Consider the following 118,945-nt stretch of genomic DNA (forward strand, 5'->3'; position numbering starts at 1 on the left):
CCACTTCCTGCCCCCAACTCTCAAGAGGCAATCACTTTTCTGACTTTGTCACCACAGACTAGTTCAGCTTGTTCTGCATTCAATCTGTTATTACATATCATGTAGCCTTTGCACTCATGAGAGAATAAGAGTGAAAAAGCAAACAACGTCTTAGTATTGTTATGAAAATAGTTTTAACTTTATAGAGACCAGGGGCCCCCATTTTGAGAATACCTGCTCTAGAGATTACAATATTTTGTTTTGTTTTAAACGTTAATATTCTTTTTTGTCTTCTCAAGGCAACCTCTGCAGAGCAAGCCTCATCATTCCAGTGAGCACAGCAAACTTGCCCATGCACAGCAGCCACCAAAGGTGACCTCAGTGCCTTTAGGAAAGGGCCTGTGTACAGCTCGGCCGGACGCCCGGGAGCTCCTCTGGGCAGTGTCCACCCCACCCCCCGTGGCTCTTATATAATTAATTGTACATGAAATGAAGGAAAGGGTGTCCACGTGGGGGAGACTGGCATGGTTTCTTGGACACCCATGGTGCTCTATTATCTGAGGACTCCTTCTCCACCTCGCCCCCCAAGTCTGGTTCTCTGTTTTCCAGCCCGCGTTCTCTTCCTCATCACTGTTGCTATGCCTGCTGTCCCAGATGACCCTCATTTAATCTTCCCAGGCTTGAAGGACAGAATTATCTGCTTCATCCACTAGTCTCTTTCCAATTTTTATGGCGTAAGCTCTTGTATTCAACTTTCCTCTGCTCTCTTTTGCTACTTAAGGATCTAGTTTGGAAGTTTTTTTTTAAAATTACTGTTTCTTTCTCTTGGAATATCAGGTGTTTAACAACCCTAATTTCCACCAGGCAGATGCAGATCTTGATACCCTTCCCTTATAATTCTTTGTTTATTGTCTGTCACCATCACCCAGTCCCACACCCATCTCCCCCACGAAAAAAATTAACTCCAGGAAAATAAGAATCACATCTGTCTTCTTGTTCACCATGGTATCCCCACCACCTAAGACAGTGGCTGGCACACTACAACTGAACACTGTGAACGGAATTATCTTATTCTCTTTGAATATCAGTTGTTTAACAATCCTAATTTCCACCAGGCAGATGCAGATCCCTAGGAAGCAGATCCAACCATTATTCCCTTTCAAGAGCTGAAGAAATGGAGGCAGAAAGAGGCTAAATATCTCTACCCCAGGCGGCCTGGCAACAAAGCCCCGTACATAAGCTATTTTTTCAACCTCAGAAGCCCTGACTCCCTGACCTATGCTCTTCCCACTATTTCTGGCAGGTAACTTACCAAATATCTGGGAACTGGCAACAAATGTGAAAACATGAAGAGCCCCTGTGTAAAGCGCAGGGAAGACCAAACTGCTAATCATCTAATAGTTCTCGAAGTGTGGTCTTGGAAATTCTGGAGATCCCTGAGACACTTTCAGAGGTCTCCAAGGTCAAAATTATTTTTATAATAAAACTGAGATGCCATTTGACTTTTTCCCTTGCATTCTTCCTTGGGTATACTGCCGAGTTTTCAAGAGGTTATATGATGTGTGATATTACAACAGACTGACTACAGAAGCAGACATGAGAATCCTGGTATTTTGTCTTGAATCAGACATTAGATTTGTAAAAATGTAAAACAATGCCACTCTTGTTACTATTTTTTTGCTTTGGAAAATAGTCATTTTTAAAATTAAAATGTTTTCTATGTTCTATGTAATGGGTTTGTTATTGTAATTTTTGGCAATTTTTTAAATGGAGGTATAATTCACATAAAACTTACCATTTGTAAGTGTACATTTTAGTGGTTTTTAGTACATCCACTATGTTGTGCAACTATCACCACTGTCTAATTCCAGAACATTTCCATCACCCCCAAAAGAAATTCCATACCTATTAGCAACAGTCCCAGTTCATCAACCCCTTACCATCCCTTGGCAATCATAAATCAACTTTCTGTCTCTACATATTTGTTTCTGTAATTTTTAAGTACATTAATACATGTTTTAAACTTGTATTCATTTCTAACACAGTAAATACGGATAAATAAAGTCCATATAAACAGAAGATCTTTGGGGCCTCAGTTTTTAAGAATTCAAAGGGATTCCAAGGCCCCAAAATTTGAGAACCACTGGTCTAATATTTGGTTTTTGATAGGCTGGACATAATGTCTAAATCAGGGCCCTACCAGGAGCTCAAAGATGGGATGATCATCCCTGGTTAGCTTCCAGAAGGGATAGGGAACTACTTGACAGACGACTAAACCCACAGGACATGGGACCAAGGGTGAAGTTGACTAAGTAACAGACTGAGCCATGCTTTAACCCTCACTCCGACGTGTTGAGTGCTGAGTTACAAAGTAAAGAACATCCGAACTGGTCTCCTCGACTCAGACATGCGACATAAGGGGACACAAATGTCACCTGGCCTCTGCACCCCAGAGTGGCTGTGGGCTCAGCAAGAGGTGAGTGCAGCATGATTGTCCACAATCCAGCCAGCCTGGGCCTGACCTAAATTAGTGACCAGACGTTAAAGCACCGTTGACTTGTCCTGAGGGCAAGTCCTCAAACCCACAAAACAATTCCCGCCTCACAAGCGCGAGAAACAACTTCTGAAGCAAGAAATTGTAAAACCGAAGACCACTACTAGTCGTTTGAAATATTCCCACTTCCGCGAACATCTTCCTTATTCCTATAATGTGTCTAATTATGCCACTAGAATAGCAAAAATTGTATTCAGTTCAGAGAAATTTTTGGATAAATCGATGAAGTGCCTTCGACCACCCTCTGCTTGATTCGTACCAAAATTCGTAATTATTTGAGGGGGTAAAAAAAATGAGGCGAAAACTCTACACTTAACGCAAATCTATGCCTCGAAACCCAGAAGGTAAAAGAAACCCAGTGCCGCGCGGCGCTCACCAGCTCCCCCGACGGCCACTGTGGCCAACGCGTCGGGCTCCGGAGTTTGCGCGGGAGCGCCAGTCGGACGTCAACGGCCGCGTAGCCGACGTGCGCGCATGCATTCTACTCCGGGGGAAACTTTTTCTTGCAAGACCCGGAGGCGAGCCCTAGAGGGCGGAATAGGGGCGAGGCACAAGCTGAGACTTCCGGCGGCAAGTAGCCGTGATTGGTGGAGCCCGGGAAAGAGGGCGGGGCAGCGGGAAATTCGAATGGAGAGGCGGGCCCAAGGGAGGAGAAGGATGGATGCGGGGGTCCCGGCGCGGAGGCGACGCGAGATGGCGGCGGCGACCTCGGGTACGCGAGCCCGGGCAGGGTGGGTGCCGTGGTCTGGAGACTTGTGGGGCGATAGGTCGGAGTCCGGTCCCGGCTCCGCGAGTTGTCCGGGAGACCCAGGAATAGCGCGGGGGCGGGGGCGGGGGGGAGCTGGGAGTATGGGAGTCGTAGGCTGCTTCCTCCTCACTGTTTCTTGCTCTCGACGCAGATCAGTAGACCCGGGTTGAGACCTGGTTCCGGCGCACTTTTGAGCCCAGCGCACTTTTCCCTTGTGAGCTTCAGTTTTCTTCGTAAAATGGGGACAATGACCCATCTCAGATTACAAGAGAAAGCGAGCGAAGAGTAGCTAATACTCTAACCTTAGGGACAAAAGGGAGCTGGATGCGCGTCTGGGGGAAGGGTTCATGTATGACGTGTTGTTTGGGTGCAGGGAGATCCCTGAGAGAGGTAAGAGTTTCAGACGGGCTGCAGCTGGGTGAGCTGACAGCATAGGATGTGCTGGGATCACAGAAAAGGGAAATAAGGGACTGTTTGTCTCCTTACGCTCTAGCCTTGGCAGTCAGCGCTATTTTAGGGTTGGAAAGGCTGTTAGGACATTCAGAATCTTGTTCTGCTCTCTTCCTGTAGACTGAATTGTGATCAGTGATTATAATGGGCACCATAGTAATTTATTTGAGACCTTAGTGTTTGTCAGCCCCTGTGAAGAAACAGCTATCTAGTAGGATGTCAAACACATGCTGAGCCCTTGCTAGGTGCCAGGCACAGTTGTAAGTACTTTATGGTGATGAATCATTTAATCTCCACACAATGCTATGAGGTGGTTTACTGTTATTGTTCCTGTTTTACAGATGAAGAAACTGAGGCATAGATGGGTTAAAAAGCTTGCCCAAAGTTAACACAGCTAGTAAATATTGGGGTCTGAATTCACACCCAAGCAGTCTGATTCCAGAGCCTCTGCCTTTAACCATTATGCCCAAGCACATGATATTCCTGCTGTCTGAGCACAACACCCCCTCACCCTTCTAAGACCCACTGTGTCTGCTACACAGTAGATATCATAAAAATGCTTGAATGAACATTGTCCCTTCCCTAGAGGAGCTTATAGTCTGTTTCAGTAGATAGTCATATAAATCTATAACATGAAAAGCAACGAGAGATATGTATAACCTGCTATAGGGAACGCAGAAGCTGAAGTAAACCCTTGGGTATTCTGGGAAGACTTCATTAAGGAAGTGATATTTGAAGTGGGTTTCAAAGGTTGGATAGGAGTTTGCCAGGCTTTGGTGGGATGAAAAGACCACCAAATGATCGATTTCTTTTTTATGATGTAAAGAGAGGCCAAAGATGCTCTCTTTGGCTCAATTTCCTCATCAGTAAGAGTTAAGTTGAATGAAGCTTGGGAATTGTGGGAGAGGGGAAAATTAGGAGAAATAATTAGAAGTGCTAGCTTTGCCCAACCTTGAAGTTGCTTTTATGATGAAAGGGATAGACCATTGGCAGATGTGTGCATGTGACTCTCCATCTGTCCTCCCCTGGACTGTGAGCTTTGAGGCAAGAATGGCAGTGGCCACTTTTATGAAGAAAACAGGAAACAAACAAGCCAATGTTTTATGTTAGTCAGTCAAATCTTAATTTGTTCAGCAAATATTCCCTGAGAGCCTAGTCTGTGCCTGGCATTGGGAATATAAAGGTGAGCAGAGTTCACAGTTACTTGGAGAAGACAGACAAATATGCAGTTACAGTGGGGTGTGATGAGTGCTTGGATGGAGAGCCCATGGAGAGCCATGGGCTCACCTAACAGAGCCTTAATGGGGCAGTAATTTTACAAGGGAAGGGTTTTTTTAGAGGAAGTAAGGTGTAAGGATTTACCTCAATTGCTTGGGAGGCGGCAGGAGGTGGTAAGGAAGATATTCCAGGGAGAGAGAGAGAGAATAGCATATGCAAAGGCCCAAAGGTGTGAGAGAACTTGGTGTGTTGTAGGGATTGAAGGAAATTCATTATGACTGAGAGCTTACAATACAAGGAAGGAAGTGGAGGGAGAATGATTGGAAGGAAGTGGAGGGAGAATGATTGGAAGGGAATGAGACTGGAGGCAAGGAGACCAGCTGGGAGGCTGTTGAGATGAAGACAACCTTGGCAAAGATTGTGCAGTGGGGATGGAGAGAAGTAGACTCATTTAAAAAGGTAGACTTGACAGATGTTAATGAAGAGTGTGTGGGAAATGAGAGAGAAGGTGGAGTTAAGAAAGACTCTGCCATCTTTGGGATTGGTTCCATTTATTTACATTAGAGAGCATAGAAGGAAGATGGGGTTGCAGAGAGATGGGGAAGGATTCAGTTTAAGATGGGTGGAGTTTGAAATACCTGAGAACCATGTAAGAAGAGGTGTCAGGGCAACAGCTGGGAATGCAGATCCGAAGTTCAGGAGAGCCTGTGGTGTGGAGCTGTCAATTAGGAGTCATCAGCTTTGAGGCAGTAACTGAAGCCAAGAGAGCAGGTGACCTTGCCCATGATTAGTCAGTCAGTAGTGGTTCTCAACTAGGGGCAGTTTTGTTCCCCGTGGGGACATTTGTGATGTCTGGAAACATTTTTGGTTGTTACACTGGTGGGGCAGGGGGGGTATGTGCTACACTTCCTACAGTGCACAGGGGGCCCCACCCCCAAAGAATTGTCCAGCCCCCAATATCATTAGTGCAGAAATTGAGCAACCCTGATCTGGAGAGAGGATAGAAGGAGTTTAGGAAAAACATTTAAGACTGGCAGAAACTGAGAAGGAGTGAATAGAGAGCTGGTGGGTGGCAGGGAAACTAAGGGAAAAGTAGTTTCCCAAAGAAAAGCAGATCAAGGGCGTTGAATACTGCTGCAAAGTCAAAACAGGATGGGGACCTAGCTTGCCTATTGTATTTAGCAGTAAGGAGGTCATTGGTGACCCTGCTGAGGGCAGAAGTGAGTTGCTGCCTTGAGGGGAGTGAGTAGCAAGAGAAAGTGTAATAATAACAATAACAATAGCTTACGTTGCTGAGTACTTACTGCCAGCACTGCTAAACATTGTATGTACATTATTTCTCTGACTCCTCACAGTCTTATGAGGGTAGATACTGTCATTTTTATAACAAGTAACTAAGGCTTCAGCTTCCCTGGTGGTTCAGTGGTTAAGAATCCGCCTGCCAATGCAGGGGTCACGGGTTGGAGCCCTGGTCCCGGAAGATCCCACATGCCGCAGAGCAACTAAGCTCCCTGAGCCACAACTACTGAGCCCACGTGCCACAACTACTGAAGCCCACGCGCCTAGAGGTTGTGCTCTGCAACAAGAGAAGCCACCGCAATGAGGAGCCCACGCACTGCAAGGAAGAGTAGCTCCAGCTCGCCACAACTAGAGAAAGCCCGCGCACAGCAACGAAGACCCAACACGACCAAAAATAAATAATTAATTTTTTAAAAAAGGTAACTATCCAAAAACAAACAAAAAAAAAACTAACGCTTGAAGAGGTTAAGAAGCTTTCCCAAGGTCACACATCTGGTAGATGGAACTTGTCTCCGACTCTAAGGCCCATGGGGATACAAAGATGAAGGGGCTGAGAAGGCCCGAGGAATCACATAATGAACTTTGGAGTTAGACCTTCAGCTGAAACTGTCACTAGCTAGCTGTTGACTATGGGCAACCTAGCTAACCTCTCTATACTGACGTTTCCTCATTTGGAAAATGGACGAATATATAATAAAACACTTACTGGGCTTTTGTCAAGTACCAGTGCTGTGTTAAGCACTTTTACATGAATTACCTTATTGTTGCCTTAACAGCCCGACGAGGAGTTATTTTTATTTATTCCCACTTTTACAGGTGTGGAAATTGAGGCACAGGAATGGAAAACCATTTCTCCAGGTTATTTAGTTAGTTGTAAGTGGCAGAGCTGGGATTAGAACCCAGGCCATCTTACCTTGAATTTTTTCCAACCTTGAATTATTACCAACCTGCTTACTATGTACTAGTTACTCTGTTGACATTTTATTTCTTTCAATCCTTGTTAAGCTCTTCCAAGGCCCTCCCCACCCCATTTTATAGACAAGGAAACTGGGGCATATGGATGTTAAATCACTTGCCCAGGGTCACAAGCTAATAAGTGTTAGAGCTGGAATTTAAATTCAGCTCTGTCTAGCCCTCTACTCTTTCTTCAACACCAGACTTCCCCTTCCCTTTGTATTGATCACTGAACTTCCTTAAGTGCTTCTGTATCTGCCATCTTTCTCTGTTCTCACCAAAAAAACCCTGGGAAAGATAGGAAAGGAAAGGCTCCTGCACGCATTTTTGACAAGTCAGTGAACCTCTTTGCATCTTAGCTTTCTTATCTGCACAGGTGCATCTGCAGGTTTCTACTTACTTCTGACTTTTAGGATTGCCATGAGGGTCAAGTGAAGACTAGATGCCCAAGTGCTTTGTAAACCTTAAAGTGAGAAATGGTGTTACTAGCTTCATTTGTCAGATGAAGGAACAGAGGCCCAGTTTTTGGTTTTTTTTAATATTTATTTATTTGGCTGCGTTGGGTCTTAATTGCGACATGTGGGATCTTCCTTGCGGCACGCAGAATCTTTTGTTGTGGCATGCGGGCTCTAGAGCGCACGGGCTCAGTAGTTGCAGCACACGGGCTCAGTAGTTGCGGCACGCGGGCTCAGTAGTTGTGACATGCGGGCTTAGTTGCCCTGCGGCATGTGGGATCTTAGTTCCCCAACCAGGGATCGAACCTGCGTCTGCTGCATTGGAAGGCGGATTCTTAACCACTGGACCACCAAGGAAGTCCGAGGCCCAGTTTTTGGAATGGACTGTCTGCTATGTGTATACCTTACTTATGCATAAGGTTCTTCCCAGGGTTAGTCTGTCCACCTTTTTGTCCTGCTGTTTCTGTGTGGCCAGCCTCTTGCCTTATATGAGGCCTGTGGTTCCCAACAACCAGCTGCTACCACCAGCAAAAAAGGAGAGAGTCAGAGGTACCAAGAACTTTCCCATGTACCCAGTTGGTACATCACAGGGAAGCAATACGACATCCTCATTAAAAGCAGATTTTTAGAGATGAGATCTAGGTTTGAATTCTGCTGTTAGCTGTGAGTTATAGTATGGTATCCTCCAATATAAAATAGAGAAATACCCTCCTCGTAAGATTTTTTTCAGCCCATTCAATCCTCACAGAAATAGAGACTTTTTTTTTTTAGTTTTATCTTAACTGTGTTTTCTGATGATAAAAATAATTCATAATCCCCCCCCAGCCCCCTGCCAAATGACTTAGATTTAATTATGGGAAGCAAACTAAACAGAAAGCTTACCATAGATGATTGCATGTTAGTGCCTTTGCAAACTGAGCTGGGACAGAAAGGGACTGGGGTCTGCCTCTTAACCTCATCCCTTCCAAAGATGTCCACAGTGTCATTATTATTATTATTTTTTAATGCAAACATTACAGCATTACAGAACTGGGTAACATAGAAAATAAACACACATAATCCCCCATTGAGAGAAAACCATCATTAACAGGTTGGCGGGGGGCATATGTATGTGTGTATGTATTTATATGTATAATAAACCAGGTAAGAAACAAAGGCACAGAAAGGTCAGGCAGTTCATTGACTGATTTTAGATAGGGGCATATGTCAACTCTTTTAATCCTAGAACAACCCCATGAGGTCCTGGTCTGCTACACCTTGACTGATCAAAGTGTGTCCCACCAGCAGCAGCAGCATCACCTGGGAGTTGCTAGAAATGCAGAACCTTAGGCATCTCCCCAGGGACTGAAGCCAAATTCATATTTTAACTAGATCTTCCAGGTTATTTGTGTATACATTACAGTCTACACCCCACTGGACCTACTTAGTAGGATAGGAACTGAGGCCAAGCTTGGGGACACCCACAGCATGGCCAGGGTGGAAAGAGCTTCCCCCAAAATGAGCTGTGGCCCCCAGCCCTCCCAGTGGTATCCGCAGGACCCCAGCCTCCAGGCCTCCTTCCCTGCCTCTGTTGTCAGGGTTACGGGGGTCTCTAGTCTACTAAGATGCTGGGGTTTTGTTCTGCTTATTCCTCTGAAAAGCAAAAAGACACAATGTAGATTATGGTACAAGATAAAGTAATAGCCGCATGGCTCCAGGCATAAAACACTGAGGTGCTTGGAAGAGCTGCTGTGCCTCTACGAGTGTCTTCACTGGTAAAATGGGACTAACGGAAGCTACCTCTCAGTGACACCATGGAGATTAAAGTGTGCCTAGCATGTAGTCAGTGCTTCATAAATGTTAACGTTTGCTAAGTACTCAATCTGGTTTACAGTCCCAGCCTATAGATAATCTCTCTCCTTCAAACCCCACCCCACCCTGCCCCACTGCACTCCGCCTGAGACCATGTATTTGATTCATCTTTTTCTTCCATCCTGCCCTTCTGTGCTCGCCGTCACCAAGAGAACACACAGTTCTCCTGCCTCACCAGTTCTCCAAGGGGGCCGTGCTTTCACACCTCCAGGCTTTTGCACGTGCCTTTCTTTCTGCCTGGAATGCTTGGCAGTGACCCTACTCATCCTTCAGGGGTCAGCTAAGTTAACTACCTCCTCCTCCAAGACCCCTACCCTTACTTCTCAGCAAAGCTACCACCATGCTTCACACCTAAAAATTGTCTTCTTCCAGGAGCCGGTCGCTGTCGGCTAAGCAAGGTGGGAGCTGGCCGGCGCCCACCTCCAGCTCGAGTAAGGGTAGCTGTGCGACTGCGGCCATTTGTGGATGGAGCAGCTGGAGAAAATGATACCCCCTGTGTACGGGGCCTGGACAGCTGTTCTCTAGAGATTGCCAACTGGAGGAACCACCAGGAGACTCTCAAATACCAGTAGGGTTCAGGCCACTCTCCCTCCTATCCTCTCTCTTCTAGGCCTGCTCACACTATCACTTGCCCAGACAGTTTCTCAGACCTTCCTCCTCAGGATCCTTGCTCCTTCCTTAGCACAGCTTTGTTCGCCACACCTTCGTTTGTTCATTCAGAAAATGTTCATAGGTGCCCACTGTGATAGGTTCTCTGTAGGATACTGTGGGGAAGACTGGGGGCTGAATCAGACACAAGTTACTGTTCACGGTCTTACAGGGGAAATAGGCACAAAGTGGGGAAGGAGCAGCAAAGGTAAGCAGGGGAGCCCCACCTCGGGTCTTGGGGAGGTGTGGGAAGGGTTGGGGGAGCACAGACCAGCTAGCCAACCCAGGCTACAGCTGGGTGGTGTTGGAGACAACCACTTACGTTTGGGGATAGAACTCACAAGGGCAGCTACTTTAAAATTCCTTTGGAGATTTAAAGTTCAGCTTCCTTGGCCTGTTATTCTAGGCCAGAGGGTGGCAAACTACAGTCTGCAGGTCAAATCTGCTGAGAATCCTTTTTTTTTTTTTTTTTGCTGTACGCGGGCCTCTCACTGTTGCGGCCTCTCCCGTTGCGGAGCACAGGCTCAGCGACCATGGCTCACGGGCCCAGCCGCTCCACGGCATGTGGGATCCTCCCAGACCGGGGCACGAACCCATGTCCCCTGCATTGGCAGGCGGACTGTCAACCACTGCGCCACCAGGGAAGCCCTGCCGAGAACCTTTTTGTAAATAAAGCTTTATTGGAACACAACCACACTCGTTTATTTACATATTATCTGTGGCTGTTTTCTGCCCGACTGCAGCGGCAGAGTTGAGTAGTTGTGAAAGGAACCATGTGGTCCACAGAGCCCCAAATATTTACTATCTGGCTTTTTATGGAAGAAGTTTGCCAACCCTGTTCTCGGCCCTTGACAATTTGGCTTCAGTTTCTTTCCAGCCTTATTCCTCCTAACACATGCTACACTCCACGTATACTAATCCCTGCTGTGGCCTTAGCCACAGCTTCTCCGCTGGAGTGCAGTGAATGGACTACAGGTGTGTTGAGTCTCATCTAGTCATAAGCAGCATCCTCTCTTTACTCCATTACTGTGTACAAATACTACTTTCTGTATATCCTGTGATATACCCTGCCCTTTCATACCATGTCTTGTTTGTGTGCTATTTTTGATAGAGTATCTTTCTCTTCTCTGGCGAAATCCTCCTTCCCCAGGCAGAGTGCTACTCCTCCTTGTGCGTTCCCACCTTCGTTTCCTGAATTGCAGCAAAGTATGGGTATCTATCTATGCCACCAGGCTGCAGAACTCCCAAGAGCAGGGTCATCAAATTCATCTCTGTGTTTCTATGCCAATACAGAGACTGGGATGGAACGGTGTTCAGTGGGTGTTTTCTTAGGTCTTTGTGCAAGAAAAAGGATAGAGACTCTTAAATCTGAGACCAGTTTTATCCTCTTGGTCTGGGCGAGAATGGAACCCTCCACTAATCCCCTCCTTTCTTCCTGCCTGCAGGTTTGATGCTTTCTATGGGGAGAGGAGCTCTCAGCAGGACATCTATGCAGGATCAGTGCAGCCCATCCTAAGGCACCTGTTGGAAGGGCAGAATGCCAGTGTGCTTGCCTATGGGCCCACAGGAGCAGGTGAGGAAGCCAGATACAAAACAGCTATGGGTCAGAAAGGACTCGGGAGTGGGGAAGAAATTCTCACAGCTCTTTCCACTCCTTTTCCAGGGAAGACGCACACAATGCTGGGCAGCCCAGAGCAACCTGGGGTGATTCCCCGGGCTCTCATGGACCTCCTACAGCTCACAAGGGAGGAGAGCGCTGAGGGCCGGCCATGGGCCCTCTCTGTCACTATGTCCTATTTAGAGATCTACCAGGAAAAGGTGAGGCCCCTTTCTTATCGGGGAGGGAAGAGACAAAGGGTCAAAATCAGACCCAGTTCTGGAACATGAAGCTCTGCTCTAGCAAGAAGGCGTAAGACCTGGAAAGACAGAGGTTGGGGTAGTGGATGGCACAACTCTGAGAATCAGCAGAGAAAAGGAGCCCAATAGCCAGGAAGTAAGCAGCCTGTAACTGGAGGATTGGCCCTACCTCCCACTGCTCAAACAGGTATTAGACCTCTTGGAACCTTCATCAGGAGACCTGGTGATCCGAGAAGACTGCCGAGGAAACATCCTGATTCCGGGCCTCACACAGAAGCCCATCACTAGCTTTGCTGATTTTGAGCGGCATTTCCTGCCAGCCAGTCGAAATCGGACAGTAGGAGCCACGAGGCTCAACCAGCGCTCCTCCCGCAGTCACGCTGTGCTCCTGGTTAAGGTGAGGCCCACTGACAGGGGTGAGGACCAGGGAAGCCCCTGGAGCCTGAGCTAAACTGGAGCCCTTGCTCTTACCCCCAGGTGGATCAGCGGGAACGTTTGGCCCCATTTCGCCAGCGGGAGGGAAAACTCTACCTGATTGACTTGGCTGGCTCAGAGGACAACCGGCGCACAGGCAACAAGGGCCTGCGGCTGAAGGAGAGTGGAGCCATCAACACCTCCCTCTTTGTACTGGGCAAGGTGGTCGATGCGCTGAACCAGGGCCTCCCTCGGGTGCCCTACCGGGACAGCAAGCTTACTCGCCTGTTACAGGTCAGGCCTCCCATCTCGGGTAAAAGGAGCTGGAGAAGGGGGTTCTCAGGCCTCCTGGGGTGTTGGGGAACAGCAGTCAGATAAGGGGAAGGTGGGGCTTCTGGCCCACCCACCCTGCCCCATCCCCGTCCCTTAGGACTCTCTGGGTGGCTCGGCCCACAGCATCCTGATCGCCAACATTGCCCCTGAGAGACGCTTCTACCTAGACACAGTCTCTGCACTCAACTTTGCAGCCAGGTCCAAGGAGGTGATCAATCGGCCTTTTACCAATGAGAGCTTACAGCTTCATGGTGAGGACTGGGGTTGGTAGGAGTGGAAAGGCCCAGTCTGGACAGCTGGGGAGTTTGCTGAGTCCACCAAGCATCAGCATAGAAGTTGACGCCCCCTTTTTCCCCTCCCCTGCCATCTTCCCCTAGTCTTGGCACCTATTAAACTGTCTAAGAAAGAACTGCTAGGCCCGTCAGAAGCAAAGAGAGCCCGAGGCCCTGAGGAAGAGGAGACTGGGAGTCCTGAACCCCCAGCAGCTCCATCTTCTGCCTCCCAGAAACTCAGGTGAGCAGAGAGGGAGGGGTCTTGGGCATATTCCCTTTCCTGTTGTGTCTGGGTTGGGTGCAGAGTAGCATTGGGTTTAGCCTGTCGGATCCTTGAGCTGTAAACTTGTTCTTCCACTGGATTCACCCAAAATCCTCTACTGAATTCACTGAAGTGCTAAGATCAACCTCCAGCCTTGACGCTGCGGCTGGGGGCCATAAGGAGGCTCCCCCTTGAGCTCCTAGCCCCGCCTTTCTGTTTTCCAACCCCTTTAGGCAGTCAGCAAAATCTCACATTTTGGCACCGATGTTTCAAGGATGAGTACTTTTGCTTCTGGTTCAAGGAGTAATGAGGACCCGGTCTTTCAGGTCCCAAGGGTAAGAGCAAAGCAAAGGAGATAAGAGATGAAGAGAGATGTCTCATTGAGACTCAGTCTGTATGTTAGAGTCCAACCTTTCTGTGACTTTCCATGGAGTCAGTTGCTGTCCTAACTTTGCCCTGCTTCTACCCTCAATCCAAACAAAGCCTCTCTAAACCAGGGAGGTGTGTGGCCTCCCTCCCTGGTTCTGATAGCCCCACCTCATGGCCCAGTATGCACTAATATTCAGGTCACCCCTGCTTAGTGGTCTTGCTTTCCGTGTCTGGCCACCTAGCCCTTCAAGGAACCAGCTGCAGTTTGAACTTTGTCCTTTTTCTACCCCTAACCCAAATAAAGCTTCTCTAAACTCTATAAGTCCTAAGACTAGATGTGACCTGAGGCGGCCAAGGATTAGTGTACAGTCTGCCCCCGGGGACTATTGTAGTTAAGGATGGCATACATAAAAATGTGCCTGGTGCTTGTGTTCACTTGGAACCCCATCTCTCAATCTTGTCCTTCTTAAGCCATTTGTCAGCAGTCCCCTCTCCTATGTGTACAGACTCAGAGAAACACACACACCCATACACCTGTATTATGTGTGAAACAGGCAAGGTCTCTGTCAGATAGGCATCTTGGGTAATCTCAGAGAATGGGGCACATCAGACCTAGACAGACCCTGACTTCAGGGAGCTCAAGTTTCAGTAGAGGAAGCAAGATGGGAACATCAGTATATGATGCAAGGTCGATAGTACAGAGCACAATAAGGAAGGAGGATCCTCCTGTTCTGTGAGAGCCGGGAAGGAAGAAATGACTTCTGTGTTCACCCATATTTTCTGATCCTGCTCTTCTAGGCACTTATACACAAAGAACAGGACAGTCTCTGTCCTCCAGGAGCTAGTTCACAGTGTAGGAAAGAAGATATACAATCAAGCTGGCATCAAACTGACTTTGAATGATAATTGAGATCAGGTGTGAGGGGAAAAATTCCAGACAGAAGGAAGGAATGTTAGACATTATCATGTTCAGATTAAGTCAGGACTCTGTTTGAATGGGCCTTTCCTACTGCTCACAGGAGAAAGGCTTGGCACTTGAGGTCCTCAGTAGTTTTCAGAGCCCTGCTGAAGATGACCTCCTCTGTGAATCTTTCACCGACTACCCCTCCAAATGGACAGGCACCTGGCCCTTGCTATCACCTTATCACGGTCTCTTACTTTGTTAGACAGTGAGTGCCTTCAGGGCAGGGTGGTGTCCTAGACCCCATGAATACCTGCCACTCAGGTGTTCATTAAATGCTTCTTCTCATCTGATCTCCTGGCATCCCTGAGAAGTTACTTGGGCAGGTAGAGATCAATCCCCCTTCGCCTGAAGAAGGCACAGCACCCAGAGAGTCTCGATGACTTGTTCAGGGTTGCCTAGCAAGTTAACACCAGGGTTCTGGAACCACAGAAACACCAAGTTAAGGCAGCATGAGGGAAATCTGCGGCTGGAGAGGGTGATGAGAGAAGAGGTAAGTGGGGAGTAACCTCTTTGTCTGCTCAGCCCCCTACAGAAGCTAAATAGCATGGACCCAGCTATGGTGGAGCGCCTTCTAAGCCTGGACCGTCTGCTGGGCTCCCAGGGGAGCCAGGGGACCCCTCTGCTGAGCACCCCGAGGCGAGAGCGGATGGTGCTTATGAAGACAGTGGAGGCGAAGGATCTGGAAATTGAGGTAAGTGTTGGGGGGTTGGGGCTGGGATTCCTACTGGCCTTGAGAAGCAGCCTGAGGATCTTCAGATAGGGAAGGACACTGAAAGGCTGGACCAGCATCCAGTTTTCACCCAACACTGGAATCCCTCAGTTCTCCAGCTTCTGCTTGAATGTCCTTAACATGGCTGAACTTTGAAAAATAATTGAGGTCAGATGTGAGGAGGTGAGAGAAAAAAAAATTCCAGGTAAAAGTACAAATGCAAGACACTGCCATTTCCTAAAACTCAGTTCATATTAAGTGAGGACTCTCTGCTTGAACTTCCCTTCAGTATTTCATAAGGAAGCTAGTTCCACCTCTGGACAGCCCTGATCATTAGAAAGCCCTTAATTACATTGGGCTCCAGTTGTCTCCTGGTAATTTCTCCTGTTGGTCCTCGCCCTGCCCTTTTAAGGCCTCAGAGTCCTGCACACTCACTGTCCTAATCTACTGCCCTAAAGTTGGTTCTGGGTCATATCTCTCCCTGATCCTTTCTAACAGAGGCTTAAGATGAAGCAAAAAGAACTGGAAGCCAAGGTGCTGGCCCAGGAGGCTGCAGACCCAAAGGAGAAAGAGAACTACTCTCCCACAATGCTCCGACCCCTTGCCCGCCGCACAGTCACAGTGGCTAAGCCCCTCAAAAAGGCTGTGGTGATGCCCCTACAACTGAGTAAGTTTGGCTCTGGCGGCCAGGAGGGCCCAGATAACAGAGATCTTAGAAGGAAGGAGGTGTTTGGAGCAGCTGTCCTCATGTCACTCATGTCCTCCCACCATGGGAAGGGGGAGGGGGATGTGAAATAAGAGCTGGGTGCACTGCTCCCGGGCATTTAGTACCATGGGGTAGACTGACCAGTGCATGACTGATTATCATGCAAGACCAACTGAGATTAGTTTCAAATACAGGTATAAGAAAGGCCGTGTGGAAACAGAACAAAAGAAGATTAACTCAGGCTGGAGGGGAACTGGGGAATCAGTAATGGAAGAACCAAGTGGCTACTGGGGGGCTGAAAAGTGGCCTCTGCTGTGATTCCAGCTCACAATTCTTGCTTTCAGTTCAGGAGCAGGCAGCATACCCAAATGCCGAGATCCATATCTTGAAGAAGAAAGGCCGGAAGAGAAAGGTGAGACTAGCGGAAGGCTTAGGCTGTACCTAGAACCCAGGAGAAGTAAGGGGTAGAGAGCTCTAGTGGGAAGAGTACTGGCCAAAGAGTTACATGGCCTGTCAGAACACTTATCAGCTATTTACAACTCTTCCAAGTTGCTTATCCTCTGAATGCAGTGACGTCTCACAGGGCATTTAGGATGAAATGCAGTAATATGAATGTACTTAGTGGGCTGGGTGTCCATCACCTGTTACTTTCCTTTCTTCGTGATGGCTCTTGCTCTCAGTCAGTAGCTACTTACTAGGTACAGTGTGCAGCCTGGGTCCTGCCCTCTACAAACTTCAGAGCCCATTTAGGCAAACAGCCTAAACTGTCAAGAAATGAAACAACACTGGAAGACCTACCTAAAAACTGTGATGACATCGGGAGTGTGTCACTTGTTGAGTACCTTCTATGTGCTTTCCTAGGGGTGAAAGAGCTTATTCTGTCCTTTTAGAAGTGAGGAACCAGATTTAAGAGCTTACTATGTGTTTTACATTCATTAACTCATTTGATCTTCACAGCAACACTATTCTACTCTTTCACAAGTCGGGTAAAATGAGAATCAACCCAGAGAGTGACCAGAGGGAAGGGTTTTGGGACAGACACTGTACAGGAGGGAAAAGAAAGAGAGGCTGGGGAGGGCCGGGAGGTAGGTGCTGTTAGGTTCCTATCCTTGGCAGAGGAGTCCAGAGTGGTGAACAGCACCCGGCAGTAAACCACTGCTGTTACTGCTGTTTCTGTCACTCACCTCCTCCTGCCTCATAGCTGGAGTCCCTGGATGCCTCAGAGCCGGAGGAGAAGGGTGAGGACTGCTGGGAGCTACAGATCAGCCCGGAGCTACTGGCCCGTGGGCGCCAAAAAATATTAGATCTGCTGAATGAAGGGTCAGCCCGGGATCTGCGCAGCCTGCAGCGCATTGGCCAAAAGAAGGCTCAGCTCATCGTGGGCTGGAGAGAGCTCCACGGGCCCTTCAGCCAGGTAATGGCCCAGGGAGGACAGCCCCGGAATGGAGTTGGGTGGGGGGGAGCCTGGCATTCCCTAGACCCCTTCCCCATCGCTGCTGTCCTGCCAGGTGGAGGACCTGGAACGCGTCGAGGGCATATCCGGGAAACAGATGGAGTCGTTCCTGAAGGTGAGCTCACGAGACTCGGGCCCCCTCCTCCCTCTAGCCTGTGCCCTGCCCGGCCCTAACGCCGCTCTCCCTTTCCCTCCTGTGTTGCAGGCGAACATCCTGGGTCTTGCCGCGGGCCAGCGCTGTGGGCCCTCCTGACTGCCGGCTGTCCTCCTCACTCTGCCTTTTTTTTTTTCTTTTTAAATCCTTGTGTAATTGCTTGTCCTGTAAATACAGTTTTCACTCCGTTGCTTCAGCCTGATTCTTGGGACTGCGAGGGCGGGGCCGGGGTATAATTGCTTTGGGGATGGGCCACAAGCTTTGCGGGTTAACTTCTTTGGGCGCCATCTTTGGGAAAACACGAAGCAGCGCAGGGTTGTAAATAAACCGCTGGAGTGGGAGGGGGAAGGGACGGTGGCCGAGAGGACACAAAAAGCTACCGCGAGAGTCCGAGGACGACAACCGTTAGGCGGGCGCGCGCTTAGAGTTTAGCCCCGCCCCATCCGTACCCCCGGCGCGCGCTCCCCTACTCTCCCGCTCGGCAACGACAGCGAGCTTGTGCGCGTGCGCGCGAAATAACGGCCGCTGGTGGAGGCAGGCGGGGGGTGGAATCTTTGAGGGGGGAAAGAGAAGCCGCCCCGTCTCCCGCGCGCCCACCACCTGCGCCATCGTCAGCCAATCAGCGGCCGTCTCAGGGGTCTCGCGCTTAGGGCGACTCCAGCTGCTGGGTGGCTCCCCCGTCCCTCCTCCCGCCAGAGTCCCTCTCGTACCTCCCCCCTCCCGCTGGCCTCGCGCGCGCTCGCGCTCGCGCCCGCTCCAGCCTCTTGTGTGTCCTCGCGCCCCCCGCCCTCCCTCCCTCCCCGCGCGCAGTGTGCTCCGCTCCCCCCCACCCTCCTCCTCCTCCTCCTCCCCCCCCTCCCGCCCGCCCCGCGCGCCTCCTCCCCGGGTTCCCCCTCCCCCACTGCCGCCTCCTCCTCCTCCTCCCGCCCCAGGGTGAGCGCGAGCCACCTCCCTCCCTCCCTCCGCCATGGATCCAGGCAACTGGAGCAGCTTCATCTTCCAGGTAACAACCCCCTCCCCCGCCCCACCCCCCCTTCCCACACCCCCTCCCGCCCGCCCTCCCCTCCCGTCCCACCCCCCCCTCCGCGCGCCCGGTGCGCGCGCAGCTGTCCCCCTCCCTCCCTCGCGCCCTCCCCCGCCCTCCCCGAGGCGCCGGCTGGGCGCGCGCGCGGCGGGGGCCGAGGCTGCTCCCTCGCTCCCCCCACCCCGCCCCGCCAGGCTCCAACCGCCGCCGCCGCCGCCGCCGCCCGGGCCCCCGCCCGGCCCCGGCCCCGCGGGGCCTCCCGCCCCCACCCAGGGGGCGTCGCCGCCGCCGTCTCCGCCGCGCTCCGCGGCCCGCCAGGCGCCCTCCTTCCCTCCCTCCCGCCGGCCGGGGTGCGCGGGCGGCGGGGCGGCCCGCGGGCCATGCGTTCGGCGCGGCCCAGCCCGGCCGGCCGGGGGCGGTGCCCCGAGCCCGGGCCCCGCGCGACCCGCGCCCCCGGCCCCCGCTGAGCCCCGGGGGCCCCGCCGTGGCCGAGGCCATGTTCCCCGTGTTCCCTTGCACGCTGCTGGCCCCCCCCTTCCCCGTGCTGGGCCTGGACTCCCGGGGGGTGGGCGGCCTCATGAACTCCTTCCCGCCACCTCAGGGTCACGCCCAGAACCCCCTGCAGGTCGGGGCTGGGCTCCAGTCCCGCTTCTTTGCCTCCCAGGGCTGCGCCCAGAGTCCATTCCAGGTGAGTAGGGGCCGGCCGTGGCGGGCCGGGCTGGGAGGGCGCCGACCTGCGGCCGCGGCCCACACGGCGCCTTGTTTTCGCAGGCCGCGCCGGCGCCCCCACCCACGCCCCAGGCCCCGGCGGCCGAGCCCCTCCAGGTGGACTTGCTCCCGGTTCTTGCCGCCGCCCAGGAGTCCGCCGCCGCCGCCGCCGCGGCCGCCGCCGCTGCCGCCGCCGCCGCCGTTGCTGCTGCGCCCCCGGCCCCGGCCACCGCCTCCACTGTGGACACAGCGGCTCTGAAGCAGCCCCCGGCGCCCCCTCCGCCGCCCCCTCCGGTGTCGGCGCCCGCCGCTGAGGCCGCGCCCCCTGTCTCTGCCGCCACCATCGCCGCAGCCGCGGCCACCGCCGTCGTTGCCCCAACCTCGACGGTCGCCGTGGCCCCGGTCGCATCTGCCTTGGAGAAGAAGACAAAGAGCAAGGGGCCCTACATCTGTGCCCTGTGCGCCAAGGAGTTCAAGAACGGCTACAATCTCCGGAGGCACGAGGCCATCCACACGGGAGCCAAAGCCGGCCGGGTCCCTTCGGGTGCTATGAAGATGCCCACCATGGTGCCCCTGAGCCTCCTGAGCGTGCCTCAGCTGAGCGGAGCCGGCGGGGGAGGGGGAGAAGCGGGTGCCGGCGGCGGAGCGGCCGCAGTGGCCGCCGGTGGCGTGGTGACCACGACCGCCTCGGGAAAGCGCATCCGGAAGAACCACGCCTGCGAGATGTGCGGCAAGGCTTTCCGCGACGTCTACCACCTGAACCGACACAAGCTGTCGCACTCGGACGAGAAGCCCTACCAGTGCCCGGTGTGCCAGCAGCGCTTCAAGCGCAAGGACCGCATGAGCTACCACGTGCGCTCACATGACGGCGCTGTGCACAAGCCCTACAACTGCTCCCACTGTGGCAAGAGCTTCTCCCGGTGTGCACGGGGCTTCGGCCGCCCACTAGGCGGGTGGGGAGGGAGGGACGGTCGGCGATGGAGGTGGCCTGGCCTTGGCTGGTGGGGAGGGAGGGAGGGAGGGAGGTTTCTGAGAATGGGGACAGGGAGCCACTCCCAGGGAGGAGGGCGGACAGCCTCTCCTGGTTACCAGGGAGCAGGGGGTGGTGCTTAGCAAAGGAGGTGGGTTCTTGGGTTGTAGGACAGCCTCGAGTGGGAGGAGGCCGAGGCAGCCCTGCACCAGAGGAGGGATTTCCTGCCTTACCAGGACTCTGAAACCCCGGGCTTGGGAGAAAATGTAGGGACCCAGGGAAAGGCTTGCTGTACAGTGTTAGGCAGACTCGGGGACACCTCCACACTCCAGGGCCCTAACCCCAACCCCAACGTATCCCCAGGCCGGATCACCTCAACAGTCACGTCAGACAAGTGCACTCAACAGAACGGCCCTTCAAATGTGAGGTAGGAAGCCCGCCTCCTCCTGTCCTGGTTTTCATGATTTTGATCCTCATTGTAGTTGTCTGAGTTCAGCCTCTCAGACCCCCTTTTTCTCTCTCTTCTTTTTGCTTTTTCACTCCATTTTTTCATCCCTTCTTCAAGGCCTCATCATCTCACTCCCATTTCCTACAGATCAAAGATCCCCAAGGCTCTGATTCCTTTAACCTCTTGCCCCCCTCTCCCTACTACCCGAAGCTTTAACTCTCCTGACACCCCCCACGCCCCTCCCCCCTCCCCAGAAATGTGAGGCAGCTTTTGCTACGAAGGATCGGCTGCGGGCCCACACAGTACGACACGAGGAGAAGGTGCCATGTCATGTGTGTGGCAAGATGTTGAGCTCGGCTTATATTTCGGACCACATGAAGGTGCACAGCCAGGGCCCTCACCATGTCTGTGAGCTCTGCAACAAAGGTACACGCTGAGAGGTGCCGGGGGTGGGGTGGGGGACAAAGGGTGGGGACAAAACCAGAGGCCCTTCCACAGATGTGGGTTAAAGGTGCTGTAGCCAAGAGCTCGTGGCATCTAGAGCCCTTTAGAAAGCAAATGAAGCAACATTGGGATGACTAAACATCATCACTAAGTTCGAAGAGGTCATGGCTTGAGGAGATGATCTACCAGAAAGAGTCCACTTCTGGGTGTGTGTGGGGAGATGGGAGGGGGACACAACTGCTTTGGGGAAGGAGTGGTCAAGAGAGCCAGTTCCCAAGGGTCAGAAGGCAAGGTTTCAGCTGTGCAGCCACAAGTTCTTGTCTTCAGCTCCTGGGGCAGGTGGAGTACAATGGCAGGGATTTAACAAGTACTCGCCCTGCCTCAGTAGTAGAGAAAGCTGCTTTTAAACAAATTCACTTCTTCACTGAGTAACCGGTCTGAGACTACATGGGGCACTGGAGGGAGGGGACACAGCCGTCTCTGCTGAGGGTCAACTCTTCAAGTGGCTAGGAATCAGTGTCCGGTCACCCCAGGAGAGATCCCCCAGCCACAGAGGATGGGTTCTGTGGATACCAAGGCCCAAAAGCCAGCACCACTCAACCAGTTCTCAAGCTCAGGGAGGAGCTATGCCCCACCAGCCCCAGCAGAGTAGTTGGCCCCAGGCTACCAAGGATATGGTGGGAGGAGGACAGGGCCATCTGAGGAGGGTGTCCCCAGCCTAGGAGAACAACCCCGTCTCTGGGGTCTCCGCCTGGCTGACCCCCACCCCCCATCCCAATCCACCCCCCCCCCATAGGCTTCACCACGGCAGCATACCTGCGCATCCACGCGGTGAAGGACCATGGGCTCCAGGCCCCGCGGGCTGACCGCATCCTGTGCAAGCTGTGCAGCGTGCACTGCAAGACCCCTGCCCAGCTGGCCGGCCACATGCAGACCCATCTGGGGGGGGCCGCCCCCCCTGTCCCGGGAGACGCCCCCCAGCCACAGCCCACCTGCTGAGGGGGACCCCCGCACCCACCAGGCAAGGCGTGGGGCATGGCTGGGGGGGGTGGGATGGGGCGTGTGGGACGAGGGGGCTCAAAGGGCCCAATAGGGGATCTTAGGAAGGCCAGGGATGCCCATCTATCACCCAAGTTAGGGAGACTTCTGGGGACAGGGAGGGCCTTTCAGGAGAACTGGGTAAGGATGCGGGCCAAAATCTCTGGGGACCAAACAGGAAGTGAGCAACGGCTGTGTCCCACGGGAGGTTGTCTGGGAAAGAGTCTGGGGCAAGGGGCAAGGTTCTTGCCATTCAGATTGCACTGTGATTTGGTGTTTCTCACCTTACAGGTACAGGTGAGGTCTGTCCAATGGCGGCAGCGGCGGCAGCGGCGGCAGCAGCGGCAGTGGCAGCCCCTCCCACAGCTGTGGGCTCCCTCTCGGGGGCCGAGGGGGTGCCTGTGAGCTCTCAGCCACTTCCCTCCCAGCCCTGGTGAGCTCCAAGTTGGTGGGGGGGAGAGGGGAGAATGGAGGAAAGTCCCTTGGTACCATCTCCTCTTCCCCTCTCTCTTCCCACCAATTCCTCACTATTTCCCCCATCAACCAAGGAGCCTCCAGAAGGAAAGGAGGAAGAAGTGTTTTTCTTAGGGGAATTCGCTAGGTTTTAATGATTTGTTTCTCCTGCTCCTCTCTTCTCCCTATCAGACCTGACCCCACACACACCTGTCCCCTCGGTTGTGTTGAGGCCCCCTGGACAGTGGGCAGGGGTGGCAGAGGACAGGAGTGGCCACTGCCCTCACCCCCTCTCCTCTCTGTAACCCCCTGCCCTGCCCTTCCAGGGATTTGTGAGCCTTTCCCTCGATGGTCCTTCTTGCTCTCCTCCTTCCAGTGTCCCCCTACTGTTTGCTGCCCCTCCCTGGGGAGTTGGTGCTTTTTTTTTTTTTTTTCCAGGGGGAGGGAGGAGAGGAAGGAGGGAAATCAAAAATTCTGTCCCAGAGAGGGGGAAAGGTGAGATTTGAGGAGGGGCAGAAACAGGGAAGGCAGAGGTTATACTTTCATAAGGTGGGATGGTTTGGGGTCAGGCCCTAAACATCATCCTGCTTGAGAATCTGTCAGGGGAAAACAAGTCAAGGGGAGCAAAAGAAGGAGCCACTAGGGCCAGAGGCAGGACAAGAGATGGAATCTTAGGGGGCCAGGGTAAATGGGGGGATCCAGGGACTAGAGGTGCTTCCTGGGGGTGGGGGGAATGCAGCCACAGTGTCTCCCCCTTCCCTCTTCCACCCCAGCTCCATCCCTGGCCTTTTCTTTTCATCCCTTCCCCCTTGACAGAAGCTGTGGCCCTGGCCATGTCATCGTGTTCCTGTGTCCCCTGCATGTTCCCCACCCTTCACCCCCTCCTTTTGCGCGGACCCCATTACAATAAATTTTAAATAAAAACCTGTCTCTGACTCAATGAATGAATTGCTCTCACCAAGCCCCCTATCCCCACCCCTAAGGGGATTCTTAGGCCTGTTGTCTGTCCCAGTCCTGCTCTGCCCTGTGCAGCTCTGGGGCTCTGGCTCCTTCCTCCCCAGAGGCAGTATCAGTGGCTGCAGTCCAGATTCAGGGTGGGGCTGAGGCTCCGGTGACTGTGGAGAGCACGTTCCAGGACTCCGGAGTCTCTGGGGAATACCCAGTCAGCACAGGCCCAGAATAGCCCCTGGAGGTTTGAAGAGGCCTGGGTCAGAAACCCAAACAGTTGTGGGACATAAATGCTGCTTTCCCCCATCCAGGCCGATTGCCTGCTGCTCAGCCAAATACCTGCACACCCTTAAGGCCCTGAGAGTTGATGGGTGATGTAGCTGCGAAAAGACTGGGCAACTCTGAGCCCTAAGACTGGGAACAATGAGGTTGAGAATAAAAACTGCACTTTTCCCCACTTGTTCTCTTCATTCTTGGTGTGGTCCAACCTGCTTTTACTCGGGCTCTGCCGCAGCCCCCTCCTGCTGTTCCAGACTGCCCTTGCAGCCTCTACCCTGCCCCCTGCAATTCCCTTCCCAGTCCTTGCTCTGACCCTTACAAGGACCTTTTCTTGAGCCTTCCAGTACCCATTTCTGCTGCTGCTTCCTTGGGGGTAGAGGGCCTTCCTGTTCGGCAGGCTCCCTTTTCTTGAAACCCCACCCCGGTCGTCCTCTGCAGCCTCCCCAAGTCTTGCCTCATCTCCTCTTCTTTCTGCTTGTAGGGGTGCCTCCACCTGGTCCTGCCTGTCCCACTGGTCCTGTCTCCTCGCAGACCCCTCTCCGTTTCCCCCAACCCCCTGCCTCTGCCAGGACCCCCGGTGACCGTTGGCGGGAGGGGGCTGGGGCATGGGAAGGAGGCACCCCCAGGTGGCGCGCGGGGGAAGGGCCAGGGAGCGGCGCGAGTGGTCCCCCGGCCGGTTGCCCAGGTAACGCGGGGCCTGGCACGCGTGGCTCCCTCCGGCTGGCCGAGAGGGGCGGGAGGCGTGCAAGGGGCGGGGGCGGTGCGCGGCAGCGGAGCGTAGGGGAGGGGACCTGAGAGGAGGGGAGGAGGGGATGAGCAGAGGGGAGGGGAGACCCGCCGCCTCCCTCCCTCGCTCGCTGACTTGCTCCCTCCCGGGCTGCGGCTGCTGCAACCGCGGCGGTGGCGGTGGCGGTGGCGGTGGCGGCGGCGGCAGCAGCGGGAGCAGTTTGGAGGCCGGCGTCGAGGTGAGACGGGAATGGACTGAGGCTGCGGGTAGGAGTGGACGGACAGAGAGCGGACGCCGGGAGGGCTGTACGGGAATTCGGGCGCCTGGCGGACTGGCTGGTGGTGCTGGGCGCACCACGCCAATGGGAGGAAGCGGCGCCGGTCCCCCGGGCGCGAGGAAGTCCCTGGGAGAGGGGCTGGGAAGGGGCTCACAGGAGATGCCGAGGTCCCCCAGGGAGGGGCGCGGGCGTCTACGCCCCAAAGGCGCATCAAGCAAACCGCACCGCTGGGCGCCCAGGGAGGAAGGGAGGATGGATGCAGGGGGAGTGGAATGCGAGTTTCGGGGTTCTCTGCCCAGTCTGCCTATCGGAGTGCATGAGTCTCTGAACAGCTTGTTGATTTTGGGGTGCTGTGGTATCTACTAGGATCTGAGAGTCTGGATCTTGTTGGGTGGACCCAGGAAGAGACCATGGGGAGGATCCTGTTTACAAAAGGGTTCATCTTCCCAGGGCTCGCTAACCAGAAGACAGCAGAGCACTCCTCCCCAGAGATGTCCCACCCCAAAGCAAAGGAAAGCCCAACTTTTCTTCCTTTTCCCAGAGGCAGCCCAAGGCTGGCCCTGAGATAGGAGCATTGCCCTCTTGGGCTGCAGTGCTGAGAGCTACCTCTTCCCTCCTCACACTAAGCCTGTCTCCTCCTCTTCCAGGATTTGCTGCTGTCTCTGCTGCTCTATCCTTCCCACAGAGGCCCTCTCCCCTCTCCTATCTCAAGATGGCAGCCAGCAGCTCTGAGGTCTCTGAGATGAAGGGGGTAGAGGAGGGTCCCCAGACCCAGGGAGAAGGGCCTGGCCATTCTGAAGCCGGAACTGGTCCTCCCCAGACCCCAGCTGGGGTCCCAGATAAGCCAGAGACCCTGCAGCCAGGCCTAGACATCACTGGGGCCCCTGTGGACCCAGAGCCCAAGGCTGGGCTGGCTCCAGAAACCACAGAGATCCCAACCGTGGCCCCAGAAACAGCTCAGGCCAGAGACCTCAGCTCAAACCCAGGAGGGGAATCAAAGGCCAACTCCAGCACCGAAGAAACATGCCAAGAGCTAGCATCCAAACCAGAAGTGAGCAAAGAGGCCACTGCAAACCAGGGGTCCAACCTGGAATCCGCAGCCCCACTTGAGCCAGCCTCAGAGCCTGCTCCCCAGCTGGACCCCCAGCTGGACCCCCAGCCAGACCCTCAGCCAGACCCCCAGCCAGCTTCCCAGCCCACCTCCAAGCCAGTCCTTCAGCCAGAGCCCCCTACCCAGGAGGACCCCATCTCTGAGGTCCTGACTGAAAACGTGGGAGAAAAGCAGGAGAATGGGGCAGTGGTTCCCCTGCAGGCTGGTGATGGTGATGGGGAAGAGGGTCCAGCCCTCCAGCCTCACTCACCACCCTCAACAAAAACCCCCCCAGCCAATGGGGCTCCACCCCGTGTGCTGCAGCAGCTGGTTGAGGAGGATAGACTAGGAAGGGCTCACAGTGGGCATTCAGGATCTCCCCGAGGTAGCCTGAGCCGCCACCCTAGTTCCCAGCTGGCAGGGTCTGGGGTGGAGGGGGGTGAAGGCACCCAGAAACCTCGGGACTACATCATCCTCGCCATCCTGTCCTGCTTCTGCCCCATGTGGCCTGTCAACATCGTGGCCTTCGCTTATGCCGTCATGGTGAGCCCCAAGGGACCCTGGCCCAGGCCTGCTGTGGCTCCCAGCTTCCTGCCAGTGCTGGGACAGAGCCCCAGGAGTAACCTTGCCTTCCGTCCCCTTTCTGCATGGACCTCACTTCCCAATTACAGGGCCTTTCCTTGCCTCTTCCTAGGATTTCACCTTCTGAGCCCTACCTCTTCAGGTGGGAGGGAAGTTGAGACATTTCACACAGCCTTACTGACCTGTGCCCTCCTCCTGCTGCCTCTCCAATCCCCTTCCTCCCTTAACCACTGCTACCAACTGGCCTGTCTCCTTTGGACGACTCTCACACCTGATCCCGGCTGGGCTGGTGCCCCCACCCCTCACCCTAACCCCAGTCCCGGAACAGCCTGCAGCAGGGGGACGTGGATGGGGCCCAGCGTCTGGGTCGCGTGGCCAAGCTCTTAAGCATCGTGGCGCTGGTAGGGGGGGTCCTCATCATCATCGCCTCCTGCGTCATCAACTTAGGCGGTGAGTGGGGGTCTGGGACAGGCTGGGAGGAATGGAAGGGTTGGCAAGGGCAGCTTTACTAACCCCTGCCCCTGATCTCTCCTGTCTGTCCTCCCTACTTCTTTGTCTCTCCTTGTCTCCCCTCCCCCCCCAACTGTCTCTGTCTGTCCCTCCCTCTCCTCTCCCACAGTGTATAAGTGAGGGGCTCTGCCCTGCATTCCAAGACTTTTTTTCCTGTTGGGAGCTGCCTTGGGCCCATCCTCCCCTGCGGGGAGCCCAATCCATGGCCCAGGCCCGCACCCATAGGGACCAAGGGAGCCTGAGAGGCCTTGTTTACAGCTTCTTTCCTGCTCCTGCATCCTGCCAGGCTCCTCTGCCAACCGTAGGCCTCCCTTCTCCCTGCACTGTTTCCAACTTCCCTGCACTCCTGCCTGCATCCCCTCCAGCCTCTTGGCTTCCCTATCCCTGCACTTCTGGAAACCTCCTTGCACTTCTGGAAACCTCCCTGAACATCTCCCAAACTCTCTTTGCTCTCAGCCTCCCAGCATCTCTCCCCACCTTCCTGCACCACAACCTCCCGAGAGAATTTCCTGCACCTCAACCCTGGTCTCCCTTTCCCAACTTTCATTGTCTCAGCATCCTCCCTCATTCCTTTCTTCCTTCTCTCCTTATTCATCTCCCTTTCCCTCTCCACATCCTCCACCCCCTTCCTCTTCCTGCTTCCTCATTGCCCCTCAGCATCCTCTCCTCCACCCTCCTCCACCGTTCATTCTGCAAAAACTCCAGCACTTAGATCAGGCTGGGGGAGGGGAGCAGTGTCAGGAGAGGGCTCCCTAGCCCGGGCTCCGACTGTTCCCAGCTGGGACCACCCAGGTCCGGACGCCCCCATGGTGCCTCGGGGTCGCAGCGCTGGCAAGCCAGGCCTCGTTTGGAGACTTGTGCAGGGGTGGCCAGTACTGTTCCGAACACGCACCTGGGAGAAGGGAGGGGCGCTGCTGTTGACTCTCCCCGGTCAGCCTGAGTTGACCTACCCCACCTGGGCTTTTTAACCCAGTCAGAGAACTCGTTGGGGCTGGGGTCATTCACGTGCTTTGTAACGAAAGAACCCAAAAAATAGGACCAAAGCTCCCAGCTGCAGGGAGCAAGGGAGGGGCGGAGAGGTCTATGATTATTTTTTAAGAGGACGAGAGAGGTTTGGGGGGCGGGGACCGAACCACAACGCGGTTCCGAGTTGGCGGGGTTTTTTTTCCCCCTAAAAAAAGAAAAGTGTAGGGAAAAAACCTAAAAGTCTAAAAGCAAAACAAAACAAAAGGATACGCCAAACAGATTCTCCCTTTTTGTATGCCGGATGCTGCATGAGTCTGAAACACCAATAAACGGAGACTGCATGAGACTCGCCTCCAGCCTCAGTTGGTCCGTACGTGCGTGCGCCGCTGGGGCCCGAGGTACTGCCTCCTTTTGGGCAGAACCTATTGGGTGGTTTGCGCATGCGCCGCCCAGGTGGCCATCTTTACTATGGGCCGAAGCCTATCATTCCGGAGCGCCTATCTGCGCATGTGCAAGCCTTCCCTTGCTGTCCTCTTCCAAGTAGCTTTGACTAAAACTGAGCCTCCCGCGCGATCTCTGTGCGCCTGCGTACTGTGGCCGTGCGCAGCCCGGGAGGCGGGTCTTAGCTCCTAGGTGCGTATGGCAGCTGAGGTGGTGAAACTTCGAGGTTTGGGGAGAGGGTGCCGGATCCAGGTGTAGAAAGGGGCGGTATCAAGGCGAGAAGAGCGGGTCCGCCCCTCTCCCGCCTGGAAAGTGGTTTCTGCCGGTCCCTGGGAACACCGGAGTACCGGATCTCGATCCGTGGGGGCGGGGTCCTTGGAGCGGACGGAGCGCCCCCTCTTGGGAACAGGCGGTCCATTCGCAGGGACTGCTGTTGGAGCCTGATTGGTTAGAGAGACATTCCCTAAACCCCTGGGGAGCCCAACCCTTGGGGTTGGGGGATCCCCAGTTCAGTACTCCTGCATCGCCTATCATCGCAGGGCCCCTTCCCTAGTGACATATGTCCCTTGTCCGGGGCCATGGAGACATCGCAGCCACCACGGCGGCGCCTCTGTCTGAAGAAGGGGAAGTGACCTCCGGCCTCCAGGCTCTGGCCGTGGAGGATACCGGAGGCCCCTCTGCTTCGGCCGATCAAGCCGAGGAAGAGGGGGAAGGAGGCCGGGAGGAGGCTGAGCATGAGGGGTCCGGGGCCGAGGAGGTGCAGGGAGAAGCCCCCAGCACTGAGGGGGAAGAGCATGCCAAGGGAGAATCCGAGGACTGGTGCGTGCCCTGCAGCGATGAAGAGGTGGAGCTGCCCGCGGATGGGCAGTCCTGGATGCCACCCCCCTCGGAAATCCAAAGGCTCTATGAACTGCTGGCTGCCCACGGCACTCTGGAGCTACAGGCTGAGATCCTGCCCCGCCGGCCACCCACACCTGAGGCCCAGAGTGAAGAGGAGAGATCCGATGAGGAGCCAGAGACCAAAGAGGAGGAAGAGGAAAAGTGAGGGCACACCCTTACACCTTGTCCTTGAGGCTGCTCCCCTGATGCCGGGAGGAAGTAGGGAGGGGAGGTGGGACCCAGGAGCATGGGAAGTGGAGGGAGGGAAGAGAGCCGGAGAGGAAGAGCCAGCAGGCTGTGGAGAAGTGGGGGTGTTTGGGGGGGACCACCCTCACCTTTCACTCTCTGTCCCCCTGTCCCAGACCGTACATGCCCACAGAATTTGACTTTGATGATGAGCCAATGACACCAAAGGACTCCCTGATTGACCGGAGACGCACCCCAGGTACAGACAAGAGGGGAGAATTGGGGTGGTGGTGAAGGGCCTCTGCTTCCACTTACTCAGAAAGTGACTCCCTAAAAGATGCCTTTGCTTGGTGCCTTGATATCTACAGAACTTGTTTCAGGAGAGAGCATGCCCCCAGTGGTGCCATCCTTCCAGCTTTGGTGGTCCCCTATCTTCCGCAGATAATTCCATCATGCTTCCCATTCCTTTGATCTCAGTCCCCCCCAGAAAGCCAAGTCGTTATCATTATTATCTAGATCCACATCCCTACACTACTGTGTACATCTCCTAATCTGACCCAGTTTCCCATCCCGTGTGCCTTCCTAGAATTTACCCTCGGAGCCATTCTCTTTTTGTTTGCTTGTTTTTTTAATAAATTTCTTTATTTATTTATTTTTGGCTGCTTTGTGTCTTTGTTGCTGCACACGGGCTTTCTCTAGTTGCGGCGAGTGGGGGCTACTCTGTTGCGGTGTGCGGGCTTCTCATTGCGGTGGCTTTTCTTGTTGCAGAGCACGGGCTCTAGGCACACGGGCTTCAGTAATTGTGGCACGCAGGCTGTAGAGCATACGCTCAGTAGCTGTGGCACGCGGGCTCTAGAGCATACGCTCAGTAGTTGTGGCACACGGGCTTAATTGCTCCGCGGCATGTGGGATCTTCCCGGACCAGGGCTCAAACCCATGTCCCCTGCATTGGCAGGCAGATTCTTAACCACTGTGCCACCAGGGAAGTGCCCCCTCGGAGCCAGTGTTGATTTCTCTTTCTTTTACCCCAGCATTCAAGCCAGCAGCAAGTCTTGTTAGCTCTGCCTGCACCCTTATCCAAGCCACCATCTCTCTTGCCTAGATAGTTGTGGTAGCTCCTAACTGGTCTTCCTGTCGCCAGCCTCAGCAGCCAGAGACGGGTTTATGTTTCAAAACATAAATTGTGTCACTTCTCTGTTTTAAATTCTCCAAAGGATTCCATTTCTGGGGGGCGGGGGTGGGGTGGTGTATGAGTGTGTCAATTGAGAATCCAACCCCGCCCTCCCGCCAGGGCTTCCATGTAAACTAAAAGATCCAAACCCCTTATCATGGCCTGTAGGTCATATCTTTGGCCTTATCTTTCCTGTCTCCCCCAGCTCTACATTTCTCATTGGACAGACCTCCCTGTTCTTGCCCTGGGGCTTTTGCACTTGCTCGTCCCCTACCTGGGATGCTTCTCCCCAGTCTTCATATTTCTAGCCCCTTCTCATAATTCAGATCTTCACTGCCCACCCCATCTGAGGCCCCATCCCTAAACCTCAGAACCTCCAGGACAGGCCTGGAAATCTCCGTTCGATGAGCTCCCCAAGTGATTAGTAAGATCCAGGCAGGTCTGGTGCACACTGCCTCACTCACTTCCACATTTCTCTCATTCCCCTTCTCCAGGAAGCTCAGCCCGGAGCCAGAAACGGGAAGCGCGCCTGGACAAGGTCCTCTCAGACATGAAGCGACACAAGAAGCTGGAGGAGCAGATCCTTCGTACTGGCAGGGACCTCTTCAGCCTGGACTCAGAGGATGCCAGCCCCACCAGCCCCCCGCTCCGGTCCTCAGGAAGTAGTCTCTTCCCCCGGCAGCGGAAATACTGAGCGCTGCTGCCCTTAGGGTGCAGAGTCTACCTGCTGGGGCCTTGGCCCTTCTTCCCTAACCCAGGCTGCTGGGAAACTTGGGAAGAGGAGAGACACTCCAAGCTCCCAACACAGCACCTTGCCAGAAAGAGGACATACGTGTATGTGTTTATGTTTCCTATTGAACATCTCTTTGGAGACCTGGGCTAAATTTTCTGAATCTAAAATAAAAAATACCAAGTTATCTTCTCTTAGAGGAGGGACTGCAGCTGGAACTGAAACAGCTGTGGAGAGGCAAAATTGTACGCACCCAGATTGGGAAATTAAAGCCAGATGGGGTAGAAGTGAACTCGGTCAGCACCTGCCCCCTGCCTCGGGCCGAGGACCCTCCCCAGTCTCATGCCAGTGCTGCCAGCTGGCTCTGAGGTGGGAATTCCTGCACTGAGTGAGCCGCAGTGCCTCCAGCTGCAGTAGAAGCCGCCCAGAGGAGAAAAAAACAAAACCAAACAAATGAGAACCAGCTGCAAGGGCCCTTTAAATGCCTAAGCCTCACCCCCCGAATCTGCCCTGCCCTGACGGGAAGTCATCTCTAGGGCTGGGTGAAGGAGTTTCCTGATCTGAGGACTCTGTTGCAGCCAGCCACACTTCTGGATGTGAGTACTTCATACAGGCCTCAAAGCCCCAAACCAGTTGGTGGGACCTTGTGTCCTTCAAGACCCTCTCTAGCTCTGTCCTGCCTTCTAGGGCTTGCTTCATCTGGGGCAGGTGGTCTCTGAACCAGAACCGGGAGAAGATGGGTGGAAGCTTAGCCTTGGGAGGCTTTGCTTTCCTTGGAGTTTTTTCTGGCTTCTGAAGTAAAGGTGGATCAACTTGTCATCTTGCCAACACCCTCACCCCTCCAAATCTCAGGCCTCTCTGACCTTAAGCTCCCCCATCAGCAGTAGGGGCAGAGGAAACTTAAGGGGTCCATTTAGGGTCCCTCCTGGAGTGAGATTGGTCCCTGCTAGACTCCCCCTGGGGACCTGAGCTCTGGCCTGTCCCTTTGAGCTTTTAAAATGTGACTTGTCCCCGTTGAGATTCCTCAACTCTGCAGACATCGAGGCTTTCCTATTACCCCACTCGGGGCTATGCCAGCTGTAATAGGCTAATGCCACTCAGGGCCTTGCAGATCATTTGAGAAATCATTGGCAGAGTAATCTTAAGGTAGGCTTGATTTCCAGAGGCATGGAGTTCGGTGAGCAAGGCTCTTTTTCTTTTTTTTTCTTTTTGGGACTGGGAAGTGAAAACAGGAAGCTCTCTTGGACCCGCCGTGCTTCTAAGATTCTGGTGATCTTAGCAGCATGGAGGGTTGGGGGATAGTAGTAGAGGCAGGTGTGCCCTGTTTTCTCTGCTCCCTGTCTGGGTGGGCCCCTAGATATTATGGGGAGAAAGGCTGGCTGTCACGGGTGCCAACTGACTGCCAGAAACTTCTGCCTGTTTCCACCCTTGGCACACAGTATACTCTGCCTCCCCTGAGGGTGAGGCTTTCTGGACAGGGCAGCTCTCTAAAGCCATGGGCACGTAGGGGCAGCCACCTTGAATGGCTGGCCCAGGGAAAGCCAGAGAGCTCTAAGGTTACTCTGGCCTCCTTGTTGGGTGCTGCTCTCCTAGGTTACCGAAAATACCTTTGAACTGCAATGGCACTATCTCCTGGAGTGTACCCAGCCGCTCCCAGGTCCTTAAGTTCTTGTTCTAGTTTAGAATCTTATTGCCATTTTTGCCAGAGACCACACTACTTCTTGGTCTGGGGGCTCTGCGGTCACGATACCTGAGGTGGAATTCCGGCTCCGTCCTTTGATCATTGTGTGATCCTGAGCAAATTCCTTAATTTGTAGGTTCTTATGGGGATGAAATGAGTTAATTAAAAGCATTTACACAATACCTGGCACAGATTAAGTTCTTAATAAGTGGGAGCTGTTATGGGGGGGCACTTGCCAAAGATAGAAATTCCAGAGTCGTTCCTGGAAACCTTAGCCTAGTGCGTCTGGGGTGAGGCCTGGGCGTCAATACGACCAGCTGAGTCCTATGATTGGGCGATTTTAGAAAACAGGGGTTCTGCAACCTGGTTCCTGGGTCACTTCCAATCTAGCCAATCTTCACCTTCAATGACTGGCATTAATTGGCAGCATCTGGAGGTAGGATAGAACTAGGACAAGCATCATCCGGAGCTGGCAGGGCTGTTCTGTCCCCAGAAAAAGCTGCTGCTCCCGAAAAGTGGCCCAGTTGGGCTAGAGCTCAGATAAGATTTTCCTAGGAAGAAAAGGTCCTAAAACTTTGCTGCTACTAAAGAAGTGATTTATGTGAAACAAATTCTCAAGAATTTCCACTATAGTCCCCCGAAGCAGGAAATCATTTCCCTAAATTGGGAAGCTGTCTGGTAAAAACAGCCTCTCTGCAGTCCCTGAGAAATGTGACTCTTGCATTCTCTAAACAAAGACTAGAATGTTTAAAATCAGTGAAGGGAAACTGCAAAGATGAGTTCCCTGTCTGTGCTGAATTTCCTGTGCATTTTCCTAAACCTAAGTGTGATAGACGTGATGGTGGCAAGGCTGTCTCCAACCTTTCCTCCAACTTCAGGCCTGCCCAGGCCTTGGGACAAGGGGACTTGTGCTGGCTGGGGGTCTACTTGGACCTGAGGGTGAGGAGCTGGGGGAAAATACATGACATTCCCTGCTTTTGAGGAACAGTTTGCCATCTGGGTTCATCTTTGGTCTTCCTCCTCCAGGCCATCGTTTGTCGCGCTCCTACTGTGTATTAGACATGCTCCAGTCTCTAACCCCTTTAACCCCAGGAAACAGTCACTTTTATTCCCACTCCAGTCTAAGAGAGTAAGGCTTGGAGGCTAGCACGTGGCCCGAGGTCATATCGGCAGTGACAGAGCTCAGTCTTTGCTATATATTAGAGTCAGTGGAAGAACTTTTCTATATAGCAATGCTAGGACCCCACTCCAGACCAGTTAAATCAATCCCCAGAGATGGGTGGTTTGAAAAGATCTCCAGGTGATTCTGATGTACAGCTAGGCAGGGTCGAGAGGCTCTTATAGACCAGAGCTGCTCATAGTTTAATGTGTGCCCAAATCACTGGGGATCTAGTTAAAATGCCGGCTAATTCAGCAGCTCTGGGGTTGGGGGAACCCAAGGTTCTGCATCATTAACAGGCTTCCAGGTGATGCTGACACTGCAGACCTATACCCAGTGTGGCTTGTCGCCTGGGCATCTGCTGTTTAAGATTCACTGTCAGCCACTCACAACTGACACTGAAACTCTGATACGTAATGATATGACTCATTCATTAATTAAATTTTGCTCTAGCAAGTTTACTCTTGAGCCAGAACAGGGCCAGAATTGCCTCTTCACTAGAGGATGAAGCCAGCTTCTTCTCACAGGCTGTTCTGTTCTCTGTTCATCCCTCCCTTCTTGGTGTGTGGGATGCGGTGGGGGAGCCACTGGTCTCTGAGACTTTGGGTAAAAGTTGGCTGGTTCTGGCAGGAGCCTCATGACACATGAGGATCAGTGTGATCAGGCAAGGTTGGACAGGCACCCAGAGAGCAGACTACGGGGCAGATCTTGGAAGCAGACACCGAAGGGAGGTGTCGGTGAATTTAGGGAGTTGGGGCCAAACTCGGGGCTGGGCAGGACCTTCCAAAGGTCAACATGATCCTTAGCCGTTGTCTTTTGAGGGCCCTGGTATGTTGGAAGTGAAATGCTCTAACTGTACACGTTATCTGGTAAACCACGGACGTCTAAATCTGAGACACAAACATGCTGCCTGAGTCGGGTGGTCTCCCTGGTCTGAGAGGCCTCTAGTGAGGCTCACTTCTGGGGATGGCAAGATTGAAAAGGCAAAACCTGTTCTTGGGTGAACTTAGCAGGTGAACTTACATGGAAAGCACAGCTTTAGGGCTGGGTAGGTGGGTGATCAGGGAGGTGAGTCAGGGTCCTGGTACTGAAACAAGGGTAGTTGGCAAGGGCATGGCCTCGGAATAAGGCAGGAGCCCAGCCTGATTAGCTTTAGGGATGACTCTCAGCTGAGTCAGTGAGCTGGGCGAAGCTCTCGGCCCCCCCTGACTGGGCCCAGCTGGGGTGACAGATGGTCGAGAGGCCTCAGCTGTAGGGGGTGAGGGATCGTCCAAAGGAGCCATTGGAGGCTGTTCTCAGAGCCTGCTTCCCAGCCTCGTGTGGCCTTCTAGAGTTTAAATCTTCCCTGTGGGGCTGCACAGACCCTCCTCTTGCAGCCCTAGCCCTTCCTCTCCCCCATCTGGCTTCCTGGCCAGGCTTCCGCCCTGCAGAGAACCAGGAAGAGGCTTCACTGGGCTGTCGGATGCTCCTTTGCTATTCTAGGCCCACAGCTGGGGTGACACAAAAACCTGCCACCTTCCTGATCCGTAAACAAGTGAGGGTTAAGGCCGAGATGCCAGATGGGGTAGGGAGCCTCTGGTGCTAGGTCACATCCCCCAACTGGATAGGGAAGCTGGCCCTCAGCTGTAAGCCACACACATAGTGCTGCTAAGAGCCAGCCTCTGTTCCAAGTGCTTTATGATTAACTCAGTCCTCATACGTTGGGTTGATGACCTATCCATCCCCAGTTCACAGGCCAGGAAACGGGTATAGGGAGGGCAAGGGACTTGTCTGAGATCACCCATCCAGTAAGGGTTAGAACCAAGATCCAGGCAGTCCTAGCCCCAGGGTGGGGGTGGGGTGCTCTTGGGGGGGCCCTCTCCTGGGGAATGGAAGCACAGCCGAGCAGGATGGGCAGTAGAGAGGAAGGAAAGCCAAGGTCCAGGTAAGAGTGGGAACAGAAAGCAGAAAACTAGCACCTGGATTTTCAAACACTCCCTGAAATCAACAGAAGAGGGAGCTCTGATACTAGAAAAGTTAAGGGAAATTAACTTGACAAACAGGCAACAGAAAAGTATCAAGGTCAAATCCCATACAAAGTTGCAAGAAAAAGAATGAGGAGCAGAATAATAACCCCCTGATGTAGAAAGTGTACCAAGAAAACAGATCAAAACTGTAACCTCTTTGAAAATGAGGTAAGACATTAGGAAACAATACCAGGCAAAGCAGCAAATCAGAATTGTAAATAAGCCCAGGTAGTCTGGCTGAATCCATGCCCCTCACCATTGTACTATACTGCCACTGGAGAGAAACAGGACCAGGCATTCCATCGGGATTCTCATCCTGATGGTACCACCAACTTGCTGTGTGGCCTTGCATGACTCATTGTCCCTACCTGGGACTCAGCTAATTAGATCCACACTGTCTAATATGGGATCAACCAGCCACATTTGACTACTTAAATTAAAATTAAACACGAGCTCCCGAGCGGTCTTGAGCTCACACCCGGCTTCTCAGCCTTAACCTGCGTGCCGCCGTCACTGTTATGCTAGGCACTGCTGCCTGCCGCTGCGCTGCTCGGTAGCAGCAGTCAGTCTCCCGGACCAGCCCCCCGGGTCCCGCCGCTGTTACCCAGTCAATTCGCTGCTACTCCCATGGGTCACATGAGACAGATGGAGGAGTTTGCTGCTCGCTGGGTGACATACTTCAATAAGCCAGATATTGATGCTTGGGAATTGCGTAAAGGGATGAACACGATTGTTGGCTGTGATCTGGTTCCGGAGCCCCAAATCATTGATGTTGCTTTGCAGACATGCAGACGCTTAAATGATTTTGCTAGTGCAGTTCGCATCCTAGAGGTTGTTAAGGACAAAGCAGAACCTCGTAAGGAAATCTACCCCTATGTCATCCAGGAACTTAGACCAACTTTAAAAGAACTGAAAATCTCCACTCCAGAGGAACTGGGTCTTGACAAAGTGTAAACCCCATGGATGGGATTCCCGAGAATTTACTGATAGTGTTACTTGATTGTAAACAATCACCTGGAAACATTGATGATGACATATTACCTTATTTGAACAAGTTTTCCTTTGTTAAGTACCAAACCATATTACATAACTTGGACTTTAATAAAAAGGAAATGAGTTTGAACTGAAAAAAAATTAATTAAAATTTTAGTTCCTCAGTGACACTGTCCACATTTTCAGGAGTTCGATAGCTGCATGTGGTCAGTCCAAAGACAGCACAGATTAAGAATATTTCCATCATTGTAGAAAGTCCTTTTGGATGATGCTGAGTTGGAAGGTTTTAGAGAGGAGCCACACAGGTGATGTTAGTGCATCACCGCCAGGGGTAAGACAACTGGGAGTGGTGGGGACTGTGGTTAAGCAGGAAAGCTTGTGGCCCGTCTAAAGGGCTCGGCTGCTATGTGGCTCTCGTCAGTTTGCCACGTGGGAATGTAAGGCCTGGCTCCTCATTCTTCAAGAGAAGCAGGAATTGGAAGTTTGTGGTAACTCACAATTTCTAAACAAAAGAAATTTTACAGATTGTGTGGATCAAGTAAAACTCTTGGGCCTTGATTCTGTAATTTTGTGGCTCCAGCCTCTTTTTCCTGTGCCAAGCCACTCCCCCTTCCTCCTTCTCACTTCACATTTGTCACCCAGTTTGGAAGCTGTATGGATGGTGGACTAGATGGGGTACCACTCCTTTTTGGTGGTGGCTTCAAAAATGTTGGACCGGGACTTCCGTGGTGGTCCAGTGGTTAAGACTCTGCACTTCCAATGCAGGCGTGGCCAAAAACTTTAAAAAAAAAAAAAAAAAAGTTGGACCAAAGTCTCGGAGGGCAAGGCTTTGAATCACTTAGTAAACTTGGTTCCCTTTGTGGGACTCCAGGGGACATGTCCAAAGTCCAAGGCATGCTGGAGGCAGGGATGGGGTTTAAGTAGGTGGTGTGACATTCCTGAACAGGCCAAGCACTGGAGGTAACCAGCCAGGATTCAGAAGCAGTTAGGGTGGGGGTGGACAGAATGCAGTACTCATTCACTCGCTTTCTCCTTCCCACCCACCCCTACCCATGATGGCAGGGAGTCACAGGTGGCAACAGACCACAGAGAACTGGGGAGGAAAGGACTAGAATACTCTGGTGTTTCTTTTTTTTTAAATTTTTATTTATTTGTTTATTTTTGGCTGCATTGGGTCTTCTTTGCTGCGCGCAGGCTTTCTCTAGTTGTGGCGAGCGGGGGCTACTCTTCACTGTGGTGCATGGGCTTCTCATTGCGGTGGCTTCTCTTGTTGTGGAGCACGGGCTCTAGGCGCGCGGGCCTCAGTAGTTGTGGCTCGCGGGCAGTAGAGCACAGGCTCAGTAGTTGTGGCTCATGGGCTTAGTTGCTCCGCGGCATGTGGAATCTTCCTGGACCAGGGCTCGACCCCATGTCCCCTGCATTGGCAGGCAGATTCTTAACCACTGCGCCACCAGGGAAGTCCCCTTTGAGGTGTTTCTAATCCAGCTGATTCTATGGGAACATCATTTCCATCAGGGACCCCTTCCTTGAGAGGCGGCCCACATCTAACAGTTCATCCCAGGATTGCTTAAAGCGCAAGGGGGGAGGGCTGCAAAGATCATGCAAACATTCTTGGGCTATGGGCTAATGTTTGCATACAGCTGGGACCCTTGGGATCCCCTGAAATAAAGGAGCCTGCCCCTGGAGGAGCCAGGGAGCTCTTCAGAGCCTCTGCCCCCCACCGTGCTGGGGAAGACACACAGCACCGCCAGAGGCTGACCACCTCTCCCAGCTTGGTGTGCTTCCGCCTCCTACACTATGGGGGTTGGAGATTGGGGAAGTTTTGATCTTAAGCCCCTCCCAGTACTTCAGGAAGCTTGGGGGAGGTAAAGTAGATGGGAATGAGGGAAAGGAGTTGGCGGAGAACCCTGGGCTTCTGTGGTTAACTGCATCAAGCATCTCTTGGCAGGGATGAGGTCTGGATAGGCTGCCCTGGGTGGGAAGAAAGGAACAGATGGGTGTGGGGACAGTGAAGGATGGCATAATCTGAGCCTGAGGAGGAAGGGCCCATTCCCCCAGCGCCAGCCAGTCTTCATGCCCACCTCATCCCAAGCCCCCTGGACTCATCTTTTGTCTTCTCCCCATCTGTCTTTCACACTCTGTGCTTCCCTGGGCTCAGGAGTCACCATGGCAACCGAAGAGTCCATCATCCGCATCCCGCCGTACCACTACATCCATGTGCTGGACCAGAACAGCAACGTGTCCCGCGTGGAGGTCGGGCCAAAGACTTACATCCGGCAGGACAATGAAAGGTTGGTGTTGGGACCGGGCTATGTGGGCACCTGGGGCCAAGGAGGGCCTGGTAGCCTGGCTGCCATGATCGTCCATCTCCTCCTTCCTGCTCTCTGGCTTGGGTGACAGGAAGCTTTCTTTCCCATTCGCCGCCTCCTTCGGGAATAGGAACGGGGGGTCCCCTGGGTCCTCACACTGCTTCTCACCCTCCAACAGGGTCCTGTTTGCCCCCAAGCACATGGTGACGATTCCCCCACGCCACTACTGCACAGTAACCAACCCGGTGGCCCGGGACGCCCAGAACGCCGTGCTGTTCGACGTCACAGGACAAGTACGGCTCCGCCACGCTGACCTAGAGATCCGGCTGGCCCAGGACCCCTTCCCCCTGTATCCAGGGGAGGTGCTGGAAAAGGTACCTGCTCACCTTCCCCGTACCCACTCTACCTGTCCTGCTACCTTGACAGAGGGCTCAGCACTGCTTTCTGGAGGGAAAACAAACTGGAGCCGTGGGAGGGGGTGGGAGGTGACACTTGCTGGTTCTCACTGGGACAGAATTGACTTGTTGCCCCTCCACTCACCTTCCCCAAACATCCCCTTCCTCTTCACATGCCCAGGTCAGACCTTTGAGAGCTGTCGGCCCATCTCCGGACCTAATCTTCCAGGCTCCAGAGCCTGCCTGAAGCTCCTGGCCAGTCTGACACTAAATGACTTGTGCCAAGAGTAAGGGTTTCATTCTCTCAAACAGTGCCAGATGCCGGTGGGCGGTGACAGCAGTGGTGGACCAGGTGAGGCCCAGGCTCGTGTCGCCTGTGGCTGCTCCACGGGAAGCCATCGCAGACCTGTAGTGCCAGCCAGGCCCTCGTCCCTGTTGCCCTAAAGCCCTGGGCCGGAGTGAGAGGGCACCCCGCCTTTATTTCTATAGCGTTTCTTTACCTTCACCTCCTTGCCGCTTTACACTGTTCACTCTGGACTCCTCTACTAAGCAGTGCTTCTTGATCCTGGGAGCATAAGAGCATGGCCCGGGGGCTCTGAGGCATTCCTGTCCACTTAGCTGCAGGCACTTTGGGGAAAAGGTATGTGGAGATACTAAGTGATGAAGAATGATTCGGATGTTAACCCTTAAGGAATCGGGGTGAAGGGTGTAAGGGAATTCTTTGTATTATTCTTGCAACTCTTATGAAGTCTCAACCTGTCACAAATTGAAAATCACCCATATCCAGGTTCTGCCTTAGACAAACTAAATCCCTCTCTTGGAGGGAACTGTGGGGGGTGGTCTGGCACCAGAATTTTTTTTTTCCGGCCACGTGGCATGTGGGATCTTATTTCCCTGACCAGGGATGGAACCGGTACCCCCTAGAGTGGAAGCATGGAGTCTTAACCACTGGACTGCCAGGGAAAGCACCCCTCCCCTTTTTGGGGGGGTGGGCACCAGCATTTAAAAGCTCCCTAGGGTGGAGAGAACTTCCCTCATCGCTGCCTCTTTAACCTCTGCTTCCCCGGCAGCCCCGGCTCACAACGGCTTATACTCAGACCCCACGTGCTCCAGGCCAGGAGGGCAGGGCCTTCCCTTCCTCTGAGCCCAGTGCCACCAAGATGTTCCTTTACTACCAGAGAGTCGGCACTCGCCCTCCTTGGAGGCACTGGCCCCTACCCACACCACTTTCTTTCCCTTCACTGAGGCGCCACCTGGCTCGGGCCTCCCTTCCCCGGCCCTCCTGGGAGCCTCACTAATGTCCATGCGATAACCCTGTCAACATCTTGGCCTTCTTGACCTCAAGTCTGACCCTCACATCTTCTGCTTCAGTCCTGCCCAGTGCCATGTCCACTCTGGACTGGGTGGTTTATTCCCGCACCTGCCCCACCTCTGAAGTTTTTTTTTTTTAGCTAAAATATTTATATTTTTTATTGAGGTAAAGTTGATCTACAGTGTCGTGTTAGTTTCACGTGTACAGCACAGTGATTCAGTTATACATACGTATATATCTATCTTACAGGTTCTTCTCCCTTGTAGGTTATTACAAAATGTTGAGTATAGTTCCCTGTGCTATGCAGTAGGTCCTTGTTGCCCCGCCTCTGAAATTAAACCCAGCTCCTCCTTAACCATCAGTCTCCCCTTCCTAGTCCTCCTGTGCCTCCAGGCTTTTGAATCCCACTTCTCTCCTGTCCCTCAGATTCTCTTCCTCGTCTCTCCCTACCCCAGCGGAACCCTGTTGTTTTAACACACGCTCTTCGTGTGCTAGACCTGCGCCCAAACCCTGTCCTCGATCGGTATTACCCCCACCTGATCTTTCTGTCCTCTCGCTCAGGTAGATCCACCCCAACAGTATTATAAGTAGCTAGTGGGGTAAGTGGTTCATTCCAGCCCAAGCCCTGCTCGTTAATGTTTCCTTCCCAACCAGCTTTCTCTCCTTTCTTTTCCCCCCTGCATGCCTCTAAATATTGATCATTCTCGGCTCTCTTTCTGTTTTCTGCTCTCTCACTCTCAAACAACTTGGTCACCTACTTAGAAATTGAGGCCATCTGGAAGGATCTGGGTCTGTGTCCCCTTTCCTTCCCTGTGTCTCCTTTCTACCTGTTGGAGCCTCTAGGAGGTTCCCCTCCATCCGTGGACCCAGGAAGACGCATCCTTCTATTTCTTGATCTTATCCCCACCTAGAGCTTCTCTCTCCTGCCTTTAACTTTTCTGTTACTGGTGCCTTTCTCTTGGCCAATAAACGTGCTCTGCCTCTTCCATCCTTTTCTGGCCTTGAAGGCTTACTTGTTCACACTTTTCATCTAAAGAATGCATTCATAAGACTGTAAAGTCCTCTCTGACTTCCACCACCAGTATCTGCTCTCCATCCCCAGAGGTATCTACTGTCATCCATTCAGGGTATACACTTCCAGATACGTCTGTGCATCCATGTAAGTGTGTATCCAAAAAAGTATTGGTTATAACTTATTTGCATAAGAGCTAGCACATTGTCACTTGCCAGTGTATTTTGAATGAACTTCTCATCTTGGTGCATAAGTCATTTCTTGTTTAATTGTTTGTAATTCCATATGATAGAGGTTCAGCCCTTCTCCTGAGTTACCATTTAGGATGTGTCCAATTTATAAGGAAAAACAGTGCTGTGGTGAATATCCTTGTGTGTGTGTGCCCTTGTGCACGCTAGTTTCTTTTTTTATAAATTTATTTATTTGTTTTTTATTTTTGGCTGTGTTGGGTCTTCATTGCTGTGCTCAGGCTTTCTCTAGTTGCGGCGAGCGGGGACTACTCTTCATTGCGGTGCTCGGGCTTCTCATTGCGGTGGCTTCTGTTGCAGAGCATGGGCTCTAGGCACGCAGGCTTCAGTAGTTGTGGCACGTGGGCTTCAGTAGTTGTGGCTCGTGGGCTCTAGAGTGCAGGCTCAGTAGTTGTGGACGCACAGGCTTAGTTGCTCCGCGGCATGTGGGATCTTCCTGGGCCAGGGCTCGAACCCGTGTCCCCTGCATTGGCAGGCGGATTCTTAACCACTGCGCCACCAGGGAAGCCCTAGTTTCTTTTTTGTTTTAAGAGTAGAAACTAATAAGAATTTCTGGGTCCCAGGATATTCACACTAAATTTGTATGGTCTTTTATGAATGGCCCTGTCAATCTAATTTTCAGCTGTCTGCTTTCTCTTTCCTATTTAGTTTTTTTTTTTAATTGGGGTATAGTTGCTTTACAATCTTTCCTATTTACTTTGACAACTTGTACCTGATGTTCTCTGCCCTGTTGCCTCACAAGCGCCTGCATCTGGCCCCCCACCTCCGCTGACCCCACTTTGGCAAAACCCCAAGACATCCTAAGTGCAGGACCAGTGGACTGTCATTCTGTGTCTCACAGACCCTCTCGGCCATGTCCACTGTTGATCTGCCCTCTTACTAAAACTTGTCTGTGCTTTACTCTGTGGATGTCTTGTTTTTTCCATCCTCTCCCCGTCCCCTCTGCCTTCAGGTTCTGTCCTGAATACCCTGTGCCTTTTTTTTTTTTTTTTCATAGCCTGATCACTTCATCTGTGTTGAAGACACCCAACTCTATACCTTAGCTGGGAACTACAGGCTGTGAGTCCCCTAGCTGCCTATAGGAAGCCCTCTCCTAGATGTCCCACAGTCGCCTCATACTGGCTATCCAAGCCTAACACTTCCCCTTACCCCCAAATCTGTTCTTGTCCCGTACTCCCAGTCTCACTTGGTGATACTACTGGACCTAGTCACTCAAGCTGGAAGCCTGTAACAGCATGTGGGACAAACTGGAGGGAGACAAAGGAGGCAGCCAGGAGACCAGTTAGGAAGATATTTCCATCATCCAGGCGAGAGGTGTTGGCGGCTTAGGTGAGGGTGTGGCAGGGATAGATAAAGGCAGACCTGGATTTGCAGTGGACAGGCAGGAAGTGATGATGGAGTAGATGTGAGAAATGAAAACCGTACTGGTCTACATGCTCTTCCCAGAATGCTCACACCTTCTTCCTCCTCCTTCTACACCTTTATGTCAAAAGCCAGCTCTTCCTCTGAGCCCCAGTTCAAATGCTACTCTCTGAGGGCCTTTCCCAACTTCTTCACCTGGACTTCTGCAACCTCTTCCCCTTGACCCGGTCCACAGTCTGCTTGGAGGCATTGGTCTGTGTTTGTCTTATCACCCACTGGAACCTCAACTCCACGAAGATGGGGGTATGTCTTGACTCCACCACAACGAGCCGAGTGCTGTGCACATAGAACATGTCCAGGCAAAGGCTTGCCCGGGCAGTAAACGTCCAGCTCTGCCTCTCCAACCCAGAGTGTGGTCGGTGGATGAAGTAGTTATCTGAGCTTCTCCTCCCAGGGGGCTACTCTAGTTGGAGTAAGGAGTGGCAGGTAGCCTTTAATAAGGCTGAGGTTCAAATCCTGATTCTGTTTCTTACTAGTTGTGTGACCTTGATCATGTCCCTTAGCCTCTATGAGCCTCTTTCCTTGCCTTCCTGCTTCCCTCGGATCAAAGATCAAGTGAAATCCTATTTGTAGAAAATATTTGTACAAACCTCTAAAAAAGGTTTGGCAGCTTGTGGCTGGGTCCCCCTTCCTGATGGAAGGAGATGTGATGGCTGGAGTACAATGGCTGTCTTGTGACCATGAGGCAACCTTGAAAACAAAGACTCATGCTTCAAATGTGCCTGTTATAGAAGTTTATACCTTCCCACCACCTTATACTTCCTGAGAGCCCCAGTGCACACTGGGCCATGAGATGCTCACTTACTCAGCTTCTCAGATGTTTCTCCCACATCTCCCATCAAGCCCTCTACCCAGTTTCCCACCTGGATTTCTAGTTCATAACAAGATCTGAGCACTTCTGCAGAGGAAGGTGTGTCCTTGCCCATCAGCAGTGGCAGCCTCTTGCTCTCAACTCCATCTTAGCTCTTCAGACCAGATGGCTTGGGGGCCACACCTACCTTGTGCATTCCACTCGGAGTCTTATTTTGGGACATGGAGAGATCGATGCTGTGGACTCTGACCTTCACGGTGTCAGGTTTGACTCCAGGGGTCCCAGCTCTGAATACCCCGCGACCCCCCTTCTTCCCCTATTAGGACATCACCCCACTGCAGGTGGTTCTGCCCAACACCGCCCTCCACCTTAAGGCGCTGCTGGATTTTGAGGATAAGAACGGAGACAAGGTGGTGGCAGGAGATGAGTGGCTATTTGAAGGACCTGGTAAGTACTTCCTCTCCAGCCGGGTCAGGGTCAGAGGTTTCCTGCCCTCCCATTCTAGCCCTGATGTCTTCTGACATTCAACACCCATCTCATCTTCCCTTCCCAGGCACGTATATCCCCCGGAAGGAGGTGGAGGTTGTGGAGATCATTCAGGCAACAATCATCAAGCAGAACCAGGCCCTGCGGCTGAGGGCCCGCAAGGAATGCTGGGACCGGGAGGGGAAGGAGAGAGTGACAGGTGGGGTCTTGAAGGGATGCTGACGGTGGGTGGGTGGGGGGGTTGGGAGGGGGCAGGCCGTGCCTCGACCACAGGGAAAGTGGGGAAGTTTGGGGGTAGCCACTTGTAGCCTGGAGGAAATGCTTCCCTGGTATCTCTTGCCAGCTGTTCTGGGCTGCCCCCTGCTGCTTCCCCCCACCCCCTTCAGGAGGCTCTACCCGGATCCTGTGATCACGATCAAGCTAACATGGCTTTTCCTTCCCCCCAACCCTTTACCATGAGCTGGGGGCAGCGGCCATGTCTGTTTCTAGGTCAACAAAGCAGGTGTTCATATACAACTAGCAATTGTGTTTGACAAACGTGATGTATTAACTGAGGTCTTCACAAAGGCTGTGCTTACTGAGCCAGATGCGGTTCAAATGCTTTACAAACGGCAACTTCTTTAGTCCTCCAACAACCTTGAGGCACCACGACTCCCATTTTCCATATGACATCACTGAGGCCTGGGTTTATGGCCAGGAAGGGCCAGACTGGAACTTTTCCCCCGGCACTCTTGCTTCTCCAGTAGGCTCAATGACCTCTGCAGCTATAAGAGAGGCAGTTCTGCCCATTTTAGGGGAAGGAAAAAAGTTGGTCTTTGGAGCTTAGAGAAGGCCTAGCAGAGTATTGGAAGGGCTTTTTTTTTTTTAATCTTTCTGGGGTAGGGATTGGTTTTCCTCTGGCCTCAAAAAAGGAAAACAATGACTCCTGTCAGGCCTTGAACATAGGGGCAGTGGCATCTCAAAGTGGCCCACAAAGTTCTGCGGGTCCCCTGTTGTCTAGGCTGCAGGATGGGGCAGCTGGGGAACAGGCTAGGTGACCTTTGGCCCTTGCCTCTCTGCCCCTGGCCCAGGAGAAGAATGGCTGGTCCGTTCCGTGGGTGCGTACCTTCCCGCAGTGTTTGAGGAGGTTCTCGATGTGGTGGGTGCTGTGATCCTTACGGAAAAGGTTTGTGCTCTGGAGGACCCTGGGTGGGAGACTCTCAGAGTGGTAGAGAACGGCGTCAGAGAATGTGAAAATAAGATCACCTGAGGAGTGTCCTGGGTCACCTGAAAGGGTTTAAGAAGTCCTCTTGGATTGGTAGGCACTGTCACTTAGACCTGGATCATTTAGTGGCCAGTAGGGTTCCCAGATCCCCCAAGGAAGTTAGAGGTGGGTTTATTCAAACCCCCTGACATCTCGCTCTACAGACAGCCCTGCACCTCCGGGCGCGACAGAACTTCCGAGACTTCAGGGGAGTGACCCGCCGCTCTGGGGAGGAGTGGCTGGTGACCACGCAGGACACAGACGCCCATGTACCAGATGTCTATGAGGAGGTGATGGGGGTCGTGTCCATCACCACCTTGGGTCCCCACAACTACTGTGTGATTCTCGACCCGGTGGGACCAGATGGCAAGAACCAGCTGGGGCAAAAGCGTGTGGTCAAGGTGAGTGTCTCCGCGTCACCCAGAGGTGAATGCCTTTGGAGTGGCCTAAGGCCCTTGGACTCCAGTCCCTGCCCTCCTCCCACCCTCGGTACATGTTCTAGAAACACCAAGCTTGTTTGGGCTGCCTCTGTGCACACTTGTCTCTATCCCTTGAGACGCTGTCTCATTGATCTTTCTGGCATCCCTGACCTGAGGTCACACATGGCCTCTCTTGTGAGTGCCTCCCTGGCCCTGCACTGTGTCTGTAAACCTGGAAACTCTCTCTAATATTTCACATCCCTCTGTTCTGGAAACTTTGTCATCCTGTGCCAAACAAATCTCTTGGTTTACCCTTCTCCGCATCCTCTACCTCATCCCCTCTCTGAACTATACGTGGGACTAGCAGGGCTGGGCAGACCTTTCCTGTGAAGATCGTAGATATTTTACGATGGTCTCTGCATGGTCTCTGTTAGAACTACTCAACTCTGTTGTTGTGCCGTGAAAGCAGCGCAGACAGCTTGTAAACGAACCACTGCCGCTGTGTTCCTGTAACATTTTATTTGCAAAAACAGGAGGTAGAATAAATGGGAACAACCCGTCAGTCTATCAGCTGATAAATGGATGAGGAATATGTTGTATCCATACAGTGGAATATCAGTCAAAAGAATGATAGGTAATCTTTCTGGGCTCGAGGGCACTCATGTTCTTGAAATAATTCAAAAATGTACAAATCAAAAATGAAGTTCTAATATGTGCTACAACATGGACAAACTTGACAGCATCATGCTAGGCAATAGAAGCCAGACGTGAAAGACCACATAGTGTATGATTCCGTTTACGTGCAATGTCCAGAGTAGGTCAGTCCATGCGTAGTGGGTGGGGTGGGGCTGGGCAGTAACTGCTACTGTGTATATAGGGTTTCTTTTCAGGACGATGATGTTCTGGGGTTAGGGAGTAGTGATGTTGGGCAGCTCTGGATATACCAAAACAACTGAATTGTATACTTTAAATAGGTGTATTTTATAATATGTGGGTTATATCAAATATATATATACACGTATATGTATTTATATTATATATTAAAAATAGGCAGCAGGCCAGATTTGGCCCAAAGATCAGAGATTACCAACTCTGGACTACACCATCCCAAGGCAACAAAGCATGGGAGAAATAAAGCAATAATAGGTTAATTCTTAACTATTGAGCTTGTGAGAACCCAGACCTTGACAGTTTATACAGAACTTTTCAGGGCAGGTTTTTTGTTTGTTTCTTAATTTATTAATGTATTTATTTATGGCTGCATTGGGTCTTTGTTGCTGCACACGGGCTTCTCATTGCGGTGGCTTCTCTTGGTTGTGGAGCACGGGCTCTAGGCGCACGGGCTTCAGTAGTTGTGGCATGCGGGCTCAGTAGTTGTGGCTCACAGGCTTAGTTGCTCCGCGGCATGTGGAATCTTCCTGGGCCAGGACTTGAACCCGTGTCCCCTGCATTGGCAGGCGGATTCTTAACCACTGCGCCACCAGGGACGTCCCAGGGCAGGTTTGACCAGATCTACAGGCATTTGTAGAGTGCCTCAAAGTCTAGATAATGATTCATTGTATGACGTAAGGGTGGGGAGGGTGCTTTTGGGGGCTCCTGTCCTCAGCACAAGCCCATGGTCACATGGAGCTGAAGGAGGTACCATCAGAGGCACCCACAGCCCTGGGTGGCGACTGCTTCTGACCCGCTTCTCCCCACTAGGGAGAGAAGTCTTTCTTCCTCCAGCCCGGGGAGAAGCTGGAACGAGGCATCCAGAACGTATACGTGCTGTCGGAACAGCAGGGGCTGCTACTGAGGGCCCTGCGGCCCCTGGAGGAGGGGGAGGGCGAGGAGAAGGTCTCCCACCAGGCGGGGGATCGCTGGCTCATCCGTGGACCCCTGGAGTACGTGCCACCTGCCAAGGTGGAGGTGGTAGAAGAGCGTCAGGCCATCCCCCTGGATGAGAACGAGGGCATCTACGTGCAGGACGTCAAAACCGGAAGGGTAAGCACTGAGGGATGGGCGCCATCGCTGCCATGTGGCCCTGGTGGTGGCTTGGTCTGGGCAAGTGGGTGATGCTGGTGGGGAGATGCATGGTGGAGGTGACAGAAGGGATTCAACAGTGTCGCTAGTAGCATCCAAGCCAGCCGGCTGCTAAATATGAGGGCATTCTCTGGAGTTTTTGCCTTCCCTTTGTCTTAAATATCTAATTTCAAATGTTAGAGCTCTCAAGCAAGAAGATGAACCAGATTTCAGGATGGAAACTTAGTCCCCAGTGCAGATCTGGCTTCCGGCATAAAGGTCTGACTGGGATGTGGCCTAGGAACAGTAAGACCTGACCTCCCTCCCATACCCTTTTCCTGGTGGAATCCCTCCTCTCTGCCTCTCACCTAGACCTTGATCTTGGTCAGACCTAGGACCACATCTCCAACCTCTTTAAGAATCCAACCTACAAGCAGAGCTCAGAATCCTAGGAAATGTTAGTGTGTGCTACCTAGTTCCTAGGATTGCATCTGTCCCTGGGATGCCCTCCAGGCTGCCCCATGAAGGAAGATTCCAGAAGAAATGATATCGGGAACTTACTATACGTCAAATTCTTGACACTAGACATGTGAGAGGTCATTCATTCCTCTACCCTGTGAGGCTGCCACTATCAGGTCCATTTTGCACACGGGTGAGAGAGCTGCCTAAGGTGACGGAACTTGCAGACAGTGAACTTGAACGCAGCCTCCTTCCAGAGACCACATTTAACCACGATGCTGTCCTACCTCCTGGACCAGTTCCGCTTTAGGGATGCTGGGTAGGACTCTTCCCCTCCTCCCTTTGCCGGTGACATTCCTCCTCGTCTTGCTCTCTCGAGGTGCGTGCTGTGATCGGGAGCACCTACATGCTGACCCAGGATGAAGTCCTGTGGGAGAAGGAGCTGCCTCCAGGGGTGGAGGGGCTGCTGAACAAGGGGCAGGACCCTCTGGCGGACAGGGGTGAGAAAGAGACATGCAAGACTCCTAGGCCCTCCGCTCCCCGGAACAAGACCCACGTGGTCAGCTACCGTGTACCCCACAATGCCGCGGTGCAGGTGTACGACTACCGGGAGAAGAAAGCCCGGTGAGCGGCGGCCTGGGGGCTGCGCCGTGTGGGGCTGCGGCTGGAGGGCCTCTCCGGGCCTCTGACTCCCGGCTCCCTCTGCAGCGTGGTCTTTGGGCCAGAGCTGGTGTCGCTGGGTCCCGAGGAGCAGTTCACGGTGTTGTCCCTCTCGGCTGGGCGACCCAAGTGTCCCCACGCCCGCCGCGTACTCTGCCTGCTGCTGGGGCCTGACTTCTTCACGGACATCATCACCATCGAAACCGCAGACCACGCCAGGCTCCAGCTGCAGCTTGCCTACAACTGGTAAGGGGTAGAGGGGAGGGCCAGGGCCCCTGCTGTTGCAGCCCCGGGGGCACCCTGAAGAGAAGAGATGCCGCCTCCAGTGCTGAGCTCACAATCAGGGCAGAACGCCTGACTCCAAGCCACGGTCAAGGAGGAAACCCAGGGGTTCATGCAAATCCAGTCTGACGCCCAGGGGGAGTGACAGGAAGATGAGGGCTCACCTGGGGGTAGAATGTGGGGGGAAACGGCAGGAGGACACTCAGCTAAACTCCTAGCGTGACTTCAGCCAAACGTGTAACTACAAGGTTTAAAAAGATGAATCAAACCCAACTGGTGGGAGTGGCCGGGTGGTCAAGAGCAAGTACTCTGAGGCTGATGGGTGTGCTAGCTGTGGGCCTGGGCAAGTATTGGGTGCTTTCCTCCGTTTCCCAGTCTGTAAAATGACGTTAAGGACATAACCATCAACCTAATGGGGCTGTGGAAAGGATGCTGTGAGAATTGGAACTGTGACTGGTCCATAGTTAGAGCTCAAATGGCAGGGATGAGAATTGGGGTGGGGGAGATAAGTCAGATGCAGAAGCAGTACTCAACAACTCCCAAGCACGCGTTTCTCACCTCTTGGCTGAGTGGCCAGGACTGTGACAAAGGCAGATGGGCACTGATATCTTTGGGGGCACAGACCCTGGAGCCACACTGCCTGGGTTCAACTTTCTGGCTTGGCACCTGTTGTGTGACTTAGGGTCTGTCGCTTAACCTCTCTGGACCTCTATTTCCTTGTCTATGTTGGGGGTAATGCTCATTCCCACCTCATAGGGCGGCTGAGCAAATAAAATGGGAACATGTAAGTTTCTTAGGACTTCACCTGACACATAGCAGACGCTAATTAGCGTTCTCTATCGTGAGACCCTTCCCAACCACAGAAGGTGGGTGTCAGTGTCCTTTTTTTTTTTTTTTTTGTGGTACGCGGGCCTCTCACTGTTGTGGTCTCTCCCGCTGCGGAGCACAGGCTCCGGACGCGCAGGCTCAGCGGCCATGGCTCACGGGCCCAGCCGCTCCGCGGCATGTGGGATCTTCCCGGACCGGGGCACGAACTCGTGTCCCCTGCATCGGCAGGCGGACTCTCAACCACTGCGCCACCAGGGAAGCCCTCAGTGTCCTTTTTGAAGGTGAGAGAGTTGTCTTTGCTCACAGGCACTTTGAGCTGAGTGACCGGAAGGACCCCCAAGAGACGGCCAAGCTCTTCTCAGTGCCCGACTTCGTGGGTGATGCCTGCAAGGCCATTGCGTCCCGGGTGCGAGGGGCCGTGGCCTCTGTCACCTTTGATGACTTCCATAAGAACTCGGCCCGCATCATTCGCACTGCTGTCTTTGGCTTTGAGACACCAGAAACCAAGGGTTCTGACAGCATGGCCCTGCCCCAGCCCCGGGACCGGGCTGTCTTCCCCCAAAATGGGCTGGTGGTCAGCAGTGTGGACGTGCAGTCGGTGGAGCCCGTGGACCAGAGGACCCGGGACGCCCTGCAGCGCAGCGTCCAGCTGGCCATTGAGATCACCACCAACTCCCAGGAAGCAGCTGCCAAGTGAGTGAGGCCTGGGGGCCTGGCTCTCCACGATGCCCACTGTGGGCCCGACCTCTCCAGGGTCCCTGTCTCTAGCCTGCTGCCAGGACCTGGGTAACACGGCACCCTGGTGGTCAGCCTGCTGTCCTCCTTACCCAGCAGATAGCCTGGGCTACTTAAGGTGGGAATAGATGCCACCCCTGCTTCTGTGGCTTCTCACCTTGCTTGTGCTGGAACCCAGATTCGTATCTGTGGCCCTCCAGGCACTCTGGGGTCCAGCCTAGCCTCCCCCTCCTCACCTTCCAGCCTTCTCCCCAGGCTCACATGCTCCAGGCCCACCAGCTCCTTTCTGCTCTTCAGGGTGGGAACTCAGCACTGGCTGTTCCCTCTGGCCAGAATGTTCTCTCCTCCTTCTGGCCTCCAAAGGTCACCTCGTCGGAGAGCCCTTTTCTTTTTTACCCCGACTGAAGCAGCACCCTCTTTGCCCAGTCATGTTATTGTAGCACCCATTTTTCAAGGAGATTGTCACTGTCTGAAATCATCCCTGTTTACTTGTCCTTTTTTCCCCACTGGAAAGTAACTCGTGTGAAAGCAGGAGTCGCGGTCACAGCCACGTGCCCCTGCACCTAGAATCGCACTTGGCTTGCACAGTGCACATGCTGTGCTTTCATTTGCACGTCAAGGGCCTCCCATGGGCCAGTGGTCCCTGCCCTTGGAGCGCCTGTTCCAGCTCTGGCCCCATGCCAGCGTCTTACCTATCCCCTCTCCCACCCAGGCATGAGGCTCAGAGACTAGAACAAGAAGCCCGCGGCCGGCTTGAGAGACAGAAGATCTTAGACCAATCAGAAGCTGAAAAAGCTCGCAGGGAGCTCTTGGAGCTGGAGGCTCTGAGGTGGGTGCAGAACTAGAAGAAAAGATGGCAGGGGGTCTTGGAAGAGCAGCGGATGGGAGGGGTGTGTGTGTGTGTGTGCGTGCGTGCGCGCGCGTGTGTGTGTGTGCGTCCGTGCGCAGGTGTCCTCGTGCTGCTGTAGCATAAGTCAAGGGCAGAGGAGGGCAGGGCTGGGCTTCCTCCTGGGTCTCTCTGACTCTGCGCCGTCTCCAGCACCGCAGTGGAGAGCACTGGGACCGCCAAGGCAGAGGCTGAGTCCCGAGCAGAGGCGGCGCGCATCGAGGGAGAAGGCGCCGTGCTCCAGGCCAAGCTCAAGGCAGAGGCCTTGGCCATTGAGACGGTGAGTGGGGGAGATGCCCGTGGAAGGGTATGGCCTTGGGGTCTGGAAGAAACCCGATCGCTGCAGTCCCTGAAGCCATGTGGGAAACCAAGTACCCTAACAGAAAGCCCTGTCCAAATATTTTGTGGTTTACAGTCTTTTGCCCTATTTCAATTCACTTAATACCTGCTTCGAAGGTAAGGATGAGGACTACACCCATCTTACAGACACGTGCTCCAACACTGGCCCACTTTATGCTAGGTATTGCCTGTGTTTTACACGCAAGATCTTATTTAATGCTTGAAATCCCATTACGGGTAGGAGTTCTCTCCATCTTACAGAGGAGGGAACCGAGGCTTGAATTAAGGGGCTCCCAGGGTCACTAGCTAAAAGGTGGCATAGCCAGGCTTCACCCCTAACTGATGGTAAGTTTACCATTCCATCCCCTCCATCTGAATTCCCTCAGGCTTGCTGGCTGGGGCACTTGCTGGACATGTCCAGGGGCCACACGATGAAAAGAATGCTGGGTTTTCCCCTTCCAGGAGGCTGAGCTCCAGCGAGTAAAGAAAGTGCGAGAGCTCGAACTGATCTATGCCCGGGCCCAGCTGGAGCTGGAGGTGAGCAAGGCCCAGCAGCTGGCTGAGGTAGAGGTGAAGAAGTTCAAGCAGATGACAGAGGCCCTGGGTCCCAGCACCATCAGGGACCTTGCTGTGGCAGGACCGGAGATGCAGGTGAGGTGGGGGGAGAGTGCAGGCATGGGTGTGCGTGTATATGTCTTTGTGTGTATGTCTTGGGACCATATTTGGAACCAAGAATGCAGAGCCGGGGAGGCAAACACAACACCTAGAAAAATGTCGGGGACAGAGGGGCGAGGGGAGGTGGTAACATGGACTGTCTCTGTATCCCATGTCATTCGAGCATGGTGTCCTATCAGGCACAGTCCTAGACTCAGCAGTGAGTGGGAGCTCCTGCGAGAGCAGTAAACTGATGGGACATCAGTCTATGACAAGCCCTTCGAAAGAAGTCAACAGGGTGATATGGTGAAGGGGGAGGTGACATGTCAAGTTAGCTGGGGAAGGAGGGCCCCTCTGAAGAGGGGATACTTAAGTGCTCTGTAGAGTCGACAAGAGCTTCCCAGGAGAGGGTCCAAGTGCAAAGAATGAAACCTGGTGCATTTAAGGAACAGGAAGGACTGGACGGCTGCAACCTGGCTGAAAGCTCCCAGAGCTTTCAGGCCCGCGAGGCCTGGGAGGGGATGCAACCCTCAGGCTCCCCTTATGTTCCTTGCTTGTCACTGACTAGTCCTATGAGGATGGCTTGGGCTACAATGTCAGACCAGAGAGGGGGGTAGCCCACCCTGGAGAGGCGGCCGAGGGGATGATAAGAAGGGACCAGGGTCTGACTATCTTTTCGCCTGCCTCTTGCTCCTTCCAGGTAAAACTGCTCCAGAGCCTGGGCCTAAAATCAGCCCTCATCACCGATGGCTCTGCCCCCATCAACCTCTTCAACACAGCTTTGGGTCTGCTGGGGCTCGGGTCTGAGGCCCAGCCCACAACCAAGAAGGCAGCTTCGGCGCCCAGTGCCCAAGAGGGCTTGCTTCTCCCCTCCACTGCTGGCCCTCTAACTCTTGGAAGCAACCAGGTCATGCCTTAGCTCCCTACTGCACTGCCAAATAAAACTGACACTTCTGGGCATTTAAACCCTCTTCTGTTGCCATAAGTCCGCATCACAAGGGAGTTTAATGGTGGTGGGGAAGAGATACCCCTAAAATCTTGATAATTACTAGAGGCTACCCTCATCTGTAAAGTGGAGCGGAAACTGAGGCAGGAAGAAGACTAACCCAGTCAGGCTGATGGGAGTGTGGGCCCCAAATCTGGCTCAACAGCCAGACCATCCTTTCGGCAGTCAGCTTTCCTAGACGCCAGCTGGGGGAGATGATGCCACAGGTGAGAGGATGGGCCTGTACCCCTTGGGATGGTTCCTGTGCCATCTCTTCCCACTGCCCTTTCGTCCCAGACCCCAGCTTGGCCTGGGAGTTCTGGAGTCTTAACCCTCTGGCTGTGGGTGTATCCATCCTGGCTTCCCCGCCTCCAGCACTTGGGAGGCTTTCTCTGGCGCCACCTGCTGGTTGAATCACACACCTGCACGTGGTGTCTGTGCATGTGTCCCTTCTCGGATGGGGGTGTCAGATCTGAGAGGAAGTTACTGCACCAGGGCCATAGGAACTGGAGCACCTCCCTGGGCTTCTGAATTGGGGTCTTCGGAGCATTGAGGAAGGGGTGCCCCCTTCTCACCCTCCCCCATGACCAGTGAGGAGCCCTTATTTGGGGGATGGATCCAGGTACAATCAGTCTGGGCACACAAATGGAGGCTGCAGGGTGCACCAGCCCTCCCACCCAGGTACAGCTGTAGGTGCCAGGCCTGCCTGGTCTCTGCTGAGGAAGCAAAAAAGTCTCGGGGTAGAGAGAGAAGCTTGGGTGTACTAGCTGTGCAACGAGAATGCAACCTCCCTGATCTTTTCCTCATCTGTGAAATGGGCCAGCAGTTCCCCTCCTAAGCAGGGTTGAAGCTTTTTTAGGGTCTTATTCCTTTTCCCCCACTGGGCCCTGGCCCCATGAGCTCTTGTCTCCTTCCGGCTCGAGTTGCAATGGTGACCAGTAGCTCCACTCAAGTCTGAGCTGGTTCGGGCAGGGGGCTGTCTTTAGCCCACAGCACTTGGTGGTGCCATCTCAGTGTGGATGGAATAGGCAAAGGGGTCAGCTCATCCACCCCTGCTCCCTGCAAATCCCCTACATCTTCCCTTAGGAGAGGTAACTGATTTAAAGCTCTTCATCTGGTACCTGGCATGTGCTAAGTGCTGTGTTAGCACTGTTTATAGCCAAGCGCCTCTGGGGATAAGTGACAGCAGGTAAGGTTGCCCATGGAGGGTGAGTTCCTTCCTGTCTCAGCCATGGCTCCCGTGGCCATCCTTTGACCTTGTCATTACTAATAACCACAGCACCTCTGAAATCAACTCCTGCCGCCTCATCCTCGCCTTCCAACAAATCTTCCTCCGACTCCAGGCTTCAGTGACCTTGTTCTCAACCACTTTCTCAACGTTGAACCCCACACCCCTCTCCTTTCAATCTTGCCCAGCTTAGATTTTGTCGTCTGTTGTGTAATTCCCTCACTGTCAGTCAAAACCTCCCTCAGAACAGGGAACCCTCCTACGCTGTTGGTGGGAATGTAAGTTGGCGAAGCCACTATGGAGAACAGTTTGGAGGTTCCTCAGAAACTAAAAACAGAATTAACCTGTGGTCCAGCAATCGCACTCCTGGGCATATATCCAGACAAAAATATAATTCAAAAAGCTACATGCACCCCTATGTCCCTAGCAGCGCTATGCACAATAGCCAAGACATGGAAGCAACCTGAATGTCCGTCGACAGGTGATTGGATAAAAAGGTGTGGTCCATATATACAATGGAATACTACTCAGCCATAAAAAAGAGTGAAATGCCATCTGCAGCAACATGGATGCAACTAGAGATTATCATAAGTGAAGTCAGTAAGAGAAAGACATATACCATACGATATCACTTATATGTGGAATCTAAAATAGGACACAAATGAACCTATGAAACAGAAACAGACTCATGGACACAGAACAGACTTGTGGTTGCCAAGGCGGAGGGGGTTGGGGAGGGATGGTGTGTGAGGCTGGGGGTAGCAGATGTAAGCTTTTATATACAGGATGTATAAACAAGGTCTTGTTGTATAGCACAGAGAACTATATTCAATATCCTATGATAAACCATAATGGAGAAGAATTTTAAAAGAATGCATCTATATGTATAACTGAATCGCTTTGCTGTACAGCAGAAATTAACATCATATTGATTCAGAGCTGCCTGTGAAGCACAAGCCACAGGGGAGGACTCAGCTGCAGGGAACAGCAGCGCAGCTCTGGGGGCCACGGAAGAAGTACAGAAACCAGGCTTCACGGACTACACAGTTTTGCCTAGATCTGCCCCTACACGGAGCAGCCAGGAATAATTTCAAGGCCACATAAGGGCTGAGTTTTGAGTGCTGGCAGATCCCTGCTGACATCCCACTGAGGATGTTTGATTGTCCCCCTGTATTCCAAACCAGATGTCTTTGGATGGCAATCTCCTTTCTCTCACCCTGGGGTGGCCAGAGGGGAAGCTGGATTAGATGTAGGGGGGCAATAGGGTAAAGTTTTAAAAAATTATATTCCATGACTGATTGCCTAAGATTATGTATGAGGAGTGATCATAAGTAATGAGAGCTAGAAAAATAAAAATGAATCAACTATACTTCAATTAAAAAAAAAACCTCCCTCACTCCTCGCCTCTTCCCCACCCCACGATGCTCAGTGGAAAAAGCCCCATCCCGACTTGAACCAGCTACTGCCCCCTCCACCCTCCCTGACCAGCTGCGTGCTCCTGGAGGAAGAACACCCCACCTACTGACTGATCTCATTTGAAACTCACGGCAACGAATCTCGAGAGACCTAACGGCTTCTGACTCTGCTTGTCTAGCTTGCGTGAGATCCCCTTCAGAACAGCTGTTCACACCCCCTCTCCTCTCCACCTCCCACACCCCTGCCCACTTTCTCTCACCTCTTTGAGAAAATAGAAGCACACGGGGCAGGAAGGCCCTTTCCAGCATCACATGTAACAAACGACCCCATCTGGACTCTGTCGTCCCTCCTCTTCCCACTGAGGACGTGTCCCGCTGACCCCAGCTCGCCCCCTTTTCCTCAGGTCCTCAGGGTCCACTCCTCCGTCCCCATCTCCTTTCTCTCCTGCACCGTCTGCTTCTCCCTGTCTCCTGGATCGGTGTCGCCGGTATATAAACATGCTCTGCTCCCTCCCATGGAGAACCACCTCTCTCAGCCCTACATTCCCTCCAGCTGCCACATGTCCTCCCTCACGGCCAAAGTCCTCAGTTTCCCTGCCTCACCTCTCGTTATCTCCTCAAACCACTCCAATTAGCTTGTCTTCACCCCTTGCTTCGTGGAAATGGCTCTGTTCGGCATCACCAGTGATGTCCTTGTTGCTAAACCCAGCAGTTAGGTCCTCTCGTTCAGCCTCTCCCATCATTCAGCACAGTTGGCCACCCCTCTTCCACCCCAGGCTCCCATGACCTAGCCTGCTGCACTTTTCTGTCCACCTCCCTGGCTGTGTCTCAGTCTCCTTGGCCAGCCCTACTTTCTCTGCTCAGCCGCTAAATATGAATCACTCTGAGCCTTGTTTTTTTTTGGCCATGCCGGGCGGCTTGTGAGATCTTTGTTCCTTCACCAAGGATTGAACTCAGGCCCTCAGCAGTGAAAGCGCGGAGTCCTAACCACTGGACTGCCGGGGAATTCCCAGAGCCTTGTTCTCTTACTCAGCTACATTCTTGGCCAGTCTCATGGCTTTATATTCAAAAATCCATTTCTCCATCCCTGATCTCACCCCTGAGCTCTAAGCTCATTTCCAATTGATGACTTGACGTCTCCACATAGATCTCCAATGGCCATTGGGCTTGGCCACATATATGACCTATTCAGGCCAATGAAATCTAAGAGGGAGTGACATCACCATCCTTTTTCCTTGTCCATGTTAACCAGCAATATTCAAATATTGGCCTGGGTCCCACAGAAAAATGTCCCAGCGGAGCCACAGTTGACCTGCAATAGACATGCAGCAGGAGGGAGAAATGTTTCCTGTATTAAGTAACTGAGATTTGGCGGGGGAGCAGACGGGGGGTGTTACCACAGCATAATCTAGCCTATCCTGACTACATGTACCTCATAAAGTTGTGAAATCCAATAAGGTAATAGAAGCTTTTTGCATGAAGACAGGTTTTCACTGTCTCCCCAGCACTTATTGTACAGTGGGGGAGACAAGACATACCTCTGTGGTTGGAAAACAGGCCTTGCTGGAAATATAGTGGAGTTCCAGCTCACACCAGAGCCCAATTCTCAGTCAGTCCCTTGGTACCAAATTTATCCTTGAAGTTCCCTTAAATTGCCCATTAAATACAGAATGGCGTGACCTGTGCTGAAGATCAACACAGACTGTTTTCCTCCAGCACTGGAGCAAATGGCTTTTCTTTGGTTGAATACCAAATAAATTGATTTGTTGAAGTACGCCTTGTACAAGAAAAGTTTGTCTTTAAACAGCAAAACCACACTCTATATGGTAAGACACTGCCTACCAAATCTATCTGCTCTTCCTCCTAGTCCCACAACTAATCTCTTTCCCAACCTCCCCTGCATGTAGATGTGGCCACGTGACTTGAGTTGCAGCCAATGCAACGGGAGTGGCAGTAGCACGTGCCAATTCCCTGCCTTCCCATAAACCAGCCTCGTGCAGTCCTCCAGGTGCACCTCTGCCTGCATGAGATGAAGGCAAGCAGAGTGCTCTGTGTGTTGAAAATCACAGAACCGTAAGTCGGGAGGAGCCTGAGTCCCTGAATCTCTGCTTCAGGAGCTCCCAGTCAGGAGCTCCTGATTAGGCCTTAACATGAGTTAAAAATAATCTATCTATCTTGGGACTTCCCTGGTGGCGCAGTGGTTAAGAGTCTGCCTGGCAATGCAGGGGACACGGGTTTGAGCCCTGGTCCCAGAAGATCCCACATGCCGTGGAGCAACTAAGCCCGTGTGCCACAACTACCGAGTTTGCGCTCTACAGCCCACAAGCCACAACTACTGAGCCCGTGTGTCACAACTACTGAGCCCACGCACCTAGAGCCTGTGCTCTGCAACAAGAGAAGCCACCGCAATGAGAAACTGCAACCAAAAAAAAAAGCCCACGTGCAGTAAAATAAATAAATTTTTAAAAAAAAGATATTGTTACGCCAAGGCTGCACTATTGTCTCTTGACATCTCCTCCCTTGTTTCCCCTTCTCTGATTAGCAACTGTTTGAACCTGCCCTTTGGAACTCAGGGAAGGTCACGGAGGCTGAATGAAGCCTATTTCCTACAAACAAGAAACAGGAGACACGGAAAGGATTTGTACCTGGGAGCCCCACAGGGTCCTGCTGGGTTTCATTAGCGGACCAGCAAATATAAAAAATGAATTTTAAAATACAGAATACGTGTAGACGTGAAGAATTTATTTAGACACAGAATCAGTGAGTAGCAGTGGTTGCCTCTGGGGAGAACTGGGAGCTTAAAGTGGCAGACTTGTCATCCTTTTGTAATGTGTGCAATTTACTATTTTTACATGTGAATAACTTACCTATTATTTTGAAAGATTCTTTCAGCGCCTCCATGTGGCCCTCAGGGTGAAGTCCAAAAGCCCTCCTGGGTTCCTCAGACTGCTGCAGGCTTCCACCCCACCTCTCTTCAGCTCTCCAGCCACCAACCCCCAGTGCTCCGCGTTCCAGCAAATCAATCCGCTTCCTTTTGGCAACTGCTCAGGGCGCTCTCTGGCCTCCCAGCTCCCTCAGCTGAGAATCAATCCTCTCCTCTGCATTAACCCTTCCCGCCCCAATTACTATTACCAGTTTTCTACTTAAGACACCCAAAGCACTACAGCACATTCTAACCCTATCCCCCAACAAGCACCTCCCTAACTGCATCATCTCCTTCCTGGCTATCCTGCGGCCTCCTTTCCACTGAATCCCCTGGGCCTAGAGCAGTTGAGGCTCAATACACATCTTTTTTTTTTCTTTGGCAGTGGCACACGGCTTGTGGGATTTTAGTTCCCTGACCAGGGATCCAATCTGTGCCCCCTGCAGCGCAGGCGTGGAGCCCTAACCAATGGACAGCCAGGGAAGTCCCTCAATACACACCGGATAAATTTCAGCCCTCTCAGACATGAGGCCCTCTTGGCTAAACTATTACAAGGATAAAATAAGTAACATCTGCAAAGAAGCCCCAGCACAGGGTCTGGCATATGGCAGGCTCAATGCAGTCTTAAAAAGAAAGCTGGTGCCAGACAGCTTTCTGCTCAGATAGCAGGGATAGCTGTCAGGGACAGATGCCTGGAACAATGTCTCCTATGATAAGTACCCCAAAAAATGTTTAAGAGGGAACAGTGATTCTCAGTGTAACTGGGAAGAAGAATCAATCAGCTGGAGTTTATTAAAACTTCAGACTTCTGGGGCCATCCCTAGAATTTCCAACTCTGAAAGTCTGGCACAGGGTCCAAGAAGCTGAATTTTCAAGAAATATCCCACGGGTGGTCTAAGGACCACATTCTGAGAAACCAACCGATCTATTTGTGAGTATTTAAGCCGCTACGATATGTCAGGTCAAGGTTAATCTTCTTCGTAGGGATAGAGAAAGAACAAGAAGAGTCTGTGCCCTCGTGGAGTTTACATTTTAGTGAGGGTAGAAAATATCAGGTACACAAGTAAAGGTAGACAGCCAGTGACGGTGTCGTAAAGAAAATAAAGCAGGTGGGCGGAGGACATGGAATGCGCTTGGGTGGCAGGGAGGGGATCTCTCTGAGGTCACTGAGGAATGACAGGAAGGAGCCAGCCAGTAAACTACTGCGGCCAAAGTATCCAGATGGATCCTCATTTTCCCCCAAGCTCCCCTCGACCCAGGCCCTGGTCCAAGACTATCTCAAAGGAAACCAAGTCCAGAACAGTGATGCTCCCGCCTTTATAATCAAGGCTTTCGGAGCCAGGACAGAGATTGCAATGGGGATCTCGACAGCACCTTCTCTCTGGGCCATGGAACCCACAGGCTTCCTCTATCTAGCCAGGGGCAGAGGTCTGAACCCCTGCCTTTTGGGAAACCTGGCCCCTGCCCCACCTCCCTTACTCAAGTGTCCCTAAGGTCTCAGCCAAGCCAGATCCCAGGGCTGAGCCAGCAGGTGTGACTATGCCCGATCCTCAGACAGCTCTCTTCGGGCCCCGGGAGCACTGCCCGTGTGGGTGGGGCCTCCTGAGCATCCTTCCTGATTTGAAGTCCAGGTCCCTGGGGATCACAGGGGTGGGACTGGTCCCCAGGATTACGGAGAACATGACATCACCAAAGAGGCTGGTCCCCCTCCCCAGCAGGCTGGACAACACATTGGGAAGACATGTGCCTGGGACCTCCTAGGAGGGACAGGGGTGCCGCGTGGCACAGTGAGACTCCCAGGGCAGGTGGGTAGCCAGGGGCTGGAGGTTCCAGGATCACTTCTTCTTGGCACGATCTGCTGCGTCCAGGGCAGCCATGTTGCGGGCGGCTGTGATCAGGTGGATGACACTGATGAGGGACTTGAGCAAGGCAATAGGGGCTGTGATCCAGAGGCCCATTCGGAAAAGACCTACAGAGCCAACTGTGGGAAGGGAGCAGGGGCGATACAGAGAAAACAGGATGCGGGTGAGGGAGGGGCCTTTGACTCCCCGGGCAGGCCCGACCCCCTCCCACCCTCCTGCCCAGCCCCTCATCTCCTACCTAAAGGTCCCTCGGAGAAATTGAACAGGTAGAGGAGGCAGTAGAAGAGCTCATTTCCAGCACACAGGGTAAACAGAGCGGGCTGCACAGACAGCAAAAAGGCTGCTTAAGCAAGAGGGTAGGGTAGTGCCCCCGATCCCCCAACTAAGGGCTGGGGGGCCAGGAACTGTACTGGGGAAAGAGGGGTGCAGGGCGGTACAGGTAGGATGTGGGTGGGCACAGGGGGAACAGGGCAGATCAGGGAACCTGCCCAAGGCCCTTCACCCTCCCCTTCCACACGGAGCTGTGGGCAGCACTCACCACAAGGTTAAGAACCAACAGGAAGATATTTTTACCGGGCTGCCCCCTTGAAGCCCTGGGCCTTACCTGGAGGTGTTACACCCTCGAGCCTCGAGCCTCGAGTGTAAAGACTACACTCCTTCTCACAGCCTAAGGCCTTTTGAGAGCTGGCTCTGCACACCTCTCTGGCTTCTTCCTCCCTCCCTCTCCCCTCAAGCCACTCAGTTCCTTCTCCCTGGGCGCACCTGGGCCTCAGGCCCACTTGCTTTCTCCAGCAATTCACAGGGCTCAGCCCAGGAGCCCTTCCCACCAATCCCACCCTGGGCCCAGGGCTCAGCCCAGGACTTGCCCGTAAGCTAAGTGAATAGGGAGGGGCAGCAAATGCTCACTCTGGAAGTGTAGTAGATGCGAAGCACTGGATTTCCAGACAGGTCAATCACCTTGTGACTTTCACTGCCTCGGACCACGGAACTTGGGGAGAAAGTAGGCGGAATCCATGAGCTTTCATTACTACGAATGCCCACCTAATCCACATTTCAACCCACACAAAGTAGGTACTGGGATTGCCTCTGTTGAACAGAGGAGGGACTGGGGCACAGCTGAGGACCACTGTCTTGCCCGAAGTCACACTACCTAGCTGGGTAGCTGGGGGAAGAATCAGGATTCAAAAGCCTCATGCCCCTTCCCAAGGGATGTTAACTCTTTGGAATCCTCAGAAGGGTTTTAGGGATTACTTAATCCAACCGTAAAACAGGACTGACGCTAATTCAGAGAAGATTTGCCCAGGGTCCTTCAACAAAGCAGAGCTAAAAAGGAGACCTCCCAAGAAGCCTGAAGACACCTCCCATATGGTCTCACCCCTCCCCACTGTAGTGTCTTCTTCAACCGGTCAACACCCCCAGAATCACTGACCTGTGGAGGTGCAGCCAGTGGCTGGCAACGTCCAAGCTCATGCTGAGCTGGAAAAGAAGAGTGGCGCGAGGGTACAGCAGGGCCAGGTTGACCAGCAGACACATTGTGGAGCACCGGTCTGTCAGCATGTCCAGCATGGCCCCAAATCGGGTTCCTGAAAAATGGCAACTATTAGGTGGATGGGGGCTGTAAGGGGGCAATGCATCTGTGACAGAGGCCATATTTAGTGTATCACTCTAATGCAGAGCCTAAGAGAGAAAAGGCCCACAATCCACTGCCTGGGGAGGAAAGCAGACTGCTATCGTTGGAGTATGAAGGTCAAAAGGCAAGGGTCACCGTATCATAAAACAAGGAAGCATGGCAGTGTAGAGAAAACAGTGTAGAAGGGAGTGAGAAAGCTAGCATGGGAAGTCTTAGAGGTGGGTCTGAAGAACAGATTAAAAAAATTAATCATCTCTCCAGAAACCATCTCCCTTCCCTCTCCATCCTCCCTCTAAACATGCTTTCTGGAATCCTTATGGCTTGTGCCTGGCATACAGCAGATGCCCCCAAAACACCTGTTGAATGGATTTTTATTCAGAGAGGCCTCCAGCACTTGCACTGCCATGCTGGGTCTTGGTATCCCACACCCCTCGCTATCAATGAGTTCTTCTCCACAGCGAGCTTAAATCCCTTCTGCTACAAAATCAGGCCATTCTGTTCTGCTTTCTACAGAGATGGGAATGACAGAGCCCTCTGATTCCCGAGTACCCGCCTACCCCGAGGTCCTAAGGAAGCAGGAAAAGGGGGCAGAGGGTTGTTGGGTCTCAAGGCTGGCTGAGAAAAGGTGTCTGTCACCTTGATTAAGGGCTCGAGCAGCGTGTCCATCGAAAGCGTCCAGAAGTCCGCTGAGCAGGTAGAAGGAGGAGGCCGTGAGAGGGCAGCAGGGCATGAAGTAGAAAGAAATGATGGCGAAGACAATCCGGGCATAACCTTGGGATTGAGACGGCAGGGGGAGACAGGGCAGGATCAGGGAGCCTGCCCAAGGTCCCTAGCCCTCCCGTTCGGCCCGGAGCCGCGGGTAGCACTCACCGATGAGGTTAGGCACAAACAGGAAGATATTTTCGCCTGGCATCGCGGAGGTCCCCTGGCCGCCCTGGGCCTTATCTGGAGGTGCCAGCTCTCTCCCAGCTCCGGCGGAAGGCTCACCCTCCAGCCCGGCTCATCGGCCGCGCCCACTGCGCGCAGGTCCCCGCTGCCCCTGTCAGGTCCCAGATGTTAAAGCTCTTTGCCTGCCGTAGCATGGGCCGACACAGCTGTGCGTGGGGCACAGAGGGCGCGCACACCCAGCCCTTCCCCTGAGCAGACGCTGGCCTCCGCCTGCCCCGCCGGCTCTCCTGCCTCCAGCTGCGGCCCCTGCTCCTCCAGCTGTGCTTAGCTTCCGGAACCTACTCTTCAGGGTTCGTCCTTGCAAAATTGGAGAAAGGAAGAAGAGACTTAAGAAATGGCTGCGTCCCCTTTAAGACCTGCCCGCTTCCTTTTCCTTTTCTTCCCTCCTCCCCTTTCCATCGGTTCGTACCAAAGTACAGAGGGAGGAGAGGGGGCAAAGAACCGTCAACGCTGAGCAAAGGAAGGAACTTAAAAGGAGAGGTCAAAAGAGAAGGAGGCCTAGGTAAATGTCTCTACTTTCCTTTCTGCGGAGGATATGACTCCTGAAGACAAAGATAAGGAGAAAAGATCCCGCCCTCCCGATTCTTTGCACCCCCGAGAGGCCAGGTTATTTGGCACAGCCCACACTTTTTCTTCCCCGCCCCCTCTCTCTGCCCCCATTTGCTCTCACAGGCTCCAGGCAAAAAGATGATAGCCAGAGAGGTTGGAGGGCGGCCTCGGGTGGGCTTGCTTCTCGCGTGCCCCTAGTGGTGGGAGGGTTAGGTGTCAGGCTCCACCTTGATCTTCCCAAGTTTCTCAAGGCCACTGGCGCGGGGGTCACTGCCCCCAAGGAGGGACCTAAAGGGGGTGGAGGAGAGGCCGGAGGAGCGAATGCCACAAGCTGGGAAAATGCCCTCCCAGCTTTGGTTCTAGAATCCCTACTCTCCCTAAGGTGCTGCTGAACCTCCGCAGACGCCAAGGTTTTTATAGCAACGGGTAGCGGCGCCGCTCCCGGTTCCCCTCTTTCCAACCTTCCTCCCCAGCTCCCAAGTCCCCTGTCCCCCGGCCCATAAAAGGGCTCCTTATAGACCTCCCCGTCTCCCCTCCTGCCGAGTAGCCCAAGATTTCGACCCATCTGCCAGGTCGGGGGCGGCAAGTGGTCTGCCTTGTCTTGGGAAAGTTCTTGGGTGGGAAGAAGGGAAGAGAGGCCCCTGCTGGGCGAAGTGAGGGGGGCGGGAGGCGGGTGTTGTGGGAGTCTCACCTCCTCCCTCCCCCAGGAAGACTTAAGGCAACGATTTCTTTTCTTTTCTTTTTTTCAGAGAGAGAACTGACACAGTTCTTCAAGGCCGCGGGGAATGGTGGTGTGTTGGGTTTGGGAGAAGTGGGCTGGTTTCTCAGCCTAACCTGAGCTTCCGCTGTCCCCAGGGGGATGGCATCCACTGCTACCAGGAATATGGAGAAAATGGGCAGCGGGCAATCCCAAGCCACAGACTCTGCAGCCTGCTTGGCTGGAGGTCCGGTGAGCATTGGAGAGGAGTTCTTGGGGTGGGGGTGAAGTGAAGTGGAGAGCTCCTAGGCTTAGGGCACTGAGACCGCCAGCCTGGAAACTCTAGCCTCAACCCTGAGCCCAGAGCCCCCAGCACTACGCCCCTGAGGTCCCCAAAGGCTGCCCTCCACTTCCAGGACCTTCCAGGCCAAATTGCAAGACCCAGCCGTCCAATACCAGACTCCTTAGACCCAGAGCCCCCAGCCTGGGAGCCTCCAGACCCAGGACTCCCATGTAGGAACTCCCAGGCTGAGCCCCTCTGACTTTCCCTTTTCCAGAAGGTTTCCCATTCTGAGGAATTCCTGACACAGATCAGCACAGAACTCACTGACGAGGCCTTGTTTGTCGCTGCCTACCACATGAATCCTGTGCCCATCAAAGAAAAACAGACACAAGACCAAGGGACTCAGATATCCAAACACGGTGAACCCCACGCCAGGACCCTTCTGTCCAGAGACCCTCCGATACCACTAGTTCCAGTCCCTGCTTCCAGTTATGCCAGCCTCCTCATTCTTCCTGGGGCTTGGCAGGCACGCTCCCGCCTTTGGACAGATTATGTGTGAGGGGCCCCTGGGAACTCCAGGTGGAAATGCTCTGTAGACAGTTGGGAATATGGCTTCAGAACTCAGTGGCAAGGTCTGGGCTGGTGATAGAGATCTGATCTAGGAGGAAGTTGGCAGTTGAAGGGTGTGCAGTTGCCCTGGTGGGGGGTGGGGTGGGGGGATGGAGGGTTGTGCAGAGTGAGAAAGACGAGGGGCGCTGAGGATGGAGCCTTGGAGAACCTCTCCAAGTAAGGGGTTGGCAGAGGAGGAGAGAGGGGTTCATGAAGATGGTAGAGAAGGAACTGACAGCAATGTTTATTTTATTTTTTTTAATGACTTTAAATTTTATTTATTTATTTTTGGCTGTGTTGGGTCTTCGTTGCTGCACACGGGCTTTCTCTAGTTGCGGCGAGCGGGGGCTACTCTTCGTTGTGGTGTGCGGACTTCTCATTTCAGTGGCTTCTCTTGTTGTGGAGCACGGGCTCTAGGCGCGCGGGCTTCAGTCGTTGTGGCACACGGACTCAGTAGTTGCGGCTCGCAGGCTCTAGAGCACAGGCTTAGTTGCTCCGCGGCATGTGGGATCTTCCCGGACCAGGCATCTAACCTGTGTCCCCTGCATTGGTAGGCGGTTTCTCAACCAGTGCACCACCAGGGAAGTCTCAGCAAATGTTTATTGAGTGTCTGTTATGAATAGGGAATGATGGGTAGATTTGTGGATGGATGGAAAGAGAATGGTGGGTGGATGGATAGATGGATAGGTGGGGAATGGTGGATGGATAAATAGATGGATGGGGGATAGGGGTTGGATGGATAGGTGAAGGATGGAAAGATAAAAAGACATGAACCTTGAATCTAAAGTCAAGAGACTCTTATTCTTTTCTAGGGAGCTCTGCCTAGCAACTTGACATCTGGAGGATGATCCCAACTCTGGTGCTGCTCTTGGCCTCTCGTGCCCTCTCCCCGCTCTGTTCCTCTAGAACATGCACCAAAACTCCTCTTTCACAACTCATTCAACAGTTTGGTTTTGGGGCGATTCCTGGTCATGAGCAACATCACCCCTGAAGCCTCCAAAGGGTTCTGGAACCATCACACACCTCTCCACCCTCAGCTAGCAAGGACACCACCAGAAATCAAAAACTTTAATAAAGTGACAGAGATCCTTCCCTCCTCTCAGGCTGGGCAGTGCTCTCTGTGGGGTGATGTGGGAGGAGTGCCCCTCCCCCTTTTTGTCAGATATGTGGGCATGTTATTTTATTTATTTATTTCCTATTCCTTTTTTTTTAATCATCTTTATTGGAGTATAATTGTTTTACAATATTCCTATTCCTTTTTTTTTTTAACATCTATTGGAGTATAATTGCTTTACAATGGGGTGTTAAGTTTCTTGGGCATATTATTGGAATGGCTTTTTTTTCTTTTTGAGTGATTTTTCTTTTTTAATTTTTTTTTTTTCACAGCACCACATGGCATGTGGGATCTTACTTCCCAGACCAGGGATCAAACCAGCACCCTCTGCAGTGGAAATGGGGAGTCTTAACCACTGGACCACCAGGGAATTCCCCTGGCATGGCTTTTTTTTTTTTTTTTTTTTTAAATATATTTATTTATTTATTTATTTATCTACTTATGGCTGCGTTGGGGCTACTCTTCGTTGTGGTATGCAGGCTTCGCATTGCAGTGGCTTCTCTTGTTGTGGAGCACGGGCTCTAGGCGCACGGGCTCAGTAGTTGTGGCACGCGGGCTCTAGAGCACAGGCTCAGTAGTTGTAGTGCACGGGCTTATTGCTCCACAGCATATGTGATCTTCCTGGACCAGGGCTCGAACCCGTGTCCCCTGCATTGGCAGGTGGATTCTTAACCACTGTGCCACCAGGGAAGCCCCTGGAATGGCTTTAATTCAGGCAGATATCAACCTATTCTCCATCAACCTGTTGGCAGAGATGAGTTCATGGGTCCAGATGCAGCCTCCCAGCCAAACTCCAGCACCGTAAGGTGCCTGTGGCATCTGAGAGGGTCCACCTTTGCTTCTGAGGAGCCCCTCCAGCCACCAGTGTCAGTGTTGAGGTCTCCCCTCCACGTTTTGGAGCCGCATGGCTATGGAACATATCATGCCTGTTACTAACCAGAAGGCAGTGCAGTAGGCTTTGTGACGTTTGCATTTAAATCCCAGTCTGGCCACTTATTGGAGCCTCGTAAGGAAGTCAGTTCACATCTCCCAGCCTCTGTTTCCTTATCTGAAAAATGGGAATAATTGTCCCTGTCTCACAAGGGCCTTGTGAGAGTTAAAAACATAATGCATACAAAGTGCTCATCACAATGCCTGGCACAGAATAAATGCCAAAAAAACTTAGGCTATTATCAAGGTCGGTTTGCCTCGTGTTCTAAAATCCAATCCTCTTTTGAGTGTCCTAAAAATGTTTCATTATATTTAATTATAAAATTTTAATTAAGGAAAATTCAGTTGATTTGGAGAAAGACTTTAAGACAAACAGGCTGAGGCTTCCCTGGTGGCATAGTGGTTAAGAATCCGCCTGCCAATGCAGGGGACACGGGTTCGAGCCCTGGTCCGGGAAGATCCCACATGCCGCGGAGCAACTAAGCCCGTGCGCTACAACTACTGAGCCTGCACTCTAGAGCCCTTGAGCCACAACTACTGAGTCCGCATGCCACAATTACTGAAGCCCGCGCTCCTAGAGCCCATGCTCTGCAACAAGAGAAGCCACTGCAATGAGAGGCCCAAGCACCTCAACGAAGAGTAGCCCCCGCTCGCCACAACTAGAGAGAGCCTGCGCGCAGCAACGAGGACCCAATGCAGAAAAAAAAAAAAAAAAAAAAGACAAACAGGCTGTAAATTCTCTATAACGTTCAAAAGTAAAGTAGAAAAGGACACCCATGGGAAACCAAACAAGCTCATTGTTTATGAAAAGCTACAAATCTAATACTTAGTAGACACATAACAGCAGATATGCTTAAAATGCCACAAAGGGGGCTTCCCTGGTGGCGCAGTGGTTGAGAGTCTGCCTGCTGATGCAGGGGACACGAGTTCGTGCCCTGGTCCGGGAAGATCCCACATGCCACAGAGCAGCTGGGCCCGTGAGCCATGGCCGCTGAGCCTGAGCGTCTGGAGCCTGTGCTCCGCAACGGGAGAGGCCACAACAGTGAGAGGCCCGCGTACCGCAAAAAAAAAAAAAAAAGCCAAAAAGGACTTCCCTGGTGACGCAGTGGTTAAGGATCTGCCTGCCAATGCAGAGGACACGGGTTCGAGCCCTGGTCCGGGAAGATTCCATGTGCTGCAGAGCAACTAAGCCCGTGTGCCACAACTACTGAGCCTGCGCTCTAGAGCCCACGAGCCACAACTACGGAAGCCCGCGCGCCTAGAGCCCGTGCTCCACAACAAGAGAAGCCACCGCAATGAGAAGCCCGCGCACCAAACAGAGTAGCCGCTGCTCGTCACAACTAGAGAAGAGCACACGCGTAGCAACGAAGACCCAACGCAGCCAAAAATAAATAAATGCCAAAAAGATTGGGGGGAAAATGGTACACTTGGATGGGTACAAGATTTCTCAAAAGGGGGTTGACTTTTAGGTCAACTGGTCATGAAACAAACTGAGCGCTGTTTGTCACCTGCCAAACAGTGAAGGCGGAGAGGCAGCTACTGTCATTTATCACCCAGCTAGAAGAGCCTGGAAACGCCAAGCCCTGTGGAGAGACTGCTGAGGCCAGGAGTGGGCCCAGCTGGTCCTCCAGAGGCTGAGCCCAAAGTCAGGCTTTTTGACCCCAGGCCAGCCCCTTCAACACTGCCCTGTGTGCAATCTTAAATTTCCATCTTTTTCCCCAAGTGTTCCCCTCTCCCCAGCCCTCTTTCCAGAGAGGCCACCATCACCATCTCCAGTGCTCTGTGACCCACCTTCCCACACCCCACCAGCCCAGTTACAAATGGAGATTTTCTGTTTATTGCTCAAAAACAAAAATCCAGAAGCAAAGGTGGGGAGACTGTGGGTAGGGGACATGGCAGGAAGGGGGTAGGGGCCTTGTCCCAGCTCTCCCCTTCATCCCTCTTCTTCTGACCCTCCAAGGGTCAGAGGTTAGGCCCAGGGACAGAGCATCTGGGAAGGGCAGAGCCTTCATGACCAAGGGAACAGCAGAGCTCTTGGGTAGTCCTTGTGGGATGCCCTGGGCTGGAGGGTCCCCAGGAGTTGCATCAGGGGCTGAGTTCCCCTCCTAGGGTCCAAAAAGGGGTAGAGTGAGTGGGGAGTAGGCCCCTTGTTTGGCAACTGAGAAGAGGAGGCTTTGGGCACAGGATGCTGGTTTATTTACTGTAGGGTCCCCAGGGCCATCAAAGCCCCCTCGTGGGACCAGGAGATTATTTACACAGCAGGGAGGAAGGGAGCCAGAGGCCAGGTCCTGTACTCCTTCCTGCCCAGAATGAGGAGAGGAGGGGCGTCCTGGGTCCTGCAGCCTTAGTCTTGGTGTTCAGATGGAAACTTCATACTCTCGTGTATCCTGGAAACGGAGAGATGGCATCAGTCACTAGAATGGGATGGAGGTGGAGGAGGCATCCACAAGGAAGGGGAAAGACTCTGTGTTTTTAAAATAACATAGATCACTGGGAGTTTGGGGACCATGGGGTGGGAATGGGGCTGAATCTGGCCAATGGGTGTATTTGGTTCATCCTACAGTATCTTAAAGTCACATAAAAATCTAAATTTCTGGATTGTCTTGAACAGTTGGAAGGTCTGGCAGTTGGGCTTAGGTTTCCTCCATGGACTGGATGGGGTACAAGCTTTCCAGTTGGTCACAGTCCTTACCACTCCCGATTGGCCCACCTGACTTGGCTTTGTTCATTGACGTGGCCTTTGTAGACAGCTGAGTTTGCAATTCCCAAGACAGATATTACAAAGACCTTGAGAGAAGGTTATAGAGTCCCAGGGGAGCTGAGGGATGTGGCACTCCAGGGGTAGGGGAAGGGCTCACCCCAGCTTCATACAGTGGATTGCTGAAGTCTGACTCCACCGTGATGGGGCTGTAGGAATGGGAGCCTGAGAAGCCGAAGAGGGATTTTCCCTGTAGCCTGGGAAAGGAAGGAGATAGAGGGGCTTATCGAGAAGTGAGCCCCCAACCCCCCCTCACCCGGGCTTCTGTGCCAGGCAGGCAGGACGTCTGCCCTGGCCAGCAGCTCCCTGAGTTATGTACTTACTTGGTGTAGTATATGTAAACGCCACTGCCGAGGACGATGACCAAGCCTAGGGGCAGCAGAATGGCCAAGGCGAGGTTCCCACCCTCTAGCTGCCGTGACGGGTCGGTGGTCTGGCTCACTGGAAGGAGGAGGAGAGGCCAGTGATCTGGGGCTGGGCCCAGCCCTGGGCTCTCCCAGCCTCCTGCCCTGGGCCCTGAACCCTGGGCCTCACCCCACCGGGGGCCTGGCCTCCTGCCCCCGGCCTCTGCCTTGCCCTCCCAACTTGGCCAGGCCTGGGTCTCCACCTGTGCCCTCACTGACCTTCCAGTTTTCGGTTGTCCAGGAGCTCCTCATAGGCCACTGCAGGGAGAGGAGGAGGAGGGGACGGGGTCTGAGCCAGGGAGGGAAGGAGGCTGGGTAGAGGGCCGGGAGCCCAGTGGGGCCGGGCTGGACAGCCTGGATTCTCTGCCCTCTGCTCAACCTAAACTCGATCCTTCCCTTGGGGACAGGGGAGGAACAGTCAGAGCAGGGCCTCGGTCCTCCTCCTCCAGACCCCTGGGCAGTCTAAACCAACCAGGTCTGTAGGATTTGTCAAAAATACGGAAACTGAGACCTATTCGGAGGGCAAGGGACTGCCAAACCAAAGCCCCCTCTACTACTTCCCTTAGGATAATTCCATGACCTTGAACTTCTCCAGGGCTTTTGGCTATACCTCTGATAATGAGAGCCCATAGAAAGTGGATGGGGAGCTCGGCAGGGTCTCGAATTTGCTACCTGACTTTCCCAGCCCTGTCACATCCTGGACACTGCTGTGCCCCCTCCTGCCCTGCCTGCCCAGGCACCTTTGCAGAGTGGGGGCTGGCTGGTCCACTGTGAGGGGTGCCCGGGCACACAGGTGATGGTGACCTCGCCAATGAGCTCAAAGCCCTCATAGCAGAAGAAGCGCAGAGACTCGCCCGCCTGGTAGTGATGCTTGTACAATGTCTGATAGCCGTTCTCTGGCACCCCGGGGTTCAGGCACGGCTCGTACTTCACTGCAGGGAAGAGGTCAGTCATGGGCCAGCTGCACCGTTGAGCAGGCCACCCAGCCACCCATCCTAGGGTGTCCCCAGACTCACAGGCGCACTTGGGGACCCGGTCGCTCCACTTGGGCGTGCCCGTGTCCCGGCTGTAGCAGGTGAGCACGGCCGCCCCCTCCAGGCTGTACCCCGGCAGACAGCGGTACTGGACGTGGGAGCCAACAGGAAAGCCGGCATCTGAGGTGGTGCGGTGCCCGTTGGTGATCTCACCAGGATCGGCACAAGTCATGACTGTTGGCAGGAGGGCAAAGTCAGGGGGAGCCAGGCCGTTAAAAGATCTGCCAGAAGCTTAGAGCTGGGAGACGCCTGAGTCGTGGGCCATCTCCTCTGGGCAACACTCTGCACACACCTCCCACTCCTTCCTCAGAATGAACAGAGCAGGAGTTGGAAAACTTAAAATTCAATGCATTTTACATAGCAGGTTTCTTCCAGAAAACAGAATGTTTGGGGCAACCTGGGCCCCCATCGTAGGGTGAAATTTGAAATATTGAACCACTCAACCAGAGCAAACCAGCTAAATCCCAACCGTGTCAGCCCTGCATGGCAAGTCATCAGCAGCAGAGCAGCTGCCCTCTTCAGAGGGGCCCAGACCTCCTGCTCCCCTCATTCCCGTCATCCCCAGCCCCTTCTGCTCACTTGTATTGCCTGCCTGGCCTCTGCGGGCATTTGTTTACAACCTTGCTGTGGAAGAATCCCAATCAAAGCCATTTCTTATATATAGACCTGAGCAAGGCACCTCGCTAAAATGTTTTACAAACATGATATCATATACCCTGATGATCTCAGAGAGGTCAGCGTCACTATCACCTCCCTTGGGGCTCAGGGCTCAGGGCAGTCAAATGACTGGTCTATGGTCACTCAGCCAGGGAGTGGCAAAGCTGGAACTGTTCAGGGTCACAGCCAGGGAGCACTGGGCTGAGATTCAGAGACTTAGGGCTCAGCTCAGCTGAAGGCTCCATGTGCTGCCTTGGGCAGGGTCCCTACTGAGTCTTGGGCAGTTGGGCTACGCCCTATCCCCTCTGGGCCCCGCTTCCATCCCTTCTTGTCCCTGCCCCGTGTGGTCTGGGTTCCAGATTGGACATCCTGTGACTCCTTCCAGGGATGGGGAGCTGTGTCAACTAGAAAGTTTTCCTTGTGTCCAGTCCAAATCTGGCTTCCTGAAACTTATCCTCATTGGTCCCACCGTTGCTCCTAGGGGCCAGGTGAAAGACCTACAATCCTATATCCTGGTGACAGGCTTCCAGAAATTTGGAGGAAGTGACAAGATGCCACCCTTTTCTGCTCTTCTAAAAGATAAATTCTCCCAGCTCCTTTGAATGTCACCTCCTCTGTGAAATCTCCTGCTGTATCCCTGGGACAATTAACCCACCCCTCTTCCTACAGCCCTTCTTCATACTTATAGCAACTACTACTTACTCACTGTTTACCTGCACCAGGCACTAACGTGAAAAGCTTTTCATTTGCTTTTCACAATCCTCTATTCCTACTTCACTGAGGAAGAAGCCAAAGCCTCAGAGATGTTAAGTGCCTTGCCTGAAGTCACCCAGCGGTTACCACTCTAATATCCTGAGTAAGTATCTGTCCCTGTCCCAGACTGTGAGCTCTGTCAGGGTAGGGAGAGTCCCCAACACCTCCGCATAACTCCAGCCCCAACACATCATGGGACTTTAATAACGGAATTAAAATAAACCGATGGGCTTCCCTGGTGGTGCAGTGGTTAAGAATCCGCCTGCCAATGCAGGGGACACGGGTTCGAGCCCTGGTCCGGGAAGATCCCACATGCCGCAGAGCAACTAAGCCCGTGCGCCACAACTACTGAGCCTGTGCTCTAGAGCCCACGAGCCACAACTACGGAAGCCCACATGCCTAGAGCCCATGCTCCGCATCAAGAGAAGCCACCGCAATGAAAAGACTGCGCACCGCAGGATAACGAAGAGTATCCCTCGCTCGCCGCAACTAGAGAAAGCCCTCGTGCAGCAACGAAGACCCAACTCAGCAAAAAATAAATAAATAAATGAATAAATAAATAAATTTATTAAAAAAATAAAAGTAAATAAAATAAAATAAACCGAGCTCTCTGACAAGCCTAGGCCACTGCAAAGTGACTCCCCATAATGTCAAGGGTTGGGGACTGAGAGACTGGAGCAAGGCCTAGAACAAGAAAAGAGATGACGGGGCAGGCGGGGGGCAGGGGGGCAGGGGGGCAGGGGGGCGGGACTCAGACTGGGCAGAGGCAGGGCCAGGAGACGATGGGGGAGGAACCCAGAAGAACCAGGTTCAGGACCCAGAACAGTGCAAGAGAGAGGGATGCAGCCCTGGGAAGATGAGAGTGGGGACCAGAGGGTACAGTTTCGGGACACCGAGGAACAGAGGAGTGGAACCCACTGGACATATGGTTGGGGCCTGAGGAAGATCTAGGCAGGACCTCGAGCGAAGGGATGGGTCCAGACGGAACAGGGGCGGGAACAAGAACATACGGAGGCGGGGCGCATAGGGGGTGGGCGGAGCCCAAGCAGAGCCGTGAAACCCAGGTGGGCAGGGGCGGAGCCACGAGAGGATTAGGGCGGGGCCCGGGCTCACTCTTTCGGCAGGCGGGCGGCGCTGCGCTCCAGGACAGGTCCCACTGGCAGGTGAGAATGTCCGACCCAAGCAGCTCATAGCCAGGCTCGCACTGATAAGTAAGCACAGTGCCCCGGATCAGGTCCCCGTGGGAAGCCGTCCTCCAGCCCCATTCCGGGGGCGGCAGCTCGGGGCACGTGTCGTTCCTCGGGACCTCTGCAGGGGAGAGACGGCGAGTTTGGAGGCTGTCCTGCGACCCAGGGCGCCATTCCAGCCTCGGGGGCCTCTCTGACCTGGGGGACCCCTTCCCATCTCGGGACCCTAGGCCTCGGTACCTTTGAAGTGCAACACGAAACCCTGGCCCAGGCCCGGGTTTGGAGGTCCGGGCGGTGCCTGGAACTGCAGCGTGAGGTCGGGCCCAGAGGAGAGGAGGCGGCGGCGCGGTTGAGGCCCTCGCAGCTGGGCCAGGACTCGGGCACTGGGACCGTCCCCATCGAACAGTGTCAGCATATCCCCTTCGCGCACATTCAAGCTGGAGGGAGTGGGACCAGACACGGGGGCTGGGTTACGATCGGCCCCTCCCATCTGGTTCTGCCCAATCACTAACTCAGCTCATTAGCAACCTTGCCTACTCTCCAGTCCCGCCTTACATTCTCCTATCCCAGGCCTCAGTTTGGATCAGTTATGGGCTTCTCCTCCACGCTAGTCGCTCCAGGTTCCATTTGGTCTGTGGCTCCTCCCGGCTCCTGCTTCCCAATCCCCAACACTGATCATTGTTGACGCCTCCCACTTCCCAGTCCCTCCTCCATCACCAGATGATGCACAGCCAGGCTCAACTCCAGCTCTGACCAATCACAGACCATGCTCATTACCACCCAGCCCAACTCTAGGCCCCAACCGAGTACATGCTTTTTGAGCCACGCCCACTTCTGGTTCTGTCCAGGCACATGACCGCCTCACACCAAAGTAGCTCACTGGATTTCCCGCACACCCATGCCCACCTTGTGTGATGCCGCTGATGCAACAGCTTGGGCCTGGGTCCCTGGAAATCACTCCAGGGGGGCCTCAGAAACAGCCAGAGTGAGACTTCAGGCCAGAGCCCCTTTTTCACAATAGTCCCCGAGGAAGGCTGCATTACCCCATTTACTTGTCCAAGGTTGCCTGACCAATAAGTGATTTGTACCTGGGTCTACCTGATGTCCCACATCCCTATCCTGAATCCTTAGCCACTTCTTTCATCCGAACATATATTCACCGAATCTCGTGTAGACACTCGAGCCAGCCAGGCTCATAATGCAGGCCAGTGTATTGTCATACCACACTTGGCTGAGCCCACACCCATTGCACCCTCTGCAGTACCCAAACATACATCTCAACTTGAAGCAAGATGCGCTTCTCTTCCTGGACATGCAGACCCCACACGCAATCTTGGCCGGGGCTATAGCTTTGGGGCCAATCCGGAGAGAGGACCACACCAGCTGGCTCTGACAGCTCCCCTCCACACATGGCTAGGATAGAAAGGGTGTCAGATTCAGGACCCAGGTGGGCATGCAGTCTCTATTTCGCTACGATCCTCACCACTCCCAACTGTGTGCACCAGACTGCCTCCCCGGTTTCCTATTATCTATTACCCACCTGATTCTTGCCACGTCTAGTCCTGTTGTGTCCAATCCCCCGCCCCACTCTTAACTAACCCCGCCCAGTCTCCAGCCTATGCATTACCACCCAATCCATGACTTAGCCCAATCTAGCTCTTGAAGATATTTGGGTTATGACCCCTGAACTCTGTAACAAGCCCATCAACTGCTCAGCTAAGAAAACTAAGCCTCTGAAAGGGACAGAGATTGATCCTGAGTTTACTAGGTTCTCCTTCCTGAACGGCCTTCCTAGGATCCCCAGCTCAGGGGGTAGTCTGTGAACTGAAGGATGTTCTGGGGAGGCAGGGAAGGCGGCACGCTCACCCTTGCAGGCTGGCTCTGTGTCATTCCAGTGGGGTTCTGTGGGATCCACACATTCGATGGCATTGGGGGGGCCAGGGGGCTCCAGGGCATATCCTGGGAGGCATGAGAAGGTGGCCAGTGCCCCTGGGCGGTATTCAGGGTCCGTGGTGGTGACATTGCCATGTGCCAGGAAGGGGGCAAAGCAGCGATCTTCCTCAAAGGCTAGAGAGGAGTCAGTCACAGGAATTAAGCATTAGGACAGGCCTCCGGGGATCTCAGACTGGGGAACCAGGCTGAATTCCAGTGTGGTTTGGCCCCCCAGTGGGCTATTTAAAATGGAAAGCCTTTGGGCTTAGCTTTCACTTTCCAGTTTCCCCCAAACCCTAACATTCCTCATTCACATATTTATGTTAGCTCCCCGGCCTCTGGACAGAAACCCCAAGGTCAGTCAAGTCCCAGCCACTATTCTACAGATGAGGACACTAGGTCCACAGACAAAAAGCCATGTGCTCCATGTCACACAGTAGGGCAGTGGCAGAACCAGACCTCAAGCCCAGATTCCTTGATTCCCAGCCAGATACACTTGGCTCTGGAAGCTGCAATGGAGTGGGGGGAAACGGTGCCTTTGGAGACCTGGCTCATGTAGGTGTGTTCGCTCCTCAAAAATAACCGTTGGTTTCTGATCAACCCTGATTATCCATACTGTGGCTAGAATCCAAAAGTGAGGCAAACACAAAAGCTACTCAGTTTTAACTTTGGTCTAAGTCAGCAAAAAAATTAACATTTGTAGAGTGTTTTAGTTTTTGCCCATCTGATCATATCTTAGACTCAGGTAAGGCTCAGGTGCCTATGATACAGAAAGAGTCTGAAACCCATTGAGCAGCAGTGGCCCACAACCATGGAGACAGGCCTCAAACCTAGAAATTCTCTTTGCACTCTCAGAATCTAAAATGCAATTTATTTTTCAGATCCACTGTTCTGTTTCACCATTACTTAACCTGATAAGGTGTCATGTCCAAATCCTATGCATCCATCAGGGCCAAGTGCCAATTCCCTTTCTCCCTTGATTCATACCAGAAACTAGCCCCTCCCATCTCTGAGCATTTTACTTGCTTTGTCTCTTTCCTGCTACTGTTTACACAAATCCTCTGCTCCAGCCACAGTGAAACTCTCTGTTTCCCAAACATAACAGGCTTTTCTCTACCTCTTTACTGTTGCTCACACTGTTCCTTTCACCTGAGATGCTCATTCCCAATCTTCCTCTTTTAAAATTCTCTCTATCCTGTAAGTCCCAGTTCAAATGCCTCCTCCCATGATCACTGACTTCCTTCCTTCCTACCTATCCAGCATCCAGTCCCCTTTGTCTGTTAACAGCACTCCTATTTTCATTTTGGGTCACATGTCCTCCCCACTTCCAGTCCATGAGATTCAGTTGGAGCCAACCAGGGATGGCCATGTGATGTGGATCTGCCAATCATAACACTACCTGCCCCTAGCTACAGTGATTGGCTCAGGCATAGATAGATGACCTAAGCCAGGGCAATGAAAGCCTTTCCTGGCATTTTTGTTAAAGCTCTTAGGAAAGTGGTATGCTTTCTCTCTGATGGGGTTGCTAAAGTTGTTGGTATGTAAATCTGTAACTGCTAGGTACACAACAGACTGAGAGTCTGCCTGAGAATGAAGCCAACCGAGAGGAAAGAATGGAGAGATTTAAGTAACTGGTCTCTTGGCTGTGTACCTGGATCCAGCCACACTTGAAGCTTAAGTAGAAAAGACCACCTCAGGGAATTAGAATGTGTCCTTGTCGATTTGGGATGGGGAGACAAGTCAGTTTTCAGGAATCCAAACGTGGAGATAAGCAGAGATGGATTATGTGCTTGTGACCATGCCTGGGCATAGGAAGAGGGGAAGGTGCGGCAGGTGGGGCCTCAGGGGAAGGGCAGTTACCTTCAAATCGGAGGCTTAGCAGCAGGGGATTGGCAGGTGTCTCTGAAAGCAGCTCCACATAGAGGGACTGGGCATCACTGATGAGACCCCGCTCTGGGACATCATCCATGTCCGAGTCATAGATCACCGGGGATAGGGGACTGCCCCCTGAGCGCACCATCAGCCTGGGATGGACAGAGGTGGCCAGGAGCTCAGCTTCCCCTCAGAAGCTGCCTCACCTCTTGCCTGCTCTCCTAACTTAATTTCGTAGCTATTATTTTCAAACATTAACTATATGCCATGTACTCTTCTAAGCTTTTACACATTTTATCTCACTTAATTCTCACAAGAACCCTTGAGTTAGATACTATATTATCCCTCATTTTATAGATGAGAAAATTGAGGCACAGAAAGAGTAAGTAACCTGTCCAGCTACACATAGCAACTAATGTCAGAGCTGGGATACTAGTTTGCTAGATAAAGAGTGAGAATAATGATGATGACGTTGGCAAACACATTTATAGTGCTTACTGTGTGCTAGGCACCATTCCAAGCACTTTACATATCTTAATGCATTTGTCCTCACAGAAACCTTAAGAGGGAGGTACTATTATCTCCATTCTACAGATGAGAAAACTGAAGCACAGAGAGGTTAAGTGATTTGTCTCAGTTTGCACAGCTATACTGCCTAAGAAAGGGGAAGGACTAACCCGCATTTGACATAGATCCCAACTGGGATTCCCCCCGCGTCTGTCTGACTGTCTATTGCAGCCTCCCTATTTCCTTGAAGTGAGGACCTCTGACGCAAGGCCCAGACCCTCACCGGTCGTTGTCCTCATCCAGGGAGACTCTCTCAAAGTGTAGGTGCAGCCGGCGTCCCTCAGCTGCTTCGATGACCCAACGGCAGGTGAGGTTGGGCCCTGCCGCTCCCCCAGGCTCAGGGGACACGATGCGGCCAAGTGTAGCGTTGTGGATGGTGCCACCACAGGATGCTGTGGGCGGTGCGGGGGGGCAGGTTAAGGTGACTTGTCCTTTTCCCATCTGCAGAGCTATTGCACCCACACCTTTGCCTGGGACCTGGCCTTGGGATGACCTCTGCCCTACAGGCTCACCCCAGGACTTTTTTCAGGCCACTACCAGGTGAGGAACCAGCCTTGGAATAGAAAAACCCTAGGATGGACACCCCCCTCCCCCAGGATGGAGATTCCATCAAAATGAAGACTCCCCAGATGTGGACACCCTGGGGTGGGGAGTTATGGGGAAGTCCCCCAAACTGAAGCTCTCAGATGGAAAATACTCAGGATAGGATCCCAGGATGAAGACTCCCCAAATGGGAACCCTCCAGGAATTCCCTGTGGTCCAGTGGTCAGGACTCTGCGCTTCCACTGCAGGGAGCACAGGTTTGATCCCTGGTCGGGGACCTAAATTCCCACAAGCCATGTGGCATGGCCAAACAAAAAAAAAAAAAAAAAAAGGAACCCCCACCCCCCACCCCGAGGTGGCACTTCCCCAGATGGTGAGCCCCACCCAAGGATGGGGACTCCAAGGATTGAGACCCTCAGGGTGAAGAGCTCCAAATGGAAACCTCAGGATAGGGACTCTTCAGGGTAAAAACCCCTTCCAGATGGGTGTTCCCAAAGATAGAGACCCCCAAGGTAGGACCCTCCAGTGGGGCTCCCAGGACAGAAAACCACACCTATTGTGGTAGAGACTCACCCATGCAGCTGGGGGGTTCACTGCTCCAGGCTGGCCGGGTACCATTGAGGCAGATGAGGGTCTCCTCACCCTGCAGCTGGTAGCCCGAATCACAGTGGAAGATGGCAGTGCCTCCAGGGTGAAGGTCTGTCACACTCACATCCCCATGGGCTGGCCGGGGAGGGAAGCCGCAGCTCAAGAGGTAGGCTGGATCAGGCAGGGCAGGAGAAAGAGGATTCACTCTCCCAGGCCATCCTCTCTCACTGGTTCCCCAGCATTTCCTCCCCTCTTTCCAGGTCCCCCTCACTCTCCAGGGCACAAACTGGCTCCATACTGGAGTCCTTACATGGACACACTGTCTCATGAAGAGGTAATGTCAACATCCCTTATCTCCCCTAATCTTTGTAATCTACCCACTTTGGCCCCCATTTTACAGATGAGAAACCTGAGCCTCAAAGAAGTTTTGGACCCTAGCACCCATTTACTGTGTGAACTCAGGCAAATCAATTGACCACTCTGAACCCCATTCAGCTCTAATAATAGCAAATAGTATTTGCAGAGCTTGTTCAGCTTCCAAAATGAGTTAATGCAGTGCTTTTGAGGTAGTCAGAGAAAGGCTGTGACCCACTTTCCAGGGGTGGAAGTTGAGGCTCCAAGTTATTAAGTGACTCAGATCATTTTCTCCCCTCCACACACACAGACTTTCTTCCACTGGGGTGTCACTGTGGTATTATACCCTCAGCTTTCATCCAGAGGAGTCACAAGAAACTCCTTTAGAAACAGACTATACTGTCATTAAAGACCTTAATACCCAGTGTCCCCTAAATGAATCCCCCAGTGAAAGTGAAGTGCTAGGGAAAGCTTTGCTTTCCTTAAGGAACTGGTTTGTCTTTTTTCCTGCAATGAGAACTGTGTAATCTCTCTTTTCATACTGGCTGCTAGGAAGCCCAGAACCAGGTTGAGCCTTGTCCCTAGTAACAATGGCTTGTCTATCCACATTCTACTTTTTTCAAATTTAATAAGCATTATCTGGTGCCAATTTTTCTCTTTTTTTTTCTTTTTTTTTTTTTGGCTGTGCCACACGGTTTGTGGGATTTTAATTCCCCAACCAGGGATTGAACCCCGGCCCTTGGCAGTGAGAGCGTGGAGTCCTAACCACTGGACTGCCAGGGAACTCCCTCTTACTTATTCTATTTAATCTTATTGTTTGCATTCTTTTTTGAAAGCCTCCTGAAATTCTTGTGGAAACATATGAGATAAAACAAACAAATAGAAAGTGACTTGGTAATCAGTGATAGACTCTGAACTTGATTCTGACAGAGCTCTGTGTTTCTGTTTAAGACTAGGCAGAGTTCTTTAAGAAGGGCTTCCTGGAGGAAGTACATCGAAGCTGGGTCTTGTACGAGGGGCAGGCTCTGGTTAGCAGAGGGTCCAGCTTGCCTGGGCCTTTGCTTTTTCTGACTCTCCAGTCCTGAGTGATTCTGTAAGAGACCTGGTCTCTCCCTGTTTCAAAATTCAACAAGCATTTCCTTGGCTGGGTCCTAGGGTCAGAGGTGAAAAAGACTGAGGCCTTGCCTTCAGGAGTTCATGGTCTACTAAGATAGACATAAAAACAGCCTTTTAGAACACAGGGATTTAGGAATTCCCTGGCGGTCCAGTGGTTAGGACTTGGCGATTTCACTGCCGGGCAGGGGTTCAATCCTTGGTCAGGGAACTAAGATCCTGCAAGCCGAGCAGTGGACAAAACAAACAAATAAACAAAAAACAAACCAAAAAAACCGCACAGTGATTTGAATAAACTTTAGCCTCTGTGATGGCTCTCCAAGACCAACAGAATCAAGTCTGAATGCTTTAGATTGACATTCAAGCTCCTTCCACAACCAGTTCCAGCCCAGCCCATCCAGCTTCAGTTCTCAGCACCCACGGCCCATACATCTCACACGATACAGTTCTGTGACTCCTTACAGTCCCACTTCCATATTTTTCCACACAATTTCCCCTACCTGAAAGGCTCTCTTCTCACTGTTCCTCATCTTTCAAGGAGTAACTTAAGTACCACTTCCTCCAGGAAGTCTTCCTGACCCCTCCCCTTTCCCACAGAGTTAGTTTTTTTTTCTTTTTGCCTAAACACAATCCACATGCATAATTTTATCATCACATTAACACCTGCCTATTGCCATTGTGAGACTGAATCAAATGTTTTTTATTTTGTCTCCTAAAAACCTAGCCTAGCTGATCAGTTGATGCCGCCAAGGGGCAATGTGGAACAGTGCAAAGAGCACTGGATTTGGAGATGGGCAGACCTAAGTTCCAGTTCTAGTTTCACAACTTATTAGCTGTATGGCCTTGAGCAGGTGACTTCACCTTTCATCTGTAAATGGCAATAACAATTCCTATCATTGAGGATTGGCCTTAAAGAAAAGAAACCTGGAATCAAGCACCTGGAACATAGAAAATACTCAGAAAATGTTAATCGCCACCCCCCCAGCTTCAATTAATAAATGACCAGGGGTCAGGGACTTGGAGATCTGACTTCTGACTCTGCAATGAATTTGCTGGTGGCTGAGCAATCCATATGAGCTTTGAGGCTTTTTCTTCCTCTTAGAGATGGAGCTGACAATGGCCACCCCCAGGGCTGCTGTGAGAAGCAACCAAAACAAGAGTTGATGAAAGAGTTTTGTAAATGGGAAAGTTTGCTGGACTTGGGGTGAGGGGTGATGGAGCCTTTGACCTTCCAGAGAAGCTAATGAGGCCACTGTGGACTGGAGGGCCCAGCCAGTGCAAATTGGGAAGGGCTTAAACAGGGCCTCCGTCCCAAATGTGCCTGCAGAAGCCGCAGAGCAGGGAAGACGGAGGCAGGTAATGAAGGCCCATTTATGCAATAGCCCTGCTTCCTCAAATGTTCCAGTTCATCTAAAGAGTCCTATTTTCAATGCCCTAGGGAAGTGGCTGCTTAAAGGAGCCAGCAGGAAGCCATCCTATAATATCTGAAGCCCAGCCCTCAGCTCTGGGCCTTCAAGGCATGCCCTTGCTCCCCAACAGCCGGGCCCTGACCACCAACTACATGTCCCCCGGCTCACTGGTCTCTCCACGAGTAGGTCTGCTGCTGGGCGTCTCCACCGTGCATGCCTTACCTCCTGGGGCAAGTCTAGAGCAGAGGCCTCAGGAGAGGCTGGAGAGTGTGTGAGGAAGGGATACGGGTTGTCTGTGTCCTGGATAAAGTCACAAGGGATCTGGTGTCAGCAGAGCTCACAAGCGGGCAGCAAGGCCATGAGGTGAAGTGAAGGGGACACTGGCCCAACACACAGTTCCCTCTCTGTTTCTGAGCAAAGGAAGGGACTTTGGAGACGGCAGCAGTGTCTGGAATGGGACCTTGGGCTGGGCCCCTTGCCTCATGTACACGTATATGCTAGAATGTACATTGCATCGTGGGAAGGTTTCCATACACACAGGCAAATATGGATGTACACGTGTGTGTAGGCTGTCTGTGGGTGGGTGCTTGCAAATGCAAGCATGCGCAGATACATCCCCTCCTTCCTACCCCCAGAAGTCAGCAGGATCTTTTTAGGTCACAAATCTGAGGCTGTCACTATCTTGCTTAAAACATTTCAAAGTGTCTCCTCCTCCCCTGCAGGATAAAGTAGTCCAAGGACTCCTCACTGAAGCTGGTAAGGCCCTTTGTCATCCAAATACAACCTACCTCCCAGTCTAGCCTCTTGGCCTACTTCCCCAGCACTTTCTGTGCTTTACTGTAATAGCAATGACTGACATTTTCGAGCCCTCACTGTGTACCAGACACTATTTTAAGCACTTGACGTGTATTGATTCATTTGATCTTCCTAATAATACCACAAAGTAAGTATTATGATCCCCATTTTTCAGATAAGACAATGCGGCACAGAAAGGTTAAGTAACTCACCCCAGGTCACACAGCTAAGACAATTCTATCTTCCATGCTGAATTACCTCAACTCCTCAAGGGGGTCACATTTTTTTCTCCTCTCTGGGTCTTGGAATGTGTTTTTCCATCCATCTAGACATCTGCCTTCCTCTTTCTCTCCCTCCCACCCTTCCCCTAGCTAACTCATCTTAGGTGTCAGCTTAGTCATCACCTCCTCCAAGGAGGTGTCCCCATATTCCTTATAGGGGAAATTTAGGTCCCTTTGATAGTTGTTCTCTCTGACAGTGGTTCCTCCATCATAGGGATGGGGGTCCTTATCTCACTGAATTATAATTATCCTGATTATTTGTCCAACTCCCTACCTAGATTCTGAGTTCCCTTTACATCTGGCTTGTTTATTCTTCTCTCCAAGGATAACACAGGGCCTGTATGAAGTGGGCACTCAATAAACATTTGCTGAGTGAATGGATGAATTGTCACTTGGATGTGTGCACACCCAGGCACAGGTCTGTGAGTGTGTGAGATAAGTGTGTATAGGTCTCCTCCGAGGATTCTGCCCCCCATGGTCCTAGTCAGGAGGAAAAGGCCCCAACATTACCCTGTGCTTAGAAGGCTCCTGAAGATGTTCTCTGTGCCCAGTGTGGCCCCTGCCCTCCCACCAGCACTCCGAACTCCTCACCCTGATAGTGGATCCTGAAGCCACCACCCCTTGGGACCCGTGGGCTCTGGAAGTGCAGGAGCAGCCTGTTGGTTGGACTCCGAAGGACCTGTCCTTCTCCCAGCATGGAGGAATTTGCCAGGAGTCGGGGGGCCAGTCCTGGGGAACCCCCACCAGCCAGCACCAGGAGTTCCTCCTCCCGAGACAGGTTCAGCGTCTGCACCTAAAGAAGCCAGACCCAGACCCGCCAGGGAAGTCAGCTGGGGTGTGTGACCCCCTAAGCTCCCACGCCCCTTGCCTTCCTTTTCCCTGTATGTAGCAGACCAAGAACCACGGTAACGTTGGCCAAGTTGTAGAACTTTAGGAGAGTCTGTGAGATCCTCAGAAAATAGGTCCATCTGAGTCAGAAAACAAGTTCTCTGGCTCCTAGGCCCAACCCGTGCACACCCCTGGGCCCGGAGGGAAGGGCTGGGAGGTTTCACAATCATATGCTTAAGTCCAGTTACCTGGATCTCAATGCCGTAGCCAGGGTAGACATGGATGCTGTATGTGCAGTCCAGGAGCCCCAAGGTTCGGCTGGCCGCGCTCCCTAAACCTGGAGACTCCACATGACCTTCACCTTCGGAGATGTTGTTATTACACAGAACTAAAGAGATATAAGTGCTGGGGTTGAGAGAATCTCTGTGTTCTTGCCCTCCCAGCCAAGTAACCCTGGGGGTCCTCATCTGTCTTCTCCCCAGCACCCCTCACCATCTTTATCCAATGCTCACTCTCCCATCTGTGCCTAGAACTCCCTTCCTCAACTGTCGTAAGACATAAGACACATAGAACAGTGCTGGCACATAGTAAGGGTGTATCAACGCTAGCCTTTATTATAATTAAGCAGAAGGCCCTCTCCCATCTAGACCCCTTCTTCTTCCACACGTTCCCGGCAGCCTCTCCCCCATCCACACCTTCCTCTTCTCCCACATCCCCTTTCAATCGCCTCACCTGGGCTGGTCACCGTCGTGGTGACAGTTGTCGTGGTGATGATGGTGGTCGTGGTCTCCTCCTCTCCTCCCTCAGGCCCGAGGGGCGGGCCTGGGGAGGCGGGACCGGGAAGGGGCGGGGCCGTAGTTCCTGGGGGCGGGGTCAGCAGCTCCGGCGCGGTGGGGCCTGCCCCCCTGCCCTCCTTAGGGGTTATGGCTGTTGTCAGAGGCCCTGTGCCCGGCTCAGTGGCCCGTGGCAGGGAGGGTGCTGCAAGAGTCTGGCCGGCTGGAGGGGTGGCTAGTGTGGGGTCTGGATCAGATCCTGGGACAGTGCGAGGGAAGTCAGGAAACAGGAGGAGCACATTGATGGGCCTCGGTCGGGGATCAGGGCTAAGAGACACTGCGAGTTCCCCACTGAACCCAAAAGACCTCCCCCACGAGGTGCAGGACCCCCACCTCTCCCTTCCCCACCCAAACTTCCCCCCTCCTCCCAAGGCTTCCACAGCCTGCCCCCCAGCCCCTTCTTTTCTTCTCTCTGTCCAGGCCCTTCCACCCTGACAGTCTCCTTGAGCTTCTCTCTCTGTCTCCCCATTCAGATCTGGCTCTCTCTCCCGGTTACCCCTTTCTCTTTCCTCTTTTTATTTTGCACTCTCTAGAACTCTCGGTCTATGTTTAGTACTCTTACCCCTCTCTGATTTTATGACTCTAGGTCTACTACTCTCTGCATTTCTCTCTCTTTCTGTGTCTCTTTTCCACTCTATCTCTGATTCTGGCTCTCTGAGTTTCCATCTGTCTTTCTATCTGTCTGTTTTTCTGTGCTGTTTCTTGATCATTCTACCTCAATTTCTCTGGCTCTCTGACTGTCTATGTCCAGTTTTGACTCTCTCGAACCATCTCTCTCTGTCTCTCTGAATTTCACTGGCCTGGCTCCCCATCTCCCTGAATTAATGTCCCTCCCTCTGCCTCTATGTTGCTCCTGCCACTCTGGGGGCCTCACCCGGCAGGTAGCCCATTTCTGGGCCTCTCCTCAGCAGGGCTCCATGGAGCAGCTCTGCCAAGGCCTCAGAGGCTACGGTGGGGGTCTCATTTCCAGGCTCCGGCAGTGCCTCCTCCTCCTTCAGGGGCAGACCTGGGAGATGAAGTTGTGCGAGCTCTTCCACTGCCCCACACTCCTTCCTTCTCCAGAAAGATCTTTTCCAGAGCTCTTATTCTCTCCTCAGTCAGCTGGGCCAGCAGGAGCTCAGAGGGTCCCAGACTGGGCTGAGAGCCAAGATTGGAGGAGGGGCTCCCAGCTGCCCATCACACTGCTACCCCTTCGTCTCTCCCTTTTCCCCCAGGCTGTGTGGGCCTTCGGTGAGCACCTCGGACAGAGCCAGCAGGGCAGAGAAGAGGCAGGGCGCTACCTTCATTTTCCCCTCAGTGATGCTCTCCCCCCAACCCCGGGCCTCTGCGGAGGGTCTGGCAGCACCTCCCAGCCCTTGCTTCTGCAGTGTCCAGCTTTTTCTCTGGGTTTCTGTCTCTGCAGTGTGGTCCTCCCTCTCTTTCTCTGCAGTCTCTGCCCCCTTCCCTGGAGTCTCGCTGGGGGGTCAGAGTTGGGGATTGAATATCTAGCCTCTGCGCACTGCCTCTGTTCATCTGTCTTTGTCCATACGTCCAAGAACATTCGTGTGTGCTGCGCCTGGCATCTCTCCCGCCACCTCCATCTCCCACCCTGGTACCCGGCCTGCTTCTGCCGCCTCCGCAGGCATCCCCCCCCCCCCGCCCCGCCACAACGTCCCCAGCCCTTCTTCCTGGATTTAACCCCTGAGACGCTGCTAAAAGCTCCCCTCATTAATCTCCCCAACTCCTCAATATATGGGGCTAGGGGCTCCAGGTGCAAGCTGGAAAGCCCTGGCTTGCCCCTTCTCCGTCAGCTGTGCCCCTCCCCTCCCCCAGGAGCTCAGAAGGCGCAGGATGTTCGGAGAAAGGAAGGTATAGGACCCAGCTGGGGGCCTTCCCGGGGGCCCACCCCCACGCACGCAAGTCCTTACCCTGAATCCAGGGACAGCTCAGCAGAATTAGGAACAGCAGCTGGGGAGGTGGCGGATGCTGGGCCCTGGGAGCCCCCATGGCGACTCACACCAATTTCTCTCCTCTGCGCCTCTCCTAAATAATCTAGCTGTCACCTTTCCTCCGTCTTCTTTTATCTTTCCTATTAATTTTTTTTTCCTACTGGCAGTTAGCAAGGGAGACAATGTCTCTGCCTTTGGGACGGAGGGGCAGAACTGGGCTGGGGGTCTCCTGGAGCCCACCCCTCTTTGGCCGGTCTCCTCTGTCCTCAGCTCTCCTGTCTGCGGGAGAGGGGGCGCGGCTCCGGCTGCAGCGGGTGGGGCCAAGAAGGGCGAAGGAGCTGGGTCGCCTGGGTTACCCTCTGGCTCAGGCACCTGGGTCCGCCAGGCTGGCTGGATTCTAAGCCGGGGGAGTGGGTCGAGGCAAAACAGCTTCCGGGGACCTAGGGTGTGGTCGAGGATAGGGAGGGTCCCTACTGTGCTCTAGTGGGGCTTGGAGGGGAGAGGAGGGGGTTGCAGAACCTGGAGAGCCGAGGCTCGGGCACTGGAGCTGCGGGAGGGAGAGCTGAGAAAGGTGTCGAGCCCACGTCAGATCCTGGGGACGGGCGAAGGGAGGGGCTTGGGATTTATTTGGGGGCTGTGGGGGGAGGGAGGAGGAGGAAGTGCAGATGGAAGAAGGAGGGACCACATGAGCCAGGGTCTTAATCCTCACTCCCACGGCCCCTAGGGGAAGTGAAGACAACTCTGGTCCCAGCAGTAATTATGACCCCTCCCCCAACCATTCCAGCACATTTGGAAACTGAATGTTCTCTTCCCAGGGTGTTGAGGGGCAGCATAGCTGGGTTTGCGCTTGCTCAGCGCCCCCAATATGCCCCCGGCCCTCTTCCAGACCATTTCAGAGAAGCTCATGTAGAATGCGCTACCTCCCCCTCCAGAAGAATGACAAGTTCCTACGTTTGTGAGAAGTCTAAGGGGTGACAGGCCAGGATCTGGGGAGGGGAGAGCCCTCCTCTTACGTACAACAGGACCCCAGCCAGCTGCCTGGCGGCTTCAACTTTAATTTTTTTCTCCTGGTCTCATCTCGCAAGACCGCTGGAGAGCCCTTTTCAGCACCACGAGAAAGGACAGCTCTTCTCGGCCCCGCCTGAGATGGCCCGGCCCGCGGCGCTGCAGGCGATTGGCTGAAGCCGCCTTCATTATCAATCGGGCTCCCGCCGGGGGTTGGCTCTTGTGAAGGCGAATGGGGGAGGTGGAGTCACAGGCCGACTGGTCGAAGGATCGGCTGACCCACGGACCGGCCGCAGCGTCCCTGTCCGCAGTCTGCGAGCGCCGGTCTTGTCCATCAGTTCGCGCGCTCGCCACGCCCCTTACTTGCCACGCCCCTCTCAGGCCCCGCCCTTTCGTTTCGCATTGCGGGGCGCTGGAGGTTGGCGCTGTGCCCCCTGAGCCCCACGTGGCGCCCCGTCGGGGCCGGGGGAGGCAAATCCGGAGACGACACCCCCGACCCGGCTGAGTTGCGGTGGCCACTGGGCGAGGGCGGGGGTAGCTAAGCTGAGAGGACTGTGGGGAGGGTGACGTCAGGGTGAGTGGGGGACAAGGAAGGAGCGAGTGGGGGAGGGGGGAGAGAGAGCGAGAGAACCCGTGGGTCGGGTCGAGAGAGAAGCGAGGGCAGGAAGGAGAGAGGGGGAGGAAGGAGAGAGAAATCGCTGCAGAGGACTGCTGGTTGCGGTTCCCAGGGCTGCGGGTCCAGGTGGGGTAGGAACTGCTGTCCGGGGAAGCTAGAAGGAGAGGCAGAGCGGGGAGGGAAAGAGAGAGCGAAAAGAGGGGCGGGGGTGGGGGGAGCGGTGGTGGAGGGAGGAGAGAAGAAAGGAGACGGGGAGACAGAGGGTGGGGAAAGGAGAGACTGACGGGAGAGGCAGGAAACTGGAGAGAGAGGAAACTGCCCTAAGGAGAAAGAAGAGGAGGAAAGAGGTGAAAGAGGAGGAGGAGAGAGTTGGAAGGAGAAAGAAGTAGAGGAGAGAGGAGAGAGAGGCAGAAGGAGAGGAAGGAAAGGAGAGTTAGAGGTGCATGAAGGAAGCGAGAAAGCAGGAGGTACAAGGTGGAGAGAGGACCTCGGAAGGAGAGGGAGCCAAGAGTAGGAATGTGGAAGGGAAACAGCCCAGGGTGTAACCAGGGAGCAGCCATGGAAGGAACCGGTGGAGAACTGGGGGGACAAGGGAACTGGGGTCTGGAAGATGCCCCAGGCCTCTTGGCCAGGGCCTCCCTGCCCATCATGCCTGCATGGCCATTGCCTCTGGCCTCATCTGCCCTTACCCTGCTCCTTGGAGCTCTCACTTCCCTCTTCCTCTGGTACTGCTACCGCCTGGGCTCCCAAGATATGCAGGCCCTAGGGGCTGGGAGTCGGGCTGGGGCTGTCAGTGGTAGGCCTGGAGGGTGCTCTGAGGCTGGCAGACCAAGCCCACGGAGCTCTGGGGAGTCTGTGGAAGGACCTAGGACAGAAGGCCTAGTGAGCCGTCGCCTTCGGGCCTACGCCAGGCGCTACTCTTGGGCAGGGATGGGTAGGGTGAGGCGGGCGGCTCAGGGTAGCCCAGGCCCTGGGGGAGGGCCAGGGGTCCTGGGCATTCAGCGCCCAGGCCTGCTTTTCCTGCCAGACCTGCCCTCAGCCCCCTTCGTGCCACGGGATGCCCAGCGGCATGATGTGGAGCTCCTGGAGAGCAGCTTCCCTGCCATTTTGAGGGACTTTGGGGCTGTGAGCTGGGACTTCTCAGGGACTACCCCTCTGCCTCGGGGCTGGTCCCCACCACTGGCCCCTGGGTGCTACCAGCTCCTGCTATACCAAGCAGGCCGGTGCCAACCCAGCAACTGCCGCCGGTGCCCGGGGGCCTATCGGGCACTGAGGGGGCTGCGAAGCTTTATGAGTGCCAACACCTTCGGCAATGCTGGCTTTTCCGTCCTCCTGCCTGGGGCCCGGCTCGAGGGCCGCTGTGGGCCCACCAATGCCCGAGTCAGATGCCACCTGGGTAAGTGGATGCTACTTACAGACAGCTTCCTCGCCTCCACGATTCCCCCTCCAGACTCTCTTCTCTGCCATCACAGCTTTCTACACTGTGACTCTGATCATGCCTTTCTTCTCGGAAATCTTCCTTGACTCCCTGTCTCCCACAGCAGCATTTCCTGAGCTTCAATGATCTGCAAACCATCTTCATAAGCTTTTCCATAGTCATTTACCACCTGTACTGTTTCTTCATATTGACTCCCCCCAATGTTTTGTTTTACTTATTTAAAAGGAATCTTTATAGAAAAATGATAATCAGTATTACTTGACCTAAATAGGGATTATTCATAAAAATAAGTTTAAACTTAAAAAAAGAAAGCTTTAAAAATTCTAGCGAAGTATCCTAGTCTGTGGCTGAAGCCTACACTCTCCTCCTTTAAAAAGGAGCAATGTCGGGAATTGCCTGGTGGTCCAGTGGTTAGGACTCTGTGCTTTCACTGCTGAGGGCCTGGGTTCGATCCCTGGTCCGGGAACTAAGATCCCACAAGACGCAGGACGCGGCCTCAGAGGAAAAATAAACATAAAAAGGGCAATGTTAGGAGGGATGTTAAAGTTATGGTAGCACCAAACTGCGATTTTCTTTTCAATGTTTTAGAGATTGAAAGAAAATGGGGAGAAAAAAAGACTTGTCTTCTGATTGTTGTTTAATGCCATGACTTTGTTTTGCCTATAATCATCTCCTGTGCTACCAGTTGAATGTGTTCTACACTTCAAACACACTGGCTTTGAAGAGATCTGGAGCAAGGCCAGATCTTTTCTCCTTATCTCCTACCTGTTCCCTTCTTCCCCTTCTCTCCCACCATGCCCTAAATCATGAACGCCTTCTGGCTGATCCTGGCAGATGCCACACACATGCTCTTAACCTAGAATGTCTTTCCCCCTTATCACCTCCTGGAAAACTCCTACGTAGCCTTCACGACTCACACTTTCAAATGCCCACCTCCTCTGGAATGTCTTCCTCTTCCCCATCGTTTAAGTTGGCTCCTCAGTTTCCTGCACCCCAGTGTGTGGTCCTTGGCAGGATGGAGCCATGTTTTATACCTTTTGGGGAGAGAGGGCCTAACACACAGTAGGTTCTTGAGTTAAACTGTCAGAAGCCCAAGAGGAGATGCTGCTTCTTTTAGGAAGCTTTCCCTCTTCTCTGAAACAGACTACATTGTGCTTTGCACTGCATTTTCTGTCTCCTAGCATTTCTTTCATCCAGTACTGTATTGTAATTTTACGTGGGTCACCTTCCAGAGAACGGAGAGGGACCACCACAGAACCTAGCATTTAAAGACTCTCGGATCTGCTTTTTGACTGAATGGGGTGGGCCCCTTCGTTGGAGGCAGGAATGTTGGAGGCCCGGATCTCTTTCTACAGGCCTGAAGATCCCCCCTGGCTGTGAGCTGGTGGTCGGGGGTGAGCCCCAGTGCTGGGCTGAGGGACACTGTCTACTGGTGGACGACTCCTTCCTGCATACAGTGGCTCATAATGGTAATGGGGCTCCCATTCTGCTAGGAGGGATGAGTGACTAAAGAGTTAAGGGGAATAGACTAGAGGCTGCACAATCGGGCCCAACTGGCTTCCTGTCCTACACCACCATTTTCTAATTGCATGCCCTTGAACAAGTCACATGATTTCTCCAATCACCCGTGAAATAGGGCAACCGCCTTCTTTTACCAAGTGACTGCAAGGATTAAATAAGTTAATGTAAGCGCACAGCAAAGTGGTTCACAGCACGAGACCCTGGGCCTGGACCACCCGGGTTCCTGTCCTACCTCTGGCATTAGCAGTGTGACCTTGGGCAAGTTATTTAACCTCTCTGTGCCTCAGTTACTCTGCATAAAATGAGAACATTTATGGAGCTGCCTCACCGTTTGTTCTGATGATTAAGAGCTAATACACATAAAGGATTAGAACGCTGTCTGGCACTTATTTACAAAGTGTCTGCGTTTGAGTATTTGGTGAGTGCTCTGGCATGTAAGTACTTAATGTCAGCTGCTCTGCTGTCTCCATCCCCACGTGCCCTAGGCTCTCCTGAAGATGGGCCTCGAGTGGTCTTCATCGTGGACCTTTGGCATCCCAATGTGGCTGGGGCCGAACGCCAGGCCCTCGACTTTGTCTTCGCACCAGACCCTTGAAGGAAGGTGTTCCCTTCAGACATCTGGGCTGGAGAGATGCTGCGCTCGGGGATGGCCTGAGTGGTAGCCAGGACCACCTCTCCATTGCAGGGGGTGGGGTGGGGCTGAGGGTGGGAACTGGCCAGTGAACACCGAAATATAGATTTTAAAATCCTCTCCTAACTCCTGACTACTTTCTTCCCAGCTACCAGCCCAGGGAAAGGCTGGGGGCAGGGGTCTGTGTCTTCTCCCATCCAACTAGCCAGGTACCTCCCTAACAAGCCATATACCTGGCCCTTTCTCTGGAAGCCAGCACCAGACCCTCAACTCAACTTTATTCCAATAATTTAATAGAAAATTATAGTAATAAATAATATGAAAAAAATTGAGAAGATGCTGACCTGGTACAGGCCCAGGCCCACCTAGTACAAAGTTAAGGAGGTAGGGAGGATGTTGGGGAAGCAGGAGGGAGGCAAACTGCCCTGCACAATGGTGAGGAGGCGGCTCAGAATGTGGTGGGTGTTATTAAGGGCTGGCTTGACACTTTGGTGTGTACAATGTCCTAAAAAAAGACAAAGGGAATTCTAAATCCTTCTAAACCAGCTGGTGAGGGAAGAGGGCAGGACAAGGATGGGGAGGAGGCAACCAATGTAGGCCTTCTGAAGGCCTCTGAGGGGAGGGGCTGGAATGTACTCTGTGGTTAGCAATGAGGTGGGAATGGATGGAAAAGGGCCAAAGTGAACTGTACCATGCAATGAAGGGATGGAAGAAGGACCCACGACTTGGCCAGCAAAGCCGGGGCAAAGGTCTGGGAAGGGGAGGAAGAGAGAGAGGGACTGGGTCCCAGCGGCCAGAGGAAGACTCGGGGCAAAGCTCAGTCCTTGAAGACAATCTGTTGGCCGTGAGGACGCTCGTCGTGGGTGATGTGGCGCCGGACATGGATTCTGCGGACACGATGCTCTCGGTTCTCCTCGTCCTCCCCTCGGCCTGCCCCGCCACCTCCAGCTGCACCTCCTGTGGCCTCCAGAAGGGCTGGGTCTGGGCCTCGGGGAGTCTCGTAGATCAGGATGTTCAGGGTCTCCTCAAAGATCCGGGCCTCTGGGAATTCCACCTGCAAAAGGCCAGCAACCCCCAGCTCCCTCCCTCTGACTCGACTCCTACGCAGCCATCCCCTCCCCCAGGCTGCTCCTGCACTGTCTCTCCACTCCTATAGCCTCTGCAGTCACAGGTTCCTTTAGCCTGGACTGTCCTCTTTGCAACTTCTTTGCTCAGCTAAGTCACACTTATACTTCAAGGTCCAGCTCTGAAGTCAGGCAGAGAGTTATTTGTTTTCTGTCCTTTGTTGCCAAGTCTCTTGGTACATCTTTTTTTTTTTTTTTCTTGGTATATCTTTTCATTTGACAAATATTTACTGAGTGACTGCACTGTACCAGGTGTTGTTCTGGGCACTGGGAATATAGCAGTGAACAAAACAGGCAAAGTTCCTGTCCGCAGGAAGTTTACATTCTAGGGCGAGGACCCAGACATATATGTAATAAGATATGAAGTGTCAGATGACGATAAATGTTACGGAAAAATTATAGCAGGAAAAGGGTGTGGAGATGGCCACCGCCAGGAATGTTACAACTTTAAAGAGGGAGCTCAGAGAAGGCCTCACTGAGAAGGTGACATCTGACCAATAGCCAAAGGAAAGGAGGGAAGGAACCAGATGGAGAACTAGAGAAAGATCAGTCTGGGAAGGGAACAGCTCTGGGGTCAGGAACTCGCTTAGTGTATCTGAAGATCAGTGCAAGGCCAAAGCAACAAGGCAGAGTGAAGGAGAGTAGTACGGGATGAAGAGGCGGTTAGGGGTTCCCCTTGTGTGGCTTGGAGGGATATAAACAAAAAAACTTTAACAAGCTGCATTCTCATTACTGGTTTATCTTCCTGTCTTCCCAATTACAGAGGACGCTACTTGGAAACTGGATTATTCACTCATTCATGCATTCAATAAATGTTTCCTAGCTTCTGCGGCGTGATAAAGGCCTGGCTAATGCTACAGAGATGGGGGGGGGGGGAAAGATTCAGCTCTACTCTCAAGAAGCTAACTCCTTGCTGCTGAAGTAAACACTCCTACTCCCCCATCCCCAGCAGACTACAATCAACATTGTGTTTGGCTGACAGGGGGGTATGACCAACTTTGTCTGGGGTTGTTGGGCTGAAAGTTCATGAGTGGTGTCCCAAAGAAAGTGATGCTTGGCTTAGGTCTTAAAGATTAAGCACAAGTCCATTAGGCAGACAGGAATGAGGAAAAGTAATTCCAAGAAGAGGCAATAGTGTGTGCAAAGGTAGGGGGGTGTGAAATAGCACGGGGTGCTTAAGAGACTTTCAAGATCTCCAGTGTATCTGAGGCACATCCTTCATGTCAAGGTCAGAAGGGACCAGGCTGATAAGATCTTCAGGGGCCAGACGTCATGACGGAGGGCTTGTACTTTACTCAGCATCTTATTCGCCTTGATTTCAAGCCTCTTGCAGTGCTCAGGACGTATCTGCTGCTGATTGCCATGTTAATGACTCAGGGCCTACAACCCCAGTGTGTTCTAAGCACCTGAAGTTTTAAGAACCTACTCTGGGTCATGGATCCTTCTGAAATTCTAATGACAACTATGGTCCTTCTATATAGAAGAATGCATACCCACTCCCAAAACTGCACACTCTTTCAAGATAGCCTTGAAACCCAACTGGCCTAGATTAAGAATCCCACTCTAATCCAACACCCTCCTTTCACAGGTAGAGAAGCAGAGACCCACAGAAGTCAGATGACTTGCCCAAGGTTACAGAACTAAGACCCCAGAACGTAGAACTCCGGTGATGGATTTCCCCGGCCTGATCTGCTGAGCTGCCTTTGTCCAGGGTGCTCGTCCTGCCCACCACCACAGCCCTCCCTGACCAGGCCCTGAACCCCTTCTGACCTTGGTCTGCTTCTTCTCCGTAGCATAGACAATGGAGGTGCAGCACACCTCGGCGATTTTGCGGCCCTGCCCGTAGAAAGACCAGCAGCAGATCTCATCCCCCAGAACATCCTTGAGGAAAAGCAGCCGCCCATGGAAGCGCAGGGCCAGTTTGTCAAACAGCTCGATGTTCTTAAGTAGGTTGTCATCTGAAGTGCTGAGGACCAGGGGGCCAAGAGGCTCAGCACAAATGGCTTCCTCCCTCTGTTCCCCCAAGCTTAGGGGCCCAGATATCTAGCACTCTAGTCCTACCTAGGAGTTTGGTGCCCAGAATGGAGCTTCCTCCACCCCTGGGGCCAGGCTAAGGAGGCCTCAGAATGGAAGCAGCATTTGCTCAGCAAATCCCAGCACAGCAGAGTGGCTACCCCATGCATGTTCTGGAGCCAAGCTACCTCACCTGGCATCCTAGCTCTACCACTTTTTAACTGAGTGACACTAAGCAAGTTACTTCACCTCTCGGTGCCTCAGTTGCCTCATCTGTAAAATGGAGATCACAACAATACCTACTTCAAACAATTGTGAGGATTATGTGAGTAAATATATGTAAAGCACTTAGAGCCATGCCTCTTATAAGAAATGCTAGTAATTATCATCTGATCCTCACCTGGACCCCAGTTTACTGATGATAAAACTGAAGCTCAGAAGTGAAAATGACCTGTCCAAAGTACCCAGTGGGTAAGTGGCAGAGCTAGAATTTGCATCCAGGCAGGATTCTTTTCGCCCCCCACCCCCCCGCCCCCATGCGGCCATAATCCCCCCCTTGGGCCAGGAGCAGAGCTGTGCTTGAGCCCAGGATTCCACCCAGTGCACCTCCCCGCCCCTGAGGGGGTCACCTGGTGTAGGAGTACTTGTTGTTACTGCGGTTGTGCAGGAGCTTCACCACGGGCTGTTGCGGGAGAAAGGATGGAGAAGGGTGGGGGTCAGGCTGCCGGGATAGGCCCCCAGCCTCCACCCTACAGGGCTCAGGGGCCTCACCTTGGAGGTGCTGGCCAGGAGCTGCTGCTCCTCCCGGGGAGATGTCACCGTGGGGATGAGGCACAGCGGGGACAGGTTCTCCCTTTTTTGCTGGAGAAGAAGCGGAAGGTGATTAACAGAGGTCACTCGCTCCCCAACCTAAAAGCCTTCAAAAACTGCTTGTTGCCTTTGGGAAAAAAAATCCAGACTCCTTAGTAGCCCACACAAGACTCTGCAGGATACGAACTCTGATCTCGTCTCTACCACTCTCCCCTGCCTGCTGGACTTCAGCCCCACCTGTTCCTTCACGCATCCAGCTTGTGCCCACCAGGCCCTTTGCAGCTGCCACTGCCGGCAACAGCCTGCACTCGGTTGCATGGCTGGCCCCTTCATGCCATTCAGATCTCAACTCAAACAGTGCCCCTAGGAGGGTGCTGGTCCTCCACCCTAAGCTCCCTGGCTAAGCAGCCTCCTCTACTTCTTCTTTTTCACACTATCAGTTCACCTTCTTCGTGGCACTCAGTTCCTCATATTTTCTCATTTTTTGGTATATTTGCTCATGGTCTCTTCCTAGACAATAAGTATCAATTTACAGTAGATGCTCAATAAATATCTGGTGAACGAATGAACTGGGCTAGGTGGAAGGCTGGAGGGAGAATCAGAACCAGACACATAGGTTTCTTTCCTCTTCTCTGCTTTCTAGAATCTTCATGCCAAAACCCCCTCACCTCTCCCAACCTAAAAACTAGATGTGCAATTCTAATACAAATTCCAGAAGATTTTTTTTTTTTGAGAAACTCCTAAGACTTTTTCTAAAATTAATTTGGAAGAATAAGTCTACCGTTACTTAGGTCAATTTTTAAAAAGAGTCAAGCAAGAGAAGAGATTGACCCGCCCAGATATTAAAATATCTTACAAAGCCATAATAATGAAAACAATGTAGTTCTGGTGCAGAAACAAACAAAAACAATGAAACACAATACAGAACTTGGAAACAGACTGGTGTATATAGGAGAACTGATATTTATAGAGAGAACATCACAAATCAGTGGGGCAGGTGTGTATTAGTTACCGCTGTATAACAAACTGTCCCCAAACTGAACGGCTTAAACCAACAGCAAATAACTTATTACCCATTTTTGTGGGTCAGAACAGATATTCAGGAATTCAGGAGTGGCTTATACGAATGTTTTTGGCATGGGGTCTCTCACAAGGTTACAGTCAAGTCAGGTGGGGCTGCAGTAATCTGAAGGCATGTCTGGGTTTGGAAGATTTGTTTCTGAGAAAGCTTATTCAAATGGCTGGCAAGTTCAGGCTGGCTATTGGCAGGAAATATCTGATCCCTGTCATTTAGACCTCTCCGTTGGGTTGCTTGAGTGTCCTCACAATATGGCAGCTGGCTTCTCCAGAGCAAATAATCCAAGAGAGAGCAAGGTGGAGGCCTCACTGTCTTTTATGACCTAGTTTTGTTAGCCCTATTCAGTGTGGGAGGGAACAACACAAGGCAATGAGTACTAGGGAACAAGAATCATTGGGGACTGCCTTGGAGGCTGGCTCCACAGTCCACTTTCTGGCTCCCATTGATTCAAATCCCTCCCATACACAAAACACACTCACCCCCTCCCAAGATCCCCCAAAGTCCCATCCTATTACAGCACTGAAGTACAGAATCTGGTCATCTAAATCAGGTCCAGGTGGGGACAATGCTCCTTGGGAGGTGTTCCTTAACTATAGCTCCGTAGGTACGTTTTCTCTGGATCTGATGACCTGTGAACTAAAGAGACTAGTTATCTCTTCCACACACTCCACATGCAACATGTGCAACAGGCATTAGGATAAACACTCTTGTTCAAAAGGTGAGGAGGGGGTGCAGGAGGCACAGAGAAGTCGCTGCTTCACAGAAATTCTGTAATCCAGTTGGACAAATATTGGGAGCTCTCTGATGTCTACTCCTGTCCAGGAATGATTCTCTATGGCTCTTGGCTCTGACCTGAGTCATCCTTCCATTTCCATGAAAGACAGTCCGTGTTTGCAGCTCCATAGTTTCCTTAGCCTGCTTTCTGCCTGTAGAACTTTGAGGGTCCAAAGGCTTCTTCTCCTCTTGTCCCTTCCAGTCTAAGCTGGCAGTGTTTCTGCCAATATAGTTCTCTTAAAAACTTAATGGGTGTCTTGTGAGTCCTGGGGTTCAGTTCATTAGACAAAAGCCTCACCCACACATCTTTGTGAGATAAGCTCTTCTCTACTTTGGGCTTATGCTGAGACTGCTGCCTGACAATAGCCTTAAGCTTCTTAGAAGTGCTATTATTTGATTGAATGGTTCTCTGAGGCATCTTCTTGGATATTTCTGAGGTCTTAAGGGATTTTACAATCACATCCTCAGCTTCATCTTTAGACCATGTTTTACTGAGAATGCCCTGTGTTTGATCTTTGCCTGGAAGCTATTTGCTAATTTTAACATCAGTTGTTATCTGCAAGACTGGGAATTTTCAAGCCCCCAAAATTCCTGGCTCCTTTTTGTTCAATTCTTTTTCCTTTAGCTTACCCTCTCCTCTTCTGTTTCACTATAAGCAACAAGAAACCTGTGGCACTTCAACATTCTATCTGGAAATTTCTTTAGCTAGATCACCCAGATCATTAGTATGTTTTCTACTTTCTACATTACTGTAGGAGACAGTGTTGCTACTTCTGCCACTATATAACAAGGATCCCCTTTCTACCACTTTCCAGTAAACATGTTCCACACTGCAGCCTCCTCAAAGGTCATCAGACTTCTATGAATACTCTTTAAAGCTCTTTAGGCTTTTATTAACACTGTTCTCAAGTCCTTCCAGCTTCTGCCCTCTTCCCAGTTCTAAAGCCGCTCCCACATTTTAGGTTTTTGTTACGGCAGAACCCCACTCCAGATACCAAAATCTGTTATCCGTTACCGGGTAACAAATTAGTACAAACTTAGCAGCTTAAAACAACAATAAACATTTATTATCTCACACAGTTTCTGTGGGTTGGGAGCTTGAGACTGGCTTAATTAGGTGGTCCTGGCCGAGGGTGTCTCATGAAGTTGGAGTCCAAATGTTGACCAGGCTGTAGTTATCTGAAGACTCGATTGGGCCTAAAGGATCCAATTCTGGGATAGTTCACCAATTTGGCTGGAAGTCTGTGCTGGCTGTTGGCAGGAGGCTTCAGTTCCTTACCAAGTGGACCTTTCCCTTAGGGCTGCATGAATATGCTCACATGGCAGCTGGCTTCCCCAGAGTGAGTGATCCAAGAGAGGCAGAAACTGCTATGGGTCTTTTATGACCTAGCTTTAGAAGTCACACACTATCATCTCTGCAATCTGGTTACATAGGTCAGCCCTATTCAGTGTGGGAGGGGACTAAGCAAGAGCCTGAATAAGCAAGAGGCAAGAATTGCTGGTGGCCATCTTGGATGCTGGCTACCACAGATTGTGTAGTAGATGGCATTGAGAAAACTAGCTCAGTCCACAGCGGACAAAAAACAGTTGAATCCCTTCATAATTCGCATTTACAACAGTGAATTCCATATACAAAAGGTAAAACTATAAAGCTAATAAAAAATGTAGAATGAACTTCTTAAACAAGATCCTAAGAGGATACACCATTAGAAAAATAAAAAGAGGAATGTGACTATATTAAAATCAAGAATCTCTGAAGTTGACAATGAAAAACATGACTTTATAAGTAATTTCACGTACTAATGTTGAAGGAATTATAATTATTCTACAACCCTAATGAAATTATTGATTCAGGTGAGAATTATAAATGGATGTGTGGTTGACAGGTAACTGCCATTCATAAAATGCCTAAATTACTTTATAGTTAGCAACAAGGAAATGTAACTACGACGGAGGGATCAAACCATCATCATCTGAATCTAGGGGCCAATACTGAGCATCACTAATGATGGGTCATATTAACAATATTGTAGGTCTCGATATAACACAGTATGATATATGTAACATTACTTAACGTGCTTTCCAACCAAAATGTTTGATATCCAGCTTTTAAATCTACCATCTAATTTAAAGAAAACTCAGGATAGGGTAGGGTAACAAACCACATCAGGCGAATTTGGAGAGTAGCTCACTGTGAAGGACAACTGATGGTCAGTATTATGAGAAAGTCAGTATTTTGAGAAAAAAGGGACTGCTTGGGTTGGAAAAAGAACATAATAACCAGATGTAATGCAAGGATCTAGATCGGGTCCTGGTTTAGATGAACCATCTATAAAAGACATTTCTGGAACAAATGGAGAAATGTGTATATGCCCCTCATGTTACATAAAATTTCACTGACATGGAAAGATGGCAATTATTAACAAACAAAAAAAAAGCGTACTACAAAACAGCACATACAGCATAATCATATTTTGGCAAAAACACACACACAGGAAAAGACCTGGAAGGATATTTGGTGCTTTTATTATTTTGATGATCTGTGTTTTCTAAATTTCTACAATACTTATAGACTGCTTTAAAAATAATAAACATTTATTTATAATTAAAAAGAATAATTTCTATTCAACAACAGATGCCACAGACAGGTGACATTCTAAGAGAAATTATTGGTAACATCTAAAACTGACTAGAAATTATTATCTAAAACAGACTTTCTCAACTGGGCTTCCTCACTGAATATCAAAACCCAGCAAATAATTTGAGTAACTATTTTCTCAACTCTTCTGAGAATGTCAGGTAAATAGTACCATTCTAGATGCACAGGAGAAGTTAATTTATTATGTAAAATACATGCCTTAGAGTAATAGGGCTTAATTCTCCCTAGGAACTAAGCTAAAATATGTAAGAATCTCCTGCAAAACAACAAGAAAAAGATAGGAAACTCAGTAGAAAATTTGGTAAAGAATATGAATTGGCAATTCACTGAAGGGGAAACCAAAAAAGCTAGTATGTGAAAAGATGCTCAATCTAATTAGTAATCAGAAGCATGCAAATTAAAATGAAATCACTCTATACCAATCAGATTGGCAAAATTAGAATGCTGGGTGATGCCGTGAGTTGCCGAGGATACGCAGAAACAGGATTCCTTATGCACTGCTCATCAAGAGTACAAGGTGCTACAGCCATTTGGGAGAGTAATCTGATGATACTTGCTGAAATTCGTTTGCATGTGTCCTGCAGTCCAGCAATTCCATTCCCAGCTACAATCATGAGAAACACTGACCCAGGACCCACAAGGGCACACGTACAAAGCTGCTCATGGTGGCATCGTTTGTGGGGGCAGGAAGCGGGAGGCAATCTAGGTTTCCAACCTCAGGGGAATGTATAAATAAAATATGGTTGAATGCACACCATAGATTCCTGTGCAGCCGTCAGAAGCAAAGAACTAAATGTACATACAGCAGCATGAATAGAACTTGGAAAAAGTGTTGAATTAAGAAACAGAACACACAATCCATAGCTCAATGACATTTATGGAAATTTAAAATACATATGTATACAAAACAATGTTTTAGTTTTTTAATGGTACAAACATAATCCAAGGAAATGTATTAAAACATTAGAACTGGAGGGGTACCTATGGGGAAAAGGGAAGTGGGCAGGGGACTGGGAATGAAGGAAAAAATAAAAAGAGAAAAGATCTGCATAGACTAATGATGTTTAAGTGTCACACACTGAGAAGTATGCTGAACTCAATTCTCTGTACCAGAATCTTAAAAACAACGGGATTTCCCTGGTGGTCGACTGGTTAAGACTCCCAGCTTCCACTGCAGGGGGCACGGGTTCGATCCCTGGTCGGGGAACTAAGATCCCGCATGGTACGCGGGGCGACCAAAAAGGAAGAAAGAAACAACCAAACAAAAAACTCCAAACCCCAAACCTCCAAACAAGCATATTCTAGCTGAGTGGAGTGGGGAATGAGAATGGTCTCGGGGAAGCTTGCAAAGGAGGCAGCTGAGCACAGAAGAAAAAGCACTGCACTTGGGAGTCAGGCACCTGGGGTTGACTCTGAGCTTTGCTGCTTACCGGCTCTTTCACCTTGAATATATCCCCAGCTTCCCTCATATTTCTTTTTATGTCAAACAGGGGTACAAGAAGGTAACAGAACCAATCCTAACACACAGTGGATGTGAGATAACATTAGATAAATGTAAAGTTACAGAACAGGAATGCACTTCTAGTTTGATGTTTTTTAAACTGCAAGTGGTAACCCACTAATGGGTCATGAAATAAATTTAATGGGCTCCAAACGGCATCAGAGAGAAAGAAAACAGAATATGTCAGAGTGTATTTCACTAAAAGTATTATTTTATAAAACTTATTTCAGTCATATATATGCAAGTATAAAATGCATTTTATGCATCTCTATGAGATGCAGTCAAAAAGCTTGAAAAACATAGATATTGCCCAAAGGAATTCTATACTTCTGGATTTCAAGGTCCAATAAGTATGCCCCAAGATAACAGAAAGTTGTTCATAGTTGCCACTTTTTAATATATTGAATATAAAGGGCATCAAAAAAGAATTCTTACAATCTCCTATTAATATTGTATCATAAAAGGACACTTTTCACATTGTAAAAATAGAACAGAATAAAAGGCTTTATGTGAAACTCACTACACTGCACATATTTTTCTCATTTCCCTATCTTTTGGAACATGAGAACAGAATGCCAGAGGTAGGAATTGACTCACTCAAGGTCACTCAGTCAGCAGTGGTGGAGTGACACTTAACCCAATCTCCTGGCTGTGCTTTCCAAACTCTTCTTAGAATCCTAAGAGATCCCCAGAAAAGAAGCCCAGCAGGTGGGGCCCTGGAACCCCCAACCCTGTTTTATTGGGTGTGACTGCTTCTATAGTATTTCACTGCTAGAAAAAAAAGTATTATTTAAAGCCCTGGGAGGGATGGAATGCTGCCTCCCAGGATAGGACCAGATCATGGAGGTCATTATATTCCAATTTAAATTCAGTTTTTTTTTTTCCCCTTAGTGGGACAAGGGCATTATTTGGGATTTCTGAGCAAGGGAGAGAATAAATTGGGATTGTGTTTAAGGATCATTATTCAGGTGCTAGTGTAACAGCTGGATTGGCTGGATAGAAACAGCAAACAGAGACAGTAGTCATTTAACCACTGCAGTAGTCTTGGCATGAGGTGGTGAGGGGGGCCCTGCCTGAGACAGCAGAAATGCAGAGGACAATACCCCCAAATTCTCTGGTGTCATGGCCAGTCAGAGCCAGGCCAGAGGCAACTCCTCCAGGCAGTGCCCCATACTTCCCTTTGTTTTTCTTTAATATCTTAATAGCTAACTGCTTGGGCAGCTCTCCCAGGGACATGAGCATAGGGGTGGGACTCAGGAGGTGGGGAAGGGACCCTCACCTGCAGTGCCAGCTGGCAGTCCTCGATCAGTCCCTGTACCAGGTAGTAGCGTGCTTCGCCCAGAAGCTCCCCCAGTTCTCTGGTACTCTCAGGCAGTGGCACGGACCCGTCCCGCAGGTAGTTGAGGATTGTACCAAAGTGGCGGCCGCTCCGGTCAATCAGCACCCAACCTGGTGTGGTGGGGAGAGGCAGGAGGAAGGATGGCTTTGCTAAAGGCTGTGGAGCTACTAAATTTTTATGAAAGAAGGATTCGAAAGCCACAAGTCTTAATACTGATCTGTCTCAAGCCTGTGCCATAGCTAAGAAAATCCCTTTAAAACATCTCCAGTGAGTTCTCCCATAAGCCCCTTTTTAACACAGCCAGCCACAGAGAATTAATTCCCTCCCAAGTCTGTGCTACACTGAGAAGGTTCTCACCATCAGAGAGTTCGTACAGATTACCTTATCAATAAACCTCTAACCTCTTGTGCTAATTCTGACCATCCTATTTAATTAGAATGTCCACCCCACCGTCCAGTTTACTACCATTTTAACCTTTATATTCTTCATAGAATATAAAGATACATATTCTTCATTCTGTTCTTCATAATATACTTATTGCTATCTGAAATTACATATTTCGCTTTTGTTTTAGTATGTTTACTTGCTTATTCTCCCCCTGCCCCCACAAAAAAAGAAAACTCCATAAGGCTTAGCTTATCAGATTTGTGTACCAAACTATCTCCCGCACTGGCATTTTACAAATACTTATTGAATAAATAAATTCTTCACCTTCAGGTATTTGCAGGCTGAGCTCTACCTCCCCAAATTTTACTTTCCTGCTCTCACAACCCTCGTTAACCCCTCCTGAATCCACTCCACCTCCACCACCCTCAACCCTGCCACCAAACTTTAAGGTTCCACTTGGGCATATGGGGCCCAGACCTGAATGCAACACTTCGGGAAGGTAAGGGGCTCGCCTGCCAAAGAGAACTGTCCACTCTCCGCCCTGGCGTCCCTGGCAAACCCAAAGCTGCCCTCTCCTTCTACAGTCTGTATTTACAGATGGAGTCCTAGAGTGTAGAGGAACCTCCGTTAGGGGAACGGAGACCGACAAGATCCTCCAACTCTCGGGGATGGCTGTTGGCAGCGCTGAGGTAGAGAGGGGAACAAAAGGCTGGGCAGGTGGAAGAAACTGATGAAGGGTGCCTGGAAGGATGTTGTTGGCAGCTGGGCTGGTTCCCAAGTCTTTTGAGCTGAGGCGTGAAGGGTGGGAGAGTCAGTGGGAAGCAGTCATGAAAATTGGGAGCTGACACGTTGAATCACTTACCACAGCGCCCGGCAGAGTAGTTGGAGGGGCGGGGTGGATGGTGCGGCGGGGCGGGGGATGTCCATGAATGTTTGTTACTACTGCTGGGGGTAAAGACCGGGGGAGGGAGGGCGCTCATGACCGAGCCAGGCGAGATGAGACGGGATGTGGGGGCTGGAGGGGGTGAGAATGAACTGACTGGACGGTGGCAGAGAACGGGCATGAGGAGACTGGGCCAGGAAAGACCACGGGAAAGGGAGACGTGGATCTGGAGGACGCAGGACAGTAAGCAAGGGCAGCTCGCGTACCTCCGGCGTCAGTGAGCACCTCCGCGCGGCCGCTGAACATGGCCTTGAGCATGGTGTCCTGTCCCGTGAGGGTGCGCAGCGTCGTGTAGTGCAACGAGCCGCCCACGTTCAGCTTCACGTACTTGCTGTTCGTGGTCAATGGCTTGAGACCGTAGGCAGCGGAGCCAGGTTCGAGACCTGAGGGCTTAGGGACTTCCAGGGACGGGGCCTCGGCCGCCTCCGCGCCCGAGGCCTCGGCCGACATGCCTGGTGGTGGCGGCGGGCAGCGATCCTAGGTTCTCTCTGCGCCCCCCGGCCGCTCCCAAAGACCCCGGTCCTGAGCCCTCGGGCCGGACCTCTGGGCCCGCACGCCTCTACACCGCCGCTACTCAAAGACACTGGCCCTCAGACCCATAGCGCCTGCACCGCCCGGAAGCCGGGCGAGCAGCTGCGCAGGCGCGTCAAGCTCCCGCCCCCGACCTCGCGGGGCCGGAAGTGCGGAGCATGCGTAGTGGCCTTGGGTCGGTGGAGGGGTTGAGCGCCGGCTGCCGCGGGGCAGGGCGACGCGGGAAGTGCGGTCCAGTCGCCAGTACTGGAGACCCGGTGTAGGAGGCGCTTGGCCACCAGCCTGTTGTGGAAACCGGTGTCCCCGCCGCGTGTCTCTGCTCTCAGAGCGCTTCGTGGGCGTAAAGGGAAAAGTGGCCCAGAGAAGCAGGGGATTGGGCACAGTTTCCCGCCTCCCATCCCCGCGCATTTGACAGACTGAGGGGAGCTGCGAACGAAGCACCAAGGAGGCTAGAGGGATGTGGCGTCGCAGAGGAGATGGCGGTAGTGCTAGGGCATGCAGGGTGTGAGCAGGTAAGGTCGTCATGGAAGGCTTCCCTGAGGAGGTGATACTGAGCTGAAGCTCAGAAGAAGCGGCCCCGTGGAGGTGTGAGGGCGGAGAGTTACTGGCAGAGCTAAGGGCAAATACAAAGACCCTCAGGCCGGAACACACTTGGCATATTTGAGAAGCAGAAAGAAGGTCAGGAGTGGCTGGAGCAGCTGAGCAAAGGCCTTAGAATCCCAGCCGATGTCGTGAGACACCCAACCCCTAAAGAAAGGAGAAGTAAGCTGGGAACACGTTGTTGATAAAGTGTGGTGAGAAGTGTTTTTATCCAATCCCATCCACATTCAGTTGAGAGGCTGATAGGATCCTCTGGAGGGAAAACTAAACACAAAGTTGTAGTTTCCGCCTTGCCATCAGTTCACTGTGTGATCAGGCAAGTCACTTCTCTCTGGGCTTGCTTGGTTCCTTTTCTGCTAGTGAGGGGTGCAAATTTAAATGCCAGGAGACAAGGTAGGAGTGTAAATGAGTGGGGCAGACCAGTTACAAGGTACTGGGGAGTCATGAGTCCTGTGGTGATCTGAAGAGCCCATGTTTTACCAAAAGGATTGCCAATTCTGATTTTTCAAATGTAGCTGGTGAAAAAGAGAAAAGCAGCTCATGACAACTGGGAGCTAGTTTGCACTCTTCCTTCAGAAGCCTCAGTGTTGCTAGTAGGGGGCCTGGCACTATTAGCTAGGCTGTGGTGTTGCCTTGTTGAGCATAAACAATTTTACAGAACACCAACATCAGACAAAAACCAGTCGCTGATGGATGGAGAGAAAGACCATTCCATAATCATGCCTGAACACGAAAACGAGAACATTGTCCAGACCACAAAAATGACCAAACACAACCCTCTCCACAGTTTGAGTGACTGCTGCTTCTTTACCAACTACAGCTTTAGCACTGATCCATTCCTCCTAACTTCTAGATAAGAATTATTAAGAAAACCAGAAAGGGGTTTCCCTGGTGGCGTCCCACGTGCCGTGGAGCGGCTGGGCCCCTGAGCCATGGTGGCTGAGCCTGCGCGTCCGGAGCCTGTGCTCCGCAACGGGAGAGGCCACAGCAGTGAGAGGCCCGCGTACCGCAAAAAAAAAAAAAAAAAGAAAGAAAGAAAACCAGAAAGAATTATCCCCACTTCCTGACAGCATCCAACCTAGAGCAAATCTCCCCTTTCTCAAACCCTCCCAGAAAATCATCTAACACAAGCCCCAATCCTGTAATAAGTCCTTTTTAATATGCACTTGCTGAGATGCCCAGAATGGGTTCCCCATGGTGTGCAGTCTCCCTCATTCTACTACAGGTGTGTTCCTAGTAGTCTTTGGCTGGAGGGCATTATCAGAAATGGAGGATCCACAGAGATTCAGCTGAAGTCCTCACTACCTTGGACTGGAACCCTTGACTCTAGTAATAATGTGCACATCTGAGACCCCTCGTGTCTCTAACTATTTGAGGTGCCATCCTGCCCATGGCTGAGAGGTAAGTTGTTGCTGAATTGAGCTCTGATGTTCCGTTGAGACCCTTGAGTGTTGGGATTATTTTGTTTATTTTCCTTGGAGTAAGGTCCTCTTCCATTTTTTTGGTTATCCAATTAGATTTTTATTTTTCCTTGGGGAATTTGTTTTCTGGCTTTCTACATCTATCTGCTCCCATGATTCCCCCCGTCTAGTGTTTTGAATGTTGTTTGTCTGTAAGAGGAAAAGTCTATAGGGAAAGGATAGGTATGTAGCCCTGGATGTCTGAGGGCAACATGAACCTGTTATTTATTGCTCAGTCTCTGGTGGCTGAACACCACTTATCCCTCTAAGAAGTTGGGGATGCCAGCCACTCAGGGGTCATGTAACTAGTTAGCATGCTGCAGTGTCATTTGTTATCAGAATTAACCAGACAAATAACTCCATCAACCAAGGCCCAATAAGTCTGTCCTACAGCCAGCCCTGGAGACTATGGAATTCAGAAGGTATCCTTAAACCAGTGTCCTTTGAATAAACTTTGCCTCAGGTTGCCATTCCAAACCTTTATAAGGACTTCTTCCTCAGTTTTGTCTGTGTCCCTGAGAACTCCTTTTTTTCATTTCTTCTGCCCGGAATCAGGTCATTTTCTCTGGCTTCTGATCAGTGATGACTGGTCTTTGGCCAAGTTCTAGAGATACAAGGTTGCACAGCACTGGCCTTATGAACTCTTGTCTCAACTAAAACTGGGCCAAATACCTGATTCCTTCATGTTTTCTCACAATTACACTAACTCGTACCCTTATCTTTCTAACTGACCCAATTTCACTAGGGACAATTTAGAATTGCAGTGGCCATTTTGAGGAACTTGGGACAAGAACAAGATTCTTTATTTGATAGTTACCTTAGAACAAAAAGATAAGAAACCCTCATGAGGAGATTGTCTTGGTTGTCAAAAAGAGAGATTATTTTGTTTAACATAGGTGATATTTCATTTCCGTACTTTGGAGGTTAATAAATACTGATTTTTTTTTTTTTTTTTTTGTGGTACGCGGGCCTCTCACTGCTGTGGCCTCTCCCGTTGTGGAGCACAGGCTCCGGACGCGCAGGCTCAGTGGCCATGGCTCACGGGCCCAGCCGCTCCGCGGCATGTGGGATCTTCCCGGACCGGGTCACGAACCCGTGTCCCCTGCATTGGCAGGCGGACTCTCAACCACTGTGCCAGCAGGGAAGCCCATAAATACTGATTTTTAAATTATATAGCTCTTTGAAATTGTCAAGTGCCTAAGATATTTTTAAAATTAGGTGGAATGTCACTCTTTGTGTGTGTGTATGTATATGTCAAAATCTGGAGGGTTTTTGCATTTGAACTGTTTTATCTTTACTTGCAGAGGGAACATGGATTAGCTTTTTAGAGTGATAGTTTCATATTTTTCTGAAGTAGCTCCCTCTCACTTTTTTTGCTGTCCATTTTCCTCTCTTGGAAAAGTTTAAATATTAACTTATCAAAAAAAATATTTCATTGAATGTGCACAATCCAGTTAAATACAGTTGGCCCTCGAACAATATGGGTTTGAACTCCACAGGTCCACTTATACGTGAATTTTTTTTTCAGTAAATATATTGGAAAAAATTGTGGGGGGGATTTGTAACAATTTGAGAAAACGTGTAGCCTAAAAATATCAAAAAAATTAAGAGAAAGGTATATCATGAATGCGTAAATAATAAACAGATACTGGTGTATTTTATCATTTACTATCATAAAATATACCAAGTCTATTATAAAAAGGGAATTTTTGGGACTTCCCTGGTGGCGCAGTGGTTAAGAATCCGCCTGCCAGAAAAAAAAAAAAAAAAAAAGAATCCGCCTGCCAATGCAGGGGACACGGGTTCGATCCTTGGTCTGGGAAGATCCCACATGCCGCAGAGCAACTAAGCACCTGTGCCACAACTACTGAGCCTGCGCTCTAGAGCCCGCGAGCCATGACAACTGAGCTCGTGAGCCACAACTACTGAATTCCACGTGCCCTAGAACCTGCACGCTGCAACTACTGAAGCCCGCATGCCGCAACTACTGAGACTGCGTGCTGCAACTACTGAAGCCCGCACACAACAAGAGAAGCGCCTGTGCTCCGCAATAAGAGAAGCCACTGCAATGAGAAGCCCGCACACCACAACAAAGAGTAGCTCCCGCTCGCCACAACTAGAGAAAGCCTGTGCGCAGCAACGAAGACCCAACGTAGCCAAAAATATATATATATAAAGAAAAAGTAAAAATTTATCGAAATTCCCACACACAAACATTTACAGACTATACATGGCACTATCGATTACACTAGGTTACCAGAAGGCAGTCATATTGCTGCTTCATTATCAATGCATGAATCGTTTTATCTGTAAATAAATATAAATTTCTTTTTCACACTATCTTTTGTTTTGTTTTTTTTTTTGGCTGCGTCGTGCGGCATGCAGGATCTTAGTTTCCTGACCAGGGATCGAACCCATGCCCCTGGCGGTGGAAGCATGGAGCCCTAACCACTGGACCACCAGGGAATTCCCTGTCTTTTCATTTTTGATGTCTAGTGTTACTAATACATTTACTATCTACAGTGTTTTGTGTAACATAAGACAGTATTGACGTAGGTACTGACAGATGATTCATCTTGTAAACAGACCATGTAAACATATGGTATCAGTATCGATAAATACAATCAGTACTTTAAGTTTATTTTCTCTTCCTTATGACTTTCTTAATAACATTTTCTCTAGCTTACTTTATTGTAAGAATACATTACATAATACATATAAAAATGTGTTAAATGTTTATATTATCAGTAAGGCTATTAGTAGCTAAGTTTGAGGAGGGGGTCAATTGTGCCTTGGGGGGTGGGGGACTGGGGGGTGTTGTTTCTTAAGTTCCTTAACCCCCACGTTGTTGAAGGGTCAACTGTAATCAAAAATGTCTGAAAGAATTGCTAAACTATATATGTTTCCTTTGTGGGCTCTGAAAAGTATATTTATGTAATAGACTTTGTAATTATAGATAAGATAAGGCCTTAGTTCCAAGATAAAAGAAGAGTTTTTGGCATGATCCAGTGTATTTGCATTTTAATTTGCCATGTAAAAATAATGCCAGCACAATATTTTGGTTTGTACAAGATCAGGGTTAGTTTTCTTATGATTTAAACCTTTTTACTTTTTATATTGATTTTATAAGTTAAGTAAATTATCTTAGTTTTCATATATGATTTACCTTTTGAAATTTTTAAAAATACTCACCATGCTGTACATTACATCCCCAGAACTTATTTATCTTTTTTTAAAATTGTATTTATTTTTTACTTTTTTATTTTTGGCTGCGCTGGGTCTTCGTTGTGGTGCGCGGGCTTCTCATTGTAGTGGCTTCTCTTGTTGCAGAGCATGGGCTCTAGGCGTGTGGGCTTCAGTAGTTGTGGCACGCAGGCTCAGTAGTTGTGGCACGTGAGCTCTAGAGCACAGGCTCAGTAGTTGTGGTGCACGGGCTTAGTTGCTCTGCGGCATGTGGAATCTTCCCGGACCAGGACTTGAACCCATGTCCCGTGCATTGGCAGGCAGATTCTTAAGCACTGCGCCACCAGCGAAGTCCCTAATTATGTTTTAAGGCTTTCAATTTATTACCTATTTGTGTATTTACGTATCTGTGAATGCCTAAATACACATATATGTAAAGGTATATTAATAAATCATTTACTGAAAATTGTTACATGAATAATATATAAAAGGAGGAAAATGAGAATTGGGACTTTTTTTTTTTTTAATATCCAGACTAGTAGAAGTTCCTTCTTCCTTCCTTCCTTCCTTCCTTCCTTCCTTCCTTCCTTCCTTCCTTCCTTCTTTCCTTCCTTCCTTTCTTTCTTTCTTCTTTGGGTCTTCGTTGCTGTGCACAGGCTTTCTCTAGTTGTGGCGAGCAGGGAAAGTCTACTCTTTCCTTTTTGTCACTAAAAATATCCTATTAACTCTTGGTGCTTTTTGATATACTCTTAAATCATTTTTTAAAAATTAATTTTGGCTGTGTTGGGTCTTCGTTGCTGTGCGCGGGCTTTCTCTAGTTGTGGCGAGTGGGGGCTACTCTTCATAGTGGAGTGCGGGCTTCTCATTGTGGTGGCTTCTCTTGTGGCGGAGCACAGGCTCTAGGCACATGGGCTTCAGTAGTTGTGGCACGTGGGCTCAGTAGTTGTGGCTCACGGGCTCTAGAGCGCAGGCTCAGTAGTTGTGGCGCATGGGCTTAGTTGCTCCGCAGCACGTGGGATCTTCCAGGACCAGGGCTTGAACCTGTATCCCCTGCATTAGCAGGCGGATTCTTAACCACTGCGCCACCAGGGAAGACCTTAAATCATTTTTGAAAAGAGTTTTTTTTTTTTTAAAGTTAAGTTCCTAATAACCATTGTTGTTCATTGCTGTGTGTTTTTACAATATTGCCTATAAATATATCTTTTCTTTAGATATTTATTACTTATATGTTGTTTCCTCTACAACTATTCTTGATTTTACCTTTCCTAAATTCAGGCCCCAAATTTAGGCTAATAAAACTATTAGGATATTTTTTTTTGTGCCTAAACTATGTTTGGGTTTCCTAAAATAGCCATCAAATAGCACAAAGATCTGCTCCCTTTTTCTATAAAAAGAACAATAGGAATCATTAGGTTTATCTGGAATTTACCAAATTTAATTAATTCAAAACTACTTTGAGAGCTGTTTTGTCTACTAAACTCACAATTTAAAAAAATAATAATAAATTGAAAAGAGAGGTTATCTTTCTAAGTTACTTACACATAAGTAAAGCATGTTAATATGAATATATGTCAAGAATTGTATACTTTTCAAGTTAAAAAATAAAGCCTACCTATTTAAGCACAAAGACTGGTATGATAACTGTCTACAAAAAGATCTGTTTCCAGAATTTTAGATTCACAAGCCCCTTCCCTTTTTGTTCATGAAAAGTGTGAACAAGCATTTGGGGTACTGGTCAATTACATGGGGATCATCAGAGGCCTACTGCTTATTTCAGTTTTTTATTAGACCCAGTAGCCAAGACATAGATGCCTCATCTAAGAACTACAGCAACAATAGCAGAGTATGGGAAATTTTCCCTTGATTTAGTTCTACGGTCTCTACTAACTAAAATGGTTACCCATTCTAAAGACTCTTCTGTTGACAGATAATGTTCAGTACTTCTCAGCTGATGACCTATCTGCCTGTGAAATATTATTGTTTCCTTTTACATATCACAGTCCATCGCTGCAACTCTGTAAACCCAGCCACCCTCCTAACGTGAAGAAGGAGAAGCCCATGGCTGTTTCTCTTTGTTAGGGAACTGTCAAAACCTGATATGCTCAGTTTTGTGGCAAGGTGACCGCTGCAGGCTACCTATCTCAGGCAGCCATGTCAGCTGGCTTCCAGTTGGTTCAGCAAATGCAAGTCCGTGGAAGGAGAATGAAAAGCAGGGGGAAGGGAGAAGCCAGGGCATTTCTCTACCAGCACCCTCCTCCACCCCAACTCCCATATCCACATTAAGTATCATCCCCCATGATGGCAATAGCTCTCACGTGGGTCCAGCTCCCACAAGAAAGGTTGGCCACAATTCTGGCTTCTACAGGTGACCCTGGCTCTGGGATCTGGTAACACTGCCCTTTGTTCCTCTAGTTCCAGGAGTGGTAACAGCTTTCTTCTGTTGTTAATTTTGGGGTTGCCTCACAGTCTCCTGTTAGGCTTCTCAGCTTTTGGTTACTATACTACTCAGCAATAAAAAGGAGCAAACTATGGGGCTTCCCTGGTGGCGCAGTGGTTGAGAGTCTGCCTGCCGATGCAGGGAACGCGGGTTCGTGCCCCGGTCCGGGAGGATCCCACATGCCGCGGAGTGGCTGGGCCCGTGAGCCATGGCCGCTGAGCCTGCGCGTCCAGAGCCTGTGCTCCGCAACGGGAGAGGCCAGAACAGTGAGAGGCCCACATACCGCAAAAAAAAAAAAAAAAAAAAAGGAGCAAACTATCGATACATGCAACAAATTAGCTGGACCTCAAGGGAGCTATACTGAGTGAAAAAAAGGCAATCTCAAAATGTTCCATACTGTGTGACTCTGTTTATACAACATTCTAGAAATTACACAGTTATTGACATGGAGAATGGATCGGTGGTTGCCAAAGGTTAAGACAAGGCTGGGGCGAGGTGGGGTGGGGAGAGGGGATGTGTGACTATAAGGGGATAACACAAGGTATCTCTGTGGTGATGGAACAGTTCTGTATCTTGATTGTGGTAGTGGTTACACAAATCTACATGTGATAAAATTCCATGTGTGCATATAACTGTATATGTACACACAAATGCAATGAATGTATGTGAAACTGATGAAATCTGAATAAGGTCTGTGGATTGTACCAATGTCGATTTCCTGGTTTTGATACTGTACTACAGTTATGTAAGGTGTTACCACTGGCAGAAACTGGATACATGGTACCCTTTTCATACTATTTTTGCAACTTCTTGTGAATCTAATATTATTTCAAAAATATTTTTTAATCCAAAAAGAAAGAAAGAGAGATTCCCTGACATCTATAGTAGTCCGTAGAAAATGGACAGCAAATTAAAAACTTGTAGATGTTTTTCTGTTATCTAAGGAAGTAGCCATAGTAAAAATGGAGTTTAGCAAGAATGCTTCTTGATATTGCCTGAATAGTAGAGATAAATTGACAACATTGAACCAACATTGGTGGGGGGTAACTTTAAGGGTATTGCTGAGGATTTTCCAATGCACATCTTACCAGCCAGTGACATATTCCTGGTAAGACTGCAAAGGTAGGACATGGACAAGAACCAAAGCCTTGAGGCTCTGTGAACACCTCCAAATAAACTATAAGTATGTTCTAGTTATTGTTTATTCTCAGGGTGGATTGAGACTTTTTCTTGCTGGAGAGCTATGGACATATTAGCAGAGAAAAAATTGCTTGATTTTAAAATTCCCACCGTTGGGGAAAGGGGTCTCAATTTACCTCTCTAGTAACAAAGAGACATATTTCACTGGTACCATTATTTTTTAAAAATTCTTTATACCTTTTACTTGGAAAATACACTGTCCATATCATCCGCTATCTTCAGCAAAAAGAAAGAGAGCTAAAGGAATCAAAAAACTCATAATTATCAAAACTCTCAGAAACCCAAAGTTTTGCCATTGCCCTTGGTAAAATAAGATCAATTGTGGGTCCCTCCAGGACCCACAGGTTATCTCCTTCTGAGTTAACTGCTCTGTGCATTTGGGAATCACTTCCAATCCTAGACTGACCCCATTATACTTACATGACTAACTTCTTCAGGGATTCATATAATACCTCCAGATTTAGCACCAACAGATATAAGCTTCATTTCCAAAACACCCACCTAAGCAGCTCTGCATGATCTGAAACCTGGAGATTTGGTCTTCTGGAAAAGAATCAGAAAAAAACTGCCCTTGAGCCTCTACAAAAAGAACCTTTAACAGATAACTGACATACAATAAAACTCCAAGCTGTTGATCTTTCGGTTCATATTTCCGAAGTGAAAAGATGTACATCACTTACTCCAGAGTACTGGGCATCCAGTCCATTGGGGGACCTCAAACTGAGGATTGTTAGACATTTTCTGTAAGCTGCTGACTGTGGGCAGCTTCTGTCCAAGATGAAGGAAAAAGGTGCTAACCTCACATGTGAATAGCTTCTGCAGAACAAGATTTTTTGCTTCTTCAGTGCCCTCTTCCATACCCTTTGTTCTCCTAGTAATATTGCCTATTATTGTCTTTAACATCCTCTTTAACTGATTAAAAGTTATCTTAATATGGTCTTCCCTATCTTCATCCTGTTACTTTTGACCCCCTGTGGTCTCCTTTCGCTGCTTAAGGAAAAAAAATATGCCGGTGTGTATTTCTCAGACCTTAGGTATTGCTCTGAATTTAACTCATTCCTGGAACCGTTGCCTCCCCATCTAATCCTGCTGACAAAAAAATGTAATAACTTCAAACACTTCAGAAGGTAGATGTCCTTCTACAAGTCCTTTCTTGTCTTAAGTTTTTCTCACATAATTAATTCCAAAGTTCAGTCTTACAAACTTGTTCTTGAATGAAATGCTTCTGCTGAGGTCATTATAACCCTACCCATAAAACCTAGGTCATTCAAGAATGGGATATAAGGTTGGGGCTATCTTTGCTCTAATAGTCTGTTCTCTTCTGAGACACTCCAGCCTGTTTGCAAGCACTATGTAACTCCACTCAAGGAATCTGTCCACCTCAAGAGTCCAAAAATTGGGTACTCCCAGTACAACCTATGCCTCAGTAGGGTCCGACTTCCTATGCAGACATCAGGCTTTTACCTGTCTGCTGCACTCTAACTTATCCTGTGTATTCAGAGTAATTGTTAAGAGCCTTTCAGATATTTTAAATTACCACTTCTCCAGAAATCTCCAAAATGAGGCAGGCTGTTCAAGAACAGGCTATTCAGGAAAACTCCCAGGAGGGATAACCTACTTCATTATCATGTATGCTATATGAGCTATACTTCCCAGAGAGGGGTAATAGTACTGGAAAAGGTGATCCAAATCTTGCCTCTAACCTCAGCAGACATCATAAATGCCAACTTCTACTCAGAAGCCCAACAACTAGTTTAAACTTAAATTCACTAACCAAGGGGAAATGTATGCTTTGGCAAACACTGCTTGCTGCACCTATGTAAATACAGGTCAAGTTGAGCAGCCTGTGACTATGCTCAAAAAAAAAAAAGTCACTTGAATCGCTAAAAAAGGCAAGCTGGACTTTGGGACATGTTTTTATTGCCTGGATTTGATACTCTAGGCCCCTGTCTTCAGGATCTGTTACAAGGATTAATAACTATTTAGTTTCTGGTAATTTCCTGTGGTGCAGTTGGCTGATGTATTCTGGTCAGAGCTTTAAATGCTACTGTGCAACCATCATCATGTCAGAGGATTTGAGAACTCATTCTGCAACAAAAGGAGAAGGAAAGACTAACCATAGGCTCACTATAGATGTTCTCTTGACAGTCTCCTGATGAACAAAATCTTGGCAATGGTGAAGAGCTGGCTAGTAGGCTAAAGTTCTGAGGCTTGACTCCATCTGCCTTTGGCTAAGAGGGAGACAGAGAAAGAGAAAGCATCCTCTGACAGCCTGGAGCTGGCCTGGCACTATCATCTAGGCCTTGGTGTTGATAGGAGCTAATATGACACTCACAGCTAGACTGTTGTTTTCTCTTGATAAACATAAACAGTTTTACAGAACACCAACATCACAAAGACAAGGCCACTCTGTCACTGTGATGGATCAAGATAAAAACAAGACCACCCTGTCGTTATGTCTGAACACAGTCAAAAACAAGAACATTATCCAAACAACAGAAATGCCAAGTATCCCTATCCTGCCTAATATAAATTACTTCACTTTCTTTATCAGTGATAGCTTTAATCTTGCTCCTTTCTTCCCACCATTTAGATAAAAAGTTTTACGATACCAATCATAGAACTATTCCCCGCTTCCTCACAGCATCCAAATCAGAACAAAGCCCCTTTCCTTGAATCCTTCCCAGAAACCTAACACAAGCTCAAATCCTGTAATAAGTCATTTACAACATCTCTTACTGAGATGCCTCCCAGTTTCTCGTATTGTGTGGTCTCCCTCATTGCAATGAGTCAGTACACCCAACTTTGTTCAATTATAGGTTTGTT

The 118,945-nt window shown here is 51.3% G+C and overlaps 10 protein-coding genes across 16 annotated transcripts; 7 read left to right on the forward strand and 3 right to left on the reverse strand.

The window, feature by feature from the left end:
- The first annotated feature begins 3,055 nt into the window (after positions 1-3,055).
- KIF22 (kinesin family member 22) lies at positions 3,056-18,478 on the forward strand. 2 transcript variants are annotated; one of them, XM_022588317.2, is made up of 14 exons: positions 3,061-3,245; positions 9,881-10,076; positions 11,602-11,729; positions 11,820-11,974; positions 12,201-12,410; positions 12,491-12,721; positions 12,858-13,011; positions 13,138-13,273; positions 15,150-15,318; positions 15,835-16,003; positions 16,387-16,454; positions 17,244-17,456; positions 17,551-17,610; positions 17,701-17,839. In XM_022588317.2, the coding sequence occupies exons 1-14, from the start codon at positions 3,161-3,163 to the stop codon at positions 17,746-17,748; spliced, it is 2,022 nt and encodes a 673-aa protein (XP_022444025.1). In that variant the 5' UTR covers positions 3,061-3,160; the 3' UTR covers positions 17,749-17,839. The 2 variants fall into 2 exon arrangements, with proteins under 2 accessions (XP_089752038.1, XP_022444025.1); XM_089895912.1 differs by having other exon boundaries at positions 3,056-3,245; positions 17,244-17,610; positions 17,701-18,478.
- Positions 18,479-18,559: 81 nt separating this feature from the next.
- MAZ (MYC associated zinc finger protein) lies at positions 18,560-23,662 on the forward strand. Of its 5 annotated transcripts, XM_089895913.1 has the most exons (7): positions 18,560-18,652; positions 19,275-19,361; positions 19,445-20,301; positions 20,715-20,778; positions 21,054-21,225; positions 22,040-22,264; positions 22,573-22,685. In XM_089895913.1, the coding sequence occupies exons 1-6, from the start codon at positions 18,617-18,619 to the stop codon at positions 22,240-22,242; spliced, it is 1,419 nt and encodes a 472-aa protein (XP_089752039.1). In that variant the 5' UTR covers positions 18,560-18,616; the 3' UTR covers positions 22,243-22,264; positions 22,573-22,685. The 5 variants fall into 5 exon arrangements, with proteins under 5 accessions (XP_089752039.1, XP_089752040.1, XP_089752041.1 ...); XM_089895914.1 differs by lacking the exon at positions 22,040-22,264 and having other exon boundaries at positions 18,561-18,652; positions 22,573-23,662; XM_022588318.2 differs by lacking the exon at positions 18,560-18,652 and having other exon boundaries at positions 18,973-19,361.
- Positions 23,663-23,758: 96 nt separating this feature from the next.
- On the forward strand, positions 23,759-28,133 carry PRRT2 (proline rich transmembrane protein 2). The gene is made up of 2 exons (XM_089895916.1): positions 23,759-26,598; positions 26,955-28,133. Exons 1-2 carry the CDS (start codon positions 25,678-25,680, stop codon positions 27,147-27,149), a joined length of 1,116 nt encoding a protein of 371 aa, XP_089752042.1. The 5' UTR covers positions 23,759-25,677; the 3' UTR covers positions 27,150-28,133.
- PAGR1 (PAXIP1 associated glutamate rich protein 1) lies at positions 28,126-31,717 on the forward strand. Its single transcript, XM_022588326.3, has 3 exons — positions 28,126-29,595; positions 29,796-29,878; positions 31,285-31,717. The coding sequence occupies exons 1-3, from the start codon at positions 29,114-29,116 to the stop codon at positions 31,482-31,484; spliced, it is 765 nt and encodes a 254-aa protein (XP_022444034.1). The 5' UTR covers positions 28,126-29,113; the 3' UTR covers positions 31,485-31,717.
- Positions 31,503-54,826, forward strand: MVP (major vault protein). 2 transcript variants are annotated; one of them, XM_022588316.3, is made up of 15 exons: positions 31,503-32,116; positions 39,518-39,650; positions 39,847-40,042; positions 45,192-45,315; positions 45,422-45,553; positions 46,425-46,519; positions 46,762-46,998; positions 48,718-48,999; positions 49,856-50,100; positions 50,185-50,382; positions 51,553-51,939; positions 52,694-52,810; positions 53,021-53,147; positions 53,669-53,857; positions 54,561-54,826. In XM_022588316.3, exons 2-15 carry the CDS (start codon positions 39,526-39,528, stop codon positions 54,777-54,779), a joined length of 2,673 nt encoding a protein of 890 aa, XP_022444024.1. In that variant the 5' UTR covers positions 31,503-32,116; positions 39,518-39,525; the 3' UTR covers positions 54,780-54,826. The 2 variants fall into 2 exon arrangements, with proteins under 2 accessions (XP_022444024.1, XP_089752037.1); XM_089895911.1 differs by having other exon boundaries at positions 31,507-31,624.
- A 6,599-nt stretch (positions 54,827-61,425) lies between these two features.
- Positions 61,426-65,201, reverse strand: CDIPT (CDP-diacylglycerol--inositol 3-phosphatidyltransferase). Its single transcript, XM_022588332.3, has 6 exons — positions 64,774-65,201; positions 64,540-64,674; positions 63,703-63,856; positions 63,180-63,261; positions 62,512-62,593; positions 61,426-62,392 (listed from the first exon to the last, which is right to left on the reverse strand). Exons 1-6 carry the CDS (start codon positions 64,814-64,816, stop codon positions 62,247-62,249), a joined length of 642 nt encoding a protein of 213 aa, XP_022444040.1. The 5' UTR covers positions 64,817-65,201; the 3' UTR covers positions 61,426-62,246.
- A 317-nt stretch (positions 65,202-65,518) lies between these two features.
- LOC111182164 (putative protein T-ENOL) lies at positions 65,519-68,086 on the forward strand. Its single transcript, XM_089895919.1, has 4 exons — positions 65,519-65,553; positions 66,150-66,349; positions 66,655-66,799; positions 67,802-68,086. Exons 2-4 carry the CDS (start codon positions 66,260-66,262, stop codon positions 67,813-67,815), a joined length of 249 nt encoding a protein of 82 aa, XP_089752045.1. The 5' UTR covers positions 65,519-65,553; positions 66,150-66,259; the 3' UTR covers positions 67,816-68,086.
- Positions 68,087-71,465: 3,379 nt separating this feature from the next.
- On the reverse strand, positions 71,466-90,589 carry SEZ6L2 (seizure related 6 homolog like 2). Its single transcript, XM_089895920.1, has 17 exons — positions 88,849-90,589; positions 87,797-87,947; positions 86,841-87,145; positions 86,357-86,496; positions 85,872-86,073; positions 81,314-81,499; positions 80,421-80,589; positions 79,619-79,782; positions 77,693-77,893; positions 77,101-77,239; positions 76,067-76,263; positions 75,753-75,947; positions 73,212-73,403; positions 72,936-73,127; positions 72,415-72,453; positions 72,115-72,232; positions 71,466-71,988 (listed from the first exon to the last, which is right to left on the reverse strand). The coding sequence occupies exons 1-17, from the start codon at positions 88,925-88,927 to the stop codon at positions 71,811-71,813; spliced, it is 2,847 nt and encodes a 948-aa protein (XP_089752046.1). The 5' UTR covers positions 88,928-90,589; the 3' UTR covers positions 71,466-71,810.
- A 361-nt stretch (positions 90,590-90,950) lies between these two features.
- ASPHD1 (aspartate beta-hydroxylase domain containing 1) lies at positions 90,951-94,381 on the forward strand. The gene is made up of 3 exons (XM_022588335.3): positions 90,951-91,886; positions 93,284-93,397; positions 93,935-94,381. Exons 1-3 carry the CDS (start codon positions 91,007-91,009, stop codon positions 94,042-94,044), a joined length of 1,104 nt encoding a protein of 367 aa, XP_022444043.2. The 5' UTR covers positions 90,951-91,006; the 3' UTR covers positions 94,045-94,381.
- KCTD13 (potassium channel tetramerization domain containing 13) lies at positions 94,341-107,319 on the reverse strand. Its single transcript, XM_022588334.3, has 6 exons — positions 106,915-107,319; positions 105,319-105,488; positions 97,989-98,078; positions 97,847-97,899; positions 96,975-97,170; positions 94,341-95,134 (listed from the first exon to the last, which is right to left on the reverse strand). The coding sequence occupies exons 1-6, from the start codon at positions 107,156-107,158 to the stop codon at positions 94,898-94,900; spliced, it is 990 nt and encodes a 329-aa protein (XP_022444042.1). The 5' UTR covers positions 107,159-107,319; the 3' UTR covers positions 94,341-94,897.
- Positions 107,320-118,945: the final 11,626 nt, after the last annotated feature.

Source organism: Delphinapterus leucas, chromosome 15 (genome assembly GCF_059928025.1).
Source record: "Delphinapterus leucas isolate spDelLeu-1000000601 "Yukka" chromosome 15, BTC_Dleu_Yukka2, whole genome shotgun sequence".
Lineage (NCBI taxonomy): Eukaryota > Metazoa > Chordata > Mammalia > Artiodactyla > Monodontidae > Delphinapterus > Delphinapterus leucas.

Excerpts from the sequence above, each read along its gene's own strand:
- KIF22 (XM_089895912.1), top strand. The coding sequence starts at position 3,161 with ATGGAGAGGCGGGCCCAAGGGAGGAGAAGGATGGATGCGGGGGTCCCG. Across the intron at positions 3,246-9,880 it reads GATGGCGGCGGCGACCTCGG|GAGCCGGTCGCTGTCGGCTA; the intron begins GTACGCGAGCCC and ends GTCTTCTTCCAG. Across the intron at positions 16,455-17,243 it reads AGAAAGGCCGGAAGAGAAAG|CTGGAGTCCCTGGATGCCTC; the intron begins GTGAGACTAGCG and ends CCTGCCTCATAG.
- MAZ (XM_022588318.2), top strand. The coding sequence starts at position 19,170 with ATGTTCCCCGTGTTCCCTTGCACGCTGCTGGCCCCCCCCTTCCCCGTG. Across the intron at positions 19,362-19,444 it reads GCGCCCAGAGTCCATTCCAG|GCCGCGCCGGCGCCCCCACC; the intron begins GTGAGTAGGGGC and ends TTGTTTTCGCAG. Across the intron at positions 20,302-20,714 it reads TGTGGCAAGAGCTTCTCCCG|GCCGGATCACCTCAACAGTC; the intron begins GTGTGCACGGGG and ends ACGTATCCCCAG.
- PRRT2 (XM_089895916.1), top strand. The coding sequence starts at position 25,678 with ATGGCAGCCAGCAGCTCTGAGGTCTCTGAGATGAAGGGGGTAGAGGAG. Across the intron at positions 26,599-26,954 it reads CCTTCGCTTATGCCGTCATG|TCCCGGAACAGCCTGCAGCA; the intron begins GTGAGCCCCAAG and ends CCCTAACCCCAG.
- PAGR1 (XM_022588326.3), top strand. The coding sequence starts at position 29,114 with ATGTCCCTTGTCCGGGGCCATGGAGACATCGCAGCCACCACGGCGGCG. Across the intron at positions 29,596-29,795 it reads AAAGAGGAGGAAGAGGAAAA|ACCGTACATGCCCACAGAAT; the intron begins GTGAGGGCACAC and ends CCCCTGTCCCAG. Across the intron at positions 29,879-31,284 it reads TGACCGGAGACGCACCCCAG|GAAGCTCAGCCCGGAGCCAG; the intron begins GTACAGACAAGA and ends CCCCTTCTCCAG.
- MVP (XM_022588316.3), top strand. The coding sequence starts at position 39,526 with ATGGCAACCGAAGAGTCCATCATCCGCATCCCGCCGTACCACTACATC. Across the intron at positions 45,554-46,424 it reads GGGGAAGGAGAGAGTGACAG|GAGAAGAATGGCTGGTCCGT; the intron begins GTGGGGTCTTGA and ends CCCCTGGCCCAG. Across the intron at positions 50,383-51,552 it reads CTGCAGCTTGCCTACAACTG|GCACTTTGAGCTGAGTGACC; the intron begins GTAAGGGGTAGA and ends CTTTGCTCACAG.
- CDIPT (XM_022588332.3), bottom strand. The coding sequence starts at position 64,816 with ATGCCAGGCGAAAATATCTTCCTGTTTGTGCCTAACCTCATCG. Across the intron at positions 63,262-63,702 it reads CACTGGCTGCACCTCCACAG|TTCCGTGGTCCGAGGCAGTG; the intron begins GTCAGTGATTCT and ends TTTCTCCCCAAG. Across the intron at positions 62,594-63,179 it reads GCATCTACTACACTTCCAGA|CCCGCTCTGTTTACCCTGTG; the intron begins GTGAGCATTTGC and ends CTGTCTGTGCAG.
- LOC111182164 (XM_089895919.1), top strand. The coding sequence starts at position 66,260 with ATGGCATCCACTGCTACCAGGAATATGGAGAAAATGGGCAGCGGGCAA. Across the intron at positions 66,350-66,654 it reads CCTGCTTGGCTGGAGGTCCG|AAGGTTTCCCATTCTGAGGA; the intron begins GTGAGCATTGGA and ends TCCCTTTTCCAG.
- SEZ6L2 (XM_089895920.1), bottom strand. The coding sequence starts at position 88,927 with ATGGGGGCTCCCAGGGCCCAGCATCCGCCACCTCCCCAGCTGCTGTTC. Across the intron at positions 80,590-81,313 it reads TGAACCCCCCAGCTGCATGG|CATCCTGTGGTGGCACCATC; the intron begins GTGAGTCTCTAC and ends CACCGCCCACAG. Across the intron at positions 77,240-77,692 it reads CACAGAGCCAGCCTGCAAGG|CCATGTGTGGAGGGGAGCTG; the intron begins GTGAGCGTGCCG and ends TTTCTATCCTAG.
- ASPHD1 (XM_022588335.3), top strand. The coding sequence starts at position 91,007 with ATGTGGAAGGGAAACAGCCCAGGGTGTAACCAGGGAGCAGCCATGGAA. Across the intron at positions 91,887-93,283 it reads CCGAGTCAGATGCCACCTGG|GCCTGAAGATCCCCCCTGGC; the intron begins GTAAGTGGATGC and ends CTCTTTCTACAG. Across the intron at positions 93,398-93,934 it reads GCATACAGTGGCTCATAATG|GCTCTCCTGAAGATGGGCCT; the intron begins GTAATGGGGCTC and ends CACGTGCCCTAG.
- KCTD13 (XM_022588334.3), bottom strand. The coding sequence starts at position 107,158 with ATGTCGGCCGAGGCCTCGGGCGCGGAGGCGGCCGAGGCCCCGTCCCTG. Across the intron at positions 98,079-105,318 it reads ACTGCCAGCTGGCACTGCAG|CAAAAAAGGGAGAACCTGTC; the intron begins GTGAGGGTCCCT and ends CTTCTTCTCCAG. Across the intron at positions 97,171-97,846 it reads AACAAGTACTCCTACACCAG|CACTTCAGATGACAACCTAC; the intron begins GTGACCCCCTCA and ends CCTGGTCCTCAG.